The following is a 144,179-nucleotide window of genomic DNA, read 5'->3' as shown; positions in this document are numbered from 1 at the left end:
CCGGGTTGCAGCGGTAGCTAGCAACCTAGTAAGAGACGATCATGTCCAATGTTAAGAAATATAAAAACCCATAGTTCCTAACAAAGGAGTCAGATCAAATTCAAAAGTACACCATTAGAACCGCCTTGTCCGAAACCCCTGTATAGGAAACTTTATGTCCCTTGGCTTGAACAGCAAGGGAAATATATTGGCTTGAAAATCAAGAAAAGTCGCAGTTACTACAACATTCTGCCTAAACGGGATATTTTTTTCTTTTTTTTTTCTTTTGTATCCAGAGATAGCTTGGCACTGGAACATCGTAGAGAGTTGTTCAATAGCTCATTTTAAAGGAAATTAATTGGGTTAAAAATCTATATTAACTAAAATAAATTATTTCTAAAAGAGAATAAATTTTTCCACCAAAAACTGCATTTTTGATGTCTTTTCACACTGCAGTCTTTCAAACATAATCGTATACCAGCAGTAAGATTTGAACCCACGCCTCCGAAGAGACTTGTGGATAACACCAGTGCCTTAGACCACTCGGCCAGGCTGCTTCTCATAATTTGGGTTGCAGCAGTAGCTAGCAACCTAGCAAGAGACGATCAGTCCAATGCTAAGAAATATAAAAACCCAAAACTCCTAAAAATACAGTCAGATCAAAACAAAGGTGCTTCATTAGAACTACCTTGTCTGAAACCCTACTTGATAAATTAGAGCTATGACGTGAATAGAATTATAATAAAGAATGAACTCTTGCCTATACTAACTTGCATAGGAAACTTAATTACAGTTAAGATTACAGTATTTATATTGTGACAAAGCAAAATGTATGAGAAAACCTGCAAAACTGGGTAAAGTGCAAAAATATTTAGGATATTTTAATATAATCAAGAAACAAACTGCAGCCCATAGTAACTGAATTAATAAAAGGAATCATTATATAGATGATTATTTTAATTTTATTCGTTATGAAATCATCATTAGTTAAAATTTCCCATACCGAGAATCAAGCTCAAGCCAACTGGATGAGAGCCAGCTATCTTAACCACTAGACCATGTTGGATATATTAAAATATTTGATTAATGAAGTTTATGTCAAAGAACAATTCGTGTCCTAAAAATAGATTCAGATCAAAATCCGGGTTGCAGCGGTAGCTAGCAACCTAGTAAGAGACGATCACGTCCAATGTTAAGAAATATAAAAACCCATAGTTCTTAAAAAAAAGAGTCAGATCAAAACAAAAAGTACACCATTAGAACCGCCTTGTCCGAAACCCCTGCATAGTAAAATTTCTGTCCCTTGGCTTGAACAGCAAGGGAAATATATTGGCTTGAAAATCAAGAAAAGTGGCAGCTACTACAACATTCTGCCTAAACGGGATATTTTTTTCTTTTTTTCTTTTTTTTTTCTTTTGTATCCAGAGATAGCTTGGCACTGGAACATCGTAGAGGGTTGTTCAATAGCTCATTTTAAATGAAATTAATTGGGTTAAAAATCTATAGTAACTAAAATAAATTATTTCTAAAAGAGAATAAATTTTTCCAATAAAAACTGTATTTTGATGCAGTGACGTCATAAGTACTATATAAGAAACGTCAAAACTGTAAATGGTCTCATTCATGAATACATAATCCGGGTTGCAGCGGTAGCTAGCAACCTAGTAAGAGACGATCACGTCCAATGTTAAGAAATATAAAAACCCATAGTTCTTAAAAAAAGAGTCAGATCAAAACAAAAAGTACACCATTAGAACCGCCTTGTCCGAAACCCCTGCATAGTAAAATTTCTGTCCCTTGGCTTGAACAGCAAGGGAAATATATTGGCTTGAAAATCAAGAAAAGTGGCAGCTAGTACAACATTCTGCCTAAACGGGATATTTTTTTCTTTTTTTCTTTTTTTCTTTTGTATCCAGAGATAGCTTGGCACTGGAACATCGTAGAGGATTGTTCAATAGCTCATTTTAAAGGAAATTAATTGGGTTAAAAATCTATAGTAACTAAAATAAATTATTTCTAAAAGAGAATAAATTTTTCCACCAAAAACTGCATTTTGATGTCTTTTTACAATAAGGAACGAACTCTTCCCTCTATTATCTTACGTAGACAGCTTAACTACAGCATAGGCTTGTACATTTGTATTTAAAGTCAAGACATTTTCATTGAAATCCAAGCTGCAGCGGTAGCTAGCAACCTAGTAAGATCCGGGTTGCAGCGGTAGCTAGCAACCTAGTAAGAGACGATCACGTCCAATGTTAAGAAATATAAAATCCGGGTTGCAGCGGTAGCTAGCAACCTAGTAAGAGACGATCACGTCCAATGTTAAGAAATATAAAAACCCATAGTTCTTAAAAATACAATAAAGAACGACACCTTACCCATGTTAACTAAAACATAAATAGGGATTATATAATTTCCATCAGTATCATGGCTGTAGAGATGGCTGAAACCTAGTTACAATAAATTTACATTAAAAGACGATCACTGAAATAACAAACCATTCCATACATTGGACTTAGTTAGCTACTTGATTGTTTGAGTTTCGTCTCTTACTATTTAAAAGAAGAAAAAGCCTTAGGCTTTTTCCTGTTTGTATTTATAGTTAAAAAACGATCAAGTCCAAAGAAACTGAACACTGTGGTTCATTAATATTATCTTCATTATTTTAGCTAGATCCGGGTTGCAGCGGTAGCTAGCAACCTAGTAAGAGACGATCACCTCCAATGTCAAGAAATATAAATCCCCCAACTCCTAAAAAAAGAGTCAGATCAAAACAAAAAGTACACCATTAGAACCGCCTTGTCCGAATCCTCTATAAAGGAAACTTACCTCCCTTTGGCTTGAATAACAAAGAAAATATATTGGCTTGAAAATCAAGAAAATTGACTTTTACCACGTTATTCTCCACAAACGGGATATTTTTTTCTTTCCGCTTTTTCTTTCTGCTCAGCTAGCTGGGCACTGGAAAATCATAGAGAGCTGTATAATAGCTCATTTTAAAGGAAATTGCAACATCTAGTCACTTTTGTATTTAAAAATAAAATACTTTTTAAAGTAGAATCAATTTTGTCAAAAAAATTGCATTTTTGATGTATTTTCATACTGCAGTCTTTTCAAAGATATTTGAATTTTGAAGCAATAAAACAGTCCATGTAATGAACTCTATAGTAATAATAGCTACTTGTCTCAATAGTAACCGAAACTCCTGGAACCAAAATTTTCTTTTTTGGCTTAATCGCTAAAATTATTATGTAAACTGCAAAAATATTTATGATGCCTAATCAGTAATAGTAATTTTTTAATTTAAACAACAAAAATACATGAAAATTCTAAAATTAGTTTTGCTTTTTGTTTACATTAAAAGACGATCACTGAAATAACAAACCATTCCTTACATTGGACTTAGTTAGCTACTTGATTGTTTGAGTTTCGTCTCTTACTATTTAAAAGAAGAAAAAGCCGTAGGCTTTTTCCTGTTTGTACATTAAAGAACGAACTTTAGTCCATAGTTTATATTAAAGTTACAGTAAGGACCGAAGTCTATATCATAGTAACTGATACAACTGATCCAGGTTGCAGCAGTAGCTAGCAACCTAGTAAGAGACAATCACGTCCCATAGTAAATACTAAAGTAACCCATAACTCCTGAAAAAAGATTCTGATCAAAACAAAAAGTACACTATTTGAACCGCCTTGTCCAAAACTTCTATAGAGCAAACTTACCGTCCCTTGACTAGAATATTACATAAAGGTTACATAAAGCATCGATACTGTAAATGGTGATATTGTAATCCGGGTTGCAGCGGTAGCTAGCAACCTAGTAAGAGACGATCACGTCCAATGTTAAGAAATATAAAAACCCATAGTTCCTAAAAAGGAGTCAGATCAAAACAAAAAGTACACCATTAGAACCGCCTTGTCCGAAACCCCTAGTATAGGAAACTTTCTGTCCCTTGGCTTGAACAGAAAGGGAAATATATTGGCTTGAAAATCAAGAAACGTGGCAGCTACTACAACATTCTTCCTAAACGTGATATTTTTTTCTTTTTTTTTTTCTTTGTTTCCAGATATAGCTTGGCACTGGAACATCGTAGAGGGTTGTTCAATAGCTCATTTTAAAGGAAATTAATTGGGTTAAAAACCTTTTGTAACTAAAATAAATTATTTCTAAAAGAGAATAAATTTTTCCACCAAAAACTGCATTTTCGATGTCTTTTCACACTGCAGTCTTTCAAACATAATCGTATACCTGCGGTAAGATTTGAACCCACGCCTCCGAAGAGACTGGTGGCTAACACCAGTGCCTTGGACCACTCGGCCAGGTTGCCTCTCATAAATAATATATATGTGAATCTGGGTTGCAGCAGTAGTTATAATAAAGAACGACTTCTTGCCTATACTAAATTTTATACGCCACTTAATTATAGTTTAGGTTAGTAATTCAACAGATAGCTTGGCACTGGAACATCATAGAGAGTTGTTCAATGGCTCATTTTAAAGAAAATTAATGGGGTTAAAAACTTCTTGTAATTAAAACAAATTTTTTTTATTACATTAAGAAATTTTAATTATGTTCCTTAAGATTTACAGTAAAGAACGATCTCTCATCCATAGTAACTGATAAATGGTGGTTCCAGGGGTAGTTACTTGAGGTTCTTCTCTTACTATTTCAAAGAAGAAAAAGCCGTAGGCTTTTTCCTGTTTGTAATGATATAGCATAAAAGAAAACCCAAGTGGTAACTGATTCACAGTATCCGGGTTGCAGCAGTAGCTAGCATTGCAGTAAAGACCGATTTCTCGCCTATATTTTACAATAAATATTATAATAAAGAACGACCTCTAATTACATTTTGTAATCATAAAATATAAAATATAGTAATATAAAATATTACTAAAAAACCATATATGACGTAATGAGTGACTTGACGTAAAAATTTAAAAAATAAATTTTTATTTTATTTTCGTTTTTTTATAATAAGGAACGAACTCTTGCCTATAATTATAATAAAGTTATAATAAAGATCGAACTCTTCCCTATACTAACTTGCATACGCAACTTCACTATAGTTAAGATTACAGTATTTATATTATGCATCATTATAAATTATAAAAGGTTCAAATGTTCGAAGATTATAGAGTTAAAAATTTTCCCACCCCGGGAATCGAACCCGAGCCTGTTAAGTGAAAGTTAACTATCCTAGCCACTAGACCATATTGAACCATAAGGAAGTATGATTTAAGAGCCATATGCGTATTATTATTTCACCATACCAATTATAATATTTATAATAAAGATCGAACTCTTCCCTATACTAACTTGCATACGCAACTTCACTATAGTTAAGATTACAGTATTTATATTATGCATCATTATAAATTATAAAAGGTTCAAATGTTCGAAGATTATAGAGTTAAAAATTTTCCCACCCCGGGAATCGAACCCGAGCCTGTTAAGTGAAAGTTAACTATCCTAGCCACTAGACTATATTGAACCATAAAGAAGTATGATTTAAGAGCCATATGCGTATTATTATTTCACCATACCAATTATAATAAGGCCAAAACAAAATCGTCGACTTGCAACCTTACTTTTGACACATTAGTTAAATCTTCATCAGGCTTAAAAAATGTTTTGCTAGTTTTACATGAAAGAACGAACCTTAAGTCCATATCCGGGTTGCAGCGGTAGCTAGCAACCTAGTAAGAGACGATCACCTCCAATGTCAAGAAATATAAAACCCCCCAACTCCTAAAAAAGAGTCAGATCAAAACAAAAAGTACACCATTAGAACCGCCTTGTCCGAATCCTCTATAAAGGAAACTTACCTCCCTTTGGCTTGAATAACAAAGAAAATATATTGGCTTGAAAATCAAGAAAATTGACTTTTACCACGTTATTCTCCACAAACGGGATATTTTTTTCTTTCCGCTTTTTCTTTCTGCTCAGCTAGCTGGGCACTGGAAAATCATAGAGAGCTGTATAATAGCTCATTTTAAAGGAAATTGCAACATCTAGTCACTTTTGTATTTAAAAATAAAATACTTTTTAAAGTAGAATCAATTTTGTCAAAAAAATTGCATTTTTGATGTATTTTCATACTGCAGTCTTTTCAAAGATATTTGAATTTTGAAGCAACAAAACAGTCCATGTAATGAACTCTATAGTAATAATAGCTACTTGTCTCAATAGTAACCGAAACTCCTGGAACCAAAATTTTCTTTTTTGGCTTAATCGCTAAAATTATTATGTAAACTGCAAAAATATTTATGATGCCTAATCAGTAATAGTAATTTTTTAATTTAAACAACAAAAATACATGAAAATTCTAAAATTAGTTTTGCTTTTTGTCTCCTGGAAGAAATTTTTTTTTCATCTCAGTTCAAATTTATTATTGTATCCTGTAACCCGTAAAGTACATATCTCCATATTATTGTCTCATAATTGCAATTATTTTAGTTTTCAGTCCAGAATCACTAAACTTATTATTTAAACTGCAAAAATATTTATGGTGTCTAACCAATAATACTAATTTTGTAATTCAAACAAGATAAATACCTGAAAATTTTAAAATTAGTTTTGTTTTATGCTAGGTTTTAGATACTCGACACGGGATTTTGTGTGCTTAATAATTTTAAATCTTGAAAAAATATGGTCTCACGCGAGTGGAAAAAAGAAAGAATAACCAAAAACAATATCAAAATAGAACAATCCAAATTTCTACTAATAGAAAACTTTACTACACAAAAAATAAAGCTAACATCCTGAAATATAAGAAAAGTTTATTTAAAAGAGATAAAAATGTTTTTACATTAAAAGACGATCACTCAAATAAAAAACCATTACATACATTGGACTTAGTTAGCTACTTGATTGTTTGAGTTTCGTCTCTTACTATTTAAAAGAAGAAAAAGCCGTAGGCTTTTTCCTGTTTGTATTTATAGTTAAAAAATGAACTCAAGTCCAAAGAATCCGGGTTGCAGCGGTAGCTAGCAACCTAGTTACAATAAAGAACGACACCTTGCCCATGTTAACTTAAACATAAATAGGGATTATGTAATTTCCAATAGTATCATGGCTGTAGAGATGGCTGAAACCTAGTTACAATAAAAAACGATCATTGGAATAACAAAAATTGCATACCTTTGGAATTAGCTGACTACTTGATTATTTGAGACTCGTCTCTTACTATTTAAAAAAAGAAAAAGCCGTAGGCTTTTTCCTGTGTGTAATCAGTTGATTATCATAGGCAGCGCGCTAGCACTGCCTGAGTAAAGAACGATGTGGGCACAATGTGTTTTTTTCCGGGTTGCAGCGATAGCTAGCAACCTAGTAAGAGACGATCACGTCCAATTTAAGAAATATAAAAAACCCTAACTCCTAAAAAAGGAGTCAGATCAAAAACAAAAAGTACACCATTAGAACCGCCTTGTCCGAAACCCCTGTATAGGAAACTTTCTGTCCCTTGGCTTGAACAGCAAGGGAAATATATTGGCTTGAAAATCAAGAAAATTGACTTTAACCACGTTATTCTCCCCAAACGGGATATTTTTTTTACAATAAAGAATATTATAATAAAGAACGACCTCTTGCCTATACTAAATTATATAGTTATAATAAAGAGTATGTTAGTAAATCACTGAAATAACAAACCATTCCATACATTGGACTTAGTTAGCTACTTGATTGTTTGAGTTTCGTCTCTTACTATTTAAAAGAAGAAAAAGCCGTAGGCTTTTTCCTGTTTGTATTTATAGTTAAAAAACGAACTCAAGTCAAAAGAAACTGAACCCTGTGGTTCATTCATATTATCTTCATTATTTTAGCTAGAATCCGGGTTGCAGCGGTAGCTAGCAACCTAGTAAGAGACGATCACGTCCAATGTCAAGAAATATAAAACCCCCAACTCCTAAAAAAAGAGTCAGATCAAAACAAAAAGTACACCATTAGAACCGCCTTGTCCGAATCCTCTATAAAGGAAACTTACCTCCCTTTGGCTTGAATAACAAAGAAAATATATTGGCTTGAAAATCAAGAAAATTGACTTTTACCACGTTATTCTCCACAAACGGGATATTTTTTTCTTTCCGCTTTTTCTTTCTGCTCAGCTAGCTGGGCACTGGAAAATCATAGAGAGCTGTATAATAGCTCATTTTAAAGGAAATTGCAACATCTAGTCACTTTTGTATTTAAAAATAAAATACTTTTTAAAGTAGAATCAATTTTGTCAAAAAAATTGCATTTTTGATGTATTTTCATACTGCAGTCTTTTCAAAGATATTTGAATTTTGAAGCAATAAAACAGTCCATGTAATGAACTCTATAGTAATAATAGCTACTTGTCTCAATAGTAACCGAAACTCCTGGAACCAAAATTTTCTTTTTTGGCTTAATCGCTAAAATTATTATGTAAACTGCAAAAATATTTATGATGCCTAATCAGTAATAGTAATTTTTTAATTTAAACAACAAAAATACATGAAAATTCTAAAATTAGTTTTGCTTTTTGTCTCCTGGAAGAAATTTTTTTTTCATCTCAGTTCAAATTTATTATTGTATCCTGTAACCCGTAAAGTACATATCTCCATATTATTGTCTCATAATTGCAATTATTTTAGTTTTCAGTCCAGAATCACTAAACTTATTATTTAAACTGCAAAAATATTTATGGTGTCTAACCAATAATACTAATTTTGTAATTCAAACAAGATAAATACCTGAAAATTTTAAAATTAGTTTTGTTTTATGCTAGGTTTTAGATACTCGACACGGGATTTTGTGTGCTTAATAATTTTAAATCTTGAAAAAATATGGTCTCACGCGAGTGGAAAAAAAGAAAGAATAACCAAAAACAATATCAAAATAGAACAATCCAAATTTCTACTAATAGAAAACTTTACTACACAAAAAATAAAGCTAACATCCTGAAATATAAGAAAAGTTTATTTAAAAGAGATAAAAATGCCACCAAACGCAATAAAGCTCGAGCACGCGTAAGGATTGCTACTAAGATGTCTTGTGATCCAGGATTTAAGAAAATGAAATATGACAGAGCAAAACAGAGGTATCTTACGGATCAGGGGTATCGAGAAGGGAAAATTGAGACAGCGAAACAAAAGAGCAAGGAACGGTATGATAACGATATAGATTACCGAAACAAACATAAGAAAAAAGTTGCTACCAGAATAATGGGTAGATACTGGGGTGACAAAAGCTATAATGAAAAAATTAAATTCTCTGCGAGGTTGTACCGAAGAACGCATAAGGACAAAGGGAAAAATTACATTCAGAAATACAAGAAGATGGCAAAAATGCAGGCTGATCTTTGTAAATTGAGAAACATTTTACGCATGTTTTATCGGGATCACGAAAAGTATTCGAAATTACAGATTAAAATTCTCTTTGAAAGAGCGGATGCTGTTGAAAAGTCGGCTAGAAATGCTTTGGCAAAGCTTCATGGCAATATCCAAAAGAAATGTTGTCAGTTTAACGAAAAGCTTCCAAGGTATGGATTGGCAACTGCGGAACAGTTTATAGATGCAATGGAAAATGTTCGACAACACAGTGAATATACGGAGGCGTACTTCTTAGAAAATTCGTATATTAATTTTGGAAGGAGCAATTGCAGTTTATGTAGCAGCAATAAAAATATATATACAAGCATACCTATCAACAGCGAAGGAAAAGCAATGTTTTTCAATTATGGCGAAAACGAGCCTGTTAGGGTTATTAGTAAATGTGTTTGTAAGACTAATGATTTAGAACAAATTCCTGGAACACCGACTCAAGAAAAAAGCATTTCTAACTGTGTTTTAAACAGTTCGTTTAGTTCTACTGAATATTTGGCAAAAAATTCTCTGTGTAGTATAATATAGAACGACCTCTTGCCTATATTAAACTTTATAGGCCACTTAACTGTAGTATAGGTTAGTAAAGTCCAGGTTGCAGTGGCAGCTAGCACCATCATCTGGGTTGCAACGGTAGCTAGCAAACTAGTAAGAGACGATCACGCCCCATATTAGAAACTAATGTAACCGATAACTCCTGAAAAAAGATTCAGATCAAAACAAAAAGTACACTTTTAGAACCGCCTTTACCAAAACTTCTATATAAAAAACTTCCCGTCCTTTGGCTTTTATAATAAAGAACGACCTCTTGCCTATACTAAATTATATAGGCCACTTAACTATAGTATAGGTTAGTAAATTTACATTAAAAGACGATCACTGAAATAACAAATTACAATAAAGAACGAGCAACTTAACTATATTATAGGCTGGTAAAGTTTTATTTAACGTTAACAAGTGGAGTGATTGTAGTATCATGGTTGCAGCTCTAGCTGTAATCTAATTTATAAATCTAATCCGGGTTGCATTTGTAGCTAGCAACCTAGTAAGAAACGATCAGTCCAATGTTAAGAAATATAAAAACCCATAACTCCTAACAAAAGAGTAAAATCAAAACAAAAAGTACACCATTAGAACCGCTTTGTTCAAAATACCTGTATAGGAAACTTTCTGCCCCTTGGCTTAAACATCAAGGGAAATATATTGCCTTGAAAATATAATAAAGAACGACCTCTTGCCTATACTAAATTATATAGTTATAATAAAGAGTATGTTAGTAAATCACTGAAATAACAAACCATTCCATACATTGGACTTAGTTACATAAAGGCTCGATCATCCAATTTAAGCTGAAACTAAGTAAAGGACAATTATGCCTCCATAGAGACTAACTATGAATTCAAGCTTTGGTCTTCGAAGTTCATAAATAGTTGCGAAATTTCACGCGGAATTATATCATATGTACCGTGACACACAAAATCAAAGGAAATTTCTGATATTTTAAGTGCTTTCAAGAGAAGGATTCTCTTCGTAGTTATAGATAATTTTATTGAAAAATTGAAGCTGGCATGTGACTTTAAGCCAAGATTCCCCAGTGACCAGCAGAGCCTATCAATGTTGGTTTGTCAATAGACTTCGTTTTCAAGTTTTGAACTAGGGTCGGGAAAAATTCTGTTAGAAGTAACTCACCGTATTTAATTTATCATATTTAAGATTTTGAATCTTAGGACGTGTTCTTCAATCAAAATATCTTAAGGGAATGGGACCTAAGGGAATTGTCCTTCCACTCCCTAAAGACATTCTGTTCTAGAGGTAGCCCAAAATAAAATCTGCCAAGATAATTTGATCAGTAGATGTGACCTTAAAGGGCATAAGTCTCAAAGGATATACCATAAGACTTACTCTATTTGGGAAAAAATTTTGAAATTGCTAGAGTGAATTGTTTATTACAATAAAGAATGACACCTAGCCCATGTTAACTGAAACATAAATAGGGATTAAGTAATTTCCATCAGTATCATGGCTGAAGAGGGGTCCGAAACCTAGTAAAGAACAAACCATCACAGTAAAGAACATTTCATGTTAATACGGGTTGCAGCGGTAGCTAGCAATCCGGGTTGCAGCGGTAGCTAGCAATCCGGGTTGCAGCGGTAGCTAGCAACCTAGTAAGAGACGATGACGTCCAATGTTAAGAAATATAAAAACCCATAGTTCCTAAAAAAATACATAAAGGATCGATGTGGTTCATTATATATTATAAAAGGTTTAGGGCTTCTAATGTTCAAAGATTATAGAGTTAAAACTTTTGCAATACCGGGGATCGAACCCGGGCCTGCTAGATGAAAGCCAGCTATCCTATCCGCTATTATAATAAAAAAGCTATGTTTAAGTCAACAAATTAAAAATTCACTACAACGGGGAATCGAACCCCGATCACCCTCATGACAAGCGGGTATGTTTACCATTGTACTATTGGATACTCATGATGAATATGTTGCATATAAGACATGATAAAAAAAATGGTTAACTTACTAAGAAAATTAAATCCGGGTTGCAGCGGTAGCTAGCAACCTAGTAAGAGACGATCATGTCCAATGTTAAGAAATATAAAAACCCATAGTTCCTAACAAAGGAGTCAGATCAAAACAAAAAGTACACCATTAGAACCGCCTTGTCCGAAAACCCTGTATAGGAAACTTTCTGTCCCTTGGCTTGAACAGCAAGGGAAATATATTGTTATAATAAAGATCGAACTCTTCCCTATACTAACTTGCATACGCAACTTCACTATAGTTAATATAGTTAAGATTACTATAATAAAGATCGAACTCTTCCCTATACTAACTTGCATAGGCAACTTCACTATAGTGAAGATTACAGTATTTATATTGTACATCATTATAAATTATAAAAGGTTCGAATGTTCGAAGATTATAGAGTTAAAAATTTTCCCACACCGGGAATCGAACCCGGTCCTCCTAAGTGAAAGTTAACTATCCTAGCCACTAGACCAAATGGGACCATAAACAAGTTTGATTTAAGAACCATATGCATATTATTATTTCACCATACCAATTATAATAAGGCCAAAACAAAATCGTCGAATTGCAACCTTACTTTTGACACATCAGTTAAATCTTCATCAGACTTAAAAACTGTTTTGCTAGTTTTGCAGTAAAGATTATAATAAAGAACGACCTCTTGCCTATACTAGATTTTATACGCCACTAAATTATAGTATAGGTTAGTAATTCAACAGATAGCATGGCACTGGAATTACAATAAAAGACGATCATTGGAATAACAAACAATTGTATACATTGGAATTAGCTGGCTACTTGATTGCTTGAGACTCGTCTCTTACTATTTCAAAGAAGAAAAGGCCGTAGGCTTTTTCCTATGTGTAATCCGGGTGGCAGCGGTAGCTAGCAACCTAGTAAGAGACGATCATCCGGGTTGCAGCGGTAGCTAGCAACCTAGTAAGAGACGATCACGTCCAATGTTAAGAAATATAAAAACCCCTAACTCCTAGAAAAATAGTCAGATCAAAACAAAAAGTACACCATTAGAACCGCCATGTCCGAAACCCCTGTAAAGGAAACTTACCACCCTTTGGCTTGAATAACAAAGAAAATATATTGGCTTGAAAATCAAGAAAATTGACTTTAACCACGTTATTCTGCACAAACTGGATATTTTTTTTCTTTCTTTTGTTTCTAGAGATAGCTTGGCACTGGAACATCGTAGAGAGTTGTTCAATGGCTCATCCGGGTTGCAGCGGTAGCTAGCAACCTAGTAAGAGACGATCACGTCCAATGTTAAGAAATATAGAAACCCCTAACTCCTAAAAACAGAGTCAGATCAAAACAAAAAGTACACCATTAGAACCGCCTTGCCCGAAACCCCTATAAAGGAAACTTACCGCCCTGCAGATTGAATAACAAAGAAAATATATTGGCTTGATAATCAAGAAAATTGACTTTAACCACGTTATTCTCCACAAACGGGATATTTTTTCTTTCTTTCTTTTCCACAGATAGCTTGGCACTGGAACATCGCAGAGAGTTGTTCAATGGCTCATTTTAAAGGAAATCTCTAGATCTAGCGCTATTTGTACTTAATTTTTTTTTTAAATTAATTTTGTTTTACGAAAAACTTAATTTTTTATATACAATATTAATCAATGACGCCATAGTCTTTGGATGTAGTTAGTACATAGAGTCTGGATAATCGAATTAAAGCTGAAACTAAGTAAAGAACAATTATGCCTCCATATATTCACAGTGATGTATAAAATTTCCCATTACATCTGTAAACTGTTTCACTGTTGCCGGTTCATACCTTGGAAGCTTTTCACTAAACATGCAACATTTCTTTTGGATATTACTATGAAGTTTTGCGAAATTACATCCGGGTTGCAGCGGTAGCTAGCAACCTAGTAAGAGACGATCACGTCCAATGTTAAGAAATATAAAAACCCATAGTTCTTAAAAAAAGAGTCAGATCAAAACAAAAACAAAAAGTACACCATTAGAACCGCCTTGTAAACCCCTGCATAGTAAAATTTCTGTCCCTTGGCTTGAACAGCAAGGGAAATATATTGGCTTGAAAATCAAGAAAAGTGGCAGCTACTACAACATTCTGCCTAAACGGGATATTTTTTTTTTTTCTTTTTTTTTTCTTCTTTTGTATCCAGAGATAGCTTGGCACTGGAACATCGTAGAGGGTTGTTCAATAGCTCATTTTAAAGGAAATTAATTGGGTTAAAAATCTATAGTAACTAAAATAAATTATTTCTAAAAGAGAATAAATTTTTCCACCAAAAACTGCATTTTGATGTCTTTTCACACTGCAGTCTTTCAAACATAATCGTATACCAGCGGTAAGAATTGAACCCACGCCTCTGAAGAGACTGGTGGCTAACACCAGTGCCTTGGACCACTCGGCCAGGCTGCCTCTCATAAATAAATATATATGTGAATTTGGGTTGCAGCAGTAGCTAGCAACCTAGTAAGAGACGATCAGTCCAATGCTAAGAAATATAAAAACCCAAAACTCCTAAAAATAGAGTCAGATCAAAACAAAAGTACATCATTAGAAATACCTTGTCTGAAACCCTACTAGATAAATAATGAACGTCATCATAGTTTTATATTAGACACGTGAATGACGTGAATAGAGTGACGTCATAATTAGTATATAAGGAAAGTCAAAACTGAAAATTCTCTCATTCTTGATTAGAATAATGGTTAGATCAAAGCAGGCTATACGCAAGTTGAAGAAAGAGTACTACACAAACAACAGAGATAGTAACTTGAAAAGAAAAAAGCAAAGGTATTCAACCGACCAGGCGTATCGAGAAGTAATAATTGAGAGAGCAAAAGAAAACAGCAAGATGTGTTATCACAATGATGAAGATTATAGACATGCAAAAATTGAGACAGCCAAACAAAAGATCAAGGAACGGTATGGTAATGATGAACATTACAGAGAAGCAAGAATTGAGCAGGCTAAACAAAAGATCAAGGAGCGTTATCACAATGATAAACTTTATAGAGAAGCAACAATTGAGCAGGCTAGACAAAAGTTTACAGTAAAGAACGATCTCTCTCCTATAGTAACTGATATATGGTTGTTCCAGGGGAAGCTGCAAGCTATCCAGATTGCAGCGGTAACCGGGTTGCAGCGGCAGCTGTAACCTGGAGTCTCTTTCCTAGTTTATGACTCAAACAAGTTTATATTAAAAGACGATCATTGGAATAACAAACAATTGCATACATTGGAATTAGTTAGCTACTTGATAGTTTGAGGTTCGTCTCTTACTATTTTAAAGATCCGGGTTGCAGCGGTAGCTAGCAACCTAGTAAGAGACAATCACGTCCAATGTTAAGAAATATAAAAACCCATAGTTCCTAACAAAGGAGTCAGATCAAATTAGAACCGCCTTGTCCATTAGAACACCATTAGAACCGCCTTGTCCGAAACCCCTGTATAGGAAACTTTCTGTCCCTTGGCTTGAAATCGCAAGGGAAATATATTGACTTGAAAATCAAGAAAAGTGGCAGCTATTACAACATTTTGGCTAAACGCGATATTTTTTTTTTCTTTTTTCTTCTTTTCCAGAGATAGCTTGGCACTGGAACATCGTAGAGAGTTGTTCAATGGCTCATTTTAAAGGAAATTAATTGGGTTAAAAATCTAGTAACTAAAATAAATTATTTCTAAAAGAGAATAAATTTTTCCACCAAAAACTGCATTTTTGGTGTCTATTCACACTGCAGTATTTCAAACATTATACCAGCGGTAAGATTAGTTATAATAAAGAACGAACCCTCGCTTATACTAACTCAAATCTTTAATATATTCCGGGTTGCAATGGTAGTCACATTAAAAGACAATCGTTGGAATAACAAACAATTGCATACATTGGACTTAGTTAGCTGCCTGATTTTTTAAGAGTCGTCTCTAACTACTCCAGAGAAGAAAAAGCCGAAGGCTTTTTCCTGTTTGTAATCAGGGTTTACATAATCTGATTTATCAATCTCGGTTGCAGCGGTAGTTATCCGGGTTCCAGCGGTAGCTAGCGATCTAGTAAGAGACGATCACGTCCAATGTTAAGAAATATAAAAACCCATAGTTCCTAACAAAGGAGTCAGATCAAATTCAAAAGTACACCATTAGAACCGCCTTGTCCGAAACCCCTGTATAGGAAACTTTCTGTCCCTTGGCTTGAAACAGCAAGGGAAATATATTGGTACACTAAAGAACGATCTCTCTCCAATAGTAACTGATGTATTACATTAATCCGGGTTGTTACAGTAAAGAACGATCGCTCATGCATAGTAACTGATATACGGTGGTTCCAGGGGTAGTTACTTGTGGTTTTAAATTAAATAACAAACTGTAGTCCATAGTAACTGATGTATTATAGCACTTCACATAAGTATTCCAAAATCCGGGTTGCAGCGGTAGCTAGCAACCTAGTAAGAGATGATCACGCCCCATAGTAAAAATTAAAGTAACCTATAACTCCTGTAAAAAGATTCAGAACAAAACAAGAAGTACACTATTAGAACCGCCTTATTCAAAACTTATGTATAGCAAACTTACCGTCCTTTGGCTTGAATAACAAAGAAATTATAATAAAGAATGACCTCTTGCCTATACTTATAATAAAGATCAAACTCTTCCCTATACTAACTTGCATACGCAACTTCACTATAGTTAAGATTATTACATTAAAAGACGATCATTAGAATAATAAAAAACCATCGCATACATTGGACTTAGTTACCTACTTGATTGTTTGAGGTTCGTCTCTTACTACTTCAAAGGAGAAAAAGCCAAAGGCTTTTTCCTGTTTGTAATCATATAGCATAGAATGAACCCCTGTTGCAACTGACATTATCCGGGTTGCAGCGGTAGCTAGCAACCTAGTAAGAGACGATCACGTCCAATGCTAAGAAATATAAAAACCCATAGTTCCTAAAAAAGGAGTCAGATCAAAACAAAAAGTACACCATTAGAACCGTCTTGTTCGAAACCCCTGTATAGGAAACTTTCTGTCCCTTGGCTTGAACAGAAAGGGAAATATATTGGCTTGAAAATCAAGAAAAGTGGCAGCTACTATAACATTCTTCCTAAACGGGATATTTTTTTCTTTTTTTCTTTGTTTCCAGAGATAGCTTGGCACTGGAACATCGTAGAGGGTTGTTCAATAGCTCATTTTAAAGGAAATTAATTGGGTTAAAAACCTTTTGTAACTAAAATAAATTATTTCTAAAAGAGAATAAATTTTTCCACCAAAAACTGCATTTTCGATGTCTTTTCACACTGCAGTCTTTCAAACATAATCGTATACCAGCGGTAAGATTTGAACCCACGCCTCCGAAGAGACTGGTGGCTAACACCAGTGCCTTGGACCACTCGGCCAGGTTGCCTTTCATAAATACTATATATGTGAATCCGGTTTGCAGCAGTAGCTAGCAATCTAGTAAGAGACGATCAGTCCAATGCTAAGAAATATAACAAAACTCCTAAAAATGGAGTCAGATCAAAACAAAAGTACATCATTAGAATTACCTTGTCTGAAACCCTACTAGATAAATATTGAATGTCGTCATAGTTTTATATTAGAGCTATGACGTGAATAGAAAACACGAAATTATATTGTTGTTTCTGAAGACGTCATGAAATAATATCATTGCGCTATGACGTCAATAAAATCATTACGCTGTGACATCATAATTACTATATAAGAAGCGTCAGAATTGTAAATGTTCACATTCATAATTACATAATGGTTTCAATCAAGCAAGCTGCACGCACATTGAAAAAACAGTACTACACAAACAACAGAGATAGTATCTTGAAAAGAAAAAAGCAAAGGTATTCAACTGACCAGGCGTATCGAGAAGTAATCAAACAAAACAGCAAGATGTGTTATCACAATGATGAAGATTATAGACATGCAAAAATTGAGACAGCCAAACAAAAGATCTTGGAACGGTATGGTAATGATGAAGATTACAGAGAAGCAACAATTGAGAAGGCTAGACAAAAGAGCAAGGAACGGTATGATAATGATGAAGATTACCGAAACAAACATAAGAAAAAAGTTGCTACCAGAATAATGGGTAGATACTGGGGTGACAAAAGCTATAATGAAAAAATTAAATTCTCTGCGAGGTTGTACCGAAGAACGCATAAGGACAAAGGGAAAAATTACATTCAGAAATACAATTACATAAAGGATCGATGTGGTTCATTATAAATTATAAAAGGTTTAGAGCTTCTAATGTTCGAAGATTATAGAGTTAAAAATTTTCCAATACCGGGAATCGAACCCGGGCCTTCTAGATCAAAGCTAACTATCCTATCCACTACACCATATGGGACTATAAAACAGCATGATTTAAGAACCATATGCATATTATTATTTCATCGTATTTTCCGGGTTCCAGCGGTAGCTAGCAATCCGGGTTGCAGCGGTAGCTAGCAACCTAGTAAGAGACGATCACGTCCAATGTTAAGAAATATAAAAACCCCTAACTCCTGAGAAAAGAGTCAGATCAAAACAAAAATTACACCATTAGAACCACCTTGTCCAAAACCCCTATTAAGGAAACTTATCACTCTTTGGCTTGAATAACAAAGAAAATATATTGGCTTGAAAATCAAGAAAATTGACTTTAACCAAGCTATTCTCCACAAACGGGATATCTTTTTCTTTCCGCTTGATTTTCCTCCTCAACTAGCTGGGCACTGGAAAATCATAGAGAGCTGTATAATAGCTCATTTTGAAGGAAATTGCAACATCTAGTCACTTTTGTAATTAAAAAAAAATACAGTAAAGAACGATCTCTCATCCATCGTAACTGATAAATGGTGGTTCCAGGGGTAGTTACTTGAGGTTCGTCTCTTACTATTTCAAAGAAGAAAAAGCCGTAGGTTTTTTCCTGTTTGTAATGATATCCGGGTTGCAGCGGTAGCTAGCAACCTTTATAATAAAGAACGACCTCTTGCCTTTATTAATTTATATTAAAGTTATTATATTTAGCTAAGAGGTAGGGAAACTGAGTTACTTTTTTAAATTGTAAATTTAAGAGATACTACTTTAAATTCAATATATTAAAAAAAATTTCTGACGGGTAATCGAACGTAGGTCTTCCGCATGACTAACAGCGATAGTGACAACTGTACTATCAGAGACTTAAAATATATAAATAATATATAAGTCATGATATTAAATTGGTTAATACATCTTTGTACATGTTTTTCGGGGTGGCAGCGGTAGCTAGCAACCTAGTAAGAGACGATCACGTCCAATGTTAAGAAATATAAAAACCCATAGTTCCCAACAAAGGAGTCAGATCAAAACAAAAAGTACACCAATAGAACCGCCTTGTCCGAAACCCCTGTATAGGAAACTTTCTGTCCCTTGGCTTGAAAAGCAAGGGAAATTTATTGGCTTGAAAATCAAGAAAATTGACTTTAACCACGTTATTCTCCCCAAACGGGATATTTTTTTCTTTTTTCTTTTTTTTTTTCTTTTCCACAGATAGCTTGGCACTGGAACATCGTAGAGGGTTGTTCAATAGCTCATTTTAAAGAAAATTAATTGGGTTAAAAAGCTATAGTAACTAAAATAAATTATTTCTAAAAGAGAATAAATTTTTCCACCAAAAACTGCATTTTTGATGTCTTTTCATTTATAATAAGGAACGACCTCTTGCCTATACTAAATTTTATACGCCGCTTTATTATAGTATAGGTTAGTAATTCCACAGATAGCTTGGCACTGGAACATAGTAGAGAGTTGTTCAATGGCTTATTTTAAAGAAAATTAACGGGGTTAAAAATCTTTTGTAATTAAAACAAATTATTTTTAAAATAGCATCAGTTTTTTGCGAAAAACTGCATATTTCATATTAAAGTTACATTACAAGACGATCATTAAAATAAAACTCCTTTGCATACATTGGACAATATCCGGAGTGCAGCGGTAGCGAGCAACCTAGTAAGAGACGATCACGTCCAATGTTAAGAAATATAAAATCCCAGAGTTCCTAACAGAGGATCCGGGTAGCAGCGGTATCTAGCCACCTAGTAAGAGACTATCACGTCCAAAGTTAAGAAATATAAAAACCCCCAACTCCTAAAAAAAGAGTCAGATCAAAACAAAAAGTACACCATTAGAACCGCCTTGTCCGAATCCTCTATAAAGGAAACTTACCTCCCTTTGGCTTGAATAACAAAGAAAATATATTGGCTTGAAAATCAAGAAAATTGACTTTTACCACGTTATTCTCCACAAACGGGATATTTTTTTCTTTCCGCTTTTTCTTTCTGCTCAGCTAGCTGGGCACTGGAAAATCATAGAGAGCTGTATAATAGCTCATTTTAAAGGAAATTGCAACATCTAGTCACTTTTGTATTTAAAAATAAAATACTTTTTAAAGTAGAATCAATTTTTTAAAAAAAATTTAATTTTTGATGTATTTTCATACTGCAGTCTTTTCAAAGATATTTGAATTTTGAAGCAATAAAACAGTCCATGTAATGAACTCTATAGTAATAATAGCTACTTGTCTCAATAGTAACCGAAACTCCTGGAACCAAAATTTTCTTTTTTGGCTTAATCGCTAAAATTATTATGTAAACTGCAAAAATATTTATGATGCCTAATCAGTAATAGTAATTTTTTAATTTAAACAACAAAAATACATGAAAATTCTAAAATTAGTTTTGCTTTTTGTCTCCTGGAAGAAATTTTTTTTCATCTCAGTTCAAATTTATTATTGTATCCTGTAACCCGTAAAGTACATATCTCCATATTATTGTCTCATAATTGCAATTATTTTAGTTTTCAGTCCAGAATCACTAAACTTATTATTTAAACTGCAAAAATATTTATGGTGTCTAACCAATAATACTAATTTTGTAATTCAAACAAGATAAATACCTGAAAATTTTAAAATTAGTTTTGTTTTATGCTAGGTTTTAGATACTCGACACGGGATTTTGTGTGCTTAATAATTTTAAATCTTGAAAAAATATGGTCTCACGCGAGTGGAAAAAAAATTTATAATAAAGATCGAACTCTTCCCTATACTAAATTTTATACGCCACTTAATTATAGTTATAATAAAGATCGAACTCTTCCTTATACTAACTTGCATACGCAACTTCACTATAGTTAAGATTACAGTATTTATATTATACATATTATAAATTAAAAAAGGTTCAAATGTTATAATAAAGAACGACCTCTTGCCTATACTAAATTTTATACGCCACTTAATTATAGTATAGGTTAGTAATTCAACAGATAGCTTGGCATTCGAACATCGTAGAGAGTTGTTCAATGACTCATTTTAATTACAATAAGGAACAAACTCTAGCCTATAGTAACTAAAATATAAAAATAAATTATTAAATAATTACAAAAATATCTTATTTGTCAACTGAAACTAGAATAATTCCTGAAAATTTTAAACACTTTTTTTTATTTAACTGAAAACGGCAAAATTACATTAAAAGACGATCATCCGGGTTGCAGCGGTAGCTAGCAACCTAGTAAGAGACGATCACCTCCAATGTCAAGAAATATAAAACCCCCCAACTCCTAAAAAAAGAGTCAGATCAAAACAAAAAGTACACCATTAGAACCGCCTTGTCCGAATCCTCTATAAAGGAAACTTACCTCCCTTTGGCTTGAATAACAAAGAAAATATATTGGCTTGAAAATCAAGAAAATTGACTTTTACCACGTTATTCTCCACAAACGGGATATTTTTTCTTTCCGCTTTTTCTTTCTGCTCAGCTAGCTGGGCACTGGAAAATCATAGAGAGCTGTATAATAGCTCATTTTAAAGGAAATTGCAACATCTAGTCACTTTTGTATTTAAAAATAAAATACTTTTTAAAGTAGAATCAATTTTGTCAAAATAACATTAAAGGACGATCATTGGAATAGCATAACACTGCATACATTGGACTTAATTAGCTACTTGATTGCTTGAGGTTCGTCTTTTATTATTTCAAAGAAGAAAAAGCCGTAGGCTTTTTCGTGTTTGTAATGATATAGCATAAAACGGAACCCAAGTTGTAACTGACGTCATCCTGGTTGTTATGGTAAAGAATATAATAAGGAACGAACTCTTGTCTGTACTAACTTTTATAGGTAATCCGGGTTGCATCGGTAGCTAGCAACCTAGTAAGAGACGATCACGTCCAATGTTAAGAAATTATAATAAAGAACGACCTCTTGCCTATATTAAATTTTATACGCCACTTTCCGGGTTGCAGTGGTAGCTAGCAACCTAGTAAGAGACGATCACGTCCAATGTTAAGAAATATAAAAACACATAGTTCCTAAAAAAGGAGTCAGATCAAACAAAAAGTACACCAGTAGAACCGCCTTGTCCGAAACCCCTGTATAGTAAACTTTCTGTCCCTTGGCTTGAAAAGTAAGGGAAATATAATGGCTTGAAAATCAAGAAAAGTGGCAGCTACTACAACATTCTGCCTAAACGGAATATTTTTTTTTGTATCCAGAGATAGCATGGCACTGGAACATCGTAGAGAGTTGTTAAATTGCTCATTTTAAAGCAAATTAATTGGGTTAAAAATCTATAGTAACTAAAATAAATTATTTCTAAAAGAGAATAAATTTTTCCACCAAAAACTGCATTTTTGATGTTTTTTCACGCTGCAGTCTTTCAAACATAATCATATACCAGCGGTAAGATTTGAACCCACGCCTGCGAAGAGACTGGTGGCTAACACCAGTACCTTGGACCACTCTGCCAGGCTGCCTCTCATAAATAATATATATGTGAATCTGGGTTGCAGCAGTAGCTAGCAACCTACCAAGAGTCTAATAAGAGACGATCACGTCTATTGTTAAGAAATATAAAATTACATTAAAGAACAAATTTTACACCATAGTAACCGAAGGATTAAAATAATAGTTAGTATTAGTATATTATAAGGAACAAACCGTTGCCTATACTAACTTGTATATGCCACTTAACATTACATTAAAAGACGATTATTGGAATAAAAAAATTATTGCATAAAATTGGACTTAGCTACTTGATCGTTTGAGGTTCGTCTCTTGCTATTTAAAAGAAGAAAAAGCCATAGGCTTTTTCCTGTATGTAATCCGGGTTGCAGCGGTAGCTAGCGACTTTGTTTGATCAAAACAAAGGTGCATCATTAGAACTACCTTTTCTGAAACCCTTCTAGATTAATAGAGCTATGACGTGAATAGAAATACACAAATCCGGGTTGCAGCGGTAGCTAGCAACCTAGTAAGAGACGATCACGTCCAATTTTAAGAAACATAAAAACCCATAACTCCTAAATCCGGGTTGCAGCGATAGCTAGCAACCTAGTAAGAGACGATCATTACATCAAAGGACGAACTATCGCCCATAGTAACTGGAATCCGGGTTGCGACGGTAGTAAGCAACCTAGTAAGAGACAATCACGCCCCACAGTAAAAACTGAAATTGTTACATTAAAAGACGGTTTTTGAAATACAACAATTGCATATATTGGACTTAGTTAGCTACTTGATTGTTTGATTATATTAAAAGACGATCATTAGGAGATCATATATAAGAAGTAAGCATTGTAAATTGAAATTTTATAAGAATCGTCGGTATCATGGATAATGGATAGCTGAATTACAAATTAAAAGAAATCGACCCCGAATGGCTTTGAACCACTAGCCTTTCGGTTAACAGCCGATTGTGCTAGGCACTTGCACTATGACAACAATAATTAAAGTTGTAAAATTAACAGTATTAACAGCAACTGTATTGAAACTAGCTGTATTGAACTAGTCCGGGTTGCAGCGGTAGCTAGCAACCTAGTAAGAGACGATCACGCCCCATAGTAAATACTAAAGTAACCCATAACTCCTAAAAAAAAGAGTCAAATCAAAACAAAAAGTACACCATTAGAACCGCCTTGTCCGAAACCTTTATAAAGGAAACTTGCCGCCCTTTGGCTTGAATAACAAAGTTAAAAAATAAGTCTTCAATTGCTGTTAAAGTCATTTCTATCAAAAGACATAAGATTTCAGCGCATTGGTTTGCTATAAAACAGGCTAACGTTTTGCATTATGAATCAGTTAAAGGTAGGAGAAATGTGCTCACTTAGATCCCGCCCTCCATCCTCCAAGATTTTCTAAATACCCTTTGTTATTTTAAAATCCCTTTTTTGGTGTTTTTGAAGAAACAAAAAATGTGCCTCCCTGTATTTTGGAAAATATATTTACACAACCTTAAATTTTCATGAATTGACACCACTAAACTGATGGTGAAAAATAGCTAGAAAAAAAATTTATAAACCAATAAAACGTTTTCCGAATTTTAATAAAGAACGACCTCTTGCCTATACTAAATTTTATATGCCACTTAATTATAGTGTAGGTTAGTAATTCAACAGATAGATTGGCACTGGAATATGGTATATCCGGGTTGCAGCGGTAGCTAGCAACCTAGGAAGAGACGATCACGTCCAATGTTAAGAAATATAAAAACCCATAGTTCCTAAAATTACATAAAGGATCGATACTGTAAATGAAAATTTTGCAATTTTTGTCGGTATCACGGTTTTATTGATAGCTGAAATACAAACTAAAGGTAATCGACCCCGGATAGCCTTAAACCACGAGCCTTTCGGTTAATCCGGGCAACGGATTAGCTAGCAACCTAGTAAGAGACGATTACGTCCAATGTTAAGAAATATAAAAACCCATAGCTCCTAAGAAATGAGTCAGATCAAAACAAAAAGTACACCATTAGAACCGCCTTATCCAAAACCCCTGTATAGTAAACTTTCTGTCCCTTGGCTTGAGAACAGCAAGGGAAATATATTGGCTTGAAAATCAAAAAAAGTGGCAGCTACTACAACATTCTGCCTAAACGGGATATTTTTTTTTACATAAAGGATCGATACAGTTCGATATAGATGGGAACTATGTAAGTTTCATTGGATATAACTGGAACCTAGCAAAGAACACACCACGACACATAGTAACTAAAAGTTAAGATCGCACAAGCATCTTCTCTTGCTGTTCCAAATATGAAAAAACCATAGGCTTTTTCCTGTTCGTAATGCGGGTTGCAGTGGTAAATTGCAACCTAGTAATAGACGATTCATGTCCCGTACTAACAAATACAGTAGCCCATAACATATACTAGTTAATGATATAGTAATGATATGGTTTTATTGATAGCTGAATTACAAATTAAATATAATGAGACCGGGTGGCTTTGAACCAACAACCTTTCGATTAAAGGCTAAGCGTGCTTGCCACTTGGACTGTGACATCTGTAATTAATTTTGTAAAATTAACAATACGATACATATTATACTTTTATCACTTATCTTTTCATATCGTAGTCTTCTCAAAGATATTTGATTTACTCAGTAATTTTACCAAAAAATACCGAATTCCACAATTTTGGATGATAGGAGCTCGAAACCTCTACAGTACGGTTTTCTGATATGCTGATCTTGGGTGCAGCGGTAGCTTTCAATCTGGGTTGCAGCGGTAACTAGCAATCTGGGTTGCAGCTGTAGCTAGCACCCTAGTAAGAGACGATCACATCCCATGTTAAGAAATATAATCCGGGTTGCAGCGGTAGCTAGCAACCTAGTAAGAGACGATCACGTCCAATGTTAAGAAATATAAAAACTCCTAACTCCTAAAAAAGAGTCAAATCAAAACAAAAAGTGCACCATTAGAACCGCCTTGTCCGAAACCCCTATAAAGGAAACTTACCGCTCTTTGGCTTGAATAACAAAGAAAATATATTGGCTTGAAAATCATTTATAATAAAGAACGAACTCTTGCCCTTAGTTACCTATGTCTTGTCAAATTAGCTAATTAATTTCACCTGATTTTGTTTTAAAAATAATTCCCACACCGGGATTCGAACCCAAGCTAATTGGTTGAAAGCCAACTATCCTAAGCCACTAGACCATATGAGATACGTGTAAGAAAGCTAATTAATTGCTTTATGATATATTATAGCATAAATTTCATCGGATATAGCTGAAACCTAGTAAAGAACAAACAAGGCCACATAGTAACTAAAACTTTTAGAATAAAGAATGAACTCTTGCCTATACTAGATTAGATACTCAACTTAATTATAGTTAATGATAAAGTAATGTACATAATTTCTAATGTTATTAGAATTGTTGCCTATAGTAAATGATAAATTTACTAGATCCGGGTTGCAGCGGTAGCTAGCAGCCTAGTAAGAGACGATCACTCCCCATAGTAAAATCCGAGTTGCAGCGGTAGCTAGCAACCTTGTAAGAGACGATCACGTCCAATGTTAAGAAATATAAAAACCCCTAACTCCTAAAAAAAGAGTCAGATCAAAACAAAAAGTAAACCATTAGAATTATAATAAAGAACGAACCCTCGCTTATACCAACTCAAATCTTTAATATATTCCGGGTTGCTATGGTAGTCACATTAAAAGACAATCGTTGGAAAAACAAACTATTGCATACATTGGACTTAGTTAGCTGCCTGATTCTTTAAGAGTCTTCTCTTACTACTCCACAAAAGAAAAAGCCGTAGGCTTTTCCGGGTTGCAGCGGTAGCTAGCAACCTATTAAGAGACGATCACGTCCAATGTTAAGAAATATAAAACCCATAGCTCCTAAAAAAGGAGTCAGATCAAAACAAAAAGTACACCTTTAGAACCGCCTTGTCCGAAACCCCTGTATAGGAAACTTTCTGTCATTTGGCTTGGACAGCATCCGGGTTGCAGCGGTAGCTAGCAACCTAGTAAGAGACGATCACGTCCAATGTTAAGAAATATAAAAACCCATAGTTCTTAAAAAAAGAGTCAGATCAAAACAAAAAGTACACCATTAGAACCGCCTTGTCCGAAACCCCTGCATAGTAAAATTTCTGTCCCTTGGCTTGAACAGCAAGGGAAATATATTGGCTTGAAAATCAAGAAAAGTGGCAGCTACTACAACATTCTGCCTAAACGGGATATTTTTTTCTTTTTTCTTTTTTTTTTTTCTTTTGTATCCAGAGATAGCTTGGCACTGGAACATCGTAGAGGATTGTTCAATAGCTCATTTTAAAGGAAATTAATTGGGTTAAAAATCTATAGTAACTAAAATAAATTATTTCTAAAAGAGAATAAATTTTTCCACCAAAAACTGCATTTTGATGTCTTTTCCGGGTTGCAGCGGTAGCTAGCAACCTAGTAAGAGACGATCACGTCCAATGTTAAGAAATATAAAAACCCATAGTTCTTAAAAAAAAGAGTCAGATCAAAACAAAAAGTACACCATTAGAACCGCCTTGTCCGAAACCCCTGCATAGTAAAATTTCTGTCCCTTGGCTTGAACAGCAAGGGAAATATATTGGCTTGAAAATCAAGAAAAGTGGCAGCTACTACAACATTCTCCCCAAACGGGATATTTTTTTCTCTTTTCTTTTTTTCTTTTCCACAGATAGCTTGGCACTGGAACATCGTAGAGGGTTGTTCAATAGCTCATTTTAAAGGAAATTAATTGGGTTAAAAATCTATAGTAACTAAAATAAATTATTTCTAAAAGAGAATATCCGGGTTGCAGCGGTAGCTAGCAACCTAGTAAGAGACGATCACGTCCAATGTTAAGAAATATAAAAACCCATAGTTCTTAAAAAAAGAGTCAGATCAAAACAAAAAGTACACTATTAGAACCGCCTTGTCCGAAACCCCTGCATAGTAAAATTTCTGTCCCTTGGCCTGAACAGCAAGGGAAATATATTGGCTTGAAAATCAAGAAAAGTGGCAGCTACTACAACATTCTGCCTAAACGGGATATTTTTTTCTTTTTTTCTTTTTTTTTTCTTTTGTATCCAGAGATAGCTTGGCACTGGAACATCGTAGAGGATTGTTCAATAGCTCATTTTAAAGGAAATTAATTGGGTTAAAAATCTATAGTAACTAAAATAAATTATTTCTAAAAGAGAATAAATTCTTCCACCAAAAACTGCATTTTGATGTCTTTTCCGGGTTGCAGCGGTAGCTAGCAACCTAGTAAGAGACGATCACGTCCAATGTTAAGAAATATAAAAACCCATAGTTCTTAAAAAAAGAGTCAGATCAAAACAAAAAGTACACCATTAGAACCGCCTTGCCCGAAACCCCTGCATAGTAAAATTTCTGTCCCTTGGCTTGAACAGCAAGGGAAATATATTGGCTTGAAAATCAAGAAAAGTGGCAGCAACTACAACATTCTGCCTAAACGGGATATTTTTTTCTTTTTTCTTTTTTTTTTCTTTTGTATCCAGAGATAGCTTGGCACTGGAACATCGTAGAGGGTTGTTCAATAGCTCATTTTAAAGGAAATTAATTGGGTTAAAAATCTATAGTAACTAAAATAAATTATTTCTAAAAGAGAATATTACTATAAGGAACAAACTCTAGCCTATAGTAACTAAAATATAAAAATAAATTATTACATAATTACAAAAATATCTTATTTGTCAACTGAAACTAGAATAATTCCTGAAAATTTAAAATACTTTTTTTTATTTAACTGAAAACGGCAAAAATATTTATGGTGTCAGAGCAATAATTTTAATTTTGTAATTTAAATCAGAAAAATACTTTAAAATTTTAAAATTAGTTTGGTTTTTCTTTTGCATCAGTTGACTCGTTACGCCAGAAAAAAATTAAGCAACGCTAAGCCTAAAATGATTTGTGCTCAAATCATCATACTCTTTTATTATATGTTTTGGAAATTCTGAAATGAGGCCTATTACAAATAGAACTATTCAAGCAACTGCAAGTGCAACTGATGAAACAGCTCCGAGTATAACTGAACGAAACATTATAGTAAAAATTGATCCAACGTCTGCAGGTACAAATCAACTTCAATTTGAGGCAAAAGCCATAAAGCAGTCAGAACAAGATAGAGATGAAAATCTGGGTTGCAGCGGTAGCTAGCAACCTAGTAAGAGACGATCACCTCCAATGTTAAAAAATATAAAAACCCCCAACTCCTAAAAAAAGAGTCAGATCAAAACAAAAAATACACTATTATAACCGCCTTGTCCGAATCCACTATAAAGGAAACTTACCGCCCTTTGGCTTGAATAACAAAGAAAATATATTGGCTTGAAAATCAAGCAAATTGACTTTTACCACGTTATTCTCCACAAACGGGATATTTTTTTCATTCCGCTTTTTTTCCTGCTCATCTAGCTGGGCACTGGAAAATCATAGAGAGCTGTATAATAGCTCATTTTAAAGGCAATTGCAACATCTAGTCACTTTTGTAATTAAAAATAAAATACTTTTTAAAGTAGAATCAATTTTGTCAAAAAATACAGTAAAGAACGATCTATCGCCAATAGTAACTGATATACGGTGGCTCCAGGGGTAGCTAAATCCGGGTTGCAGTGGTAGCTAGCTACCTAGCAAGAGTTACAGTAAAGAACGATCTCTCGCCAATAGTAACTGATATACGGTGGCTCCAGGGGTAGCTTACAAGTACATAAAAGGATAGATATGGTTCATCGTAAATGCAGAATATGTAAGTTTCATCAGATACAGTAAAGAACGATCTCTCATCCATAGTAACTGATACATGGTGGTTCCAGGGGTAGTTACTTGAGTTTCGTCACTTACTATTTCAAAGAAGAAAAAGCCGTAGGCTTTTTCCTGTTTGTATTATTATAAAGAACGATCTGTCGGCCATAGTATATTCGGGTTGTAGCGGTAGCTTGCAGCCTAGTAAGAGACGATCAAGTCCAAAATTAAGAAATATAAAAACCTATAACTCCTAAAAAAAAGATTCAGATCAAAACAAGAAGAACACTATTAGAACCGCCTTGTCCAAAACTTCTATATAACAAACTTACCGTCCTTTGGCTTGAATAACAAAGAAAATAGATTGGCTTGAAAATAAAGGAAATTGACTTTAACCATGTTATTCTCCACAAACGGCATCTTTTTTCCTTTCTTCTTTTCCACAGATAACTTGGCACTGGAACATCGTAAAGAGTTGTTCAATGGCTCATTTTAAAGGAAATTAGTTGGGTTAAAAACCTTTTGTAACTAAAACAAATTATTTTAAAAACAGGATAAATTTGTCCACTAAAAACTGTATTTTTGATGTCTTTTCATACTGCTTTCTTTTCAAAGATATTTGATTTTTGAAGCAATCAAACAGTTCGTAGTAAAGTTGTATTTAAACTTTATATTCCATAGATAGCTTGGCCCTGGAGCATCGTAGAGAGTTGTTCAATGGCTCATTTTAAAGGAAATAAATAACATTCAAGGACATATCCAGAGGGTTTAGTGGGTTTGAACTCCCCTCCCCAAAAATATTTGTCCGACTCATAGCAACGAATATAAAAGAAATATAACAAAATTGGATATAAATAAAAAGTACAAAAATGAATATTAACAAGTTTTTTATGCGTTTTTGAAGTTTTTATAATAAAGAACGAATATTCTACCGATTTTCTACTAATAACCATATATGACGTAATTAGCGATGTGACCTAAAAATCGAAAAAATCAATTTTTATTTTATTTTCGCTTTCAGTTCAGAATCGCTAAAGATACAAACTGCAAAAATGTTTAAGGTATCAGAGCAATCCTTCCAAAATCAATATACGAATTTTCTAAGAAGTTTTACAATAAGGAACGAACTTTAACCCATAGTAACTTAAGTATTAAATCAAACGGTTCGTTGTCATAGTAAAAAGCTGTGTAATGGCTCATTTTAAAGGAAACTGCTTTATATAGAAACCTTTTGTAATTAACAAAATTAATTATTATTATAAAAACAAATTATTACGATGTGGTAAAGAACTAACTCTAGCCGATAGTAACTAATTTAATTTTGAAAAGAAAGAATCACAGCAGAAACCTAAATAGTAGTATAAGTAAGCTACATTTAATAACAACCGTCCACCAGGATTTGAACTCGGATCACAGGATTCAAAGTCTTAGGTGCTATCAACTACACCAAGAAACGTTCATATAAGAAAGAATTTTAACAGATTATAAAAAAGAACGACCTCTTGCCTATACTAAATTATATAGGCCACTTAACTATAGTATAGGTTAGTAAATTTTACATAAGGAACTGATATTATTCATTATTGTAAAGAAAGAATTCTAGGCCATAGTAACTAATTTGGTTTTAAAATTACAATAAAAGACGATCATTGGAATAATTTTACATTAAAAGACGATCATTTGAGTAACAAACCATTGCATACATTGGATTACAATAAAGAACGACACCTAGCCCATTAAAAATGAACATAAATAGGGATTATGTAATTTCCATCAGTATCATGGCTGTAGAGACGGCTGATACCTAGTAAAGAACAAACCATTACAGCAAAGAACATTTCATGTTAAAGATTGATCAATGATGCCATAATCATAGTTTGAGGCCAGGTCGTCTCTTACTATTCCAATCAAGAAAAAGCCATAGGCTTTTTCCTGTTTGTAATTTCACATCATCCGGGTTGTAGTGGTACCTAGCAACCCTATTAAGAGACGATCAATGCTAATGCTAAGAAATATAAAAACCCAAAACTCCTAAAAATAGAGTCAGATCAAAACAAAAGTACATCATTAGAATTACCTTGTCTGAAACCCTACTAGATAAATAATTAATGTCATCATAGTTTTATATTAGAGCTATAACGTGAATAGAAAAACACAAAATTATATTGTTGTTTCTGAAGACGTCATGAAATTTATAATAAAGAACGACCTCTTGCCTATACTAAATTTTAAAGAACACTTACCTATAGTATAGGCTAGTACAGTTATTATTTAAGGTCAATATACTAAAATTTTCAATTAAAAGACGATCATTGGAACAAAAACGCATTACATACATTTGACTTAGTTAGCAACTTGATTTTTTGAGGCTAGTCTCTTACTATTTCAAAGAAGAAAAAGCCCTAGGCTTTTTCCTGTTTGTAATCAATCCGGGTTGCAGAGGTAGCTAGCAATCCGGGTTGCAGCGGTAGCTAGCAATCCAGGTTGCAGCGGCAGCTAGCAACCTAGTAAGAGACGATCACGTCCAATTTCAAGAAATATAAAAACCCCTAACTCCTAAAAAAAGAGTCAGATTAAAACAAAAAGTACACCATTAGAACCGCCTTGTCCGAAACCCCTACAAAGGAAACGTACCGCCCTTTGGCTTGAATAACAAAGAAAATATATTGGCTTGAAAATCAAGATATAATAAAGAACAACCTCTTGCCTATACTAACTTGCATACGCAACTTCACTATAGTTAAGATTACAGTATTTATAGTTAAGATTACAGTATTTATATTATACATCATTATAGATTATAAAAGGTTCAAATGTTCGAAGATTATAGAGTTAAAAATTTTCCCACACCGGGAATCGAACCCGAGCCTGTTAAATGAAAGTTAACTATCCTAGCCACTAGACCATATGGAACCATAAAGAAGTATGATTTAAGAGCCATTTGCATATTATTATTTCACCATACCAATTATAATAAGGCCAAAACAAAATCGTCGACTTGCAACCTTACTTTTGACACATTAGTTAAATCTTCATCAGGCTTAAAAAATTTTTTGTTAGTCCGGGTTGCAGCGGTAGCTACCAACCTAGTAAGAGACGATCACGTCCAATGTTAAGAAATATAAAAACCCATAGTTCCTAACAGAGGAGTCAGATCAAAACAAAAAGTACACCATTAGAACCGCCTTGTCCGAAACCCCTGTATAGGAAACTTTCTGTCCCTTGGCTTGAACAGCAAGGGAAATATATTGGCTTGAAAATCAAGAAAAGTGGCAGCTACTACAACATTCTGCCTAAACGGGATATTTTTTTCTTTTTTTTTCTTTTTTCTTTTGTATCCAGAGATAGCTTGGCACTGGAATATCGTAGAGGGTTGTTCAATAGCTCATTTTAAAGAAAATTAACTGGGTTAAAAATCTATATTAACTAAAATAAAATATTTCTAAAAGAGAATAAATTTTTCCACCAAAAACTGCATTTTCGATGTCTTTTCACACTGCAGTCTTTCAAACATAATCGCATACCAGCGGTAAGATTTGAACAGGCCTTCGATTTAATATGGCGCAACGGGCTTTGGTACATACTTCTGCATTATGGAGTCCCCAAAAGCATGGTAACGTTGATCAAAGATATGTATTTGAACTTCTGTAGCCAGGTTCAGACGCCTAAGTGATTGACAGAAGAGTTCCAGACGCCAGCCGGTGTTCTTCAGGGTTGCCTCCTATCCCCTCATCTAGTTAATCTGTTTCTAAATGCAGCTTCATCACTTGCTAAAACCAAAGACGGTGCATCCATTGGAGGGAAACTTGTCGACAAATTAGCGTACGCAGACGATATCGTGAGAATTAACAGTCATGAACATCTCCAAACAGACACAAACGAGATAATGTCAGCAACCGAAGCCCTTGGGATGGTTGTCAACACAACAAAAAACGAAAGTCATGCAGGTATCCAGAGACTCTGCACCCAGAGCCATACAGCTAACCATAAAAGGAGAGCAAATTAAAAATGCAGAATCTTTTGTCTACCTCGGCAGTCTTTTAACCTCTAACAACGATTGCTAAAAATCGATTAGGTGTAGATTGGGCCTTGCAATCAGCAGCTTCAAGAGCCTAACCTCAATTTGGAAAAGTAAATTACTATCAAAATCATTGAAGGTCCGGCTCTTTAATTCTCTCATAATCCCCATTGCTATGTATGCATGTGAAACATGGTCAATTAAGGCTAATGACGAAAGGCGAGTCTCCTTATTTGAAACAAAATATCTTCGTCGCATAGTAGGGATCACCTACATCAACCGAGTATCCAATGAAGACCTCCGTAAACTCCTCCACTTCTCATATACTATCATAGACCGAATTAGAAGTCAGCAGCTCCGGTGGCTTGGTCATATCCAACAAATGTCATCAAATCAACTCCCCAAAACACGTTTGAAGAATGGGTACATGGCACACGACCTCGGGGCCGACCTCGCAAGAGATGGTACGACAATATAAATGGCCAGAACCTCCCCCAACTCCTGTGTCTTGCACCAGATAGAACCGAATACCGTCGCCATATTCAACGACTAGTGAGAAGAGCAGAAGTCCCAATACAGCCACAAATGCCGGATGGGATATAAGTCAGTAAGTCAAAATCCAATCATTACTTGCAATTCCCTCCCTTGTCTTAAAATTTGAACCAGATTTTTCTTTTTGAATGTGCACCACAACACTGAAGTTGTCAACCCCTTAAAATTTCAATATTTTGTATCACTGGAACTGAATTTTGTATGAGGAAACTGACTATCATATGCTTCTATCAGCTCATCAAAGACTATTGATCAGCACTGAAAAAAGAACCCGGTCTTAGTTCAAAAGTGGATTTTCTTACCGTGTGCCAACTTTCTAATATTACTACTTAGTAAGGAGCAAAGGGAAACTACTTAGCCCTAAACGGTTGGCCGAAAAGTACAACTCTTCGGAAATCTTTCATCCTTCGTCTACACAACGTGCCCTAGTCATCTCAGCCTTTGTTTCATTATAGCCCTAGAAAGCGGGATAAAACTACATTTTTCGTACAGCCTATTGTTTGAAACAGTCAGTCAGCTGGGTACCCAGATCAATCCGTAGACAATTGTTCTGGAAAACATCTAGCAAATCTTCATCCGCTTTTCGGAGCGCCCATGCTTCAGAGCCATATTTGACCACTGTCATCACTGTAGTTTCTGATATTCTAATCTTGGTTAGCAGACCTATCTTCCTATTCTTTCAAACGTTTTTTAACTGTGAAAAAACACCATGAACCTTGGCTATTCTAATTTTAACGTCTTCACTGCTCATACCGTCTTTACTAATAATACCACCAAGGTAAGTGAAGCTGCCCACCTGATCAATCTTTTGGTTACCCAACGTCATCTTTTCATCTTCACTTATTCCTAACCTTACAGGCTCAGTCTTCTTAACATTAATTTTCAAACCTATTCTAGCACCGCGAACTCGCAAAATCTCTAAAAGTTCATTCATTTTGCTGACACTTTACACTTTCATCGAGGATGCTTAAATCATCAGCATAATCTAATTCCAGGAGAGTTTTCCCTTCCGATTTGATTCCGTGGTCCTTTCCTTTCCATTGCCTTTCCTTTGCTCCTTAAGACAAAGTCTATCAAAATGATCCATATAAAGGGGGATAGAACACAACCCTGCTTAACTCCTGATTTAATACAAAACAAGCTACTAACCTCATTTCCGACCTTAACCGCAGCAGTGTTATTCTCGTACCTAGTCACTTTAATGTATTCGTCTGGTATACCATACAAGGATAAGACCTTTGCTAAAGCTCTTCTATCAACATAATCGAACGTTTGCTCATAATCTATAAAACTGAGGACCAAAGGTGCTTGACAACTCAGGCACTTCTCAATTATTAGCCTAAGAGTGAAAATTTGGTCTACACATCCTCTAACTTTTCTAAAACAGGTAAGCTCCAGTTTATTTTGCGATGGGGAAGGTAGCAGTCGCACATCTTCAACACTCCAATTTTAGTCCAATTTTGATTAAAAATTGTTGCCTACTTGCTAGAACAGAGTTTACCAGAAGAAAGCAGAAACATAGCTGGATGGAGAGAAAGCTTGCCTGCATAACTTTGGATAGTCCTCTGCAACATAGACCGCAAACTCCGTTTTAACTCACACACTCTAGGCTTTGGCTCAATTACTAGCAAAAATAATTCAGTCTGGCCCCATGCAAGAATTATAAGCAGCTTTCCAAAATACAATGTCGTTGTCATCAATCCGGTCTAAGTTCCATACTTCCTGTAAAACCGCGGAGGTTTGATCCTTACCACTTCCTAGCAATAATCTGAAATCGGTAGACTAGGAGAAACAAAAAAGAATAAAAAAGACAAAACCAAAGTGTTGGTCCCGCATCACAGTAAGAAAGGAGGCACACTCAAGATCTATTCCTTTTCATAGTCACTAGTTACAGTGGCTACACAAAGTTTTGGGTCTAAATCTTTCGCAACGATTGTGGGAAATACCACATAATTACACTATATAACGCTTCCCATATTAACAGTAAATGCATGAATTAAAGAAATTTAATCCTTTGAAACATGGAGATGGTATATTCCAGGCACGCACGTAAGGAGTACGCATTCTGGTATCTCTCCTGTAAGTCTTGAAATTATTTCTATTTTCCGAACAGATCCTTGAATTTACCACATAATACACCTATTTTTGAATTTTCCAGAATTACACCCTTTCCCACCACCATGTCAGCCTTCCAGCCAAAAAGATACTCCCCGCACAGGCCCGGTGTACTTCCATATGATTATGGTTTCACATTGGCTAATTAGCCCTATATCTTACTCAAAGTATAATCACCTACGGAACAAGTACTGACAAAACTCTCCAAAAGTGACCCCGCGTACCTCAGCGTCTCTAGACGCAAAATGTTGTACTACTTAATCACTCCGAGCCAAAGTACTTTCCTCCGGCCAATAATTATGCTAGAGCGTGATTCAGGCGACGAGTGACCAGGATGAATTGTGTAACTACGGTTTTTAGTTGCCAGGTTCGCATAAGTATACAAACGGTCAATTTTTTTGTGTGGAGAGGATAGGTTTTGTCAGTACTTGTTCCGTAGGTGATTATACTTTGATCTTACTTCACACAATGTCTGTAAATATGTAAACTTATTTCTGATTGGCGGATTATAAGTCGACCAATCATGAATAATTAAGATATGTAGAATAAGTTCTTACGCAGTAATGTCGAGAGCCCATGAACTAGAACAACTTGTAAAAGAGCAACGTGCACAACTTTCTTTATTACGAGTAAATTCTAAAAGACCTTAAAATAAATAAAATATTATCAAAAGGCTTACGACTGTGATCTCGGACGATTTTGTAAAGTCCAATCCGTTTTGCGCCCTCATTTTCACTTACATTCATATATTCGCGAGGAAACTTTTCTACTTTTAGTCTATTTAGAAAACGAGTAAAAAAAAAAAAAACTTATTGATTTCGACTCAAACGTCCTCTACAAGACTAAAAACTAATTAGTCTTCTCCAAGACAAAATTTGTCTTGGCTTTTCTCTGTCTGCAATTACCCAGCGTCTTGATGCAACCTATTGCAAAATACTTGATAAGTTCAATTCAACTTCAATTCGTGGTAACCTAAGTTACCACGACCCTGGCCACAGGTGTAGCATTTTAACTACCTAGAAAAGCATAGGGTGAATAGATAGCCCTTTACGCTTTGCATGAAATGATTATGGCGAAATTCTCTAGAAGCTCTCAGGGGGCATTTCTTGTCTCTCCACAGGGTGAGGCTATTTGATGTTGCATTTATGTAAATAACTTAAATTTTCCGTTAATACTAAACAAAGTAATTGAAAATTGGGTTGAAAATTTTACTTTCATAGCCATCAGCATTTCAGAAGCACATGCTATTATAAAAGCAGCAAAAAGTATTCATGACGTCAACTAACAAATACTTTTAAATGTTAAAACATGCTACTAGTATTAAAAAAAAAACGTTTGTATTATAGTTTTGATATGATTTATAGTTTTAATATGACTTAGCTCTATATTAATTCACTTTAATATTGACACAACACATAAATTTAGACTTGAATACATACAGTATATGGTGCATAACACCATAGTACTCGGAAATGAGCCGCTAGAACTCTGGAAAGAAGTTCCAGCAGGAAGGTCTAAGGAATTCAGCAAAAACTTCAACTATATCGAGAAACAATTTTCTGTACTTATAGTTTCCCACTATTTAGAGACCCAATCGCCTTTAGTGAACGTTTAAGAAAGGGGGGCAGACAGTAAGGATATGAGTCACTGACTCTATTAAAGAAGGCGGAGAAAAGACCTATCAGCTCAGAGAAAAATTACCCAATCATTGCGATCCACAAGACCAATAAAGACTACAATGTCCCAACAAGGCAGCCATGGAAGAGCTATCAGTAACCGACGAAATAAGAATGAGACGATGGAAGTAGCGGACGTATACACCCTGTATAAACGAGAAATGTCCCCCCCCCCCAGCATCATGTACGGTGCTGGATATAACCTAGCCTATAAAGAAATGCCAGAAACCCCAAAACGCTTGTTCAATCGCTTGAGACAGAATCTATAATTAATTAAAATTCACTGATGAAGCCTCGTCCCATTGCTTAGGATCAGTCAAATTGACAACGCACATCTAAGTCAGTCTAATACTTATAGTCTCATCATCAAGTCCTAACAACCCATAGTTTACGCAACTGCGAACTATCTCCTTCTAAAGCATTAATTTCACCTATAGTATACAAAACCACTTAAGGTATGGCGTTTCTTCTTTTCATTTATAGCTCAACGTCCAATTTCTTTGATATTCTGTAAACAGGTCGTTAGTACCACATTTTATATAAGATGATGACAAACTGGCGAAATTTTGTGGCTAATTGCCATTTCTGAAAAAAAAGCAATCAATTATTAAAGTAATTATTAGACACCAAAATGGATTTATTGGCGAAGTATAAAACCTAATGTTTAGTATAATACATGGAAGCTATTTCAGCAAAAAGAAAACAACTCAATAAAAATCTTTCAAATAAAAATAACCGTTTAATTATTTGAAAACAGGTTAAAGTACTGTTATTACTGAAACTGCAAATATTTAAAACTTAAAGTAAAAAGAAAAAAAACAACAAATAGATATCAGGCAAATCACGTTAGCATTGTCTTCCCACGCTACGATTGTCTTTCCCAACTCTCCCATGTTAGCGTTTTATTTTAAACAAGGTTACTCACAAACAATTGACGAAATTTGCCGATCAGACCCAGCTATCTTCCAAGCAACCCTTTTTGTGTCCTTGAGTAACACCGTAAGGTATATAAAACACAGCCTAAACACAAACACAGAAAGCTGGTCATTCGAGAGCCCTTCTCAATTCTTCCAAAGAATCTTGAATTGCGAGTAGGATTTTGTGCTCATACTTAGACCGTTCTGCAGCATATTCTTGAACAGTGGACAACAAGTCCTTGGATCGTTTCTTCACAAACCATCGTATCTAAGAGAAAGATAAAAAAAAAGAAGTAAAAAGATAGTTACAAACTAAGGAAAGAAAGAGGCGCAAATGAAAAATTTAGAAAAATCAGAAAATTTTTCAAGGTGTCTCCGGGTCGATCCTTTAAAGATGCTTCAAATTGGTATATGTTCACTCAGCACATCAGTTTATATTTACAGACAGTCCCAAAAGGGTAGGAATAATTAAGCCCCCCCTCCCATCAAGAAATGTATATTTTGAAATAACTGTTATACTTTTTGCATATTTCATCTAATTCCTCTGTTTTTGCGGTTTCGACAAATTTGCCCCCCTCCCCAAGCAAAATACATTCCCGAGAATCAAACCTTTTTATATTTTCAGAGGAAGGCGAATAATTGATACTTTGTGTTCTTGACGCAATTCCTAATAAGTAGAAACAATTTATGTTACAAATAAGGTCTTTTGGGTGTCCCCTTTTCTAAAACTTAATATCTTCGTTTTCCAACTTTTCGAGAAAATTACAAAAGAGTATATTTTTAATATTTTCAAAAAGGAACAAATAGATAAAAAAACAAAAGACTGGTTTAGAATAAAGCACCAAACATTATGGATCGCACACAAAGGACAAGAATAAGAAATAAAAAGAAGACAAAAGAAGAAAAGAAGAAAAAGAAGAAAAGAAGAAAAAGAAACAAAAAGAAGAAAGGAAGAAAGGAATCGTAAAAGCTAATTAATCGGCGATAACATATTCTCGTACAAGTAAAACACAACATGAATAAAAACGGTGTAAATCTAGTGACAAAAAGGCTAAACTAAAAATATGGCGTTATACGTTGAAAACATTCTTTCATCAAGGTAATTTTTTTTTATTATTTTGACGGTGGCGACGGAACAATTTTGAAAATCTGAATACTGATGTTTGAAAAGAAAGTAGGAAGGAAGACACCCCTCACCCCCCCCCCCAAAAAAAAAAATACAGAGCTAACAAATATACTTCAATCTATAAAAGTTAAAACGTCAGAAGAATCAATTTCAACTAACATTTAGCTGATCTACAAATTTATGTTTCGCAAAGAAGACAACGTGTTTTGAGGATAAAGCAATAACATAAGAGTATAAAATCAAGTATTCCTGAGACACTGAACCAAAGGCAAGTTGAATATTCCTTTTTCACGAGATGAATCTTTGTAGTTGTGAAGTATAAACATTATCTTCTACATAATTTTCCATAATTTTAAATAGAACTTTACCCTTAGATGAGGATTCTACAGCTGATATTAAGACCAACAAGTCTTATTAAAACTACCATTGGATATACGAATGACCATTAGACCTTATTCTTTTCAGATAGCCTATAAAATAAGTTGAAACAACTTCCCTATTTCTTGTTGGTTCCCACTAAGTTTTGCGACTAATAGCACAATTTTACTCTGTAATAAAAAAGAGTATGTTTTAAGAGTTTAAATCCCATCCAGCAGTCACATTTATATTTTTATATTTATATTGTATTTTATATTATTATAGATAGCCCATAAAATAAGTTGAAACAACTTCCCTATTTCTTGTTGGTTCCCACTAGGTTTTGCGACTAATAGCACAATTTTACTCTGTAATAAAAAAAGAGTATGTTTAAAGAGTTTAAAGCCGATCCAGCAGTCACATTTATATTTTTGTATTCACATTATATTTTATATTATTATATATAGCCTATAAAATAAGTTGATACAACTTCCCTATTTCCTGTTGGTTCCCACTAGGTTTTGCGACTAACAGCTCAATTTTACTCTGTAATAAAAAAAAGAGTATGTTTAAAGAGTTTAAAGCCGATCCAGCAGTCACATATATATTTGTGTATTCAAATTACATTTTATATTATTATAGATAGCCTATAAAATAAGTTGATACAACTTCCCTATTTCCTGTTGGTTCCCACTAGGTTTTGCGACTAATAGCTCAATTTTACTCTGTAATAAAAAAAAAGAGTATGTTTAAAGAGTTTAAAGCCGATCCAGCAGTCACATTTATATTTTTGTATTCACATTATATTTTATATGATTAAAGATAGCCTATAAAATAAGTTGATACAACTTCCCTATTTCCTGTTGGTTCCCACTATGTTTTGCGACTAATGGCTCAATTTTACTCTGTAATAAAAAAAAGAGAAGTATGTTTAAAGGTTTTAACGCCGATCCATCAGTCACATTTATATTTTTGTATTCACATTATATTTTATATTATTATATATAGCCTATAAAATAAGTTGATACAACTTCCCTATTTCCTGTTGGTTCCCACTAGGTTTTTCGACTAATAGCTCAATTTTACTCTGTAATAAAAAAAAGAGTATGTTTAAAGAGTTTAAAGCCGATCCAGCAGTCACATTTATATTTTTGTATTCACATTATATTTTATATCATTAAAGATAGCCTATAAAATAAGTTGATACAACTTCCCTATTTCCTGTTGGTTCCCACTAGGTTTTGCGACTAACAGCACAATTTTACTCTGTAATAAAAAAAAGAGTATGTTTCAAGAGTTTAAAGCCGATCCAGCAGTCACATATATATTTTTGTATTCACATTACATTTCATATTATTATAGATAGCCTATAAAATAAGTTGATACAACTTCCCTATTTCCTGTTGGTTCCCACTAGGTTTTGCGACTAATAGCTCAATTTTACTCTGTAATAAAAAAAAGAGTATGTTTAAAGAGTTTAAAGCCGATCCAGCAGTCACATTTATATTTTTGTATTCACATTATATTTTAAATCATTATAAATAGCCTATAAAATAAGTTGATACAACTTCCCTATTTCCTGTTGGTTCCCACTAGGTTTTGCGACTAATAGCTCAATTTTACTCTGTAATAAAAAAAAGAGTATGTTTAAAGAGTTTAAAGCCGATCCAGCAGTCACATTTATATTTTTGTATTCACATTATATTTTATATCATTATAGATAGCCTATAAAATAAGTTGATACAACTTCCCTATTTCCTGTTGGTTCCCACTAGGTTTTGCGACTAATAGCACAATTTTACTCTGTAATAAAAAAAAGAGTATGTTTAAAGAGTTTTAAAGCCGATCCAGCAGCCACATTTATATTTTTATTTTTATTTTTACATTTATATTTGTATTTTTATATCATATTTTATATTATTATATTTTGTATTATATTTTATATTAATTTTATATTATATTTTTATATTTATATTTTATATTTTTATATTTATACATTTATATTTAAAAGAATCGATAGACTTAAAATATTGACTTTTCAATCAACTTAAAAATAAAATGTAATCGTTATTCTACCGGTAATTAGCTTCTCTGTAAGTGAACTAGAGCATAGCTACGCTTTTCTGTCTCGTAACAATATTTACGAAAATTCACATCACAATACAGTCACTCTTACTGAAAGATTAAAATTAAAGATTGAAAGTACAAAAACTTTAAAAACACATCAAACAATTATTTATATATATCTTTGTTACGTTTTTACAAGTTAGGGAAAACATTTCTAAGGGCCTTCACACCCAGTACCCCCCCCCCCTCCCCCTTGGATACGACCTTAGCCAAAGCATGCGAACCGTTGAATGAGGGTGTACCCTTACATTATTGTGCAACATTAAAGAAAAACCTCTCTATGTTTCTCATGTTTATAATACCAATTCTACAACACGGCATAAGACGTTTTATTTTTAAATCTACTTTTTACTGCCTACCTCATCTCTTGCTGTGTCTGAACATTCTTCTAGTTTTCGCTCAACTTCTTTCTGCTTCTTTGCAGCCTAAAGAAGACAAAATTAATAAGAAAATAAAATCAACAAAGATTGAAAGTAAAAATGTCAATAAAACAAGTCAACGAATACAAATTTCGTTATAAACAAAGTTTATTTAGACCTAGTACGATAACGTTGAATCTTTTTTTTTACCATTTTGCAAAAAAAAAGATCCAAGGACAATGGAATCCAGTTCGGTACCAGTCACGGTCCAAGATACAGAAGGAGGAATACCTAAGAATAACTATTTTTGAGATTTTTATTTAATTTTTCTGATGCATACATCCTTCAGTTGTCATTTTGCAAATACAGCTTTGGAATATTCTTGATGTTATAGATTTAAGGGGCGTTCACAATTATTTAGGATCTTTTTTTGAAAATTAATTACTTCTAAACCTTTTCTCTCCAGCAACTTAACTAATTTGAAGCAGAATCTTATTGACACTTCAAAGGAGTCTTGGCTAAAGCTTTCAAGTAAACTGGAGAAGCGGAGAAGTAGAGGACTATTCGGTAAATACCCATTCAGTCTGGCGTAGGCTAAGTACCACTAACTAGCTATCTATCACTTAGGATATGACCCTAAGTGATAATCGAGTAATTGTGGGTTACTCTCATGAGAGCATCACAAATACCTATCCTACCAGCAGTTGACTGGCACTTCCTAGAGTTAAAATTGAAAACACTTTAGTAGCAGGCACCCAAGATGGACATTGTGACCAATAAATCAGGCTCCTTCTAGCGTGTCCCCGTGTTCTCCCGGCACCACTAGAAATAAAATTAAGAAGTGAAGGTAGGTGGCATATGACCTGTACAAAGACGTGGAAGAAAAGGCAACATACTATATCAAACATGCGGAAACAATTTTTGGCATGAAGTTGGCAATAATACAGAAAAAGAAAAATAATGAACTAGTCTTGTTACAAAGGAAAGATCTGAAGCCGAACTGGCCAGCCATGACAAAAACACCAACATAGAGAAAAATCTCAATGAAAAAAAACAACAAACGAGACTGCGGGCCTGTGGAAAGAAAAGACGAAAAATGTAAAACAACGTGGACATTTCGCCTGTATCAAAACAAGGCGTCTTCAGCACGAGAGAAACACGAGAAGAACAAGATAAAAAACCAAACTAAAACTAAAAACAAATATAACCCCCACCAAAAAAAATATACAATTTGCACAAACTAATCCACGTAGGAAAAGATACTATTAGTGTTACTTCAGTGAAAACACCAGAGTAACTGCTGGTGTTGCGCTGGTGTGCATAACATAAAAATAATGAACTAGTCTTGTTACAAATAAACTAACATAACAAATGGGAAAAACATATAGATATTAGCCAAAATACCTTATAAATAATTAAATACTACTACTACATACAACTCGCTAACGCACAAAGCCCCCGAGATCAATACAGCAGAGCAAATTTGTGTCAGCTTCTTGGCTATATTTACGTGAGGAGTCACCACTTCTCGACAGAGAAGGCATTAAAAGAGGCGGGATTGGACCACAATGCATATAGTTTCTAGGCACGTCATTGTCCACTGCATTGTCATGAAGAAACAAGGTAAACAAAATCCCCCTCCTTGTCACTCTTCAACAAGGCTTTAAATAAATATGTTAATTAGGTTTTAATTGAAAGTGGATGATATCCAAGAAGAAACTTTTCAAACCGTTTTTGTTCCTTAATGCACTAGAACGTAAAAAGCGTTTTTTTTTTCATATCTCCAAAAATTGGAAATATTAGGGCTACAAAACAAGCATGGGGTGGTCATGGCATGTAAATACATACTTGAATATTTATTAAATATACCAGGATATTAAATTTAAATACACACCAAGGATATTCAAATTAAATTAAAAGAATATTAATATTATACCAGAATATTAATATTAAATATAATCCAAATTTTCATTTTCAGCGTTAAAAAAAATTTTGGGAAGCGATAAAAGTTATTTTTTACTTTATAGTATATTTAGCGGTAAAATCATTTTTATCATTTTTTTTTTTTATTCTTACTAGCCTTTGGCGAATAGCTTAAGACAAAGGTCAATCTCTTCGTATTGAATCCATTCTAATAAAATCTCGCTTGTAAAACTTCATGCTGACAACCCGGCGTGTCTCTTTCTCAAACAACTAATAGCATTACTGCTATTGGTCAATCATTCCTGCAGAGAACCAGCTTCTGCAGAGACTACCAATACACTTTAAGTATTATTGTGAATTTGCTGGGCTCACATTCACGACCACATTCACATTCACGACCATGAATGAATAAAACACTACCAGTATGAACGCACTTTAAACCCTCGTTGGCTCCATTATGGCGGAGCTGCATCTGGCCATTATACGGTAGTAGCAACAGGAGCAGTGTAATTTGTAAAAGAGGCAAAACAATCAGCCGAGAAACCCAATAAACAGAAACTAATAAACAACTGAAAAAAAAAAGAATTAAAAAAGTAGGTGGGTGAAGTGAAAAGCTAAGGCCGAAAACCTACTCAAAATACACAAAAACAAGATGTTACCCTTAAAGTATCACCGACAGTTAATATGAGACCCGACTTTTTGAATTAGTTAAGTGGAAACACACACAACCATATATATCTTAAAAGTTAGGCGAAAATCAAGAATTCAATTTTTAAGTAAAAGAGATCCAAATACAGTTATGCAAATTTTGGTAGTAGCGGGTGCCAAGTTAAAAAAAGAAGAACCGTAGTTGAAAAATCACTAAAAGAAGCCAAAAAGTATGGTGACATACGCTTTAAGAAGGCGTAGCTTTCCTTTAAAGGCGTAGTTATTTTCAGGAATCAATATATTGTTAATGTTTTAATTTTTATATACAAAAATTGTTGTCCATTTAACTAATTAATTTTACTTATTTATTTTTATGGTTCGTGGCAACGCTGACGAAACTTTGGTCATGACCTAGAAACTTCAAAATGTTAGATTAACTAAAATAAAAATCTTACATCTCGGATTTTACGCATGAACAGACCTAAGTCTTAGGTTGGTCCAAGGGGAGAAGATGTTTTTATTTTGATGTCTTTGGCACTTGAAAGAACATAAACAAATAATAAAGAGTGAGGCTTTGAATAGATTGGAATGGAGGAAGGGTGTGCGCAGCTGTGTTGGCCTTAAATGGCTTGGTGCTGTCACGAGTTGTTAGTAGTAGTAGATTCTACTGTCTATACATTATTATTTATTTATATAGTGCAATACTTAATAAAGAAAGAACAGATATTGTAATTTCAAATAAAACATTTAATAAATTAATGGATAAATAATTAATAATGTTATTTGTTAATTATAATAATTAATAAATAAAACAAAATAAATTTAAGACAAAAAAAGAAGAGAACAAAAGGACATATTTTTGGTTCGTATTTTAACCGAGTTGCAGATTTTTTTTTCTCCTGCAAGTGTAGCTCAAATGCTACAGTTGCATATTGCTGGTTCTTTTTGCACATTGTTGTCGTTAACGATAAGTTTTCAAATAAATAATGCAACATCTGTAGCTCTATATGTACTTCGCATTGTGATAAGAATTGACTGACTTGTGAGAAGAATAAAGACGACAGGCGTTGGGATTCATTTAACGATTGCAGTATTTCTCTCATTTCCTATGAAGATCAAATTATTATGAAGACAACTGATCGACAAAAGATTACTGCACTAACAGGGTATACCATTCTCTTCGTCCCAGAAATGAAGTGAGTATGGCTGAAAACCCTACTGAAGACAACTGATCGACAAAGGATAAACAATTGAAGGATAAACAACTATTTACCGTTCACGTCTTCATCTTTCGGCATCTTTCGACCCAACATGATTCATCCCTTATGTGCTCAATTTCCTGTAGCCAGCCTATTTTTCTTCCTATTTAAAGCGTTTCTCTGTAAGCATGTTTTCTGATTCGTTTATCGTTTATTCGCTTACATTTTATTTTACGTTCAAACGGATCCGAACAGTTCTCATTCCAATCATCCTCAGAATCCAAGAAACGCCGTGATAATACAGTACAAAGACTATCGTATATTCAAAGAGGGAAACGTTAATAAAAGGCTACAGGAATATGAAATAGAAAAGGTTAGAACAGGAATTACGAATTAGTCCCGCAACTCACAATACTGCATTACCCAGCAGACTTAGAAAAAACTCTAAAATTAACTACATTTTGCTGTATCAAAATTTGGATATCAATCAAAATTCTATCCAAATTTGGAGCCAGTCAAAAATTTTCGATAAGTAGGCAGATTATTTTATTCTTGAATTTCTGGGGAAAGAATCGTACATTAGTTAGATTTTGGAAACTAAAATTTATATATTCTGCTTTGAATTTAAATTTTAACAATTGAAACTTGGTGCTTCGTCGAAATAGAAATTAAAAAAATAAAATGTCTTGAATAAATCAACATCTTCGGAAGCCAAATTTGCCAATAAAAATAGATATCAGCAGAAGGACTGCAAACAGACTGAGGCAGATATTCTTCTCTACTCGACAACCCTATAATGGAAAGAGAAAAGGTTCAATCAACCTACCACCTCCCTCTTCTGTCCAATAGATTTTCCAAGCGTAGAATTTGCTTCTTGATATTCTATTAGCAGATCTTTTCTTCTGTGAAACATTTCCAGCTCGTTACAAGTATACGCCCAATAGAAACCAGCAGCTTGTCCTAAGGTGACTTGACTTGAACTGATCGCTAATTCCATCCAAAACTGTACAAAATAAGGATTTAGCATTAGTCCCGCAAAATGTTATATCATACAAAACATTTAAAAATATAATATTTCTTCTGATATTTAGAATGAAACCGTTTCTTCTGGTATCAAACAGTTCGTGGTAAGGAACTGTGTCAATAGCAACCAAAACTCTAAAAAACGGAACTTTGATACTAATAGATCCATCAAAAGAATCAAATTTTAATGCTGATTTCAAATATATAGGTTTCGTCAAGTTTAGTCCTACCCATCAAAAGTTACGCACCTAAGAAAATTTGGCTGATTTTCCAAAAAACGGGGAAAGACCCCCTAAAAATTATAGAACCTTAATGAAAATCACACCATCAGATTCAGTGTACCAGAGAACACTACTGTAGAGGTTTCAAGCTCCTATCTGCAAAAATGTGGAATTTTGTATTTTTTTTTCCCAGAAGAAAGATCACAGATGCGTGTTTATTTGTTTTTTTTTTCCTAGGGGTGATCGTATTGACCCAGTTGTCCTAGAATATTGTGGGAGGGCTCATTGGAACGGAAATTAAAAGTTCTAGTGCCCTTTTAAAGTGACCAACAAAATGGAGAGCACCTAGGCCCCCTCCCACGCTCATTTTTTTCCCAAAGTCACCCGATCAAAATTCTGAGATAGCTATTTTGTTCAACATGGTCGAAAATGCGATAACATTGCCTTTTAGAATGACTTAATCCCCCGAAGTCCCGGGGGAGGGCTCAAAGTTATAAACTTTACCCAATGTTAACATATAGTACTGGTTATTGGGAAGTATATAGACGTTTTCAGGGAAATTTTTTCTGGTGCTGGAGGGGGATGGGCCGGGGGTTATGTGGGAGGATCTTTACATGGAGGAAGTTATCATGTGGGAAGGGGCATTTCTATGAAGGGGGCACCAGATTTCCCAGCATCATTTTAAAAAAAAGATCAGAAATTAGATAAAAAAAACAACAAGTTTTTCAACTGAAAGTAAGGAGCAACATCAAAACTTAAAAAAAAACAGAAAATATTACGTAGATGATTGGGTTCGCCCCCTAGGCAATATCTCGCTCTTTAAGCCAAAGATTTTTCAGTACTTTCATAAGAGCTATTTATTCTAATTAACGGCCTTTGTGATTAAGGGGTCATTTTTAAAGAATTGGAATAAAATTCGAACTTTAGCGTAAAGAGCGAGGTATTGAATAGGAAGCGAACCCCCTAATATACGTATTAAAAATAATTAATAAAGAAATTCGTTCTAACGTATTCGTAAGTTACGTATATTTATTACTAATAAAAACGTTCGTAAATAAAATTAAACAACGTTCGAGAAAGCCTTTCAACCACATAAAAGTAAAATGAATATGCAAATTTGGTGTTAATTATTCATGTACGGTGAGCCAAAATCAAAACCTGCATTTATTCAAAAGCGTTCAAAAATGAAATAAAAAAAAAACAAGTTTTTCTAACTGAAAGTAAGGAGTGACGTTAAAACTTAAAACGAACAGAAATTATTCCGTATATGGAAGGGGCTCTCCCCTCCTCAACGCCTCGCTCTTTACGCTAAAGTTTGACTTTCCCACAACTCTATTTTTTTAAACAATAAAAAACTCTAGCGTAAAGAGCGCGGCGTTGAGGAGGGGACAGCTCCTTTCATATACGGAATAATTTCTGTTCATTTTAAGTTTTAACGTTGCTCCTTACTTTTAGTTAGAAAAACTTGTTTTTTTTATTTAATTTCGAAGAAAAGACAAGCTTTGGTTCAGCCGACCAGAAACATTAGATTTGTTTTTTAAGGATCGATGTGGCCAGTTCTTCGATAGGTGTGGAAAAGACGAGCTTTGGTTCAGCCGACCAGAAACCTTAGATTTGTTTTTTAAGGATCGGTGTGGCCAGTTCTTCGATAGGGGTTGAAAAGACGAGCTTTGGTTCAGCCCACCAGAAACATTAGATTTGTTTTTTAAGGATCGCTGTGGCCAGTTCTTCGATAGGGGTGGAAAAGACGAGCTTTGGTTCAGCCGACCAGAAACATTAGATTTGTTTTTTAAGGATCGTTGTGGCCAGTTCTTCGATATGGGTTGAAAAGACGAGCTTTGGTTCAGCCGACCAGAAACATTAGATTTGTTTTTTAAGGATCGGTGTGGCCAGTTCTTCGATAGGTGTTGAAAAGACGAGCTTTGGTTCAGCCGACCAGAAACATTAGATTTGTTTTTTAAGGATCGATGTGGCCAGTTCTTCGATAGGGGTGGAAAAGACGAGCTTTGGTTCAGCCGACCAGAAACATTAGATTTGTTTTTTAAGGATCGGTGTGGCCAGTTCTTCGATAGGGGTTGAAAAGACGAGCTTTGGTTCAGCCGACCAGAAACCTTAGATTTGTTTTTTAAGGATCGGTGTGGCCAGTTCTTCGATAGGGGTTGAAAAGACGAGCTTTGGTTCAGCCGACCAGAAACATTAGATTTGTTTTTTAAGGATCGGTGTGGTCAGTTCTTCGATAGGGGTTGGGAAGCAAACTCAGTAAAACGCAAAACAGGTGGAGACTCGGTCAGTCACAAATATCGGATGGTTTTATTTAAGAATCGGCGGGATCAATTCTTCGGTAGGAGAGGAGAAAACTCAGCAAAACACAAAACAGTTGAATTATTGGGAAATAAACATGAAAATTTTGGGGAAAATCATAATTCTCTAAATTCTAGAGAGAGTAGCCCTGAAGCCCTACCTGTCCTAATGTAATTTGAATTGAACTGATTGCTAATCCCGTCCAAAAATGAAAAAAACAATGATTTGTCACTAGCCCCTATGAACATGGCTTTTACAACATTTCGATTTATTGAAGACCTGCTCTAGCAGTATCAAAGCCAATTTAAACTTGAATTAAATTAATTCATACATTTGTATGGTAGAAAACATAAACAATTTGTTAAGCTCTATTTAAATTGTATTTATTTTACCTCATAAGATGCTCTGTTTAATAACTCAAGGAGCTACGCAGAGAAATATTTAAGCTAACAACATCACAAATAAATCTAAAAAACATTCAATAAAACTCGTTAATTGCTCTTTAATCGATTTTTTAAATTTAATATCCTTCACTTAATTACTGTTAATTATGTTTCTTGTTTATATTAAAAGATTCGTTTTATTCACTTGTTCTTTGTTTTGTTTTTTTAGGCGTTTTGCAAAACCTATAGTTGTAACTCAAAACATTTATAGTTGTTATAACCGATTTGTCATTAGTACCATATTTACTGTTACTAAAAATTGAGAAATCACTAAAAATTCAAATTTAAACACAACTTGAAATACAAACCTAAGCAACAGGGCAAAACACTAAAATATTGACTGACACATTTGGGAGAGAAAAATAGTTATAACTGTTTTAAAATTGTTTATAACTGTTTATACCACGAGTGACGTTTACTTATATTTTTTCTTCGGAGGAAGACTCTTCTTATATTTTTTCTGTTGCTGTTGTTGCCCTCGGTGGCCGGTGCACGATGAATCGTAAGCAAAATATTGAAGAACACCTTTAGTACGATCATTAAAGGTCTAGCAATATCAACTCACTTGTGATAATGTAAAAATCCTTGTGCACCATTCTTTCCAAAATTTAGATTTACAGCCAATCCGGTCAAACTAAGCAAGTTCAAGTTCAGTTCATTGGAGGTGGCGCCAATTCATGAGAATCTTGGGGGCGGGGGGCAAAACGTTTTTCTTTTCAAAATCTAGGGGTGGGGGCAATGTTTGCTTTTTCGCCGATTTTTTCAATGAAAATACAAAAAAGGTGTTTTTCATTGATAATGGCAAAAAACGGATATTTTTCTAAATCTAAGACAGGGGAGGATCAAGTCCCCCCCCCCAATTGGCGATACTATTGATTGGACCAATCCTGCCTTTCCTATCTTACTCAGTTCTCAAGAGACTTAAAAATTTCTTCTTTTTCAATATGTTCTATTTCATCTTTCCCCACTTAAAAACTAGGGTAAGAAAACTAAGTTTAAATATCAAGATTTTTTGTTACATAGATTCGAGCAGGGTTGCCACTTATAATTTAAAAGCATCCCAAGGTTAATTTGAAAAAAAATCCCAAGGTTTGAATAAAAAAGATACGTAAAATAATAACATGTGTGCTTAATATATTTTATTTAGGGGCCCCAAAATCCTGGAAAAAATCCAAAGTAGTGGCAGCCCTGTCTCGGATGCCTAAAAACCTAAAACAACTTTTCTTATGCCAACAACCGGCCCTTATTAGCTTTCAAATATCCCAAAACACATTTTCAGTTTTATTGTATACCCTGTTTCGCCTCCTCCGTGCAATAGTACATCTTAGCCTTTTTACAAAGAACTAATGGAGTAGCGTTTTCAGCTCTTTGGCATATATGTACAGAGCCTCCTCCGTGAATATCGCCTCCTTCGTACAAAATCCCAAGTTTGCAGAAGAGCAAAAAAAATTTTAACCGTTACTACTATAACGTTCTAGAGGACATAATATTTAGATTAAGCGGGGTTTATACTGTTTTTCTAGTAGTCAAAATTATACAGGTTCAACAATATGGAGAAAAAAACTTGCAAAAAGGAAAGAAGACAATACTATACAAAGATAGATTGATAGATTTATTACCACTGAAGCCCTATGGATAATGGCTCCAAGAAATAAATAACAAAAACAAAAACTAAATAGCCGTTAAAGCCACAACTAAAATTATAATTCTTTATATTACACATCGAAATTCTAATAACACTTCAAGAACTAGAACACCACATACAAATCTATCTCTATATTCCACAGCTATCCAAGCAAACCACTCCGCCCATCTTACAGTCCCGTAGTCCCTATTGCTTAATAAATGTTCGGCAAAGCAAGCCTCCCCATCATGTACGCGAAACAACCGAGATCTTCCTTTCATTTTTTGCAAACAGCTAAGAGGTGGATAAGATATTCATCATCTTTCCAAGATATAGGGCACGAATAACAGGATCTTCACTATGACGGATCCTTTTAAGGTATTCTATATTACACTCTCCATGACAAGATTCATAAATTATAAAAATACTGTTACAGTACGAAGGACATGAAAATACAAACATTGTTTGCTCCCTGAACCAATCTTAGGTCAATTCATACCTGAGAAATGCGGTTTCTTAATGATTTTTCTTTTGGCTGTTTTAAAATTATGGATTTTTTAGTACGACACAAAAATTTTTTTTTTTTTTTAGACGACATTTTCGTCAGTGTTACCACGTTGAACCATGAAAACAAATAAGCAAGACTAATTTGTTAAATTTGACATGACTTTTCATCCGTAAAAATTCAAACATTAACAATCCGTTGATTCCCAAATACAGCTACATTGTCAAAGAGAATCTATGTCTCCTAAACCTGTTTAGTGTTACATGTCTGTATTTTATTTTTCGCTGATGTTTCCCACGTTTCTTTCTTTTAAATTTGGCAATCATTTCTATCAAACACTGCATAACTGGGAACGGTGGTCTTTTCTATATAAAAAAAAATGGATTTCTGATTTCTTCAAACGGTTACGATATATATATCTGTATAAATTTTCACGTGGTCAATACAAAAAATCACAAATTATTTTCACTGTAATTAGTATTTTATAAGCTTTGATTTAGGTAGGTATGGACAAACAAACTACACCAATCGAGTCGGTACGAAAACGCAATTCCAAAAATGAAATGCCATGATTGAACTACAACTAGTACTAACAATCCATTGCAAAACCAAGACGACAAATCTGAGCATGCTCCTCCTCCGTCCCAACACTGGCAGATCCAGGGGGGTGGGGAAACTCTCTTCAAGATTATTTTCGGCACCCTTATTCCTTGTTTTTTTTCTGTTTTCACTCTTTTTTAAAAATAAATTTGTCAAATTGGTCAATTATTGTCACCCTAGTCACACTGCCCCCCCCCCCATATTCTTCTTATTAGCGCCCTTGTCACATTCCCCCCCCTAAGATTTTGCTCTAGATCCGCCCCTGTGCCCCAATCTAGTTAAAGCTTTCATGAGGTTCAAACTTCCTTTAACTCCTTTTAAATACCCGCTTTCCAACTCACCGAGGGACGCCTTGCTTCAGTTTCGCCTCAGATGGATGGCAAATATGTACGATTTTTGGCAGTCTTACATCCTGAAAGACCTGAAGTCTTTCATCTTTCATCCTAAAAACGGGGCCTAACCATTTTAATAATTCTTTCATTACAGCTCTACAAGTAAGAAATAACCAGGGATAATACTACTAGAAAATCAAAGACAAATAGAGTGACTTGCATTAATTTCGTTACATATTTCCCACTAATCAGCATTACCCTTGTGTTAAAGACCGCTCCTGAATTGTAAAGCTTGTGATAATAACTTCAAAACTACAAGGCGTGTTTTTTAATTAAGGACAGTTTGAAGATAAGTACACAACGAAAGATTATTTCAAAAAAGTAAATTTATTTCAGAAAGTGCATACTTTACTTTATTTTTCGACATAGTTACCAAGTTTTTTTTAAACAATTATCATACCTCTCAACTAATTTAGAGTAAAGTCTTTATAAGAACTTGCCGCCGGCTTCAATAAACAAGAGTTCACTGCTGTTTTTACGTCGTCTTCATCTTTTTGACGGTTGCCACTGAGGTGGCAACCGGTTGAACTGGAGACGAAACATGGGTTTCGCATATCACGCCCAAATCGAGGCAACAAAATCATGGCGTAGGTGTTTGGGAATAGGCATGGTGTTTTTTTGGTCGACTTTATGTAACGGAAGAGCCACTATCCAAAAAAAAAAAAAAAAAAAAAAAAAAAAAAAAAAAAAAAAAAAAAAAAGGCGTTCTGACAAAGAAAACTGTCCTTCTTCATGACAATACAAGACCTCACACTGCTGGTCAGACCCGTAATTTGCTGGACAGTTTTGGCTGAAAAGTTTTAGATCACCCACACTACAGTCCTGATCCTGCGCCGAGTGATTACTATCCGTTTCTACACCTCAAGCAACAAATCAGTGGCAAACGTTACAATGATGAGGACGACGTAAAAACGGAAGTGAATTCCTGGTTAGCAGAACAGGCGGCAAGTTTTTATCCAGAGGTTACTTTAAAAGTAGTTGAGAGGTATGATAAGTGTTGTAACAAACTTGGCAACTATGCTGTTAAACAGAGCAAAGTATATACTTTTTGAAAATAAATTTACTTTTTTTTAGGTAATCATTTGTTGTGTACTAATGATCAAACGGACCTTAATTAAAAAACACGCCTTGTGCTTTCGACAGTATTTGCTCCCTTTATTAGGTCAAAGGTAAAGCAACTAAGAAGATGGTTTATAAGTGTAGTATCCCTTGTGAGTTTGAAACTAATACCTACAGGCTACAACATTTTGGGATTTTAGTTCTTGAGGTATATTTCCATACCCAACAGTCGGAAATATACATAGTAAACGTAACCTCAAAAAATATATTGAGCATACAAATTATTATTTTTTAACATTTGGTGATTATTTTTTAAACCTTGTGATCTTTCGAAAATAAATCTTGGGACTTTTAAATCCACAGTGGCATCCCTGTTTTAGGGTTGTTTAGGGTTCCAGGTTTGTCACCCAGTTTATGATTTTTAGTCATCTTGTAGGTCACCCACTCTTTGATTTTTGGCGAACAGATTTGAGATTTTTCAAATTTTCAGTTGAAACCCTTGCTCAATATAACATATTTTACGATTTCAATTATTTAACCCCCCCCCTGCCTCAGAAATTAGGGGGCATACAGTCGCCCCCCCCCCAATTAGGGATATGGGATATTCTAGAAAACACTGATTGTTTCCTTAGAATAGCAATATTCAGTTTTACCCACTTTCATCAAACAAATGGATTATGGAATAAAAAAACAAAAAAGCATATGGAACACAAAAGAGTATCAACAAAAATATCAATAGACTTCACGCTTTAAACATTTGCGAAGCGACAGGCACCGTTTTGGACAGCATATTATACCGGGCAATCAGCTTCTCAATAATCCTCCGCAGACAAGTCTTTTTAGTCCTTTTTGTTTCTGATATCAAACAGCAAGAAAAAGTAGAAATTTACGAAAACGGTATCACTTAACTATTTTTTTCTTAAAAAATAAGGTAAGCCCCAGAAAGGTAAAGAGCAGAATGGTTGAAAAAGGTATATTAAAGCCACACCTAGATTTTGATTCATTTATATTTCTGTGGACAAAAGTTCATATTGTTCTTCCTTTATTATATAACAATAAAATAGAAAATAAGGAAGAAGCAGTGAACCTGGAAGTTTTGAGCATTTAAATTAGTCATTTTCATGCTTCTGATGCTATCTTCATCAACCGGCACGGTTTGAAAAAATTTTCAAAACCTATTTTTATATATTGATTTGGCAATCCAAAATCTACATTTTCTTTATGCTTTACTATATGAAAATAAAACGGAAAAATAAAGAAGAAAAGCATACTTGAAAGTTTTTGAAGTAAGAAGTCATTTGCGCGTTTATATGAGCCATTTTCTTGCCTCTTTTGCTGACACCATCTACCGGCATGGACAAACAAGCTCCAATGTGACCGTGCTGCCCGGCTAATCCTAAATAACAAAAAAAAATAGAGGAATTATTTCTTAGGATTATCCTTTAGAACAGCTAATATAATCGAAAGTTATAATTTACCGCTTATTTCCCTTGTTGAATACACCAGTAGTTGGTAGCTCTACTGTTTCAGCGAAAAGGTTTTCAGTAGGTAAAAAATATATTTTATATGCACAACTGTAAAAAATGGAGTAATCTAAAATAGAAAATAAGAACAATGAAAAACATTCGCTATGCTATTCGTTAAAATTACTTTTTTCTTTTCTTTTTTTTTCCATGAATTGAGCATTCGGGTCTTTTGATAGATGATTTTGAACATCCTTTATCTTTTATAATTCACAATTTTAAATAAATGCTTTAAAATGTTATAATAGTTAGATTTTGTTAGATAGGTGGAATTTTATATTACATAAATAGAAAAATTATCCGTATCTAAATACTATTTACATTCGAGGGTTTCTTTTTTCTAATTCCATACTAAACCATGTGTTTCCACAAATCTCTACAGAATAATTTTTGAGAATCCTCTTTTTTGTGTCTTTCAAAAATACTTTCATTAAATGTTAGCAGTAGACTGGACGGCAAAATCAAAAGACAATATTATCCAGCAGACAAAAAAACCAAATTATTTCCAATTAGCTAACAACCTATTACTTTTTTCAAAACAGATTATTACCCATATGGTTTAACTTCACCAGCAAGGTGCTATTAGTTGCTGTTTTCAAGGATTCAATTTCTATGAATGTCAAACAAGCACAAAGTAACAAAACTGCAGTGTCTTTCCGTTGTGATGATGCCATTTTTTTACAAGCACAGCACAAGCACAAGCAACAAGCACAAAGTAACAAAACTGCAGTGTCTTTCCGTTGTGATGAGGCCATTTTTTACAAATTCAGCCCTGTCAATCGGCTGTTTATTATCTTAATTTATTACTGATTGATCACTGATATTACTGATATTGAGTGATATTTACTGATAATTACTGATATTACTGATATACTGATATTGAGATATTACTGAGTTTGATCACTGATAGTAATTTTATTGATGTTCACAGTAGGTTTTCTCCCAGCCCCTTGAGCTCTGCTCTCTGCTAGTAATAATTTTATGCTACTGTGAATTTTCTATTTTGTCCTTTCGATGGAATTCACAGCTCTACGGTTGCCGCATAACCACGGGCCTCACAGGGAAAACAAACCCTATGTGCTTTGACCCCTATAAGCATAGTAACTCATTTAAAAAACTTTTAGGCTTATGTGTATAGCAGTTTTAAGCTACAATTTTACCATTATGTAAAGGGCTGGCTGGTGCCTGTTATGATTAGTGCTTGTGAAAAAAATTGTATAAATCTAACATGCAGCAATTTATTACTGAAAACCCTCAAGAAAAGTTAGTAATTCGAAACTGTTAATCTGACAAAATCAAACCTTTTCACTGCTAAAGGGAATAGAAATAACAGTATACAAGTCTATTTAATAGTCACAATTATTTAATTCTAAATCAATCTTGGTCAACCATTTTAATATTAATACCAAATTTTAATTGAATTAATTTCTAATTCAAATTAAGGTTTAATATTAAACCAAACTTCGTCAACAAAACCAATTAACATCCACCAATATAAAACAATTTAAACCTATTATGGCCAGTGGCTTGTAGAATTGGAACAATATAATCTAATATGCAATTGGTTTAAAAGCCAGCCCCTTTAATTATTACACATCATATAGCAAAGATAAGGGAGAATCTACTGTAAAGGTGACTTTGATGACTATGGGTGGCGGAGAAGCAACGTATGTAAGTGGCCAGAACAACCACACTGTTTCTTTCAAAGAAAGTAAGGAGCCCAATCCCATTTGGAGCATCCTCAAGGGCATCGCTTTTCGTTACCAAATCGATCTCAAACTTTCCTTCTGTAGCCGAAACAAATATATAACAGATCTTTAAAGTGAAAGGTTCTTTTCCCAATATTGACCCCTTTTTTGCCCTATGTCCCAAACCGACAATACCCATGGCCCACATTGGACCAACAAAGAGAGAAAAATCTCAAAATATAGAACAAAACACCGGGTTTGCGGCCAGTATAAGGCCGCAAAAAAGACTTTTAGAAAGGAAGAGAAAAGACTTTTATTATTGTCTTCAACTGTGTGGAATCTTTTATTGGACATTGGACCAACAAAGAGAGAAACATCTCAAAATATAGAACAAAACACCAGGTCTACGGCCAGTATAAGGCCACAGAAAAGACTTTTATTATTGTCCTCAACTGTGTGGAATCTTTTATTGGACATTGGACCAACAAAGAGAGAAACATCTCAAAATATAGAACAAAACACCAGGTCTACGGCCAGTATAAGGCCACAGAAAAGACTTTTATTATTGTCCTCAACTGTGTGGAATCTTTTATTCGACATTGGACCAACAAAGAGAGAAAAATATCAAAATATAGAACAAAACACGGGGTCTACGGCCAGTATAAGGCCGCAGAAAATACTTTTATTATTGTCTTCAACCGTGTGGAATATTTTATTCCACATTAGACAAACAAAGAGAGAAAAATCTCAAAATATAGAACCAGGTCTGCGGCCAGTAAAAGGCCGCAGAAAAGAATTTTAGAAAGGAATTGTCTTCAACTTCAACTATTATTGCTGGCGTTATTAGAAATTCCTTAACTAGGTATTTATCCTCTATTTCTGGTTTTCTAAAAACTTTTTATTCCTTATTCTTTATCCTGTTATTCATGTCCCAAGGGGTGAATTCTAAAAGGTTTTGGTTGAAAATTGTCATAAAACAGCCAAAAATGGTTGCTGCTAGGCCTTTTCTATTTACTATTCAAAAGTAATACTTACTTTTCAAACACTCAACAATTTCTGTATGAGCCTCGTTCAATTGTCTAATCAATTGCTCATATTTCGTTGCATAAATCTGCTCTAGCTCAAAGAAGTCATCAATGTCTCGTATAAAAGCTGAACTTGACTTGGAAGCAAAAATACTTGATATTTTACTAAATAGCGAGGCCTTCTCTTCTTCTTTCTCCGGTAGCACCTTTTCTTTCAGAAAAATTTCGATTTCTGGGCACGATTTAAGTGTCGGGTGCGATGTTAGCGAATCCAGATACCTGAAATACAAAATCGTTCAAGCACGTTAAGATTTTAGAGCTACACAAAGGGGGAAAGGAGAAGGAATAGACGGAATATTTTCTTCACTAGAAATTTTTCAATTACATCAAATCAGGTGAATTTTAAGAAAAACACTATAAATAGAAAAAAATATTTAGGCTTAAAAAACATTTTCTGACACCTTAAATTCAATGATTTCCCCTTTTTACATACCTTCAAATCAAATTTACAACTACAAAAGGCAAAAAAAAAAAAAATTGCCCAAAGTCACAAGGTTAGAAAAAAGTGAGGGGTGTCATAGCTTCCTAAATTTTAGTAGTTGATCCAGTAAGGTCAGGAACCATACCGTTACTGTTCTAAAGGTTACACCCAACATATTTTTGGAAATTAAGCTATCCAGAAATTTTGTCTCCCGGAATATTCATCAACTAAAAATTCGTATCAGGGGGATTCACTAACATCCTGATGAGGTGCAATGATTACAGTTAGCATATACAATACAACTTTTTTGGTTTCACCTAAGGGTTGCAACTATGTTTTAATTTTAATTCCTGAGCAATCTTCAACATGTCATTTAGGTAAAATTGCGACGATGTATAGCATACTCGACTCAAAGCTGAATAAAAATGAAGGACTTGTTAAGGTTTTGGACAACTGACAGAACTACTTATTTTATGCTTTTTTCACTCTTTTTCGGAACTGTTTTCAATTACCCGGTTTCATTTACATCAAATTCCCTTAAAAGGTTGAGATGGCTAGGGCACGTTCTGCGGATGAAGGATGACAGACTGCCGAAGATTGTCCTTTTCGGCCAACCGTCTCGGGTTAAATGGAAAGCAGGTCGTCCACGGTTGGGGTGGGAAGAAGTCATAAAGAAGGATTTAAGGTAAATGCGAACTTCCCGGGAGGGTGTAAAGAGGGAGGCTTTGAATAAATTGGGATGGAGGAGGAGCGTGCGTAGCTGTGTTGGTCTCAGGCGGCTTGGTGCTGCGTTGAATTGTTAGTAGTAGTAGTAAATTCCCTAAAACAGCGTCAAGATACAGGTCTAGCAAGACTTCTACGCCTAAAGACGTACCTCCGGCGTGCCACGTGCTTAGGCATTGGATTTTAGCGAAACATGAGTGCGAACTCAACTTTTCAGTACAGATGAAAATGATGGTGACAAAAGAACCTTTCTGCAAGGCCGTATCCAGGGGGGGTTTAGGGGGTTTGAACCCCCCCCCTCGAAATGTTTGTCTGACTCTTAAAAACGTAACAAAAAAGGACATAAACAAATTTTGTATGTGTTTTTTGAGCTTTTTTTGTGTAACCCCCCCTCCAAAAAAAAATCCTGGGTACGCCCTTGCCTTTCTGATTAGCAAAATCAACATCCTAGACACAGAAATCTAGAATCAAAAGCTAGTACTCGGCTGTAACTTGCTCCAGCCAAGTATCTAATTTTTCATGTCAACAGAAGCTGCCGCTGCATATATATCTGACCAGACGTGTATCAAGACATAGAAGTCTAGCTGGAATTGGGTGTGATTACCGCTTTACCTTGTTACTCTTTTGGATTCTCTTTTCAGTTTTCGGTCAATATTTTCCTCGGCATCTATTTCAATAAAATCTGCAGGGGGATCAGGCATAGGAGGATATATGATGCCACATTTATCACACCCTTTTCTTAAACAATTGTAGAGCCATTGAATATCTTCAAACTGACGAATCGACGATGTCAACACCTCTCCTCCCTCTTTTGTCTGAAACAAATTAAATTATTTGGCTTTTATTAATGCATAATTTAATCAATTCTTTATTTGTATAAACGTAATTAGTACACGCAGTATGAACATTGGTATTCACTTTTACATTTTTAAATATAGCAACCAAGTCACATATTACGTTGTTGTAATACCGTATATGAAAGCATTTATTATTGTTACTGGATAACATTTAATATCCATATTTGTGAGTAAAACACAAAATACTGTAAAATGCAACTATTCGTCATACCTTTTGTGGATATCAAAACGAATATAAAGAAATAAAAAAAAAAAATAATATACGCGATCAAATATCTGGGCATGGAGCATGATCATCCTTTTTGTAAAACACTTTATTTACATACTATCTTTTTGATTCTAAGCCATTTATCCATTTATGTATAATATCTTTTTAATTCTAAGCCATTTATCAGCCATTGAGAATCCAATTATATAACATAAACAGCTATTTGACATTGGCCATCCTGCTTTGCTTTTTCGCTAGCCAGTCAAATTCGTTCTTACTATGCGGATTAATTCTAATCGTGGCCAATATTGTTTCATACTTTCAAATCACAGTGAAAGAGTGAATGGGGAGCTATTCGAGAAGAGTGAGATGGGTGAAATGAGGAGCTAATCTTCATGCACACACATGGGAGAGGGAGGAAAGGTTGCCACCTCCGGCACTAGTTCAAACTAGCTCCTTCTAAATAAATTACCCCCCCCCCCTTTCCCCAACCGATTCACTAAACAATGGCTAAAATTAATCTATTTGGACTGTAAAACACAATAAAGCGCAAAATACAGTACAAAACCTTAGGTCTGGGTAATACGCTTTTTAATATAGCTATTTGCTGTAATTATTTAAAAAAGGGGGGGGAGACATTGTCAAAACGTTCAGGGTAATGAATGGCAATTAAAAGCGAACCATGCCGAAAAGAACCTAAAAAAAGAAACTAAAAAAGAAACTAAAAAAAATTAATTATAACAATATATAGCCTACAACAACGAATATGTTTTCTATACGTCCCAATATACAATTTTTATTAACTTTAAACTTACTTGTCAAAAGTATTAATATGCATAATTTTCTGAAAAGGTAGGAACACATCCTTAAAAGGACGGTGATCTAGATGAAAATTACACCATCACATTCAACAGGTATGAGATACCCATAGCAATGGATTGAAGTCACTATCCGCAAAATTACGAAATGTCGCATTTTTTTTAATAAGGGTGGTCGCCGATGGGTGTGTATATTTGTTCTTTTTCTTCACAAGGGGGGGATCATATCAAATCAGCGGTTGTATACTATTTTGATAATAATATACCACATTCAGTAGTGGAGTGGAAATTTAAATTGTTGGGGCCCTTTTAAGTAACAAAAAAGATTGTACTACAGCAAAATATCCCTTTTTGCTATTTTGTGCTGCTGTAAATGAACAATTTCGGCCTAAAAAGCGCCAAAATTCGTTTAGAATAGGCTCTCATTTGAATCAATATGTTTGCATTATGCATACAGTATGATGTTGAAGAAATAGGCCCCCCCCCCTCATATTTAGGATAACCCTGAACATAGTATTAAAATGACTATAAATTAAACTAAAACATTTTTTAAAAAATAAAAGTAAAGAGCTACGTTAAAACTTAAAACGAATATATATTGTCCTATTAAAGACAGAAGAAAAACTTTTTTTTTTTACAAAAACGGTTTAAGCTCCAAAGCAGGCAAAAAGGACAAAGCAAGAGAGGAACAAAATATATGGCGTTTCTAGGAGGTGTAACAATAAAAGGGAGGAGTGAAACAAAATGCGTTTCTGCAGCCAATGAAAAGACAAGTAAGAAACAAACAATCGCTAATATTTCGCCTGTATGAAAGAAAAAGGTTTCTTCAGCAGAAAAAACTGTAAAAGTGGGAACAAAGACAAGAAGATGAAAATAGGAAACTAAAAACGGTTAAAATCTAGTCAAAACAAACCGGATACAACTGATGTTCCTAAAAATCGAAGTAGCAGCAAAGTAGATTTTGAGCAAATTCCTTCGGATCAAGAAAGTAGCTGAAGTTATAACCAAAATAAATTTTTTTAATTATTTTGAGAAATAATACTCTTGTTTTGCATCCAAGGCAGCTTTTCGTTTTGCTATTGAATTTAATTAATTCACCTGGGAATTTTGAAAGACCAAGTTACATGTTTTAACAAGGTTTATTTTTTAATATACTATCGCAAACTAAGGCAATATTCAGATTTACAGTATCTCTATTTATGGCCAAATCTAAGAAAATGTGTTTTTATCTCTATGGATTCTTTCCGAATGTGTACAACTACTTTTCTTAGAGAGGACTGAAGTGTCCTAAATTATTCTGGTACACGAAGAGAGTTGCCATCCCTCAATCCCTTGTTATTTACACAAAAATTTGACGTTTTGTATATTGCTGCAGCAGAAACGAATGCTGTAACAGGAGGCACTGTGACATTATGAGAGGAGGAGAGCAATATGTGATATATAAGCAAGGAGAAGTGCCCTCCAATCACATAACAATCCAATCACAGGAGGCACTGTGACATTCTGAGAGGAGGAGAGCAATATGTGATATATAATCACGGAGAAGTGCCCTCCAATCACATAACACTCCAATAACAGGAGGCCGTGTGACATTATGAGAGGAGGAGAGCAATATGTGATATATAAGCAAGGAGAAGTACCCTCCAATCACATAACAATCCAATAACAGTATGCAGTGTGACATTATGAGAGGAGGAGAGCAATATGTGATATATAAGCAAGGAGAAGTACCCTCCAATCACATAACAATCCAATAACAGGAGGCACTGTGACATTATGAGAGGAGGAGAGAAATATGTGATATATAAGCAAGGAGAAGTGCCCTCCAATCACATAACAATCCAATAACAGGAGGCACTGTGACATTATGAGAGGAGGAGAGCAATATGTGATATATAAGCAAGGATAAGTGCCCTCCAATCACATAACAATCCAATACCAGGAGGCACTGTGACATTATGAGAGGAGGAGAGCAATATGTGATATATAAGCAAGGAGAAGTGCCCTCCAATCACATAACAATCCAATAACAGGAGGCAGTGTGACATTATGAGAGGAGGAGAGCAATATGTGATATATAAGCAAGGAGAAGTACCCTCCAATCACATAACAATCCAATAACAGGAGGCAGTGTGACATTATGAGAGGAGGAGAGCAATATGTGATATATAAGCAAGGAGAAGTACCCTCCAATCACATAACAATCCAATAACAGGAGGCACTGTGACATTATGAGAGGAGGAGAGCAATATGTGATATATAAGCAAGGAGAAGTGCCCTCCAATCACATAACAATCCAATAACAGGAGGCACTGTGACATTATGAGAGGAGGAGAGCAATATGTGATATATAAGCAAGGAGAAGTGCCCTCCAATCACATAACAATCCAATAACAGGAGGCAGTGTGACATTATGAGAGGAGGAGAGCAATATGTGATATATAAGCAAGGAGAAGTACCCTCCAATCACATAACAATCCAATAACAGGAGGCAGTGTGACATTATGAGAGGAGGAGAGCAATATGTGATATATAAGCAAGGAGAAGTGCCCTCCAATCACATAACAATCCAATAACAGGAGGCACTGTGACATTATGAGAGGAGGAGAGCAATATGTGATATATAAGCAAGGAGAAGTGCCCTCCAATCACATAACAATCCAATACCAGGATGCACTGTGTCATTATGAGAGGAGGAGAGCAATATGTGATATATAAGCAAGGAGAAGTGACCTCCAATCACATAACAATCAAATAACAGGAGGCAGTGTGACATTATGAGAGGAGGAGAGCAATATGTGATATATAAGCAAGGAGAAGTGCCCTCCAATCACATAACAATCCAATAACAGGAGGCACTGTGACATTATGAGAGGAGGAGAGCAATATGTGATATATAAGCAAGGAGAAGTGTTGACATCCTCAATTCGTTCGTTTGAAGATATTCAATGACTACACTTGTTTAAGAAAAGGGTATGGCAAATGGAGGACCATTTATCCTCCTATACCTGATCCCCAACAGATTTTACTGGAATAAATAACGATGAAAATATTCACCGATAATTGAGAAGAGAACCCAAAAGAGAAACGAGGTAAAACGGCAATCACACCTATTTACAGCTAGACTTCTAGGCCTTGATACACGTCTGGTCAGTGGCCCTCAGGCGGCTTGGTGCTGCAGTGAGTTGTTAGCAAAAGTAGCAGTACTAAATGTACCAAATAATAAATAATAGTACTAAATAGTACTAAAAGTACTATACAATAGTACTAAATTATAAACCCTTCTGTAATATTTATTACCTGTTAAAGCATGTACATGCACAGGAATTTTTTCGATAGGAGGCTCAATAATAATAGCAAAAATGTGATTTGACAGTTGGGAAAAATTTAGGATTTCTCTACAGCGTACGTGCCTGTGTCAGTTATCCTCATTTTTAAAGTCGTAAACGAAAATATTTTCTCGGGCCTTGTCTTTCCTGTGTTAGTTGATACCCCCTTAGAACTGTGTTACTGTGAATAAGAACAATAAGCTTTGTATGGATTAGTGCCATACATTTACTGTATACTTAACTCATTAGGAATAATCTTATCTAAGATTCTTATATGTCGTAAGGAAAATAGCAAACTTTTTTTTTCTAGCTGATTATAGCAACTCCAAATGTACGTTAATTATTCCTTAGTTTTGCTCCTAAATATCAACCAGGATTTACTGTTACGATTTAAGTATAAAAAACCCTTAAAATCATCCGTCGGATGATTTTCCCCCAACCACGCATTGCACTCCTGGCCGAAGGCATCGAATCAGGAGATCGGTACCTGCGTAACTCAGACCATTGCTAACCATGCGAAAAAGTTTTAAGTTAAGCAGCCCTTAAATAGGACAAACTCTAGTTTATTACATAAAGTTTAATCATGGTCTTTGACCATGTTTGCCTTTAGTTACTTTCCGGCGGTTGGGTCTCTAATTTCAGTCAGCTGATAATTTCTAAAAATACACTAGAGACGATGGGTGGGGGAAGCAAATCTTCCAATAATCTTGACTTATCTAGATTTTTTTACATTGGAGAATATAAGTTATGTTAATTTTCAGATATTACAGTTGTTTCTAAATAATTACTGCTCAATTACCAGGCTTCTTACCAATGATATATCTTCTGGATATTTTTTTAGGGTGAAATTTAGTTTATTCTCGTGATATCCGTTAAAAAAGATAAGAAGTAGTGTTAGTTAATTTGTTTTGTCTCATTAGACGTATATTTAAATGCACTTGGAATCCTGGATTCATCGATCTAGTGAAATTCCACATTGCAACTCAGTGAAGCTACTTGGCCTATGGATAGATTTTAAAATGTTGTGACATGCACATATTAACTCTTTGGAATCCAGGATCATTCGGAGACTTTGTGCACTGTAGAGACTTGCCGGAAGCAAACGGAGATACCACCCTAGAATTATTTTTATAAATTATATATTAGATCTAATCAAAAATATGGTATCTAATTGTTCTCTATTTGCTCCTGATCTGCATTCGAAACCTTAGAATCTATACAAAATTCAGCTATTTGAGTTGCTCCGAGTTTGCACGGGCACATTTTATTGTTTAAATTAGTATAACTTCCTGATTTGTTCTGCCTAATTAAAAGAATATCCTCAGCAGAAGAAATGTTTCTTGTGACTTCAAGCGTACGGAAGTAATCTTCCTATAAAACATGAAGCCTTTGCTTTGAAGATAACTGCCACAAATGGCCATTCATCTTGGAATCAGTTTCAACTTGAGGTCCCAAATTGGAGTCAGTATTCCCCCTAAGCGTACACCTTTACTTACACTCCGCCTTTGGAAATGAGTCAAGCTATTTGTCAAGCTGAACTTATTCCAATGAATAAAAACCAAATTCCCAATCATGAGATTCAGACTATTCTCGCTGTTCATACCCCGAAGTTTTACCCTATTCACAGGAAAATCCATTCAGAAGGATCTATTGAGGGTGTGAGAGCTAGAGCAGGAATATGTACTTCCTCACCGGACCTTAACCTTTTTTCTCTCCTACCTATGGAATCTTTTGTTTTGTCAGGTGAAATATGTGCTAGTTGTTTGGCCCTAGATGTTCTCATAAATTATAGCATTGTAGAGGAGAATATTCGTTGCCTTTCTGACTCCAAATAGGCAATACTGTTGCTAAAAAAAAAAATAATAGAATTGCCAATAATAAGGACCTATTCAACATTAGAAGAAAGCTTTTGCACCTCCAGGCTAAAGGCAACCAGAAGTATTTCCAACATATTCCAAGCCATAAAGGTATCAAATATAATGATACAGCTGATTTACTGGCAGCCAAGGCTTCTTTGTTAAACCCCTGTCCTCTGCTTGACCTCAATTCACGTGATATTATTAGGCAAAGATCTAATGTTAATCACAGTAAATTGACTTTATCTCCTTTTTATTCTAGATTGCACATAGTGATATATTACCGTCTGAAATCGAGTGCCCTTCTTCTTAATGTTTATTATTTATTCAGAAGCTACATCACTTCCCTCTACGCGGGGCTGCTTTTCAACCGATTAAACTATCAAGCATGTCTTATTTGATTGTCAGCCACGAGGGTGGAGACCATATCATTTAAACGCCTCTGCTACATGGCTAATATCCCAAATACCTACACTTCAATCTTGATTTTTAACCTGCCTTGGCACGTGGACAGAAAGATTTTTAAGGCATCTATTGATATTTTAAAGAAGAGTCTGAAGTATAATGCCAGATCCATTCATGGGAGGGACTAAGGCTTTCCTAGTCCCCCTTTTCTCTCAGATTTTGCCAATGTCTTTATGAACAGATACAAAACTTTGTTGGCTATACATAGCAAAGTAGAAATGTCAACCTTAGCATTTTGCTCAACAAAGTCAATGAACCAAAGTCCATAGTAAATAGTGGAAACAGAATTTCCACTGAAAAGCTTGAAGAGCAGACAATGACAAACCTCAGTCCATATGAGGGAATGGGACTTTCCCATCAAGATAGTTGTGACAGGACACACTCTCCTCCCCCCCCCCGGAAAATATTAACCAAAAACGCCCTCTTTCATTTTGTGACCACCCCCTTTCCTCCTTGAATAAATCATCTGACCTCCCCCCACCCCTTGCTATGCATCAGCATATTCCCCCAATACCAATGAAAACTACCTTTAATTCCCCTTGAGTCTTTCTTATAGATTACTACTCACCAGGCACACCAATTGGGAAGGGCAGGGGGTGGAGCAATGCCCACCCCCTAGACATTGAAAAATACCTTCTTATTTCTGTTTCATTACTATTTCCTATTTTAGCTATGTGCTATATTAAAGCAGCGAGACTGGCTAACTGTTCGTTTTTATTTGTCACTCCTGTGCTTTGTTTTTTCATAGCTATTAAATAGCAATGTACTCCTAAAAATCCTAAAAATGGTGGCAGATCAAAACACGAAGTACACAATAAGACCTGCCTTTTCCAAAAACCTTATGAAGCAAAATTACAGTCCCTTGGCTTGAACAACAACAAAAAATCTGTTGGCTTGAAAAACAAGGAAAGTGGCTGAAACCACAATATTCATCAAAAGCATCTTTTTTTTTCCGTTTATCCTTATCTGCAGCTATCAGGGCACTGAAATATCATAGTGAGCTGTCTAATGGATCATTTTATAGGGAATTGCTACATATAATGCCTTTGTAATTAACAAAACGTAATTGTTAGAAATAAATTTAATCGTTCTTGCAGTACTAGCTGCAACCTAATAAATCATGGTTGCTGTAGTAGCTGCTAATTAAGAAAATTAAGATCTATGGTTACCCCCTGTTTATGTAGGTTTACTAAATTTTGTTCTTTTTTCTATCTTCCTTAGAAACAAAATCGAAAAAATCCTTGCCCCCCCCCCCCCATACATTTTCGTGAATCAGCATTACTTCTACTCACCTCTTTGAGTTTGATAGCATATTGTGGATATGCCTCTTCATTAAGTTCAGCATTTAATGTGAGCTGACTTATAGCCAAGCCTTTATTTTCTAGGACTTTACTCCTACCATTTTCATATCCACTGGATGTGGATGAATCTGGTGAGTCCATTGATAGCACAAGACACCTGAAAGAAGAGAAAATTTACCATTCTTTATGGATTGCAAGCTATATTTTTAATTTTGATAAACAACCTCTAAGTTTCCAGAAAATCTTCTTTGGACATATCATTTTTAATTCTTGTCCAAGGGGGAGTGAAGGGGTGGGCAATATTTTTACATGGGGAGCTGGAGGAAACACTTTGTTTAAACTCATTTTCATAGAGGTTTTTCGCTAATTTGCAATATATTTTAAGAATCCATGAGCCTTGCAGGGGCAAGGACTACCTTATGCACATTCCTTATTAAATTAATTCATACTAAATAAAACAAATCATCCGTATAGATATAAAGGTTTCTCATGTAACCACAGGAGACATTAAATTCTGGTGATTGAAAGCTTGGTAGAGATTCGAAACTATTTTTTGTCTGATATTCGCAATGTTGTCGCTGACACCGGCAAGGGCTACTATCAGGGAGCGATAATGGCGTGCTCGTTGGCTCATGCCTTCTTATTTTCTGAAAGTCAGGAGTGACATGAGCGAAAACGCATTCTCTGTCAGTACAAGTTAAAAGACTACACAAATTTACGTGGTCAAAGCTGTAATCATTTTTGTTGCAACATTTTGATCTAAAATTTAAGCATATATGTAAAAACCGACACTTTTTCTTCCATCTACAAAACCCTCGTTCAAAGAACCGGCAAAGCGGGTTGTATTTACGAGTAGCACTGTCCGTTTTATTATCGTTCGTTCTTACGTCACTCTTCAGTGCGAGAGGCGGAATGGGTGCACTTGCACTAGCTGATGACATATCACCAGGATTCATTTCGTCTGTTAAGATCACACAGTCATGGGCTACGCTTGGGTCAAATTCTATCAGGGTGTGAATTTCGGTTAGCAACAGCGAAATCATTGTCCGTTTGCGTCGACACGGTAACTTGGTCCCGGGAAGTTTGCGAAGGGTCACAAGGGCGGGTTTCGATACCCACCAAGAGTTCTTGTTTCAGCTGGGCTATAAGAAAGTCTTTAACCTCCAAATGACCTGTCAACACTTTGATTTGATTGTTCTTTTCCTCCATTTCTGACAGAAACGTTGAGTGCTTTGTCTGGATTTCTAGATTTTCTGCTCGAGATGCCGATATACTGGCTTCCAGGGTCTTAATTTTTTCACTTAGACGAATTGTTTCGGATTCATAATTAAGAATGTCTACACTTACCGCAGACGGCTTAGTCCCTTTCGGTAGATTGGAGTTGGTTTTAGGTCCCGTAGTAATTTGTGGTGAAGAGGTGCCGATTCCGCTTCCTCTTACAAGTCTCTTTGCACTAAGCTTTTGTAGGGGTTGAGATGCTTGCGACTTAGGAGTCACGGGAATTTTTTTTTGCATGACAGTCCATGCATAACTATTCACCGGTATGGTCCTTTAGCCCGATTTGGGCACATTTATTAACGCCTGTGCGGTACCAGCGGCTGCATACTGACACGCATTGGACAGAATTTGTGGTTATCAGTAGTCGGCACTCGGGAAAATAATTCTTTAGTTTCGACATATCACAGAGTGCGTGCGGGGTGAATTTATATCATAGACGAAAGAAGGTTCTTACAACGAGATTCAGTGAGTGGAAAAGCGAAAGAATCTTCAACCCAATCGGTGAAATTTTTATTCTCACTTATTTAATTGCAACTGTGGTGATGTAATTAGTACTCGTTATAAAATATAGTATTATTCATCCAAAATTCCAAACAATCAATGATTTAAACTATTCGCCTATTAGGTCAAGGTCACTGAATTCTAATTATTGATCCAAAATTCCAAACAGTCAATGATTTAAAATATTCGCCTATTAGGTCCCCACATTACCATCAAAATGACAAAAAATCAAAATTTTGAAACATTATTACCAATTCCAGTTGGTTCAGGAGAGAGGTCATTTCATATTTGATAATGTAAATTTATATTCAATAAATGGTTTTGTCTTTTGAAATTTTTTATTTTATGTAGAAGTTTACCTATCTGATGATCCGTTATCATCGAACAAATACATCCTATCAGGCTTGCACCTAACTGATCTAGGCATGGTCGCATGGATTCTATGACAAAATTAATGATTTTTTCAAGACGAACTTCAAGAGAGATGCAAAGTAAATGCCTTATTTTAACAAAAAGTCATGTTGACTTCTTTATTTTTTGCCTAAACTAGACAACTATCTTTTTATAAGGTTTATTATATATATTTTCAAAATCTAAAAAGAAGACCAAAATTATTTAAAAAAAACAAAGATGTTTAGATGAAAGTAAAGAGCAAAGCTGAAACTTGAAATAAACAAAAATCACTGCTTTGCAGTTTATGCAAAACATTTATGAATAACTGCCTCTTCATATTTTCCTGTGTTTTTAGAATTCTGAAAAACTAGTGCTTAACTGAAAGCTAGGCTTGCTTTAGTTTTTTAGAAATTTAAAACTGTATAGAAAAACTTATTGATTATATATGTATGGGTGGTATAAGACTGTTGAGAGCTTTATAAATTATTCTTTTACTTTATGCAGGCCATCTAAGCATTTTTCTGAACCTAGCCCTGTTTTTTGCATTGGTTTTGTTTTTTTAGTAAAGAGATTTAAAGAGATCAGTAAAAAAAAAGAGATTGAAAAACCTGAAATAAAGATGAGTTTATTTTCTAAATTTGGATGGGCGTAGACCTGTCATGTATGCAATCTTTTCAGTTCTAGAAATAAGATTATGGGAATGTCTTCGTGGGGTATAACCCCAGGAAGGCATTAACCCCAGGGTAATCAGCTTGGGAATGCCTTCCTGGGGTATAACCGTTTTAGGCCTTGGATTCAATCTGAAAAGTTTCATTTTTCTTTCTTTTCACTTTACTTTCTAGTTTTCATTTCACTTTCTAGGAAAAAAGAAGCCCCTTAATCTAAAATTTACCCTACCTTGTTTTGTGATACTGGAAGGTTTACTGTGCAGCGACCTGTCTTCACCAGCTTATGAAGCTTTGGTAAATTTGTAGTTTTTTTTAATTAATTATTTGAGGGGCGAAAGCTGTCCAAGTCACTTGGCTATCTCTTCAACGTTAAAGAAATTTTGTATGTTTAAAGCAACAGATATATTAGAGAACTTAAATTGTGGTTTACCTGATTTGGGAGACTAATGGCTATCATTTAGTTAGAATCACTTTTTTTCTTATGCTCTCTCTATTTTTTAAATGATTTTTTATACAAAAATTCTCTTGGCTTTGTTCAAGAAAACGATATTAACAACTTTAATCAAATTCATTTCAAGCTTGTAAATCTTTTTAGGCTAAACTATTAGTTTAGACAGTTTACGTTGATTTTACTCAATTAAAGCCCTTTTTTATCCTTTGTTTTTTTTTCACTGCAATCGATTAAGAGTTACGGAAACCTCAAGTTGAACATGGGTTATTTCAGGTCAGTGTTTCAATTAACAGGCCTTGTGTCTTGCGCATGATATCACTAAACTTCGATAAACATGCTGTATGCCGTAGTGTAAAACCAATTGAAATAGCCTATCAAGAAATTAAGCAAGTTCTATCCAAAAGATTAAAAAACTTTTTGAGTTATGGGGAAAAAGCGGAATAAAAGAGGACCTGGCGTGATTAATGTGCAAAAGGGCAGAGAAAAATTAAAACCAATATACGTGAAACGTGGAAGACCAAGACTTCCAAAGTATTTGCTGGACCTAGAGGAAGTATCTAAACAAGGGGGAACCCTTATAGAACCACCGAGACTAAAAACGGTACTTGTCTAGAATCAGGTAAGTGTGCAATAAAAGACAGCATCGAAATGTCAAACATGCTATTGATAAACAGGTTACCGCTGACTAGTAAGGTATAAACAAAAGATTTCTCACTGCGGGAACTATGTTTAAACTTTAGTTTTTTTGGGGCGTTTAGGGGACTAAAAGGTACCTAGGTTGGGTTAGGTTACGTATTTAATATATGTTATGCTTTGCCCCCCCCCCCAATGCATATTAGGGGGAGTTAAAGTATAGCGAGCCTGCATGCCTAATGTGTTAAGTACAATCATTCTGCATATTATGAAGTAAGAATTATTTTCTAACTTCACACTGTCCAAATACCTTAACCCCCCCTCCCATAATGTGCAAATATATATAATCCAAATTATATATTTCTCATCTATTCTGTCTGTCACTTCTCTTTGTCTTCTCTCGCGCTGAGCAGAAAGAAACTAACCAAAAACCCGGTTCTACAATGCGTCAATGGATGAACAACTTGAGTAGTTGGAGCTATATTGTACAATTACTAAAAATTCTCTTAAATCTTGAAAAAAATGTCTGCAGGTATATTATTTTTTTGATTAAACAAGGAGTTCTCGCCCTTTCCAATGTTTTCAAAAATTGGTACCCTTGCATTTGTGTGCAATTTGTTATTATTTGTTTATTCATTGCTGGATTTAAGTTTGATGTGGGTTGGAGTAAAATGTAAAAATAAATACTGGGAATCACGGATGCCTTGATTTGCTACAGTAAATTTGCTTGATTTTTAGGTGGAGTCCCAACGCGTGACATCCTTTAGAGGCTACCATTGATATGTTCGTGTATTTTAACCAAGGGTGACAAAGATGCATCTTGACAAAGGGATTAGTCCAGGAAGTGTGTGAAAAAAGGGCCTAACCCGGAACAAATTGCAATAGAAATGATTCTTTGACTACCCGACTCAGAAAAATGTGCTGATTCCGAATATACAAAGTTTGCTCATCTAGCTGTTTCACAAATACGTTTTTTTTGGGTTGAGGTAAATAACGAGGAGGAGAAATATGTCTTTTGCAGAAATGCGTAAAACCACGAAAAACAATATGCATTTAGGGGTAATAAAATACGTTGAATCTGAAAATGATCTCTAACTGCAAGGATAAACAACGGTTATCAATATTTAAAGGGGAAGTATGCGGGAGGAGGGTGAATTTTCTCATCTAGTGTTAAACCACGCTGAATCTGAAAGAAACCGGTCTTAAAATGACAACTATCAAGCATTTTGATGGTTTAATTAACGATTAAAGCATTCTCAACTTTTTTAGTAATATAATATACAAATGTGATAAAAAACGAAATCAATATTCATAGATCTTCGTTATCTTCCAGATCATCAACTCCGAGAAACTCAGTTGTATTGCAGTTAGTACAACTTGTTCCATTTCAAGGTCCACAGGCCCAGGTGCATTTCATGACATTTGCTTTGTAAGTACATAGCATATTTGAGCTGCCGGATTCGCATTTAAAGTAAAAAACTGCAAGGAGAGTTTTAGGGGCAGCGGGGAGTTCACCAAAAATAGGGCGATATAATCCATTCTGAATTACCCAACCGAACTGGCCAGGGTCGAGATTACATCCCAGGGTTTTCCACGATTCAATTTGCAAATAAACTCGAAATGAGTGGAAGCTGCAAGAATCACTGGTGGGAGGGAGAACTTTAGACTCAACATACGAAGCAGATGCTGTAACTTTCTCGATGAATTTGAGATGACGCAACTGATTGAGGGTTGAAATTGAGCCTGGACACTTAAACAAATGCATCATTGCTTACTCTCCAGCTGCTGAAATATCGTGCTTGGTGGATAGGGGGTCCATAAAAACTTTAGCAGACTCGTAAAACTCGTTGTTTTTTTATCAGAAGCTGTAGTCCCGCTGACTTCCCAATGCCATAAATACGTGGAGTTGAGTCGCTCCCAAGGAAGGCGAGGACATTCAGGATTGTGCTACATATACGGGATCCAAGCTTAAGTTTCGTTGCATTTATATCCCAAATTCTGTTTTTTGAGATTTCAGCTCAAGGCTCAAAGTAAAATTAGATCACTTGGCTACCTGTCTGTGCATGATAACACAGGAGTAAAAGCAGATCTATGTCGTCTCCAACCAGGCCAGTAGGCCTAAGGGAAGCAGATTGAACTATAGTTAGAAAAATGAAAATATCAGTGTCCTCTTGTGCTTGGTATACCTGACACCCAGATTTTGTCATGGTTATGATTGCTTACTTATTCTTGAAGTTGCTTAGGAACACTTCTTTCTTTGTAGAACAGACCATATTCATGCTAAAATTGATCTGCGGGCACGATCCTTTCCCTTTCCGTCTCAAATGGGTGATGTCTTTGATTGAAGGTGCTTGGTCGTACCCGTCGAAAACCACCGACGTCCTTTGCGCCCCGTATTTCCGTGCAACGTAGTCAACGTACTTCTGGCAGATGCTATCATAAATTGAGTTTTTTTCCCAAGGAATTTGCTGAAGCATTTACCCACCATCGAGAACTATATGTCTGTCACTGAAATCTCTGACGAAGTCTGCAGTTTTTGGCCGCTCATGTGCAACTAGATGCCACATCATATCGGTAAGGGAAAGCTTACTGGCTGTTTATAGAAGTCCGTTTGCTTCAAAAAGTGACGGAGGCGGTGAACACAATTCATACTTAAAGTATAACTCCAAATCATCTTCGCTATTTCCAGCAACTGTCACCAGCCGCTGAAACATGAATGCTGGATCAACGGCAACTGACCGTCCGTAAATAACTGGTGCATCTTTATTAGCAAGCGTTACGGCAACAGACTTTTTCTTGAATGTGTACGTGTTGACGTTTTCCCCTGTCATGCTATCCATGATTTCTTGTCGGACTGATCTAGCTGTGTCGACGTTGACTTTTTCATCAGCCGTAACTCCAGAGGTAATGTTTCACAAGCTCGGGTCTTCTGCGAAAAGGGTATTCTCAGCAAGAAAGCAAAGGAGCTTGCTAGTATCATGGTTGTTGTTTTCAATCCTCGACTCTCTAACTTCTTTGTGCTGTTCGCTCGTCACGTATTGGACCTTAACAAAAGTTTGCATAGACGAATTAATTGCACTACAAGTTGGTGCTGAGAGTAACCAAGTCAGCCTCTGCAACTCACTCATGCCGCGTCCCCTTGTAAGACCACCGTTAGATTTCAACGAGTGCATGAGGACCTGCTCAATGATCAGATCTGACGACAGGCCAGCCTAAAATTTTTCGGATCTGCGGATAACATGGCTCCCGTTCTGAAAATTGTCAAACACGTCGGGATTGGCAATTCCCAACTATTTTATATTTTGCAGGTACAGCTTGGCAGACTTGGTATATAGGAAGTGGTACGACGCTTTAAAATATAAACACATAGCTTCGACCGCCCGAAGGTGAAAATCCCAGACTTCCGTACGTTCTTCTCTGATGATCTTGTTCAATATGCCTATCATTTCCATATATTATATTCACAATTTCGCCGTACGCGATCTTTCGAAATTGACTGCTTAAGAGAAGAAAATTTCTTGGCGACTTCTGCCAAGGACAGATTTTCCTCTATACTTCGCATGTCTGTGTGACTTACCAATGCACCAAGATAAACAGTGAAGAACTCCATAAGCTCGTCGGAGGCTCTGAATATTTTTTCAGTGTCTGCTGAATCAGTGCCATCTTCAGTGCCGTAAAGTTCAGTGGAGAGAAGTGTGTTCAGTGCCCAGTCAGTGAGTATGTGTCCTCGTATAGCTCTAGAATAGGCTTTCCCAGAAATGATTTGAAGAACAGTATTTGGCACATATATTATTTCCAACGTGTCTTGAAGTCCAGAGCCTGTCCAGCAGCCCCAATGTAACTCATGAGTGTGTGGAAGCCACCCAGCCGCAGGACGATTATTTTTTATAGGACTTGCATCCGTCTCGGCAGCAATAATGGTAAGAGCTTTCCAGTAAAGTGGCTGATCGAAGGTCAGTACTGGAGTCGCACCGTATCTGCAACACTGTTCGCAAACGAAGCTGAGTGTTGAGTAGATACAAATGGGATCACTTGGGCTCATATCTATCATGGGCATTAAGAGAATGGAGGCTTTCCCTGTGTAAGAGCCTGACTGCGTATCAACATACAGCTCTCGCTCATAGAATTTTACATCCTCAAAATCAACATCAACCTCAAAAACATAATTTTTTATATTTCGATCTATGTTCATCGCTAAACCTAAAAGATAAATGGAAGTTTAATTTTTACGTTAAATTAAAAGTGATATTGAAACCCACTGTGATCTAATACCCTAATCTTGATTAGACATCAATTATGTTCTTTTACGGTTTTATATGGAAACACAAAATTCCCCACCTCAAAATCAACCTCGACCTAAAAAAAAACATATTTGTGAAACAGTTCGATGAGCAAACTGCGTACTTGGAATCATCGCATTTTTCTAAGTCAGGTAATCAATGAACCATTCCTCTTTCGATTTGTTTCGGGTCAAACCGTTCCCTTCCTGGACTAGATAGTTATCATGGGCGTAGGCAGCATCAGGCAGCATATTTTCTAGGGGGGGGGTGAGTCGATAGTGTGATGGAGTTTTTATCAACTGCTTTTTCCAAAACATCTGCTTTTTCAGCCATATCTAATGTAAATTTGAAGGTCTAGGGCGGGGGGGGGGAGCTGCCCCCCACCCTACGGCCATGATAGTTATACATACGAAAACAAAGGATCCACGTCATAATTCTTGGTTTCCGTGACCAAAATACAATATCGACTACATGCCCCAATTCCTATCTTTTCAAGCCAGGCATAATTACAAGGATTCAAAAGTCACATGAGAAAGTTCAATGCCATTTATTTGGAAACCAAAAGATCAAACTATCAACCTTAAAAGCCTAAAAACAAGACTCTGCTACCCAAGAGGTCCTTGATCTGGTCGCTACCCATAATCTTATCCATTGTTTCTTATACTGACCTAATAATTTGAAGCCTATCTTATTATCAGTCCCTGCACCAATAGCTCCCTGTATTTTTCCAGTAAAGTGCAAATTTTGTTCTGTCTTTGGGAAGGCATAGGGGTTTTGCACCCAACTTATGTTAATTTATGTTCGTTTAGGGCAGAGTTTATATAATTATCCAGTAAGTTTACCGCAGATTATTTCTGGCTCTTCATTCTCGGTGCGAACAAAAAGCTCCTCCCACTTATTTCTGCATTAGCGGGTTTAGTGTGTTTTCGTCAATCAATGAGAAATGGTTACAAAGTGCATTATTCGTAATTGCGAAAGCAGAAAAAAAACTTGGTGAGCCAGCCAAGTGGTTGGCAAGTTTCCCATCTCACAATTATTACTTAATTTATATAAAAATTATTACTTAATATATTATTTACATACATTGGACTCAAGTGTTTGGCCTTTTTAGTATTTTATACAAAAGGGGGAGGGGGGGTGATGAAAATTGTGAAAACAAGGAATTTTTTTTCTTCTAATAACTGATGGAATAGATGTGATGGTTTCAGGGGCGGATCCAGGATTTTTTTTAGGGGGGGGGGGCGCAAAATTGGTTGATCCGACAAACTTAAGTTATGAGCAAGTTTAATTAATGCAAAATTGCGTTAATTATGAAAATTACACAACTTTAGAATACTTTAGGGGGGTAACCCTCTCCCCCCTGGATCCGCAACTGGATAGCTTATCGTTTTTTTTTCACATCGTGATATTTATTTTCTCAGATTGTAGTTCCTATGATATTTGAAAAGTCTAGTTACCTGTTTTGGCGGAGAGCCTAGATAAGACTAGTTTCGTTTTCAATCAATGTTTTCGTATGAAATGGGCAGACCTTTCCTGAACTTTAAACAACAAGCACCTCTGTTTCAAAATCTTTGCACTCTGTGAACTTAGATAGCGATAAGGGTTCCTGATTGAGACCAATTTTAGGACTTGGGTTCTAATTATTGGTTGCTGTGGTAAAAGTTGCCACCATAGCCCTATCCAAGAAAATACCAAACGTCTGTTAAGAAGTGTTTTTCGTAAAATTCTTAGGGAATTTTCAGAAAACTGAAGGAAATCACACATTTTAGTGGCAGATCCAAAATTTTCCGGGGCTTTACGCTAGAAAAGCTCCTATTATAGATATATATATATATATATATATATATATATATATATATATATATATATATATATATATATATATATATATATATATATATATATATATATATATATATATATATATATATATATATATATATATCAGCGCGTACAAACAGCTCCTCTCATTTGATCTGCCGTTAGCGGTCCAATTACCCTGGAACACGTATTTTGGCAGAAACTTTATCAAAATGCCTTTGAAACCAACTTGAGACTTCGAAACCTTTTAATTCCTAAAAACATCTAATAATAACATTCCACTACTAATTACCGATTTTCATGTATATATTGGAATAAATTAATTTAAAATTAGTTTCTTCAAAATTAGTGTTCCAATATTGAAACCAAGTCTTGCGTCCAAGAGAAATCTGACTTGTCTACCCATGAAAAGATCTAATGCCGCTTATGTTTATACCGGTTTATACATTCTCTGGAGCACTCGCACCTCGGTCCGGGTTTTTATAATGGGTGAGATAGGGAATGATCATACTGCTAATTCTATAAACTGTGGTTTAGGGTTTCATTTATTTATCGATGCTGATTTGTGGTAGTTTCACGCTTGGTAGATTATTTGATTTTATATCTGCTCATTTTTTGTTTAATGGAGTTCTTTACTTTTCTTTGAAATACTTATCTTGTGGAAAAAGTTTTTTAAATTAATTTCTGTTCGTTTCATATTGACATAGTCTTTCCAGGGAAAAAGAAGATAATACTTTAAATCTTTTCGTTTTTTTTAAGACTTTATAGTTTGGCCTGCTATTTGTATGCTGGAGAAAAGTTTTCAGCAATTCTTAACAACATACACCCTGTTAAAAATCAGGACACAAATAGTACTGTTTGGTTTAGTTTCATACCTCCTCTAGTTGACCTGAAATGGAAAACTTGATACCATTCGCAAAAAAATCTTTTTACTTTCTTTGTTAGCTTGGATACACTTACGGTATTTTGATTTGGTTAAATTGTAAGAGCAGAAATGGGAGGGTTGGCGTGGGAGGGTTGGAGTGGAGGGGGGATTAGTTGCCCTCAAATGACTTGCGACTATTAAAAGGGGCATCAACCCTTTCTATTTTCAATCGAATGAGCCCTTTTCGAAGTTCTCACGACATCTCCTTCGATACGAAGTACCCTGGTGTAAACAACAACAACAAATAATACATTATACCCACTTCGATCTTTATTATAAAAATGTCAAGCCTTTCAATAACTTTCGACTATTAAAAAGGGCACTAGGCCTTTCGGTTTCCAATCGAATGAGCCCTTTTGGAAACGAAAACGCTTTCAATAAACACCTTATATGCCCCGGGCATAAATTACAACCCTTACCCTAAGGTCTGTTAGGGTGGTTGTCATCCTCTAAGACCGAATTTCCAGAATTTTCAACTACGTTAAACAACATGGCTATCTCAAAATTTTGATTGGATGTATTTGGGTAAATGGTGAGCGTGAGAGGGGTGTTAGTTGCCTTCCAATCACTTTCGACTATTAAAAAGGGCACAAGCCACTCCAATTTCCAATTGAATGAGCGCTTTTCGAAGTTTCTACGACAACTTCTTCGATACGAAGTGCCCTGCTCTAAAGGAAAAAATTAATAAATAATACATTGTGCAAACATTATTCTCATATGCCCCCAGGGCATAACTTAAAACCCTTGCCCGAGGGTTGTGGGGGAGTGTCCTCCTCTTTACTTAGTCCCAGTTTCTTGTCTCGTTCTCGAGTGTCCCCGTTCTTTACTTAGGCAACAACGTTCTATTTATACAACAACGTTCTATATAAACCTTATATACCCCCAGGTCATAACTTACAACCCTTGCACTGAGGGCTCTTAGGGGGTTATCATCCCAAAAGACCTAATTTCCAGAAAGTTCAACTACGTTGAACAAAATGGATATCTCAAAATTTTGACTGGATGTGTTTTGGAAAATGGTGGGCGTGAGAGGGGCGTTAGTCGCTATTCAATCACTTTCAACAATTAAAAAAAAAATTTATTTCCAATTGAATTAGCCCCTTTGAAGTGTCTACGACAACGCTTTCAATAAAAAATTTATATGCCCCAGGGCATAACTTACAACCCTTGCCCTGAGGGCTGTGGGGGGAGGGGTTGTCATCCTTAAAGACCTAATTTGCAGAACTTTCAACTACAATGAAGAAAATGGCTATGTAAAAATCTTGATTGGATGTGTTTGGGGAAAAGGTGGGCGTGAGAGGGGGGTTAGTTGCCTTCAAATCACTTTCGACTATTAAAAAGGGGATTTTTTTTTTTTTAATAAATAAGGGTTTATTCATCAACCAAAAATAACAAAATCCAGAAGCTAAGCTTGTAAAGGAGATCACTAACCCAAGGAGATTAACGGAGATTAACCCTCTGAGTTTCAAATTGAATGAGCCCTTTTTCAAGTTTCTACGACAAAAATTTCAATAAAAACCTTATATGCCCCCATGGCATAACTTATAATCCTTGTCCTGAGGGTTGTGGGGGAGTGTCCTCCTCAAAAATATTTTTTCTATCTGGAAATCAACTCCGCTGAACAAAATGGATATCTTAAAATTTTTATTGAATGTGTTTGGGCGAATGAAGGGCATGGGGCGGGGGGCTAGTTGCCCTCCAATCACTTTCGACTATTAAAAAGGGCACAAGCCCTTTGAATTTCCAATCGAATGAGTTTTGTTTGAAGTTTCTAAGACAATACCTTTTTTAAAAACCTTATATGCCCCCAGGGCATAATTTAAAACCCTTGCCCTGAGGCCTGTGGGAGAGTGTCCTCCTCAAAAACATATTTTCTATCTGGAAATCAACTACGCTGAACAAAATGGCTACCTCGAAATTTTGATTGGTTGTCTGTGGGGGAATGCTGGGCGGGGGAGGGGGGGGGCTAGGTGCCCTTCAATCACTTTCGACTATTAAAAAGGGCACTAGCCCTTCGAATTTCCAATCGAATGAGCTTTTTTTGAAGTTTCTACGACAACCCCTTCTATAAAACCTTATATACCCCCAGGTCATAACTTAAAACCCTTGCCCTGAGGGCTGTGGGGGAGTATCCTCCTCAAAAACATATTTTCTAGCTGGAAATCAACTACGCTGAACAAAATGACTATCTCAAAATTTTGATTGGATGTGTTTGGGGGAATGATGGGCGTGGGGGAGGGGAGCTAGTTACCCTCCAATCACTTTCGGCTATTAAAAAGGGCACTAGAACTCTCAATTTCCAATTGAATGAGCCCATTTTGAAGTTTCAACGATGACCCCTTCCATATGAAGTGCCCAGCTCTAAAGGAAAAAAATTATAAATAGTACATTGTGCCAACGTCGTTCATATATGCCCTCAGGGCATAAATTAAAACCCTTGCCCTGAAGGTTGTGGGGTAGTATCCTCCTCAAAAACATATTTTCTATTTGGAAATCAACTACGCTGAACAAAATGGCTATCTCAAAATTTTGATTTTTTGTGTTTGGGGAAATGATGGGTGTGGGGCTAGTTGCCCTCCAATCACTTTCGACTAAAAAAAGGGCACTAGCCCTTTGAATTTCCAATCGAATGAGCCTTTTTTGAAGTTTCTACGACAACGCCTTATATAAAAACCTTATATGCCCCCAGGGCATAACTTAAAACCCTTGCCCTGAGGGTTACGGGGGAGTGTCCTCCTCAAAAACATATTTTCTATCTGGATATCAACTACGCTGAACAAAATGGCTATCTCAAAATTTTGAATGTGTTTGGGGGAATGCTGGGCGTGGGGGGGGGCTAGTTGCCCTCCAATCACTTTCAACCATTAAAAAAGGTACTAGCCCTTTGAATTCCAATCGAATGAGCCTTTTTTGAAGTTTCTACGACACCGCCTTTTACAAAAACCTTATATGCCCCCAGGGCATAACTTAAAACCCTTGCCCTGAGGGTTGTGGGGGAGTGCCCTTTCAAAAACATATTTTCTATCTGGAAATCAACTACGCTCAACAAAATGGCTATCTCAAAATTTTGATTGGATGTGTTTGGGGAAATGATGGGCGTGGGGGGGGGGGGCTATTTTCCCTTCAATCACTTTCAACAATTAAAAAGTGCACTAGAACTGTCAATTTCAAGTCGAATGAGCCCCTTTTGAAGTTTCTACGACGACCCCATCCAAATGAAGATATCTGCTCTAAAGGAAAAAAACGATAAATGGTATACTGTGCCAGCATCGTTCTTATATGCCCTCAGGGAATAACTTAGAACCCTTGTTCCGAGGGTTCTGGGGGAGTGTCCTCCTCAAAAACATATTTTCTATCTGGAAGTCAACTATGCTGAACAAAATGCTTACTTACTTATGTCCCGGACGTCCTCAAGGGTCGCGTTGGGGCCATCTTCTTCACACGTTCCTGGATCAGTTTCCTGTACAAAGCCCGGTCATCAGCTTGTCTCAGAAGGCATAAGAGGTCATCTCCGAAGTTGTCACGCCATCTCTTCCTAAGTCTTCCGGGTGGGCGGCTACCGTAGACCCTTCCTTTGAAGGCAACTTTTGGCAGGCGCGAGTTCTCCATTTGCTGTATGTGGCCCAGCCACTTAAGTTGCTGCAGGCGCACTTTTTGGAGAATAGTAATTTCCCGCTTCAGCTGCTTCCGAAGATCTTCGTTCGAGACTCTGTCTTGGTATGGGATTCCGGCAATGCGTCGGAGGCATTTTGTCTCGAAAGCCGAAATTCTGCGTTCATCTTCGACTTTCCATGTCCACGTTTTACAGCCTTATGTGGCAAAATGTTTGATTAGAGAGTTGAAAGGTCGACGGTTCAATTGCATTGATAGGTGTTTATTTTTAAAGAGGGGAGTAACCTCTTGAAGCTTGCACTTCCTAGGGCAAGTTTTCGTTTTATGTCGTCGGAGCAGTTGTTGTCTGATGATATTAAGCTCCCTAAGCACACAAACTTGGTCACCGATTCGACTTCTTCGCCACTTACTACGACATGGACAGTGGATGGGTTTGGGTCTTTTGTAGTGCGCATCGCTTTGGTCTTCTTTGGGTTTATGAACATACCAAAGCTATTTGCGGCTGTTTCAAGTTCGGAGGCTTGGGCTTGTAGACTGGACTCAGTTTCTGCTAGCTTGTCGAGGTCGGGAGCATAAGCTAGGGTATCGATGTTTGTACCGTTAACGGTCACTCCTATATTGTTCTCAAGCAGGGACAGTATGGCATGTAAGAATAGCTTGAAAATTTGCGGTGAAAGTATGCAACCTTGTAGCACGCACGCCCGAAGTTGTAGCGAACTCTTCTGTTTGGCCTTCTGGGGTCTGAACACGTCTACGGTAATTGTCGTACATATTTTTGGCTATGTTGACTATATTTTCAGGAACGCCATAGTGGACTAGTATATGCCAAAGTCCATTTCGCCATACTAGATCAAAGGCCTGCTTAAAATCAATGAATAGTTGGAGGATTTCTTTGCCAAATTCCAGGTACCTTTCTGCGAGTTGTCTCACTACAAAGATCTGGTTGGTGGTAGACCGTCCAGGGCAAAAACCAGCCTGATAGTCGCTGATGATGTGGTCCGATATGGCTCTGATTCGGTTTAGAAGGATCTTTGTTATGACTTTAGCTGGGTGACTTGTAAGGCTTATGGGCCGGTAATTCTCACAGTCGTTTTTAGGGCCTTTATAGTGGAGTGGTACCATGACTGCCTTTGCCCATGCTTTCGGGAAACAGCCTGTTGACTACACGGCGACAGCTACTTTATGTAATAGGTCCTCTAGTAGAGGAGACCCAACTTTAAGCAGCTCCGCAGGAATAACATCAGGGCCTGGGGCTTTATTGTTCTTGAGACTGTGAATGGCCTCTTTTACCTCACTAAGTAGATGTGGAGGGCTATCTCAAAATTTTGATTGGATGTGTTTGGGGGAATGATGGGCGTTGGGGGGGGGGGGCTAGTTGCCCTCCAATCACTTTCGACTATTCAAAAGGGCACTAGCCACTCCAATTTTCAATCGAATGAGCCCTTTTCGAAGTTTCTATGACAACTCCTTCAATTAGAAGTGCCTGGCTGAAAAAAAAAACACAATGTGCCCACATTCTTCTTTACTTAGGCAGCGCTGGCGCGCTGCCTATGAAATGGTGGGCATGAGAGGGGCGTTAGTCGCTATCCAAGTCTCTATCCTAGTTGTCCTCCAATCATTCTCGACTATTAAAAAGGGCACTAGCCCTTTGAATTTCCAATCGAATGAGCTTTTTTTGAAGTTTCTACGACAACGCCTTCTTTAAAAACCTTATATGCCCTAGGGCATAACTTAAAATCCTTGCCCTGAGGGCTGTTGGGGAGTGCCCTCCTTAAAAAAATATTTTCTATCTTAAAATCAACTATGCTGAACAAAATGGCAATCTCAAAATTTTGATTGGATTTGTTTGGGGAAATGATGGGCGTGGGGGGGCTAGTTGCCCTTCAATCACTTTAGACTATTAAAAAGGGCACTAGCCCTTTGAATTTTCAATCGAATGAGCCGTTTTTGAAGTTTCTACAACAGCGCCTTCCATAAAAACCTTATATGCCCCCAGGGCATAGCTGAACACCCTTGCCATGAGGGTTGTGGGGGGGGGGGGTCCTCCTCAAAAAAATATTTCCTATCTGGAAATCAATTATGCTGAACAAAATGGATATCTCAAAATTTTGATTGGATGTGTTTGGGGGAATGATGGGCGTGGGGGGGGGGGCTAGTTGCCCTCCAATCACTTTCGACTATTAAAAAGGGCACTAGCCCTTTGAATTTTCAATCGAATGAGCCGTTTTTGAAGTTTCTACAACAGCGCCTTCCATAAAAACCTTATATGCCCCCAGGGCATAACTTAACACCCTTGCCATGAGGGTTGTGGGGGAGTGTCCTCCTCAAAAATATATTTCCTATCTGGAAATCAATTATGCTGAACAAAATGGATATCTCAAAATTTTGATTGGATGTGTTTGGGGGAATGATGGGCGTGGGGGAGGGGGGGGCTAGTTGCCCTCCAATCACTCTCGACTATTAAAAACGGTACTAGCCCTTCGAATTTCCAATCGAATGAGCCTGTTTTGAAGTTCGTACGACAATGCCTTCTATAAAAACCTTATATGCCCCCATGGCATAACTTAAAACCCTTGCCCTGAGGGTTGTGGGGAAGTGTCCTCCTCAAAAACATATTTCCTATCGGAAAATCAGCTACGCTGAACAAAATGGCTATCTCAAAATTTTGATTGGATGTGTTCGGGGGAATGAGGGGCGTGGGGCGGGGTAGTTGCCCTCCAATCACTTTCGACTATTAAAAAAGGCACTAGAACTCTCAATTTCCAATTGAATGAGCCCCTTTTGAAGTTTCTACGGCGACCCCTTTCACAAGAAGTGCCCTGCTCTAAAGGAAAAAAAATAATTCATAGTTCTTTGTGCCAACATCATTCTTATATGCCCTCAGGGCATAATTTAAAACCCTTGCCCTGAGGGTTGTGGGAATGATTGGCGTGGGGGGGCTAGTTGCCCTCCATTCACTTTCAACTATTAAAAAGGGCACTAGCCACTCCAATTTCCAATTGAATGAGCCCTTTTCGAAGTTTCTACAACAACTCCTTCAATACAAAGTGCCTGACTGAAGAAGAAGAAAAAAACACATTGTGCCCACATCATTCTTCACACAACAACAGTAACCTTATAAGAAAATCGAAATATATTTTCTTGTGATTATTATCGCTTCTAATCAGCAGTTGTACCAAACCTATCCTGCTCAAGTCATCCTCAAGGCTATACTGTGGTGTTTATCCTCCCCATAGTATAGTGCAGACGGTTTGATATAATCTATTTTCCCTTCTTGTTTTATTTTTATATTTGTGCTTAAAGCTTTTTCCAATAGGCAATGTTTAGAAGCCCTCCAAAAAATAAACATCCCTCAAGATCCCAAATCAAATTCAATAGTGAAAGATACCCATCCTGGCTGGTCAAGCACATTATCTGAAAGTTCTAATGATAGCTCCAATTCCGAGAATAAGACAATGATAAATGTAGATCCTAATGCAAACATAAATGATGATAATGGGTTTCAAGAGGTCCCTTCTAGAAGCTCTAAAAAAAGGAAAAAAATCTCCCCAATTAAAAGCATTTCCCTCTCCCTGCCCAAGATCCTCCCTCCAAAAACTTAGGAATCTACCTTAAAATTACTCCAATTACCCCCTTTGAAATAAAAATGATCACTGCAATAAGAGTTGCAATTTTTAAATTGCGAAAATCAATATTCTCTCTTAACATTAACCATGATGGATCTCTGCTAATAGCTGTACAAGATCAGAAATCAGCGGATACAATAATTAACCTTAAATCCCTTCTGAATATCCCCATTATTGCATCTAATTGGAACCCAAAACAATAACCAACAAAATTTGAAGTTTGTAATGTTCCCCCAGAGATATCTACTCAGGAGTTAAAAGAAGGCCTCTCAGATAGGGTTGGAAAAAAAATCCCAGTTGAGGATGTTACCCAACTTGGAAAACCTAACTCTACTGGCCTAAAAACTAGTAGATCCTTCTTATTCACACTAAAGGATAAAATTGATATCCCAGAAAAATTATTCCTATTTGGGCAAATCAAACCACACAAGGAATACAAACCTAAGCCTATTCAGTGTCAGAAGTATTTCAAACTGGGACACGCAACCATCAAATGCAGTGAAATTCTCCAAGAGTGTAGTAATTGTAAATCTTTCCATCCTAAAGAGCTGACAACCTGCAAAAACACTCAGCCTACATGCATCAATTGCAAAGGCCCACATGAATCTATAAATAAATCATTATGCCTTACATACAATAAAAGAGCTCTAACACTCCAAATATCAACAGAGAAGGCCATCCCATACCCCTTTGCAGCAATGGAAGCAAATGCTGCCCAACAATACCAAATAAAGCCTGTAATAAAACCAACCAAAACCCCCAAGTCAAATGCCCCAAATGCATCAAGCACCCCTTACAAAACAATATCTTCTAAGCCCCCTAGCTCAAATCCCTATCAGAAGGAATCACCAAGCCAGCAAGCCTCGTTTTCCGGTGAGATGAGGCCAGCCTGGCCCTTCCTCCCTAGAAGAAACAAACCAGAAACACTACCAGGAATCAATCCTTTAACCAACAAACAGGATGCACTACCAAAAATGCAATCCCCAAATATATGCTTATTCATTATAAACTGTAATGCAGTTCAGGCCATGAACATACATCAACTACAGAAAACAAAAATTATTGCAGAATTGGCAAAAATCTACATCCCAGATGATATGCTCATTCAAGCAAAAAAAGATCTTGCTTTACTTTTAACAAAGCTGAACATTGATACACAGTCATATGAAGTATAAATCAACAACACAACATTTATCAAAACTCCAATGGAATGTAAGATCACTCACAGAAAATAAGTTAAATGAACTAATATCTTTTATGGATAATAAATCCATTGATATTGCTTGCCTCCAGGAAACTCATTTAGTCCAAAATCAACAAATTAAGTCTCTGGGATTTACTATCCTGAGAAAGGATAGATCAGCAGAGAGACAAGGAGGAGGAGTAGCTTTATTAGTTAATAATAAAATACAATTCTGTGGCATCAATTTTCCAGATTTTGAAAATGATGTGGATGTAATTGGTATAAGTGTTTGGCAGAATAATTTAAAAACCTACATAATAAGCTTTTATAACCCTAATGGCCAAACTACAGATGCCAAGGATTTCTTTAATTATATAAATAATTCTAATATGTTAAAAAATATCATTATTTGTGGTGATTTCAATGCCCACAGCCTTTTGTGGGGGAATAAACCAGCAAATAAAGCTGGTAAATTTATTGAGCATATGACTTCAAATAATAATGAATTAGCTGTTGCTACCCCTCCAAACCTGAATACATATTTTAACCCCAAAAGTGGCAAATCCTCCACAATTGACCTACAAATTGTGTCTTTAAATTTTTTGAACAAAATTTACATAAATAAAATTGATAGTCTATGTACAGACGACTTCGCTATAGTTTGCTCCCTAAATGAACCTGCTGAAACTTCATCTCATACCACCAAATATATCAACACTAAAGCAAATTGGTCTATTTTCCAAAATAAGCTAAATGATGAAATTACAAGTTTCACCCAAAGTTCATGCATTTCTAACACAACAGTTGACACACAAGCTGAAGCCTTGACATCTTTACTAATAAATACAGCTAATCATGCTATCCCCAGGACAACACCTAAGAAAACATTCTCTAAACAAATTCCTAAAGCATGGTGGACAAATGAGTGCCTAAATAAATGGAGGATAAAAAAGGCAGCTAGGACAGAATTCATAAAAAAAACAACACCTACTACATATTTAAAAAAATTACAAGCAGAATCTAACCTAAAAAGGACTATAATAGATGCTAAATATAAATACTGGAATAATTTTGCAAATAATCTCTCCAGAGAAACGCATGAGCCAATTAAACATAAAGTCATAAGCCACATATGTGGGAAAAAGACTTCTCTCAACCCATTCCTGTATGAGCTTATACATAATAATACCCATTATGACAATGATAATGAAAAGGCTAACCTATTTGCAACTCTTTTTGTTAATAAGCTAACATCAAATAATCAAAGCAAACTGTACACAATTCCTATGAACCCTAGTTACTAACGGCGCCCAGGATCCGAGTACATAACTAATCCATTTTCAATCCAGGAATTGAATAATGCAATACATCATATTAGGTTCAAAACTAGCAGCAGCTATGACAATATACACCCCACATGGATAAAGAATCTCACACCTTCATACAAAAAAGAACTGCTAAATTGTTATAATCATGCTTGGGCATCTTCTAGGTTCCCCAATATATGGAAATGTTCGTCCCTTTTACCAATCCTAAAGAAAAATAAACCAAAAGATAACCCTGAGTCTTATAGGCCCATAATGATTACACCTGTAATGGGGAAAATAATGGAGAAAATGATTTATCAGAGACTCCTCTGGTTTGTTGAGAAAAATAACATGATCCCACACACTCAAACTGGATTCAGGAAATACCACTCCTCAACACATGATTTTATTTTGCTAACAAATGCAATAAATGAATCTATCTCAAAAAATAATATCCTAGTGGCAGCTTTCCTAGATTTTGAAGGAGCATATGACAATGTGAACCACCAAATCCTTTTAAATAAACTTGCAAACCTTGGAATACCTCCTAAGCTATTATCCTTTATTAAATCCTTCATAGAAGTGCGAAGTTTCATTGTTTGTGTTGGTTCAGCCTCTTCACCCCAAAAGACAATATCCAAAGGCCTACCTCAGGGAGCAGTCCTCAGTTGCCTCCTATTTGCCCTATATCTCTGGGACATGAACCTACCCCATACGAATCTACAATATGCTGATGATCTGGTGCTATGGTCATCTGGCAACACCTTTCAGATAGCACAGTCAAATCTGCAAAAGTCACTTTTCCAGTTTGAAAAATTCTCTCAACATTCAGATTTACCCATTGCACCCACCAAGTCAAAAATAATCCAATTTCACAGGAAGCGAAACCATGTTAATGCAAAACTAACTCTAAATAAAACAACTATTCCAGAAGATAATAATATTAATTACCTAGGTCTCATGCTTGACCAAAAACTTAATTTCCACCTCCACATTTCAAACACAATAAAAAAATGTTATAGAAAAGCAAATAAACTAAAAAGACTTCTTTCCACACCCTGGGGTTGTAAGGAGAAAACCTTACTCCAGTTTTATAAATCACATATAAGACCCCATATTGACTATGGGCTCGTTGTCTATGGTGCATGTGCACAGACCCAGATACAATAAGTTTAAACAACACAACATGATATAATACTTATCATATTTTGTATTAGGAAAACAACTAGAAACAATTTTCTTATTATGGAGAGTTGATTAACAACATTATGGCAGAGACGTAGAATTCTCTTGATAAAACATCTTACAAAAATTGAATCAAATAGCTCACACACGTTATATAATTGGTCAAGAAATCCAGCCATGTTTAGAGGTATTGCAAATGAGTATGCCAATACTCAAAAGAAGTTCCCTGTACCAGCAAAGTCTATTGCACCTACTTTCCCCCAATCCCCTCCATGGAATTGGTCATCTCCCATAATAAATACTGAATTTTCAAAATGGAATAAAGATTTAACCCCCATTGCTTTTGTTCAGAAAAAATTTGCAGAACTTAATACAATTACCTATAAAAATCACTTCCAAATATTTGTTGATGGGTCAAAAATGAATGAGAAGGTTGCAAGTGGTGTTTTCCTTCCTCACCTGAAAATTGCAATGGGCAAGAGATTATTTAATAATTTATCTATAATGTCTGCTGAGTTAAATGCCATAATCATGGCATTAGAACACTTTAAGCAAAACCAATCTTTGATTGATAATTCGAATAATATTATCATTTATTCTAACTCTTTATCAAGCCTTGAGTTGCTGGCCTCAGCTCCTCAGTATAAGTTGGGCATTGACACTTATCATTGTCTCAGTATTATTGACAATCTTGCTTCAAGTGGCATAAAAACTTATTTTCTGTACATTCCTAGCCACTCTGGCATAAGTGGTAATCATCAGGCTGATGAAATAGCAAAGAATGCTATAAATATTGACCAGCCAAGTGGGAGACCAATCCCAATTAGAGATATTTATCAATGGAGCCAATCAGATATTAATTTTAATAAGATTAATCCTATCCTTTCCCCCTTTCCCAATAAGTATCTTTCTAAAATTTATCATAGAATTCGTTCTGGAACAAATGGACTAAATTTCCTTGCATTCTCATATAAGCTTTCTAATTCAAGTGGTTCAATTCCCCTGTCCCCTCTTTGCAGGCATTGTAATATGAATAATGAAACAATTGACCATTGTTTATTTGAATGTAATATGCTGATGTCTGCACAACATACCTTGCTTTCTAAACTGTTAAAACACTTCAAACACCACAAAATCCCACTATCAGCCAAGAGCCTAGCCAACTATACCTGCACACAGAGTATAGAAATCGACATCTATCATCTTATATTTGAACTCCTAGAGTCAAGAGATCTGCTGAAAGATATCTGAATATATCTAATAAATATGAGGCAATCAAGCCAGTAGCTCTGTAGCCCACAGAGTGAAGCAAAAGGAAAAGGGCTAAATAGTGTTACTGAAAAGCCCGCCTGCTGTTAAATAGAAGAAGAAGGAAGAAGATTCTTTACTTAGGCAGCGCTGGCGTGCTGCCTATGAAAAACAGTCTAAGGAGAAACATTGGGGCTGGTGTTTTCCCTCCTTGGAAAATCCCCCCCATGAAATCCATCCCCTGCCAAAACCTGCCCCCATGAAAATTTTCCCTATACATAAAGTACAGCATCACAGAGAAAGCCCAAAACATATAGCTCAAAATGTTGATTAGGTGTCTTAAGAGGTATCTGATAACCCCATGCCCACCCACATTCTGTTTTTGGTTAAATCTTTAAAATTGCCATTATATTTTTCTGTTGTTCAATTTATTTCTGCATAGCATATTAAAAAACTCCTTATCATAACTTGGAACTCCTAGAGATGCATATTTTCTATTTTAACCCCCCTCCCATAAATATCATTATTCTTATAAATTTGTATAATCTCTCTCTAGGCTTCTGAACTAGGGGAACTGGTTACCCTCTCCCCATCCCTGTTGGTAAATTTTGCCAAGAAACTGACACAACTTTTTGCTGATGTATTGGCCCCTTTTTGCCTTGAAACTTTAATTACATTTTTTGTTGTAATTTTATTTCCTTTTGTTATCATCTCTTTTTCTTAATTTCTTTTTCCTTTTTTTTTCATTTTCATGCAACGGTGTTTTTAGAGAGCCAGCATATACCCCCCCTCTTCCTCCAGGAACATATCCCCTCCCCCACTGCAGGTTGGTGTCACTTTTGACTTACAGAAAAAAAATACTAAAACTCTCAATTTCTGAAGTAATTGGCGCACTCCAAAGTTTCTGCAACTATGAGGTGGATGTGCAGATGAGGATGGGCAGCCCCCCTTCCTATACAGAATAAATTCTGCTAATTTTGGGGTTTAATATTATGCTTCACTTTTATAATAACAGCTTAGAGCAGAAATATTCCCAGAAAACAAGAGGGATTAAATATTAATTTCACATCTCCCTCCCTTGTTAGGCAAAATATTTTTAAGGTCTAAACAAATTTTACTGTCTTATGTGAATTCCTTGTTGTTCTGCAATTCCAAACATTTACTTACAAGGGCTTTAAACCTCTACAATGGGGTTCTCTGATTGTTTTTTAATTAGGTAGAGAGGTAGATGCCTTAAAGGGTGCTTAATAATGGTATCCTTTATGAAAAACTGTTGTAATTTGTATTAGTAAATCTGAAGTGTATGTGTAATGTGTCATGTGTCGTTATTAGGTAAAATCGTTTTAGGGCAAAAATTTAGTGTTCTCAGTTTTTTTTTTTTTTTTAATCTTATTTTTCATAGTAGCCTACTACTTTTTTTAAAATTATGTTAGAAGATTTTCATCAGATTTCTAATGGATTGATAATCTATCAATGCTGAATTTTTTATTCCCCCTGAGAAAAATACTCCCTGCATATAAAATTTCCCTCAATCAAAATAACCTCATTTCTTAAAATTACCAGTTTATTTAAAATCATCTCTGACTCATTCTTTTTATTTTCCTCCATCAAGGTAAAAGGCATTTTGCATAGAAACATTTGCTCCAATACATTCATTTGAAAACTTCAACCAATTCTTACTCCCTTCTTACTAGTCAAACCACACATTCTTGATGACAACTAGTCATCTGTAAGAGTGTGCTAAATGTTAGATTCCTGCTAAAATGTTACAGATCCTTGCCACTAGATTAAGTAATCTCTATGCTTTTAAAATTCTGGAAAAAAATTCAGAATTGGTAACCCAGAAATTAATCAGCAAAGTAACAACCCTTAACAGAGAGACATGAAACCAGTCATTCCATTTAAAACCTGTTCATTTCCAAATCCACCTATTATCCGAGTTGAATTGTATGCTTTCTGTGTGTGGACACTGTTCACCCCTTAATTGAAAGATGAAATCACTGAACCTTTTAAAACTCATTCTAAATACTTTTATTATTAGCCTTGCAAATGCACCCCTTTGTCCCTAAAGGGACCAGAAAATAATCATTTCATTCTATATTTTTTGGATATAAAAATGAGTTATAACATTTGTTTCAAACTTACTATTTCATTATAAATTCATTTTGTAGTAGTTATATAATTCACAAACTTTGATTTTTCAAGATTAAGTTGAATGAAAAAAATCAAAACAAATCTGCCATATTTTCTTCTTATTCTGTTAGGATGCTTAAAAATTGCCATTTTATCTATATGTTGAAAAATATCAAAGCCAACAGAAGAAACATGGTGGATGGAAAAATGGACAAATTGTTTTGAATTTTCTATCTAAGTTAATTGCAACAAATCAAGGTATTTTTTTTTGCAAATCATATTATTGACTTACAAAGAAAGTAAACATACCACTCAATGCCTTTTCTTATGCTCTTTCCAAATATAATAATCATTTTTGTTGGAAATGAATTTTACCCCCACCTCTATATATACTAATTTGGGGTGTATATACATATATATATATATATATATATATATATATATATATATATATATATATATATATATATATATATATATATATATATATATATATATATATATATATATATATATAGTGCATTTGTTAAAATCACATACTGCTGATTTTTATTGGACTGGGAATAGTATGTTTTTTGTTTTCTCTTTATGTCATGTTGTTAGCTAAGAAATTATTATGAGGAAAAGTTACTTGCCAAAAAGATGGTTAACAAAAGTTTTTATAGGGTAATTTTGTTTCTAGCTAGTTGGATAAAGAAAGTATTGCTGGGGAAAAGTTGCTAGTGAACCGGTTGATAAATAAAATTTTTTATCTGGCAATGTATGTTTCTAGCTAGTTGGCAAAAATAAATTTTGCTGACGAGAAATTATTAGTCAACTAGTTGGAAAAATTAAATTTTGTTGGGGAGAAGTTAAAAGTCAACTAGTTGGAAAAGGAATGTTTTGCTGGGGCAACATTTATTTTCAACTAGTTGGCAAATTTAAGTGATGCTGCAGAGAAGTTATTAGTCGACTAGTTGGAAAAATTAGGTTTTGCTGGGGAAAAGTTATTAGTCAACTAGTTGGAAAATGAAAGTTTTGCTAGGGCAATATTTATTGTCAACTAGCTAGCAAATTTAAGTGTTGCTGGGGAGAAGCTATTAGTCAAATAGTTGGGAAAATTAATTAAAAATTCTAAAAATGAGACAAAAATATTTGGTAAATTTCTAACAAATCATATTATTAACTTACATATAAAGTGAATATACCACTCGATGCCTTTTTTTATGCTGATTACAAATATAGTAATCATTTCTATCAGAATTGAATTTCAGCCCACCCCCTATATATGCCAATTCAGGGTATATATTTCTACAACCTAACCTAACCCTGAATTGGCATATATAGGGCAGGACTGAAATTCATTTCCAATAGAAATGATTGTTATATTCATAATCAGCATAAAAAAAGGCATTGAATGGTGTATTCACTTTATTCCTAACTCAATAATATGATTTGGTAGAAATTTACCCAATATTCCTCCAGAAAAGAAACAAAGAAAGATAAATGAAGGAACATACACAATTTATGTCCAATAAATGCAAGATAGAAATGAACAAAACTTCAAATATGCATTTGTTTTCTTTAAACAGACAGGAGGAATAATCCTCCAAGCTTTGACAAATTCAATCTCACTTTTGAGAGCAGGTATAAGACTAATTATCCTGAGAATTAAAACAAAAAAAAACCTGGCTCTAAAGCCCAATATATAACTCAAAATAAATCTCCCATTAAGAGGGAGACAGGGAGAGAGTCAGAAGTTGCAACACAATAATAACAATAGTGATAATTGAATTTGAAAGAACCCTGGGCTATAATATTAACATATTTTATGCTATTCAGAATAAATTCTAACTAATAGGCATATTAGTCAACTAGTTGGAAAATGAATTGTTTTCTGGGGCATTGTTTCTTTACAGCTAGCCTAGTTGGAAAAATTAAGTCTTGCTGGGGAGAAGTTATTAGTCAACTAGTTGGAAAAGGAATGTTTTGCTGGGGCAACATTTATTTTCAACTAGTTGGCAAATTTAAGTGTTGCTGCAGAGAAGTTATTAGTCAACTAGTTGGAAAAATTAAGTTTTGCTGGGGAGAAGTTATTAGTTAACTAGTTGGGAAATGAAAGTTTGGTCAATATATACCAAATCATATTATTGAGTTAGGACTAAAGTGAATACACCATTCAATGCCTTTTTTTATGCTGATTACAAATATAATAAGCATTTCTATCGGAAATGAATTTCAGCCCTCCCCCCTATATAGGCTATACCTAACCTAACCCTAAATTGGCAGATATAGAGGGGGGGCAGAAGTTCATTTCCTATAGAAATGCTTATTATATTTGTAATAAGCATAAAAAAAGGCATCAAATGGTGTCTTCACTTTAGTCCTAAATCAATAATATGATTTGGTATATATTGACCAAAAGTTTTGCTGGGGCAACATTTATTGTCAACTAGTTGGCAAATTTAGATTTTTCCTAGGCTAGGCCTATACAGATGGACCAAATTTTCCAAGTAGATGACTAAAATGTTTTTAATTATAAGGAGATTGGATAGTACCATTCTATATAAGCTTATAAACTAATTTTTTCCAATAGTCAAAAAGTTGATATCTGTAAGTTTGAAACCAATGTTTAACTCTTTTTATAACCAAAAAATAAAAAGAAGCATTTTCAAGGGTGCAAAAAAGGCTTAAAACTAAGTTTTCGAGAAAGGAGATTATTATCCTCTTTCCAATCTTAAATGGGGATATTCAGAAAAAGCATAAGAAATGGCATCTAGCCTAGTGGTAGGCTATGTTCATTTTAGTTATAGGTCAATGAAATGAGCTGCTCAATATTTACCGATTCAGCTAATTAGTATCCCTGTGAGAGCAAAAAATATTCTTATTAGCAGGAATCTGCAGAACATTTACCTTTGTCTCCAGAATGATTTTCCTTCCCAATCTTAAATGACCATGAAAATTTATTTTAAATTATTTGCTGAAACATCTGCGTTTTTTTAACATGTGGAGAGTGGCCTGAATTCGTAACTGAAGTTAAATCAAACTAATAAGAAACCATCTATTCAATTCACTACTAATCATTCCTGATCATCTGTAGTATCTGAGAAATGAAATTATATAAAGTTAATGTCAAAGGAGTGGGGTGTGTGTATATTATGGCAATTTAATAGCGCTGTCTAAGTAAAGAGAGAAGGGGGCCCTATGCAGTATACATTAGTTATATCTTTCTTTTGTTTTTGTTTCAATAAGCCACGTCTTTAGTTAGGCAGCACGCTAGCGCTGCCTAACTAAAGAATGATTTGGGCACAATGTGTTTTTTTTTTCTCTCTCTCCATATCCGGGCACTTCGTAGCGAAGGAGTTGTCGTAGAGACTTCGGAAAGGGCTCATTCAATCGGAAATTGAAGTGGCTACTGCCCTTTTTAATAGTCGAAAGTGATTGGAGGGCAACTGCCCCCCCCCGCCAAACCCATCATTCCCCCAAACACATCCAATCAAAATTTTGGGATAGCCATTTTGTTCAGCGTAGTTGATTTCCAGATATAAAATATGTTTTTGAGGAGGACACTCCCCCACAACCCTTAGTGCAAGGGTTTTAAGTTATGCCCAGGGGTCATATAAGGTTTTTATAGAAGGCATTGTCGTAGAAACTTCAAAACAGGCTTATTCGATTGGAAATTCATCGGGCTAGTGCCTTTTTTTATAGTAGAAAGTGTTTGGTGGGCAACTAGCCCCCCCCCCCCCACGCCAATTATTCCCCCAAACCCATCCAATCAAAATTTTTAGATAGCCATTTTGTGCTATGCTCTGGGGGCATATAAGGGTTTTATAGAAGGTGTTGTAGTAGAAACTTCAAAATGGGCTCATTTGATTGGAATTTATAAGGGCTAGTGCCATTTTTATAGTCTAAAGTGATTGGAGGGAAACTAGCCCCCCCCCGCCACGCCCATCATTCTTCCAAACACATTCAATCAAAATTTTTATATAGCCATTTTGTTCAGCGTAGTAGATTTCCAGATAGAAAATATGTTTTTGAGGAGGACACTTCCCCACAACCCTCAGGGCAAGGGTTTTAAGTTATGCCTGGGGGTATATAAGGTTTTCACAGAAGGCGTTGTCGTATAAACTTCAAAAAAGGCTCATTCGATCGGAAATTCAAAGGGCTACTGTCCTTTTTAAAATTCGAAAGTGATTGGAGGGAAACTAGCTCCCCCCACGCCCATCATTCCCCCCATCACATCCAATCAAAATTTTGAGATAGCCAGTTTGTTCAGCCTAGTTGATTACCAGATAGAAAATATGTTTTTGAGGAGGATACTCCCCCACAACCCTCAGGGCAAGGGTTTTAAGTTATGCCCTGGGGGCATATAAGGTTTTCATAGGAGGCGTTGTCGTAGAAACTTAAAAATAGGCTCATTCGATTTGAAATTCAAAGGGCTACTACCCTTTTTAATAGTCAAAAGTGATTGGAGGGCAACTAGCCCCCCCTCCACGCCCAGCATTCCCCCAAACATATCCAATAAAAATTTTGAGATAGCCATTTTGTTCAGCGTAGTTGATTTCCAGATAGACAATATCTTTTTGAGGAGGATAATCCCCCACAACCCTCGGGGCAAGGGTTTTAAGTTATGCCCTGAGGGCATTTAAGAACAATGTTGGCATAATGTAACATATATTATATTTTTACTTTAGAGCAGGGCACATCATATGGAAGCGGTCGTCGTAGAGACTTCAAAAGGGGCTCATTCGATTGGAAATCAAGAGTTCTAGGGTCCTTTTTAATAGTCGAAAGTGATTGGACGGCAACTAGCCCCTCCCCCCTCTACGTCCATCATTCCCCCAAACATATCCAATCAAAATTTCGAGATAGCCATTTTGTTCAGCGTAGTTGATTTCCAAATAGAAAATGTGTTTTTGAGAAGGACACTCCCCCAAAACGCTCAGGGCAAGGGTTTTAATTTATGCCCTGGGGACATATAAGGTTTTTATAGAAGGCGTTGTCGTAAAAACTTCAAAACAGGCTCATTCGATTGGAAATTCATAGGGCTAGTGCCTTTTTTTATAGTAGAAAGTGATTGGAGGGCAACTAGCCCCCCCCCCCCCACGCCAATTATTCCCCCAAACACATCCAATCAAAATTTTTAGATAGCCATTTTGTGCTATGCTCTGGGGGCATATAAGGGTTTTATAGAAGGTGTTGTAGTAGAAACTTCAAAATGGGCTCATTTGATTGGAAATTAAAAGGACTAGTGCCCTTTTTATAGTCAAAAGTGATTGGAGGGCAACTATCCCCCCCCCCCCCCGCCCATCAATCTTCCAAACACATTCAATCAAAATTTTTATATAGCCATTTTGTTCAGCGTAGTAGATTTCCAGATAGAAAATATATGTTTGAGCAGGGCACTCCCCCACAATCCTCAGGGCAAGGGTTGTAACTTATGCCCTGGGGTCACATAAGGTTTTTTATAGAAGGCGTTGTTGGAGAAACTTCAAAAAGGCTCATTCGATAGGAAATTCAAAGGGCTAGTGCCCTTTTTAATATTCGAATGTGATTGGAGAGAAACTTGCTCCCTCCACGTTCACTCTTTCCCCAATCATATCAACTAAAAAGTTTGAGATAATTATTTAGTTCAGCATAATCGATTTTAAGAAAGAATTTATGTTTTTGAGGGCAACACTCACTGACAATATTCGTCGCACGGATTATAAATATCGCCCGGGAGACAAATCAGGTTTTTATAGAAGGAGTTGTCGTAGAAACTTCAAAGATAGCTCATTTGATTGGAAATTCAAAGGGCTAGAGCCCTTTAAAACAGTTGAAAGTGATTGGAGGGCAACTAGCCCCCCTCCCTCCCACGCCCATCATTCCCTAAAACATATCCAGTAAAAATTTTGAGATAGCCATTTTGTTCAGCGTAGTTGATTTCCAGATAGAAAATATGTTTTTGAGGAGGATACTCCCCCACAACCCTCAGGGCAAGGGTTATAAGTTATGCACTGGGGGCATATAAAGTTTTTATTCAAATCGTTGTAGTAGAAACTTGAAAAAGGGCCCATTCGATTTTAAATTCAAACTGCTAGTACTCTTTTAAATAGTCGAAAGTGATTAGTGATATTTTTTTGTTGTTGTTGTTGTTTAGACCAGGGCACGTTGTATCGAAGGAGTTCTCGTAGGAACTTCGAAAAGGGCTAATTCGATTGAAAATAAAAAGGGCTAATGCCCTTTTTAAATGTCAAAAGCGATTTGAGGGCCACTAATTTTTCTTACACTGCCCCCCCCCCACGCCCCCCCCCCCCCCCCATTTGCCCATTATGTTTAAAAACTAAATGTTGCCTTAAGGTTAGATCAAAATGCACTGTGATAATGCTAATTCCCAATTAGGTACCTCAGCAGTATCCCAAGAACGACTGAGGGCATTATGTTCAAACTTTCGGGGCTACTCCTGCTCTTAAAATTTAATCAAATCAAAATAACGTAAGTGTATCCAAGATATCATAGAAAGTAAACAGATTTTTTTTTGCGAATGGTATCAAGTTTTCCATTTCAGGTCAACTAGAGGAGGTATGAAACTAAATTAAACAGTACTATTTGTGTCCAGATTTTTAAAAGGGTCTAAGTTGTTAAAGATTGCTGAAAATTTTTTTCAACCATACAAATAGCAGGCCAAACTATAAAGTCTTAAAAACGAAAATATTTAAAGTATGTTTTTCCCTGAGAAGACTATGTCAATATAAAACGAACAGAAATTAATTAAAAAAAAAATCCACAAAATAAATTTTTCAAAGAAAAGTAAAGAACTCCATTAAACGAAAAATGTCAAATAATCTACCAAGCGTGAAACTACCACAAATCACTATCAATACAAAAAGGAACCAAAAACGGACATAAATTACAATAAATAACTGATTCAGATTCAAAATGAAGAAAAATTGACGTAAGTAGTGCTGAAAAACCCCCTGTGCCTTCTGAAGAACAGATTATAATTTGCACTTTACTGAAAAAAAATACAAATGAATGTGAATTGTCAGTTTAATATACATATACTGATATTTAGCAATCAAAATGTTAATATTCTTTGATTTTTTACAGTTATGAAAGTAAAAAGATTTATATTTTTTCAGTAAAGTGCAATAAACAGCTTTCATCCGTGCTTTATACGGATTAGTTTGTCAATTTTAAATATGACCAAGAAAACATACTGGCTTATAGCATTAGTATTTCTGCATGAGTCATCATGCTAGCTAACTTAACCTTTCTTCATTGATTTTACTTTCTGGATGCTGTCAAATTGGTTTTAGGAGGCCACTGCTAAATGTTTATTCTGATTGGCTTTCGTTCCCACTGGCCTGTGAAAGAGATGAGTTTACTTTTTGCGTGTTTATATGTTTTAGAGTTAGTCTGAGCTCAGGTAAGTCAATGTTCAAGTAATTTAGTTCACGTTCAAGTTTGTGTTGGTCTTACACTTCGGTTAATAAAAGTGATTTATACGTTCTAAGCCGGCTTTTGGTTATCCCCTAATTTGGTTAGGAGAAAGAGTAGGGGAGTTTAAGACAAGTTCTTAATATAAGTTGAGTGGTACCTGCCATTTTCAATCGTGCTGCATAAACCCCCCCCCCGACACATCATACTGGAGGCAGTAATCGAGCCTGCTTTTTTCGAAGGTATGGGCTAGTTTTAGCCTATAAAAGGAATTGCCTAAACAACTCTACAAAAAACATCTGTGAATTTAAAAGTAGTTTGGATTGTATGTTTGTGGCAAAGCCAATATTTATTTAAAAAATGCATTAGGCAAATTTGTGGCCTGATCCTACAAATAAATAATTTATAGTTAAAATATTGACACGAATAAGCGGCTCGCTTTGGAAGATTGCGCAAGATAAATTGTTGTTTGAGATTTTACTGAATGTATTGGAAAGAGTAATATTGCGCAGCAAAGCAAGGAGCTCAGTTTATGTTTGAATCGGGAGGAGAACCACCCTGTCTTGAAGCAGACATTATAGATACTTAAAAGACCACAAGAAAGCAAATCCTTTCGGTAAATCTACAGGCGGCAAATGGAATTAACTTGATAGGTGGTATTAACAGATTATTTAGTAAAATTTTCAGTATCGGAGATTATAAATTAACTTTGACCTGTTACCCATTAATCGACTGGCCAGATAAGGCGAAATACGATGGAACAGGTTTAATCACTAACATAAATTGCACTTAACTGAAAAAAAAAAGAAGAAAATGAATCTGCATTGTCAGTTTAATATACACATACTGATATTTAGTAATCCAAATGTTAATATTATTTGATTTATTAAAGTTATAAAAGTAAAAACATTTATATATTTTTCAGTAAAGTGCAAATTATGTTCTGGCCTTGGGAAGGCATAGGGGTTTTGCGCCCAACTTATATTAATTTCTGCTTGTTTTGAGTTTGACTCGGTTATTTATTGTAATTTCTGTTTAGTAGAGAAGTTTACCAGAGGGAAGCTTAGTAGAGAAGCTTACCAGAGGGACAGAGGAGACGGGAAGAACTCAGGCGATTCCAAGGGACTTTTTGGTCAAGTTTCAATCCTATGACACGGTATGCTACCTTTAGACTACAAGCGGCCAAGCCTATTAGGCTTAGAAAACTTGTTCGCCTGGGAGTCCAAGCAAATTCAGTCCCCCGTTTTGCATACAAGTCCAGCGGACATTGTCCGTCACGCGTCAACCCAAAATCAATCCTATCTTTCATCCCTTAGTTCTATGTCTATCATCCCTTAGTTCTATTATCCCTTAGTAACTGTCTACCTTAGAACTGCCCTAGGAATGATGTAAGGACGGATGGATGATAGATTTATCTATCAACAAGTGAAATGACATCATTTTTATACAATACTAAAAAGGACTTATGCCAGACTGCCTCTCACCCAGATTATCTGTCTTGGTTTTTTCTACAATTAACTGATGGCCGCAACTATTTGATTTTAATTAAATGGTGTTTGAATTAAAATCAAGTTGCCATCAATCCATGGCTAATTCGAGAAAAAGTGAAGACAGTTGATAGTCTGGTGTGAGAGGCACGACTGGCATAAGCCTTTTTCAGAAACACATAATTTTTCTTTCTTATTAATAGATAGTCTTTTATCCATCCATCCATTCATCTTGGGGCAGAATTAAGGTCCAAAACTAACGGACCTTCGCTCAAAATGGTAAACTACATAATCGGTGCCCAACTCCATGTGGAGTGGCCCCAAAATCTGTGACTATCGACTATCGAACAGTTTTTGAAGAAATCTATGAGATTGAGAATTCTCCTGGTTAGCCTCTTGCCTTTTAATTCCTTATAGGCTTACTCATGTTTTTACTTTTAAACTTCTAAAAATGAACCTAAAATACAAACTAGGCCTACCTAGCCTATTCACTATTCATATCCTATACATAGGCCTAATCCTTTCCTATTTAGGCCTACCCAAAATTTGCCCCCGCCCCCCTAATGTAGACATATATACCCTGGTATATATTTACCAGAAACTGATAAAATAAGAATTATAAATGCTTCAACCAAATTTGATCCAAAGAAAAACCTCTAGCAATAGCCTACCAATAAGAGAGCATCTATGCAGAATGACCTATGGGTACTTTCCCAGTGGGCAACTTTGTGGAGGCTTGAATTCAGTGTAAATAAATGCTGAACAATCTGTTTTGGAAAGAAAAATGACACATGCCCTTATCATATGTTAGGGATAGACAGATCAAGACAGACTATCATCTTGTCTGAAGTGGAGAGAGACTTGGGGGTCATAGGCTAATTGATAAAGAATTAAAATTCACTATGTACACAGAGACAGCTGTTGCCAAAGCACTTCAAACTCTTGGCATTATAAAAAGAAACAATCACTAGGAGGTCACCTATGGTGAGGACTAAACTATATAAGGCATTGCTCAGGCCTAATTTGAAGTTTGGTATGTGTGTTGCTAGCCCCCTCAACAAAGGTGATCAGCAGAAGTTAGAATCAGTTCAGGGATAAGCTACAAAAGCAATTGACAGATGCAAAAATTTAAACTATTCATCCCATCTGAAGAGACTGAAACTCCCTACTCTTGTCTATAGATATAAAAGGGGCAATATTATTATGACACATAAGCTCCTGAATTCTAACTAGATTAAATAAGCCATTTCAACTTGACCAATCTGCTAGAACTAGGGGACACAGTCAAGAACTGTAGGGCTATTCTTTTACTTGTCTTGGTGCTAAGATCTTACATTTTTTCACAAATAATGTGAAAAATTTTTTCCATTTTTCATGGAGAGAATCATAAACAAGCATATCATTAACCATCTTGAGGCCAACTCACTTATCAGCAGGAGTCAGCATGGTTTTTGCTCAAAGAGATCAGTGGACACAAACCTTCTTGAGTCATATAGTCTTGTAACTGACCTACTAGAGAGAGGATTACCTGTGGATATTATATTGTTAGACCTAGCCAAAGCATTTGACAAGGTTTGTCACCGATACCTCATTCACAGGCTACTTACTCTATCTGTTAGTCCACAAGTTGTCAGTTGGACAGAGGACTTTCTGAGGGACAGAACACAGCAAGAGAAAGTGATAACTGGACCAAACAGCCATGTCCTTTCTGACAAAATCAAAGTCACTAGTGGGGTTCCCCAGGGCAGCGTCCTGGGCCCCACCCTGTTTAATATCTACATAAATGAGCTACCCCTCATCACCAGCAACAAAACCACCCTATATGCGGATGATTTGAAACTCATAGGTCCTGCCAACACCTCTTCTTCCATCCAATCCCTCCAAACTGATCTCAACCACATGTGCTCCTGGGTCAAAAGATGGCTGCTGGAATTCAACGCAGAAAAATGCAAGGTCATACACTTTGGACACAAAAACCCCAAACATCAGTACCTCATGACCCAAAATTCTGGAAGTAACCACACAATTGAGCCTGTCCAGGAGGAGAGTGACCTTGGCGTCATCGTTGACTCCCAGTTGAAATTCAGCTCCCACTCACAGAAAATCTCAGCCAATGCTAGTAGAGCCCTAGGCATCATCATACACAGCATCACCAGTAGGAGTAAACACGTAATCACCAAACTCTACAAAGGATTAGTAAGACCTAGACTGGAGGTGGGGATGATACTGGCCACCCCTCGATTCAAAAAGGACAAGGCAGTTCTTGAGCAAATCCAACGAAGGGCCACTAAGATGATTGTCGGCATGGAAAACAAGACATACAGTAAACGGCTGAAGGAACTCAACCTCCCTCCTTAGTATACAGACGGAAACGGGGAGACATGATCCAGGCGCACAAACTCCTCTCAACCAATCGAGAAAATGAGATCCTGGAGATCGACACCTCCCACAAAACACGAGGACACCTTAGACGAATCCGCAAATATCACGCTACAACTGGAGCAAGATGCAATTTCTTCTTGAATCGGATTGAGAACCTCTGGAATAACCTCAAGGAGGACACTGTGGCTGCTGAATCAACAGATGCTTTCAAACGCCATCTGGATGCTGAGTGGAAAGATACACCATGGAAGTTTGACTGGGAAGCACCAGAATCTTCCAACAGAACTTAACCAACTACAACAGTCATCATAAGGAGTGATTCAACAGGATCGAAAGTCCTTATTTCACTCCAAGCTGTGATTTAAGGTAATTTAAGGTAATGCTTAAAAGTGAAATCTTAGCACTAAGATCTTACATCTATTAGCATTCTTTTGCAAATGTCTTTCATCATTCTGCTCTGGTCAGCAGTCTAAGAACAATGAAGAGTAAGTTCTCTAATCATTGTTCTATATGGCAGAAATATGGCATTCTTTGTATTTTTTGCTAAAATCAGTGAGCTGTAAGATCTTAGAACAAAGATGAGTTAAAAGAACAGAAATCTTTGCAGAAAGAAGTGAGATCTTACTGCAAAAGAACAACCCTTATATCAGAAAAGAGCTGCCACTAGACTACGCAATAACTTCTTCACTAATAGAATAGTGAGTTTGTGGAATTCACTTGCCAAAGAAGCAGTCACTACCCCCAGTACTGCTGCCTTTAAAAGAGCTGTTTATAGAGAATAGTCATCAGAGCAGTGGCAAACCATCATCATCACTAACCAGCAATTCTACAGGATTTAATCCTTATTTCACTAGACAATGCAATATAAAGTAACTATTCAAGGTGCATTGTTACCAAATACAGATAGGTTAGGCTATAAAAAGAAAATGATTTAAAATGAATGATTTTTAAGACTTGGAGAAAAGACAAAATATTGAAAAATCTGATTGTAAAACTGGAAAACAAGGAAAATAGTGAGGATAAAGTTGCTTCCCTTGGATAATTTCGCATATCATGAAGTAAGAATTGTTTTGTAAATGTGTCCCCTTATGACCAGTACTGGTCCTAAAATTATACCCTTTTAAAAGTATAAAAAGCCTACTTATACTATTCATAAAAAGACACTACTATAGGATATGGTAAAACTGGTTCAGATGTTTCTTCCTATCTTGGGAAGTAGTTGTGTTTGGTGAATCAAATTTTGATATATGTTTATTCTGAAAATAAATTTAAAAATCTTACAATAACCTACTTACTTATATCTATTCCTAAAATCACTGCCTTAGTTGTCCATCACTACTCCCCAATGTATAAATATATTGCTCAAATTATATATTTTCCATGTGTTATGCCATACATCATTTTTTCTTCAAATAGAAAACTTAAAGAAACTAAATAGATTACATAAAGAAAACTTATGTAGACTATGGGGCGATCAGAAAAGAGCTGGAAGGCGTAGTTTGGTCACCTTTACTTCAAGGGGACGTCGACCAACAATGGGCTAAACTAAAGGACGAGCTACTTACACTTCAAAAAAAGCACACATCAGTAAAACTCACACCAAAGCCCAAAACACTGCCTTTCATGACCCCCGAGATACGCAAGGAAAGAAACAGGAAGGGACGGTACTGGAGAAAGTACAATAAAGGAGGGAAGGAAGAACACTACCAAAAGTTTGAAAAAGCTTGAAACAAACTAAGAAGCCTAACTAAACAACTTTACACACAGTACGAGTCCAAGCTAGCTGATGATAGTAAAAATAACCCAAAGAAGTTCTGGAAGTATGTATCAAGTAAGGACCATAGCAGACGGTCAGTTAAAGCACTCAGTACAGATGATAGCAAGGAAGTGACCAACTTGAAGGACATCACAGAACTCCTCAACAGGCAGTTTGCGTCGGTTTTCACCAATGAACCAGATGGTCCTCTTCCTCATAGTCCACCATACGACATCCCTAACCCAATGCCACCTATTCTACTCTCCCCCTGTCGTCCAAAAGCGACTTGAAGCGCTAGACGTCAATAAGTCCGCCAGTCCTGATAACTTGCACCCAAGACTATTGAAGGAGCTTGCCAAAGAAATTGAACAACCACTGTGCAATATATTCCAACTGTCGCTTGACTCAAAAAAGGTACCCAAAGACTGGAAGCTGACCCATGTCACCCCAATATTCAAGAAAGGTGACGACACCAAAGCCAAAAACTACAGACCCATCAGTCTGACCTCAGCAGTGGCAAAAACCCTTGAGCGGATTGTGAATGCTGATATTTTGACACATTTCCGTAATAATAATATACTTTCCCCCGACCAGCACGGATTTCTGCCAGGAAAATCGGTTGAGACCAATCTCCTTGAGACATACAGCACCATAACAGATTACCTGGAGAAAGGAACTCCTGTGGACCTGATTTTACTGGACCTAGCCAAGGCTTTCGACAAGGTACCACACAACCGTCTCAGATTGAAACTTTCAGCAGCAGGTACCCACTCGGACGTGGTCGATTGGGTCATGGACTTTCTGACTGGTTGGAGTCAGCAGGTTTGACTCTTCTCAAATAATGGCGATAAGGTCTTCTCCAAACCATGTGAAGTTGTAAGTGGAGTCCCCCAAGGTACTGTCTTGGGCCCTACCCTATTCCTTATGTACATCAACAATATGATGAACGGAACAGAAAACAACATCACTCTCTATGCTGATGACTCCAAGCTGTTTGGGCCTGCAAACCAACAAAGTCTGCAGCGTGACCTTCATAAAATCCAAATGTGGGCACAAGACTGGCTACTTGAATTCAACACATCGAAGTGCAGTGTCCTTCACTTTGGAAGCAACAACCTCCGTCACCAGTATAGCATGTTCGATCCCAATTCACTGGCTAGCTTAGTACTAAAGACAAGTCCCAAAGAAAGAGATCTAGGAGTGCTGATAGATGAACAACTGAAGTTCCACAGCCACTGGCAACAAGCAGTTTCAAAAGCAAATTCAAGCCTTGGTCTCCTCAAACACACTATAACCAGCCGCTCCCGTACAGTCTTTCTAAGGCTCTATAAGGCTATAGTTAGACCCGTTTTGGATTTTGGTACGTGTCTCACCTCCCCTTCTTATAAGAATGATACCAGTCTAATCAAAGGAGTTCAGAGACGTGCCACAAAGTGCATAGCTGGCCTACGAGATCTCCCATACAACAAGAGACTGGAACGCATGCAGCTGCCAACACTCGTCTTCAGACACCGCTGTGGTGATATGATGCTGACCTACAAGTATAACGCACAACCAAATAACCCCCTCTTTACCAAACATTCAAGTCAGCACCAGACAAGAGGACACTCACATAAGCTGTCAAAACGTTTTGTTAAAACACGAACATGGCAAAACACTTCTTCTCCGAGCGTGTTGTCAACGATTGGAATAGCCTTCAAGCTGAAACGGCGACCGCACCTACGGCTGCGTCCTTCAAGTCCAGACTTGACAAGGAATGGAATAATAAGCCTTGGAAATATGAGTGGGACTGATCATCCCACTCTACTACTGACTGATGCTAACTTTATCATAACAAGTGTCTTGCTAGAAGGCTAATACCACTTGTCAAATCCAACCATCTTACATACTTGATCTGAAGTTGCTATTGCGTGGTGGTGTCAGCTCTATACCACTGAATCTGTTGTTTATGGGCCATACCTACCTCGTGGCCACCGCTACCGAGTGGGCTTAAATTGCATCTCTCCAGCCTATCATGGCCAAATTGATGCCAGTAGCTGATAATTTGGAGCACAGTCAACTATGGGTTACCTTGGCAAAGTCTAGTGGCAGCAGGTTGTCTAAATGTCCTTGGTCAATCAGATTCGTAATTACTTCTTGTGATTCCAATAGGTCTGTTTTGATTGATTTTCCTGACTGGAATTCATGCTGCTTATGCAACATGATCTTGTTGGTGGTTAAATATTCAAGAATTGAATCATTGACTATGTGTTGAAGCATCTTAACAACAGCTGAAGTTAGGCTAATAGGTTGATAATTATCAGACTCAATGCAATCACCTTTTTTGAATGCTGGCTTTATGTTGGCTACTTTCCCATCTGCTGGTAGCTCTCTAGATGTAAGTCATGTCTAGAAGATTCTTGTGAGGGGGTTTGCTATCAATCCTGCAATTTCTAGACTTAGATTACTCTCCTAAACTTAGATTATTTACATGATTTGAGTGTCCTGGATAAAAATGGATGGGGTTTTAGAGATTTTGAGAGTTTCTTGTGAAAGAATAGGTGTGGAAATCAATTTTAAGAAGGAAGTTACTTTGATTAGGAATAAGTGAGGTTTCAGAGGCTGCATTAGGTAGCAAGAAAATCAATTAAGTGGATAGTTCTACTTACTTGGGTTGTATCACTAGTAAAGGATATGGATGCAGCAAAGATTTGAAAAAAAGAATAGGCAGGATACAAGGTGTGTGTGTGTGTTTTTTTTTTTTTGCAGTTGAAAGAGTTTGAAAAAATATGAGGATAAGTGCTCAAACTGAGACCAAATTGCTGTATGTCATGGTAACATAATGATAGTAGTCAAGTACAGCTTTGAAGTATTTGTGCTCTGAAGGGCTAGGGAAGATCATATGTGTTTTTCAGATGGACTGTCTTTGGATAGGTTCAGGCACTTGTTTGACTGAGGATATATCTAACAATAATCTGTAAAAAAAAAAAAAAAAATCATTTGGTCCCACTTTCTAGGGTTATATAAAGAAATGTTTGAGTGGCTTGGCCACTATTGAGGTTGATAGATTGCCAAAGATTGTGCTTTTTGGCTATATATCTAAGGGCAAACAAAAGTCAGGTCACCCCAAATGTTGTAGGACAAGGGCATTAGAAAAGATTTGAAGGGAAATTGAACATCATTGGAGGAGTAAAGAGCGAATCTTTGTTTGAATTAGGTTTGAGGAGAAGCATGTGTAGCTTTGTTGGCCTCAGGTGGCTTAGTGTTGTAATGAGCTGTTAACATTAGTGCTAGTAGTTTTTCTCTACTTGTGTTGGTTTACATTTACTATGTAATCAATTATGTATCAATAAATTTCCTTTTTCTTGTATGTATAAATTGCTTTCAGCTCTGCTTTAAAGGTGATGATTTTCCAAAGCTTTAGATGTGATTGAAAAAATACCTTGGCTTTGCATTAATAAGTTCATAATGCCAGAGCATGACTTTACTCATGAACAAAATAAAACAATACATGCACATATTCCCATACTGCCAACATGCTGGAGACTGTAAAAAGCCAGTATGGGAATTTAAGAAGAGAAATAAATCACCTTAACAAAATTATTGTATCAAACAAGACACTTAACTTATTAACAGAACATTAAGCAGAAAAAGTAAACAAACAACAAAAACCAAAAACCAAATGAGCAACTTTTTAATCTACCCAATAAGATATTTTTTAGTATGATGATATTTTCATGGTATTAAAATATTGTAAATTGTTAATATTGTCAAAGTTGGGCCATTCAATTCACTCTGCCTCTGATTAGTCAGAACCTCCTGGTCCATGGAAAGAAGTGAAGAAGACCTTATTTTCATTTTGGTGTTGAAGTTCAGTTCATATTCAGCTTCTGTTGGGAGTATGTTTGGCAATCTGGTAAATATTAGCAAGTTATTTTTCTTGTCCTGCTATTGGTTATAACTTAACCTGTTTTAGTTTGGGGAAGGGAGTTTTAGGTGAGTTCCAGGGGTAAATATCCAGCATTTTTATTGGGGGGGGGGGCAAGAGGGGTAGGGGTCCATATCCAGACAGTCAAGGGGCATGGTATATATAATATTTTTTTTATCTATATTATTGGGGGGCAACTGCCCCCCCTCCAAATGATGCCCTTGGTGAGTTCTTAGTATATGTTGAAGTGTTGTATCAACATTTAGCAACTTTGGTTGATAGTGGCTTTGCACATATTCAATAACTTCTTTTCACTAGCCATGTCAAAAAGGACCCATAACAAAATATAACAATTTATAATTTTTTTAAGTAATATTATCAATACAAATTTGTTATCATTTTCAAACTAATGACAAAAATACATGTTGGAAATCCAGTTGGGTGGAAAAATATAACAGCTCTATTCTTTAGTAAGGTGTGTTTGTAACACAAGCATGACTTGCTTACATGATAAGGTCCAACCCTTGTAGGCAAGACTTTTTGTAATGTCTATACCTCTAACCATTGCTAAGTACTCAAACAAGTGATTTCCAACTCATTTTTCTTGGAGAGAGGATGGCATCCTAAGTTGAAAAGCATTTTAATAGGGGCTGAACACAGTACATAATCACATTTGATAAAAACTTGACATAAATGAGAGCAGTCCATAAGAACTGAAAACCATTTCTATTTGTCTCCTAAAAACTCCTCAATTTCTATCATAGCTTTGTTAACTGTGGGGATTGAATTTTGCAATTCATATTTGTCCTCCAAAAACTCATAGAAATAATTGCCTTGCAATGGGCTGAACTTATTGAACAAGGGGGCAGAAAACGCCCACTAGATTTTCTTTATCCCCATCCCTTCAAATTTTTGAAATTTTTTTTTGAAGTTTTTTCATTGAAAATATTTTTTTTTGCATTATCATTGAAAATATTGAAAAAAAGCAACAAAACTGCCCCCCTTAGATGTTGTAAATCTATTTGCCCCTGCCTCCACCCTACATTTCTGTGAATTGACACAACTCCCAGCAAATCCAGGAAAAGATATACTTAGCCCTTGTGGAGTTCCTATGAACTTGCTGCCCCTTAGACACATTATTACTGCTCTCCTTGTTGGACCATCTTGATGGTTTCATTTGTCATCAGTCATAAGTGTAGGAAATAAGATAAGTTCCCAAATTGGTTTTGATTTCTAATTGCTAATGAAAACTAAAGACAAAGATATGTAAAAGAAGAACTGTTATACTAGTCGAATGCATCATTATAATGTGGTATTGCAGGCTTTTATAGCAAAAAAAATAAAAAAAATAAATGCCTGCATGGGCTAGCACCTAAAGGCATTTATTCCAATGAAGAAAAGAAATGGCTGAAATGTGCGCAGAATCGTTTTAAAATATAGATAAAGCATAGATACTTTTTCTCTCCCTCCCCCCAGAAAAAAAACACGAATTTGTCCTTTAGTTTTTTCTTTTTTTATATGTATGTTTATAATTATTTACTTTATGCTATTTAGTCCACATTGGAATCATCAATTGCAAAAGTCTGAAGCTAAAATGAATATTTATCTCATTCTATGTCACCCTTTTCATGTGTGCTTTAAGTAATTTAGAGGTATCCAATTTTGGGTAGCACACCAGGAAGAGGGAGGGAGTTTTTCTTAAGAACCAGCATATGTTGCATTTTCTTTCAAATTGAAAATTTGCCCCAATAGTAGCTGATGGAATTTTTTCAAGAGGAGGGTAGGTAAGATATATTGGTAGGAAAGTGCTATTTAAAATAGCACACAAAATCACACTTTCCTGATTTATCTCATGTTTTCAGGAGTGCTAGCTGCTTGCTTCTCCTTAAATTCGTGTTTAAAAAAGATAAAGATCATTTTCTAAAGCTTGATGATACATCACTAAATTGTATTCTTTATAATAGGTAAATTTTGAGCAATTATAGTTAAAAGTTTCTAGGCTCCATGGGAAGCTATTGTATTCTTTGAGGAAGAATAAATGATGATGAAGCTACTGGTAATTCTGCAGATATCACCAATCAGAACAGAAGGAGCTGTTACAATAGTCTACCATTCATCTAAGTCAAAACCCTTTTTTTTGCAGGGAATATGCTTTTTTTAATTAGCTTTTTTTTCTTATTCTAATATTGTCTTTATTTTTAGTGAATCACTGGCTTGGCCTCTCAGCATCATTTGCCACAATTGTGTACATAAAATGGGTAAGATTTAGTTTTGGCTCATGCACTTTTGTAACTAATATGCTATGTTTGGCTAGTTTTGCTTAAGAGAATGCTTGTGTAGTTTTACTTTTGTTATCTTAAAGAATATCTTGACCTCACAGATTGTTTAATTGGATTTCTGGATTCATCTTTGAAGAAAAAGAAGAAAAACTTTTTTTTCAAGTTTTTAGTAGCAACCGTACAAGAAAATCGAAATATATTTTCTTGATTATTATCGCTTCTAATCAGTAGTTGTACCAAACCTATCCTGCTCAAGTCATCCTCAGGGCTATACTGTGGTGTTTATCCTTCCCATAGTATAGTGCAGACGGTTTGATATCATCTATTTTCGCTTCTTATTTTAGTTTTATATTTGTGTTTAAAGCTTTTTCCAATAGGCAATGTTCAGAAGTCCTCCAAAAAAAAACGTCCCCCCAGATCCCAAATCAAATTCCATAGTGAAAGATACCCATCCTGACTGGTCAAGCACATTATCTGAAAGTTCTAATGATAGCTCCAATTCGGAGAATAGGACAATGATAACTGTAGGTCCTAATGCAACCATAAATGATGATAATGGGTTTCAAGAGGTCCTCTCTAGAAGCTCTAAAAACAGGAAAAAATCTCCCCAATTAAAAGCATTTCCCCTCTCCCTGCCCAAGATCCTCCCTCCAAAAACTTACGAATTTACCTTAAAATTACTCCCACTACCCCCTTTGAAATAAAAATGATCACTGCAATAAGAGTTGCAATTTTTGAATTGCTAAAATCAATGTTCTCTCTTAACATTAACCGTGATGGATCTCTGCTTATAGCTGTAGAAGATCAGAAATCAGCAGATACAATAATTAACCTTAAATCCCTTCTGAATATCCCAAATTATTGCATCTAATTGGAACCCAAAACAATCACCAACAAAAATTGTAGTTTACAATGTTCCCCCAGAGATATCTACTCAGGAGTTAAAAGAAGGCCTCTCAGGTAGGGCTGGAAACACAATCCCAGTTGAGGATGTTACCCAACTTGGAAAACCTAACTCTACTGGCCTAAAAACTAGTAGATCCTTCTTATTCACACTAAAGGATAAAATTGATATTCCAGAAAAATTATTCCTATTTGGGCAAATCAAACCATACAAGGAATACAAACCTAAGCCTATTCAGTGTCAGAAGTGTTTCAAACTGGGACACACGACAAACAAATGCAATGAAATTCTCCAAGAGTGTAGTAATTGTAAATCCTTCCATCCTAAAGAGCTGACAACTTGCAAAAACACCCAGCCTACATGCATCAATTGCAAAGGTCCTCATGAATCTACAAATAAATCATTATGCCCTGCATACAAGAAAAGAGCTCTAACACTCCAAATATCAACAGAGAAGGCCATCCCATACCCCTTTGCAGCAATGGAAGCAAATGCTGCCCAACAATACCAAATAAAGCCTGTAATGAAACCAACCAAAACCCCCAAGTCAAATGCCCCAAATGCATCAAGCACCCCATATAAAACAATATCTTCTAAGCACCCTAGCTCAAATCCCTATCAGAAGGAATCACCAAGCCAGCAAGCCTTGTTTTCCGGTGAGATGAGGCCAGACTGGCCCTCCCTCCCAAGAAGAAACAAACCAGAAACACTACCAGGAATCAATCCCTTAACTAACAAACAGGATGCACTACCAAAAATGCAATCCCCAAATATATGCTTATTCATTCTAAACTGTAATGCAGTTCAGGCCATGAACATACATCAACTACAGAAAACAAAAATTATTGCAGAATTGGCAAAAATCTACATCCCAGATGATATGCTCATTCAAGCAAAAAAAGATCTTGCTTTACTTTTAACAAAGCTGAACATTGATACACAGTCATATGAAGAATAAATCAACAACACAACATTTATCAATACTCCAATGGAATGTAAGATCACTCACAGAAAATAAGCTAAATGAACTAATATCATTTATGAATAATAATTCCATTAATATTGCTTGCCTCCAGGAAACTCATTTAACCCAAAATCAACAAATTAAGTCTCTGGGATACACTATCCTGAGAAAGGATAGATCTTCAGAGAGAAAAGGAGGTGGTGTAGCTTTATTAGTTAATAATAATATAAAATTTTGTGGCATCAATTTTCCAGATTTTGAAAATGATGTTGATGTAATTGGTATAAGTGTTTGGCTGAATAATTTAAAAACCTACATAATAAGCTTTTATAACCCTAATGGCCAAACTTCAGATGCCAAGGATTTCTTTAATTATATAAATAATTCTAATATGTTAAAAAACATCATTATTTGTGGTAATTTCAATGCCCACAGCCTTTTGTGGGGGAATAAACCAGCAAATAAAGCTGGTAAATTTATTGAGCATATGACTTCAAATAATAATGAATTAGCTGTTGCTACCCCTCCAAACCTAAATACATATTTTAACCCCAAAAGTGCCAAATTCTCCACAATTGACCTACAAATTGTGTCTTTAAATTTTTTGAACAAAATTTACATAAATAAAATTGATAGTCTGTGTACAGACCACTTTGCTATAGTTTGCTCCCTAAATGAACCTGCTGAAACTTCATCTCATACCTCCAAATATATCAACACTAAAGCAAATTGGTCTATTTTCCAAAATAAGCTAAATGATGAAATTACAAGTTTCACCCAAAGTTCATGCATTTCAAACACAACAGTTGACACGCATGCTGAAGCCTTGACATCTTTACTAATAAATACAGCTAACCATGCTATCCCCAGGACAACACTTAAGAAAACATTCCCTAAACAAATTCCTAAAGCATGGTGGACAAATGAATGCCTAAATAAATGGAGGATAAAAAAGGCAGCTAGGACAGAATTCATAAAAAAACAACACCTACTACATAGTTAAAAAAATTACAAGCAGAATCTAATCTAAAAAGGACTATAATAGATGCTAAATATAAATACTGGAATAATTTTGCAAATAATCTCTCCAGAGAAACGCATGAGCCAATTATACATAAAGTCATAAGCCACATATGTGGGAAAAAGACTTCTCCCAACCCACTACTGTATGAACTTATACATAATAATACCCATTATGATAATGATATTGAAAAGGCTAACCTATTTGCAACTCTTTTTTTTAATAAGCTAACATCAAACAATCAAAGCAATCTGTCCACAATTCCTATGAACCCTAGTTACCAACCACGCCCAGGATCCGAGTACATAACTAATCCATTTTCAATCCAGGAATTGAATAATGCAATACATCATATTAGGTCCAAAACTAGCAGCAGCTATGACAATATACACCCTACATGGATAAAGAATCTCACACCTTCATACAAGCAAGAACTGCTAAATTGTTATAATCACGCTTGGGCATCCTCTAGGTTCCCCAATATATGGAAATGTTCGTCCCTCCTACCAATCCTACAGAAAAATAAACCAAAAGATAACCCTGAGTCTTATAGGCCCATAATGATTACACCTGTGATGGGGAAAATAATGGAGAAAAAGATTTATCACAGACTCCTCTGGTTTGTTGAGAAAAATAAAATGATCCCACACACTCAAACTGGATTCAGGAAATACCACTCCTCAACAGATACTTTCATTTTGCTAACAAATGCAATAAATGAATCTTTCTCAAAAAATAATATCCTAGTGGCAGCTTTCCTTGATTTTGAAGGAGCATATGACAATGTGAACCACCAAATCCTTTTAAATAAACTTGCAAACCTTGGAGTACCTCCCAAGCTAGTATCCTTTATTAAATCCTTCATAGAAGTGCGAAGTTTCATTGTTTGTGTTGGTTCAGCCTCTTCACCCCAAAAGACAATATCCAAAGGCCTACCTCAGGGAGCAGTCCTCAGTTGCCTCCTATTTGCCCTATATCTCTGGGATATGAACCTACCCCACACGAATCTACAATATGCTGATGATCTGGTGCTATGGTCATCTGGCAACACCTTTCAGATAGCACAGTCAAATCTGCAAAAGTCACTTTTCCAGTTTGAAAAATTCTCTCAACATTCAGATTTACCCATTGCACCCACCAAGTCAAAAATAATCCAATTTCACAGGAAGCGAAACCATGTTAATGCAAAACTAACTCTAAATAAAACAACCATTCCAGAAGATAATAATATTAATTACCTAGGTCTCATGCTTGACCAAAAACTTAATTTCCAACTCCACATTTCAAACACAATTAAAAAACGTTATATAAAAGCAAATATACTAAATAGAATTTTTTCCACACCCTGGGGTTGTAAGGAGAAAACCATACTCCAGTTTTATAAATCACATATAAGACCCCATATTGACTATGGGCTCATTGTATATGGTGCATGTGCAAAGACCCAGATGCAAAAAATTGAAACAACACAAAATGATATAATACGTCTCATATTTGGTCTTAGGAAACCCACAAGCACCAAGTTTCTGCTTATGGAGAGTGGATTAACAACAATAAGGGATAGACGTAGCTTTCTCTTGATAAAACATCTTACAAAAATTGAATCAAATAGCACACACACATTACATAATTGGTTAAGAAATCCAGCCATGTATAGAGGTATTGCAGATGAGTATGCCAATATTCAAAAGAAGTTCCCTGTACCAGCAAAGTCTATTGCACCTACTTTCCCCCAATCCCCTCCATGGAATTGGTCATCTCCCATAATAAATACTGAATTTTCAAAATGGAATAAAGATTTAACCCCCATTGCTTTTGTTCAGAAAAAATTTGCAGAACTTAATACAATTACCTATAAAAATCACTTCCAAATTTTTGTTGATGGGTCAAAAATGAATGAGAAGGTTGCAAGTGGTGTTTTCCTTCCTCACCTGAAAATTGCAATGGTCGAGAGATTATTTAATAATTTATCTATAATTTCTGCTGAGTTAAATGCCATAATCATGGCATTAGAACACCTTAAGCAAAAACAATCTTTGATTGAAAAATTGAATAATATTATCATCTATTCCGACTCTTTATCAAGCCTTGAGTTGCTGGCCTCAGCTCCTCAATATAAGTTGGACATTGACACTTATCATTGTCTCAGTATTATTGATAATCTTGCTGCAAGTGGCATAAACACTTACTTTCAGTACATTCCTAGCCACTCTGGCATAAGTGGTAATCATCAGGTTGATGAAATAGCAAAAAATGCTATAAATATTGACCAGCCAAGTGGGAGACCAATCCCAATTAGAGATATTTACCGATGGAGGCTATCAGATATTAATTTTAATAAGATTAATCCTATCCTTTCCCCTTTCCCAATAAGTATCTTTCTAAAATTTATCATAGAATTCGTTCTGGAACAAATGGACTAAATTTCCTTGCATTCTCATATAAGATTTCTAATTCAAGTGGTTCAATCCCCCTGTCCCCTCTTTGCAGGCATTGTAATATGAATAATGAAACAATTGACCATTGCCTATTTGAATGTAATATGCTGACGTCTGCACAACATACCTTGCTTTCTAAACTGTTAAAATACTTCAAACACCACAAAATCCCACTATCAGTCAAGAGCCTAGCCAACTATACCTGCACACAGAGCATAGAAATCGACATCTATCATCTTATATTTGAACTCCTAGAGTCGAAAGATCTGCTGAAAGATATCTGAATATATCTAATATATATGAGGCAATCAAGCCAGTAGCTCTGTAGCCCACAGAGTGAAGCAGAAGGAAAAGGGCTAAATAGTTTTACTGAAAAGTCCGCCTGCTGTTAAATAGAAGAAGAATTTAGTAGCCTATCAAGTATTCAATGATATAGAACTATGACAAACCTTTGGTTAAATTGGAAAGCAATGCAATTCTGCATAACATACTGATACTGTAGGGGGGATTCTTCTCCTCAAATGAGTCAGATGATATCTGAGGGTGCTTTGTACATTTGACCTCCTCATTTCAGAAAAAATCTGTCAACCCCCTCGATACCCAACCTTTGTACATCGAAGCATATTATGCAGTCTGTTCTAAAGGTCCATTCACAATAAAGTTTTACTAATATTAAGATTAAGTTCCACCAATTTGAGCCAATCAGAAGTTTTCAACCAGTCAGAGAAGTCTATGAATTGTCTGATTGGCTCAAATTTGTGCTACTACATTTCACATTTGGGAGAGAGATGAGATAATAATTTATTAGCAAGGAAAGATATGGGAGGTATAAAGAGATTCGGAAGGTTTCTGACGATGAGTATAGAGCATAGAGAAAGGTCTTTCGAAGATTAGGAGCGAGGGTGATATTTCACCAGCCTAGATTATAGTTTTGTGCCAATTTATGCTTGTATGAAAGTGTCTTTGTGACCATGGCCCTTTGGGCTTTTGTGTCAATAGATTCTATTCTATTCATTAATAAAATGTCATTGTAATTGGGTCTTAATGGCTACATTTCAAACAGCAAGGTGTTGAACCTTGTAGCTATGTAGCCCATGTAGCTATGATTGAACGTTTTGATGCAATGACGTCCATTCATGAAAAATAAGGGGAGAGCGAAATATATTTTTCAATTCTAGGAGGAGGAGGCAAATTTCTCGTTTTCAATTTGTTTTAACAACAATCTATAAAAATGATTTTTCAATGAAAGGACCACAAAAAGGTATTTTTCAAAATCTAACGGGGGGGGGGGGAGGGGTTGCAAACAATATTTAGGGTGTACAGAAACTGCCTGGAAAACTAAAAAAAAATAATGACAACTAATCTAAACAAAGTGGTGAACAAGCTGCCAAATTAATTACTTCTAAGTAGATTGCAAGTGCCAAAAATTGTTAATTGTAGCTGCTGCATCATCAACCAGTCTTAGAAACAATAAAATATTTACCATCCTGTCCTGAGATTAGTATGAGAAGTCAGTCAAATTTCTATGTTTCTATATAAGTAAACTTGGCTACAATTTTATGGTCTCAATGTTCTTGGGATTGTCAAACCAAGGGTTGGTTTCACTTCAAAACTAAAAAGCTTATGATGTATCATTCGTGTCTTTCTGTAATGGCAAGGGATATCCATCATTGCTTCTTTTTTTCTAAAGAAGTGTTTCGACCATCAAAATTCTGCATAGAAGTAGTTAATTTGTCGGTTTTGTCACCAATTTGTTTGGATTGTTTGTCATTATCTTTTCTGTAGTGCATAGGTCCTCCAATGTAGTCATTGGGTCATCTCAAGACTTTCTAACATTTTTCTAACTATGAGATAGTTGGCTCTGTTCTAATCAAGACTTCTTATGTGTACTTATGTGTACTAACAAATGACAAGGACAATTGTTACACATGATCGCTCAATAGAAAAAGGATTTTATCATCTTTCCGCCAGAGATACTGAAAGTGTTTCAAATTGAAGATAATGTCAACCTCACCTTGGCATATATGTTCAGTATTCCGATGTGCTTAATTGAGCTCACTTGATGGTCAGCTATAAAGATGCAGCAATCACACAAGTAATATAAGCCATTAGGGGTGAATCTACAACTTTTTTATTTGGGGGGGGAGAGGGGTCTACTTTCAGATATTTAAGGAGTATGGGCTATATAATAATTTTTACTGGGGAGGGGGTAACTGCCGCCCCCTTGCCCCTCCCAAATGACGCCCCTATAAGTCATCAAACTACTGAGCGACATACAGAGGATCAAAAAAATGTTGTGTTTTCATAGAGCAATTGAAATTTTATTACTGACAGGATATGTTTTTGTTATTGTTGTTTTTTTGCCAGGTATTTTTTGAACTTAATGGCTCAAAAGCTCAGTACTTTTGTTAAGGCATGATCTTGGAATGTTTTAAACTTTGGAACAGGCTTCTTATTCCAATCGTGATTAAGACTGCAAAACCCCAGAGATGTAATTACCAATTACAATGCTGATGACGCTATGACTGATGACGCAGGGTTGTCCCCTGGTGAGGAAAAAAAATCACTATGTTTTAATGATTTGGTGATTTTCTTCAATAATCTAGTGACTTATGTAGCCTACTGATTTAGTGATTTTTTTTGTTTGTTTAAATAATATAACAAGATCACTAGAAATAATGATAAATCAATAGGAGTGGCAACTCTGGGTTTTTTCTTACTTCACAGAAACGTTTCAGTCTTGCATTCATAACACTGATTGTATATGAATAATTTTACAGTGTGTGACAAATTTGAAAACGATGGATATTTTTCAGTTCTTATTTCTCGAATATAAATTCTTATACTCGACATTATAATTTAGGAAAAGATCTTAACAATTTCGTTTGGGGAGGGATCCCCCGGTCGCCCCTCCCTTGATTCTGTGCTTGTATGGCACCAAGTAAATATAAAACAATCTTCGTTTCGCTTAACATGCCATAACATAGCTTTACTTTTGAAGCTTTGATTTGGAATATTCAGACTTAGATCGGCTTTGCTGCTGTATCTTTTTTAAATTATTTTGTGATATACGTATATATTGCTATGGAGGTGAAAAACAATTCTGATGAAAAAATTAAGGAATAAATAAAAATAAAGGAACAAACAGTATTTATATGACCAATGTGGTAACAAAAGGGAACTGCTATGTTTCTATTTTTCTTTTTTGTTTAAAATAGTATTAAAATAATCTTGATAACAACTATTTTGGGGATGAAACGTAGAAAAAAATTCTTTTGAATAGTTGAGGAAACACAAGTTAATGAGCTATCTGATTTCTCTTTGAAAGATGTATCGTCTTGATTTTCTTATAGGGTGTTGAATATCTCCAGTAAATTTTATCTCTTTTCACTCAGCAACAAGCTTGTATTTCACATGCTAATGCAAGATTTTTTCGGTTATTCTTTTCTTTTAATGCTTCTTTTCTTCTTAGATTGTGTTCAATGATGAGAGTACAGAGGCTGCTAAAAAAGCAATTAGTGTATCAAATCAATTTTAGAGTGCCTAATTTGCTTTTATTTTCAGTTCTCTATTTTGTGATAGGAACCAGGTTTTCTCTTTTCAAATCAAAATTTGAAATGAAAAACCAAAAACCCCGCCACCCAGGCAAGTGTACCGGGTAACTTTGCTCCTCGTCTCCAAAAATCCCATGATTTTGGAAAATCCCATGACTCACTTTCCCAAATACCCTATAAGTTATATATATAAAAAATCCCCCCCAATACATTGTTTCAGTAGCGTCATTACATCCTTTTTAGTCTAATTAGTGAGCTCGGATGCAGGTAGGCCCTTTGGACTGATTTTCTATCCTTTGTATATCAAGGTATGCCCGTGACCTCCTTTCAATCTCGCATAAGTCTTGAAGGTTTTATTTGTTATTGTTTTTTATCAGTCAAACTTTGTTAAATTTTGTTGCTGAAGTGGAAAGGGAAAGAGTAGACTGCATTTAGCTAAGACTCTGGTATATAAGACAACCACCTCCCCCTCCTCACTATTTTGTGTACTATTATGAGTTGTGTCAAAGAACTTTATTGGCCTTTAACTTAGTAACTTTTCCAATTATATTTCCTAACAGTACGGATTCATGCTCCCCCTTCCCCCATAAAATAAGTTATAGAAAACGTCTTAGACATCTAATGCGAAATAATTTTTTCAGAAGATGGCTTGATTAGTTCCCTATTGATGAAAGACATTGTTCATTCTCATTGCTTAACTAAACATACACATACCCTTTTTTGGTATTTTCCGCACATTAAAATCAAATCCACTTTTTGTTTACTTTTTTCACTTTGCTAGATTATTAAATTATGGACTTATTCCTTTTGACCTATTAAGTTTGACACGAAATATTTTTCTTTACCCACGTTAAGCCACTTGTGTAGTGATTTATAATGACCTACCGACAGCCTGCGTTTTTGGGACGGCTTTTCTCCCATATTACCAGCAAAGTTTTCCCAGGGTTTCCTTCCTGGCATTTGGAGATGTTTATCGTAAATTCTCTTTGTGCACATGAAGCCTTTTCTTCCCTATGGCTTCTCAGACGAATTTGACCGAATGAAAACAGCTTTGCGTTCGTCGAATTTGACTTTTCCTAAAAAAAGCCACTTATGCCTTGTTAGCCTTTGTGCCACTTGTGCCACAATGCGCCTTATTAGCCTTAAAAAGCACCAATGGTAACTGGAGATGCCAAGTCTAGCTATCTTAATTTAAATATCAGCACTGATAATAGCAATTTTAGTGGCAACAAATGCCACCATTCTTGTTAAATGCATCGGAAATGTTTATTTACTAACGTATTGGAACGTCTTGTCTATATTTTTGGATATGTTTTCTGGTGTTAATTCTATCTTTCAAGCTTACATTCAGTTTTTCTTTTCTTGTTTTCGTTGTTTTTTTTTTTTTTTTTTTATGGACTTGATCAATTTGAGTCCTGAAAAGGCCATCTACTGGTACTTTGTTAGGTATTTATGTATCATAGCGACCCCACTCAAGAAATTTGCTCGGTTAGATATGAGAAAAACCGTTTGTCTTTCTGCAATCGGTTGTAATTAGCTTAGTCTTAGTGAGAAAAACTATGATGTAGATATATTTTAATTAAATGTTTAATATATAGAGGTTAGGTATTTAATAGAGGTTAGGTAAAGTTAGGTATTTAATATAATGCATTCTGGGCGGCCTGCTTTCCATAATTTTCTTCTGTAATTTCCATAATTTTGTTACTAAAATATTATATTTTCAATATATTTTGGTGTATTTCTTTTTAGGATTAACCTAACTTCACTTCTTGAGTGGGGTCCCTATAATACATAAGTACCCTTTGGGATTTGGTGACTTTATATCCCTCTAATTTATATTGATCAAAGAGAATTCCGAGATAAATTTTTGTGCAAGTTCCCAAGATTATTTTTATCGAAAATTTTGTACGACGATTTGAGAAAAGTTCATTTAGTGTTATTGAGAACAAACGTTCAGTTCATCAGATATTGTGATAAGCCCTCGCGATATTATCTTCACTACTATGTAAGACTTTGATTTTGTTATTTATTTTCTATTCATATGATTAAGAAAATGAATTTATCGAATAAATAGCACTATCAAGTTTTTTTTTTAATTATGGTTTTATTGCTTTGCGGTATTATCTGTGACAAAACGTAATGGAGCATTATTATTTCTGACATTTTTAACGATCTAAGAGCCCTTTTTTCATCTTTTTAGTGTATTCGTTAATGACCTACTTTTATGCTACTGACAGGGCCGTGTCCAGGATTTTTGTTTGTGGAGAGTTATTTTTTCAGGGGATAAACTTAAAAAAAGTTTTACAAAAAACTTAAAAAAACATCTAAAAATTGTATATATGCAGTTTTTTTTCACCAGTCGGACAAACATTTGGGGGGGAGGGAGGGGGTCAAACCCCCTATTCCTCCTGGATACGGGCTTGGCTACTGAAGTTTCGGTACTTATGTATTATACCGCCAACACTCAAGTTTACGCTGTGTAAAATTTGAGAACAAACCGGTTTTAATAGTCTGTATTTAAAAAAAACTAGCTTACGCTCAGTGGAAAACAAGTGGCGGGTGACAAAATACATTGGAATTATATAATTTGGGCTATATATTTGCACATTAGGGGATTGGGGATTAGGTTAGGTTACCCCCCCCCCCCTTAGTGTGCAAATATATTGCCCATATTTGTTTCTAAAAGATTATATTTTCATCATGTTTGGTTTTTTTTTTTTATTAGGTTTAACCTAACTTCACTTCTTGAGTGATGGTGGTATAATAAATAAGTACCGAAATTTCTTTTGTATTTGTCTTTCTTAGGAAATTGGGCCATTGATAAATTTGAATGTTGGGAATTAAGACGCAGCGATGTTTAAAAATAGCATCGCTAAATGTTTCCGAGTCGCTTGACAAGTCATTTGAATCTGATTTCATTTATTAGGGTTTTTCTATCTCTTAAATTGTTAAAATGACTCTGATCCCAATCCTTGACAGACGTCGGACTCGGGATCTGTTCTGAAACGAAACATTTGCTTTGTCAACGCCTACTACTCCGTCTTGTCGATTTTGCAAAAAAGAAAAAAAAATGCTTGGCTATAAAATTTTGGCTCCAATTACATCGATTCTAAGAATCCGGCACGTCAACTCCATGCGCGCAGAAAGTTTGAAGTCCAGGTGTGAACTAATTACTTTTCGTCCTATCTTGACTCCATTATAGTTTTTTTAAGTGAAATCGCCCGTGCTTTTTTACTGTTTCTGGCATCTCCAATCTTCATTAGTACCTTTTCAAACAGTTCGTGGTAACGAACTGTAAGTAAGGAGCGACCCGGCTCAATGGTAACCGAAATTCTAAAAAACGGAATTTTGATACCAATAGATACATCAAAAGAATCAGATTTTAATTCTGATTTTAAATATATAAGTTTCATCAAATTTGATCTTACCTATCAAAAGTTACGAGCCTGAGAAAATTTGACTGATTTTCGAAAAAAGGGGGAAAGACCCCCTAAAAGTTATAGAACCTTAATGAAAATCACACCATCATATTCAGCGTATCAGAGAACCCTACTGTAGAGATTTCAAGCTCCTATCTACAAAAATGTGGAATTTTCCATTTTTTGCCAGAAGAAAGATCACGGATACTTGTTTATTTTTCTTTTTTTTTTCTTTTCCCCAGGGGTGATCGTATCGACCCAGTGGTCCTAGAATACGTGGGAGGGCTCATTGGAACGGAAATTAAAAGTTCTAGTGCCCTTTCTAAGTGACAAAAAAAAATGGAGGCCAACTAGGCCCCCTCCCACGCTCATTTTTTCCCCAAAGTCACCCGATCAAAATTTTGAGAGAGCCATTTTGTTCAGCATGGTCGAAAATATTATAATTATGTCTGTTAGGATGACTTAATCCCTCGAAGCCCCAAGGGAGAGGGCTAAAAGTTATGAACTTTACCCAATGTTAACATATAGTATTGGTTATTGGGAAGTATACAGACGTTTTCAGGGGGAATGTTTTCTAGTAGTGGGGGAGGGGGGTGGATAGGGGGTCATATGGGACGATCTTTTCATGAAGGAAGTTTTCCTGGGGGAAGGGACATTGCTATGAAGGGGGCGCCGGATTTCCCAGCATTATTTGAGAGAGAGAGAGAGAGAGATAAGATTTATTCATAATCAATTAATCATACAAGAAAATACATTGTGCTAATCCCCCAAAGGCTCCTAGGCCTGTAATGGAGGGGGAATACATACCGTTTAAATCAAACACTAAATCAATAGAAAAACATTAAAATAGGCCTACATTGAATAATCCAATCAATACATACAATCCAACCACAACACTCCTAATGTCCCTCGAAAGGCTCCATGGCCAGGGATACAAGGGGGAATGAGAAAAAAAGAAAAGAAAATAAAATCTATCCAAACAACCATAAAAAAGAAATCAATCGCCAAACAACATATAAAATTAAAAAGAGACCATACCTGAGGCCTGGGAGTCATAGCACAGAGAAGACCACCATATATCAATACTAAACATTCAGGGGACATCAAATCCACAAACCCAAAACCCAAAAAAACAAAAAAAAAAAAAAAAAAAACAAAAAATCTGCTTGATTAGTAAAAAAATGGCGCATAAAATTCCCCTTCAAAGTTCCAAACGAGTGGCATTTCTGTACTGAAGAAGTCAGGGAGTTCCAAACCTGATGACAAGCGATGAGGGGATTGAAATCTGACCGCACAGTGGGGGTAGGAGGAATGCAGATATTATGTGACGAACGAAGGTTATATGGAGCTGAATCAGAAATAAACTGAGGAGTTTTTTGAAGAGATTTTGGAAGATTGCCATGAAGCTGATGAAAAACAAAAGAAGCACAAGAAAGAATGTAGATAGACTGTAGATTTAGATGCGGTCTTGGTTAATAACGTTTGTTGTCAATAACATTACGCGTTTTTTTATAATAAATGACATAAAGCGACCGCAGTGTAGAAGGAAAAGTAGACATCCATACTATGGGGCAATAAGAGACATATTACTGGACAAGGCAGAAAAAAAGAAGCTTCAGAATAGATCCAGGAAAGGTGTGTTTGAGTATTCGAATGACACCCAAACTTCGCGAGACCTTAACCCTAATAATGGCTATATGGTGTCTAAACGAAAGGTTCTCATCAAGCAGGATACCAAGAAACTGGACCAACCGATTCTTTGGTCTACACAAGGAGCCTTGTGACACCTGAAGCTGTGTCAGTTGAGGGAAAGCTACACCAATTCGAGAAAAAATAAGAAAATGTGACTTGGCAACATTCAAGGCCAAGTAATTCGGCTCAAACCATGAAACTACTCTCTCAAATATTGCCACCAGATTAGACCTGATATCACATTCCGTCCTCCCTAGAGTCCCAAAAGTGCTGTCGTCAGCAAAAGCAACGAGGCAATCTTCATTAGAAGTAGCATTGGGACACGAAGGAACTTCCGGATGACACAGATTGCAGCATACTAGAGGACTTGTGTTCTTGACTGCTGAAATCAGATCATTGACGTAAATCAGAAATAAAACGGGGCCAAGAACAGATCTCTGGGGGACGCCATATTCTTTCTTTCTCGAAAGACAGATTGACAAGCTTAGTCAATGGTGACAGAATAGCAGGAAGAACGGCACGGATAACCCTTGTAGGAATTCTGTCTGGCCCTGAAGACGATTAATCCTTAACGGCGTTTACGATCCAACCTACCTTAAACTCAGAAAGAGAGGTCACAACCACTGAATCTAAACGCGGGGGTACCAGATAGGCTCTGAAATTGCAACGAGGAGTTGTAGAGCTCTCAGAGGAAGTAGTAGTCTTTCTTATATTAGCAAAACCTAGCTGAACATTTTCTTCTCCTTGGACAATTTTACCATCAACTATCAGCGTTGTTGGAACTGAAGGCGGAGGGGGAGTAGGTTTAAGTACAGAATTAATAATTTTCCATGTCTTCCCAACATCTTTTCCACACTCAGAAAATTTCCTGTGATAATACTGAGGCTTGACCTTCCAACACAGAGAATTAAATATACTCCTATAGGCCTTGAACCGCTCATGATGAGAAGCAGATGACGAAGCCTTGTATAGCTTCCACAGATATTTTTTTCTTTTCCAGCTTTCATGGAGACCTGGGGTCCTCCACGGATTCAGCAGTACTCTCCTTTTTGAGGTATGAGGCGTTGGATTCTGGTGGCAAACTTCTAGGATACCTTCTTTTACTGAATCATAAAAGAAATCAAAAGAGCGGTTAAAATCTGATTCAGAATCCAAACTATCCCATGGCTGATCAGTCAAACGAGATTTAAGTAGACTGATCTCACTGACACCAAAACGGAAAAATGGGAGATTAGATGGCGAAGCTTTACGCTGCGATCGATTAGCAGTCCTATATCGTGGAATAGCAGGGAAATGATCAGAAATATCACTAACCATCACCAAATTATCTAAGACATCTAGTGACGAAAAAATATTATCAATAAGTGATGCATGCATCTCAGTAACTCGGGTTGGTGTACAAACTGAAGGTAGAGTTCCCGCAGAAAGCATCATTGACAAAAAATCTGCAGCCGATGCAGAATTTTGATCCAGCAGGTTAAGGTTGAAATCCCCCATAAGGATTAGTTCGCAAGGATGCTTTTGGACTAAGTCCAAAACCTCTTCCAGAATTTTCATAAACGAAGGAATAGATCCACTAGGGGATCTGTAAACCAAACCGACAACTAAATCCTTACAACCTGACTTAATCTCAATAAAAAGGGATTCAAAGATTCCTTCCTCATTTCTACTTAAATCACTTCGGAAATTATATACAAGATGATCGGCAATATACAGGGCAAGGCCACCTTTCGCCATCTGTTTCCGGTTCATCCTCTCCATCCTAAATCTTTGGGTATCTAAAAGCATATCCTTTTTTGAATCCAGGAAAGTTTCACATAATCCAATAACATCCGGAGTTCCACCACTGACGATCCGTTTCAGCTCATCAAAAGAGGAGCAAAATCCCTGAATGTTTAGATGAAGCACAGAGAAAATACCTTCTTGTTTAGAAGAGGCAGAACCACTTAATTGCGAAACATATTTACTTTCAATAACCGATTTAGGATCATTATAATTCCTATTTCTACTTCCAACTGAATTATTAATTATACTTTCTATATCTAAAGGATTATTTTGTAACTCAACAAAATGTTCCCCCAAAGAGTTGACATCACCCTGGTCACTAAAAGAATTAATCATTTTACTTACGGTGGATGGTAGATCCGCTCCGCGACCAAACTCACCAGACCAAAGGTTAACGACATCACAGCAGAGCTATGTCAATCTATGCAGAAGAAAAATATTAACATCGAAAAAAGACACAACCGAAGTAATAAAAAGAGAAAAAAATACCGAAAAATGCACCCAAAAATAAATAGAAACAAAAAATATTTTTTAGAAAAAAAAAAAAAAAAAAACAGAGAAGGAAAAAATGAACCAAAAACTAGTGAATTGGTAGAGAGAAAAAAAAAAAAGAAAAGGGACAATAAACAAACAATCCATGAGAAAGTAAAACAAACAGACAAAAAAAAAAACAACTAGATACAGTCAGCGAGAGACCTTATTTTTTTTATTGGAGTCCCGTCACTAGGCTTTGCCAAAATTTGACCCCGATCAGACCAAGCATTCCGCTGACCGAATCTGTCTTTCGCCGCATTCAGAATATCTCGTCTCTGCTTGGTCAGAGACTCAACAACAAAAATACCATTAGAGGCCAACTTGGATTTGGCCTTGAACACTTTACAAGCAACGCTTTTGCTCGAAAATTTCACTATTATCGGAACAACCCTTGGAGTAGGTGGAACCGCCTGAGTTGAATCAGCTGTAGCAGCATTATTCAGTCTAAGTCTATACACGTTCACGACCTCATTTGTACTAATTTCGGGCAAAGACATCTTCTGATTAATAGTTAGCAATACAGCAGAACGAGTGTCAACACCTGTTTTCTGCCTAACACCGTGAAAAACCAGGCTGTCTAGTAGTGATTCTTGTTCATAACTATCCAACTTATTCTCAAGCCTGTTCAGTCTCTCCTCAAAATTTTCAAGTTCATTACTCAGTCCCCTTAGCAACTTTTCAATTCGCTGAAACTTGGGTTTAAATTCAATCATGAGAATGTCATAAGTTTGACTAGCAATAAGCTCAGTCGATTCCTTAAGAGAGTCTGAGCTAGCCAGATTTTCCGAAACTTTTTGAGTTATACTGTCCATCAGGTCATTTTTGGTTTTATCCAGTTCAGCTTGGGTAGCTACAAGTTTCTGTTGTATCGGGCTAATACTGCTAGATAATGCTAATGCTGGGCCATTTGCTCTGCTGTTATCATTACCTCTCAGCGCAAGGTGTGTTTTTGATAGTCTCATGTAAATATCAGGCGTAGTAGCAAGCTCTTCAAAAGCTTTTTTTGAAGCAGGAGCGGACAAATTATCAGTGGTAGGATCATAAACTTGGAGATTTGCATCCATGAGGTGAAAATTATCATGTGATCTATAGCAAAGGCCGTATAAACTGACTTGCATCGTGTGTCTTTACCAGCTTTGATTATTCTTACTGGCCAGAGGGGATAATCCTTGAACTTCGCAAGAGCAAGATCAAACTGTTTGAAAGCCATGATTTTTAGTAGCGAGATAAAAAAAAGAAGTAAAAGACTTATCTTTACTTGAGGCCAAACAAATTATTCCAAATAAATATTCAAAAATTCCAGCGCCAGCCAGCTCATATATAAATCAAAATAGGTATTCACTCGATTTTTACGTCACCAAGGAGGCAGGGGGGGTTAAACACCAGCCACCATTCATAATTGGGTGTTGGATGTAAGAATTATCCACAATCTAAAAGAATATCCTGAATCAAGGTCACTTTAACCCACAGCAAAATGTTACGAAATAACAGTCACTTAATTAGCTACGGACTCTAATTGATTCCGAATATAATCATTTTTCAACACTTGTTCAAAACTGGAATTTTATCAAACAGTTCGTGGTAACGAACTGTAAGTAAGGAGCGACCCGGCTCAATGGTAACCGAAACTCTAGAAAACGGTATTTTGATACAAATAGATATATCAAAAGAATTAAATTTTAAGGTTGATGTTTAATGTATAAGTTTCATCAAAATTTATCCTAACCATCACACGTTAGGCACCTGAGAAAATCTACCTGATTTTTGAAAAAAGGGGAGAAGATGCACTAAAGGTTATATAACCTGGATTAAAATCACACGATTATATTCAGCGTATCAAAGAACCCTACTGTAGAGGTTTCAAGCTCCCATCTACAAAAATGTGGAATTTTGCATTTTTTGCCAGAAGAAAGATCACCGTTGTGTGTTTATTTGTTTGTTTGTTTTTTTGTTTTTTTTCCCCGGGGGTGATCGTATCGACCAAGTTGTCTTAAAATATCGTGAGAGGGCTCATTGGAAAGGAAATTAAAAGTTCTAGTGCCATTTTTAAGTGACCAAAAAAATGGAGGGCAACTGGGCCCCCTCCCACGCTCATTTTTTTCCCAAAGTCACCTGATCAAAATTTTGAGATAGCCATTTTGTTCAGCATGTTCGAAAATATAATAAGTTTGTCTTTTAGGATGACTTAATCCCCCTAAATTCCCGGGGGAGGGCTGAAACTTATGAATTTTACCCAATGTTAACATATAGTATTGGTTATTTGGAAGTATACAGACGTTTTCCGGGGAGATTTTTCGTGGTCGGGGGGGTGAGGGGGGGGTCGGGGGTTATGTGGGAGGATCTTTCCATGAAGGAAGTTTTCATGGGGGAAGGGACATTGCTATAAAGGGGACGCCGGACTTCCCAGCATTATTTAAAAAAAGATCAGAAACTTAATATAAAAAAACAAGTATTTCAACTGCAATAGCAGCAACATCGAAACTTCAAACGAACAGAAAATATTACATATATGATTGGGTTCACCCCGTAATCAATACCTCACTCTTTAAACCAAAGATTTTTTAGTACTTTCATAAGAGCTAATTATTCTAATTAACAGCCTTTGTGATTAAGCGGTCAGTTTTAAAGAATTAGAACACAAATCGAAATTTTGCTTAAAGAGCAAGATATTGACTAGGGGGAAACCCCCTAATAAACAAATTAAAAATATATGAATGTAGAAGTTCGTTACGTAAGTTAATTCGTAAATTACGTATATTTATTACTAATAAAAACGTTCGTAAATAAAATTAAACAAGTTTCGAGAAAGCCATTTAACCAAATAAAAGTAAACTAATATGAAAATTTTGTTTTAATTATTAATGTACGATGAGCCAAGATCAAAACCTGCATTTATTCAAAAACGTTCAAAAATTTAATAAAAAAAACAAGTTTTTTAAACTGAAAGTAAGCAGCGACATTAAAACTTAAAACGGACAGAAATTATTCCGTATATTAAAGGAACCGTCCCCTCCGCCCCCCCGCACGCTTTTAGGTGAATTTTTTCTATTTCTAAAATAATTATTTTTTAAAAAAATAAAAAACATTAGAGTAAATATACATTACGTTATGAGGGGACAGCCCCTTTCAAATACAGAAAAATTTCTTTTCTTTTTAAGTTTTAATGTCGCTGCTTACTTTCAGTTTAAAAAACTTGTTTTTTTTATTAAATCCTTTTGAAAGAACAAGTTGGTCTTAACAGGTCAGAGACTGAATAGCAACTTGAAATTTAAAAAAAGATCAGAAATTAATTATAAAAAAAACAAGTTTTCCAACTGAAAATAAGGAGTAACATCAAAACTTAAAACGAACAGAAAATATTACGTGTATGATTGGGTTAACCCCCTAGTCAATACCTCGCTCTTTAAGCCAAAGATTTTTTAGTACTTTCATAAGAGCTATTTATTCTATAAGTAACGGCCTTTGTAATTATGGGTTATTTTTATAGAATTGGTAAAAAATTCGAACTTAAGCTTCTAAAGCAAGGTTTTAACTTGGAGGCATACCCCCTAATATACGTATTAAAAATATATGAACATAGAAGTTCGTTACGTAAGTTAATTTGTAAGTTACATATATTTATTACTAATAAAAACGTTCGTAAATAAAATTAAACAAGTTTCGAGAAAGCCATTTAACCAAATAAAAGTAAAATTAATCTGCAAATTTTGTTTTAATTATTCAGCCTTTGTGATTAAGAGGTCATTTTTAAAGAATTGGAACAAAATTCGAACTTTAGCTTAAAGATCAAGGTATTGACTAGGGGGCGAACCCCCTAATATACGTATTAAAAATATATGAATATTTGTTTATTTGTTTCTTCTTTAAAACATTAGGAACTTGTTGCTTTTTGTGTTTTGCATAATTGTAATTCCTTGTTTTTGCAAATATTCTTCAGTTTTCTTGCCTTCTATGTCAAAAGGCACTTACTGCCATAATTTGGCAATGTCCGTGTCCACATTAAAACTAATAGTTTTATAGTTGTGCCATACCCATGTAGTATCATGTAGTATCCAAATACACATGATGGCGTATATATTTTTCATGATTGCTGTTTTTATAAAACGAACAGAAATTATTCCGTATATGAAAGGGGCTGTCCCATCCTCAACGCCTTGCTCTTTACGGTAAAGTTTTTTTTGTTTAAAAAACGAGCGCAACTAGGCCCCCTCCCACGCTCATTTTTTTCTCAAAGTCACACAATTAAAATTTTGAGATAGCCATTTTGTTCAGCATAGTCGAAAATCTAATAAATATGTCTTTTAGGATGACTAAATCTCCCAGAGTTCCCAGGGCAAGGGCTTCAAGTTATGAACTTTGGCCATTGCTTACATATTGCATTGGTTATTTGGAAGTATACAGATACTTTCAGGAAGGATTTTTGTCTGGTTGGGGGGGGGGGGCTGGAGGAGGGGGTTACTCCTCGGGAGAATCCTTCCGTGGAGGATGTTTCTTTGGGGTAAGGGTCATTTCTATGAAGGGTGCGCTGGATTTCCAAGCATTATTTAAAAAACGATCAGAAATTAAATAAAAAAAACAAGTTTTTTCAACTGAAAGTAAGAAGCAACATTAGAACTTAAAACGAACAGAAATTATTACGTATATGAGGGGGGTCTCCCCCAAGACAATACCTCGCTCTTTACGCTACAGTTTTTTTTTAGTGCTTTCAAAAGAGGTTTATGAATTAAATTTTTTTTTAACTTTTAACGTAAAAAGCGTGGTATTGACTAAGGGGAGAACCCCCTCATATACGTAATAACATATACGTAATAAACAAAACAATAAAAAAAAGCGATACGGCTCAATAGTAATCGAAACTTTTAAAAACAGAATTCTGATGTCAATAAATGTATCAAAAGAATGGGCTTATAATGCTGATTCTAAATATATAAATTTTATTAAGTTTAGTATTACTCATCAAAGGCTACGAGCCTGAGAAAATTTACCTGATTTTTTAAAGAGGGGGAAACATCCCCTACAAGTGAAAGAATTTTAATGAAAATCACACCGTCAGATTCAGCGTATCGGAAAACCCTGTTGCATAGGTTTCAAGCTCATATCTGCAGAAATCTGCAACTTTGTATTTTTTGCCAGAAGAAAAATATACGAATATAGAAGTTCGTTAAGTAAGTTAATTTGTAAATTACGTCAGAACCAAATTTAGAGACAGCAATTTAGCAAAAGAAAAGTAAAAATTTTATGCAAATTTTGTTTACTGTTCAATGACGGTGAGCCAAAATAAAAGCTGCATTAACTAAAAAACGATCAGAAATTAAATAAAAAAAACAAGTTTTTAAACTGAAAGTAAGGAGCGACATTAAAACTTAAAACGAACAGAAATTATTCCGTATTTGAAAGGGCCTGTCCCCTCCTCAACGCCTCGCTGTTTACGTTATAGTTTGACTTTCTCACAACTCTTATTTTTTTAAACAATGAAAACCTTATTCCTTATATGAAAGGGGCTGTCGCCTCCTCAACGCCTCGCTCTTTACGCTAATTTTTTTATTGTTTGAAAAATAGAGTTGTGAGAAAGTCAAACTTTAGCGTAAAGAGCGAGACGTTGAGGAGGCGACAGCCCCTTTCATACAAGGAATAATGTTTTCATTGTTTAAAAATAATAAGAGTTTTGAGAAAGTCAAACTTTAGCGTAAACAGCGAGGCGTTGAGGAGGGGACAGCCCCTTTCATATACGGAATAATTTCTGTTCGTTTTAAGTTTTAATGTCGCTCCTTACTTTCAGTTTAAAAAACTTGTTTTTTTATTTAATGATGTTCAGAAGGCAAATTACGTGCATTTGACGCGGTTTTTCAAGACTAAATAAAAGAACAAGTTTTTTTCAACTGAAAGTAATGAGTAATATTAAAGTAATATTAAAACTTAAAACGAACATAAATTATTCCATATACGACGGGAATTACCCCCTTTTCAATATTCGCTCTCCACGCTTAAGTTTTTTAGTATTCCAAAAAAGCTTCTTATTCCAATTAAACGACCCATGTGGTTCAGGAGTTGTTCTTAAAGAATTTGGACACAAGTCAAACTTTAGCGTAAAGAGCAAGGTATTGAGGAGGTGGTAGTCCCCCTCTTATACAGAATAACTTCTTTTCGTTTTAACTTCTAATATTGCTCCTTACGTTCAATTGAAAAAACTCGTTTTTATATTTAATTTCTGATCGTTTTTCAATAATCTCGATAAATCTGCTTCCATCCCTCAGTGGAAAATTGCCACCCAATCTCCACGAAAAATTTCTTTAGGGAAAAGTTTACTGAGAAAAATATAAATCTTTTTACTTTTATAACTTTAATAAATCAAATAATATTAACATTTCGATTACTAAATATCAGTATGTGTATATTAAACTGACAATGCGCATTCATTTGTATTTTTTCAGTAAAGTGCAAATTTTGTTCTAGCCTTGGGAAGGCAAAGGGGTTTTGCGCCCCACTTATGTTAATTTCTGCTCGTTTTGACTCGGTTATTTATTGTAATTTCTGTTCGTCTTGGGTTTCATTTATTTATCGATGCGGATTTGTGGTAGTTTCACGCTTGGTAGATTATTTGATTTTATGTTTTGTCATTTTATGTTTAATGGGGCTCTTTACTTTTCTTTGAAAAACTTATTTTGTGGAAAAAGTTTTTTTTTAAATTAATTTCTGTTCGTTTTATATTGACATAGTCTTTTTCGGGAAAAAGAAAATAACCCTTTAAATCTTTTCGTTTTTTAATTTTATAGTTTGGCCTGCTATTTGTATGCCGGAGAAAAATTTTCAGCAATTTTTAACAACATACACCCTTTTAAAAATCTGGTCACAAATAGTACTGTTTAATTTAGTTTCATGCCTCCTCTAGTTGACCTTAAATGGAAAACTAGGTACCATTCGCAAAAGATCTGTTTACTTTCTTTGATAGCTTGGATACACTTACGCTATTTTGATTTGGTTTAATTTTAAGAGCAGAAGTAGCCCGAAAAGTTTGAACATAATACCCTTACTCGTTCTTGGTATGCTGCTTAGAAGCCTTATTGGGAATCAGCATTAACACAGTGAATTTTTATTTGATCTTGAGGAAAAATTTAAATCTTAAACATAATGGGCAATTGGGTGGGTGGGGGTGGAAGGGGGATTAGTTGCCCTCCAATCATTTTTGACTATTAAAAAGGGCATCAGCCCTTTCTATATTCAATCTAATGAGCCCCTTTCGTAGCTCCCACGACAACTCCTTCGATACGAAGTGCCCTGGTCTAAAAAAAAAAAAAAAAAAAATCACTTATCACTTTCGATTATTAAAAAGGGTACTAGCCCTTTGAATTTCAAATCGAATGAGCCCCTTTTCAAGTTTCTACGACAAAGATTTCAATAAAAACCTTATATGCCCCCAGGGCATAACTTATAACCCTTGCCCTGGGGGCTGTGGGGGAGTATCCTCCTCAAAAACATATTTTCTGTCTGGAAATGAACTACACTGAACAAGATGTCTATCTCAAAATCTTTATTGGAAGTGTTTGGGGAATGATGGGCGTAGTGGAGGTGCTAGTTGCCCCCCAATCACTTTTGAGTATTAAAAAGGGCACCAGCCCTTTGAATTTCCAATCGAATAAGCTTTTTTTGAAGTCTCTACGACAACGCCTTGTAGATAAAGCTTATATGCCCCCAGGGCATAACTTAAACCCCTTGCCCTGAGGGCTGCGGTGGAGTATCCTCCTCAAAAATATATTCTTTATCTGGAAATTAACTACGCTGAAAAAAATGGCTATCTCAAAATTTTGATTGGATGTGTTTGGGGGAATGATGGGCGGGGGTGGCATTTTGCCATCTAATCACTTTCGACTATTAAAAAGGGCACCAGCCCTTTGAATTTCCAATCAAATTAGCCCCTTTTGAAGTTTCTACCACAACGCCTTCTATAAAAACATTTTATGCTCCCCAGGGCATAACTTAAAACCCTTGTCCTGAGGGTTGTGGGGGAGTTTCCTCTTCAAAAACATATTTTCTATCTGGAAATCAACTAGCCTACTCTGAACAAAATAAAAAATTTTGATTGGATGTGTTTGGGGGAATGATGGGCGTGGGTGGGGGGGCTAGTTGCCCTCCAATCACTTTCGACTATTAAAAAGGGCACTGTTTTGAAGTTTCTACGACAACGCCTTCTATAAAAACCTTATATGCCCCCAGTGCATAACTTAAAACCCTTGCCCTGAGGGTTTTGGGGGTGTGTCCTCCTCAAAAACATATTTTCTATCTGGAAATCATCTACGCTGAACAAAATGGCTATCTCAAATTTTGATTGGATTTGTTTGGGATAATGATCGGCGTGGGGGGGGGCTAGTTGCCCTCTAATCACTTTCGAATATTAAAAACGGCACTATCCCTTTGAATTTCCAATCGAATGAGCCTTTTGAAGTTTCTACGACAACTCCTTCTATAAAAACCTTATATGCCCCCAGGGCATAGCTTAAAACCCTTGCCCGGAGGGTTGTGGGGGAGTGTCCTCCTCAAAAATATATTTTCTATCTGGAAATCAACTAGCCTACGCTGAACAAAATGGCTATCTCAAAATTTTTGATTGGATATGTTTGGGGGAATCATGGGCGTGGGGGGGGGGGGCCTAGGTGCCCTCCAATCACTTTCGAATATTAGAAAGGGCACTATCCCTTTGAATTTCCAATCGAATGAGTCTGTTTTGAAGTTTCTATGACAACGCCTTCTATAAAAACCTTATATGCCCCTAGGGCATAGCTTAAAACCCTTGCCCTGTGGACTGTGGGGGAATATCCTCCTAAAAAACACATTATCTATCTGGAAATCAACTCCGCTGAACAAAATGGCTATCTCAAAATTTTAATTGAATGTGTGTGGGGGAATGATGGGCGTGGGGGGAGGAACTAGTTGCTCTCAATCACTTTCGACTATTAAAAAGTGCACGAGCCCTTTGAATTTCCAATCGAATGAGCTTTTTTTTGAAGTTACTACGACAACGCTTTCTATAAAAACTTTATATGCCCCCAGGGCATAACTTAAAACCCTTGCCTTGAGGGCTGTGGGGGAGTATCCTCCCCAAAAACATATTCCTTATCTGGAAATTAACTATGCTGAACAAAATGGCTATCTCAAATTTTTGATTGGCTGTGTTTGGGGGAAGGGTGGCCGGGGGGGGGCATTTTGCCCTCCAATCACTTTCGACTATTAAAAAGGGCACTGGCCCTTTGATTTCCAATCAAATTAGACCCTTTTGAAGTTTCTACCACAACGCCTTCTATAAAAACCTTATATGACCCCAGGGCATAATTTAAAACTCTTGCCCTGAGGGTTGTGGGGGAGTGTCCTCCTCAAAAACATATTTTCTATCTGAAAATCAACTACGCTGAACAAAATGGCTATCTCAAAACTTTGATTGGATGTGTTTGGTGGAATGATGGATGCGGGGAGGGGGGGTTAGTCGCCCTTCAATCACTTTCGACTATTAAAAAGGGCACTAGCCCTTTGAATTTACAATCGAATGAGCTTTTTTTGAAGTTTCTACGACAACGCCTTCTATAAAAACTTTATATGACCCCAGGGCATAAATTAAAACCCTTGCCCTGAAGATTGTGGGGGAGTATCCTCCCCAAAAACATATTCTTTATCTGAAAATTAACTACGCTGCACAAAATGGCTATCTCAAAATTTTGATTGGATGTGTTTGGGAGAATGATTGGCGCGGGGGGGGGGGGTATTTTGCCCTCCAATCACTTTCGACTATTAAAAAGGGAACTGGCTCTTTGAATTTTTAATCAAATGAGCCCCTTTTGAAGTTTCTATCGCAACGCCTTCTATAAAAACCTTATATGCCCCCAGGGCATAGATTAAAACCCTTGCCTTGAGGGTTGTGGGGGAATGTCCTCCTCAAAAACATATTTTCTGTAAGAAAATCTACTACGCTAAACAAAATGGCTAACTAAAAATTTTGATTCGATGTGTTCGGGGGAATGATAGGCGCGGGGGGGGGGGGCATTTCGCCCTCCAATCACTTTCGACTGTTAAAAAGGGCACTAGCCCTTTGAATTTCCAATCAAATGAGCCCCTTTTGAAGTTTCTACGACAACGCCTTCTATAGAAACCTTATATGCCTCCGAGGGCATAACTTAAAACCCTTACCCTGAGGGTTATGGGGGAGTGTCCCCCTCAAAAACATATTTTCTATCTGGAAATCAACTAACCTACTCTGAACAAAATACAAAATTTTGATTGGATGTGTTTGAGGGAATGATTGGCTTGGGGGGGGGGCTAGTTGTCCTCCAATCACTTTCGGCTATTAAAAAGGACACTAGCTCTTTGAATTTCCAATCGAATGAGCCTTTTTTGAAGATTCTGCGACAACGCCTTCTATAAAAAACCTTATATGCCCCCAGGGCATAACTTAAAACCCTTGCCCTGAGGGTTCTGGGGGAGTGTCCTCCTCAAAAACATATTTTCTATCTGGAATTAAACTACACTGAACAAAATGGCTATCTCAAATTTTGATTGGATGTGTTTGGGAGAATGATGGGCGTGGGGGGCTAATTGCCCTCCAATCACTTTCGACTATTAAAAAGGGCACAAGCCCTTTGAATTTACAATCGAATGAGTGTGTTTTGAAGTGTCGCCGACAACTCCTTCTATAATAACCTTAAATGTCCCCAGGGAATAACTTAAAACCCTTGCCCTGAGGGTTGTGGGGGAGTGTCCTCCTCAAAAACATATTTTCTATCTGGAAATCAACTACGCTGAACAAAATGGCTATCTTAAAATTTTTATTGGATGTGTTTGAGGGAATGATGGGCGGGGGGGGGGGACAGTTGCCCTCCAATCACTTTCGACTATTAAAAAGGGCACTAGCCCTTTGAATTTCCAACCGAATGAGCCAGTTTTGAAGTTTCTATAACAGCGACTTCTATAAAAACCTTATATGCCCTCAGGGCATAACTTAAAACCCTTGCTCTGAGGGTTGTGGGAGTGTGTCCTCCTCAAAAACATATTTTCTATCTGGAAATCAACTACGCTGAACAAAATGGCTATCTCAAAATTTTGATTGGATATATTTGGGGGAATGATGGGTATGGGGGGCTAGTTGCCTTCCAATCACTTGCGTCTATTAAAAAGGGCACTAGCCACTCCAATTTCCATGCGAATGAGCCCTTTTCCAAGTTCCTACGACAACTCCTTCGATACGAAGTGCCCGGGTTAGGAGAAGAAAAAGAAGGAGAAAAAAGAAAAATAAATAATACATTATGCCCACATCGTTCTTTACTTAGGCAGCGCTACCGCGCTGCCTCTGATATATATATATATATATATATATATATATATATATATATATATATATATATATATATATATATATATATATATATATATATATATATATATATATATACAGCAAATGTTTGATTCAGTCGATGTAAGCAGCTTTAATGAAGGTCCTTTTCTTTTATGGTTTATCAGATACACAAATTAATGTGATTAGTGTAATTTGCGAGAACAACATTGCTACGGTTAAGGTAGGAAATGGGGTTAGTTGCTGATTTTGTATTGAATCAGGAGTTAATGCGAAGCTTTGTTTTATCCTCATTTATATGGATCATTTTGATGGATTTTTTTCTAAGGAGATTATCTCCTAGATTTAGACTGTGCGTTGATGATTTGATTGTCCTAAGTGAAAATACTAGCAAAATGAATGATTTTTTTTTAGATTTCGACAGTTCAAGGCGCAAGAATAGGTTCGAAAATTAATGTCAAGAAGAATAAGTTGCTAAGACTAGGATTTAGTGAATGTGAAGAGATGATGTCGGATAACGGGAAAATCAATCAAGTGGGCAGCTTCATTTACCTTGGTATTATTATTAGTAAAGACGTTGGGTGCAGTGAAGATGTTAAAAGTAGAATAGCCAAGGCCCAGGGGGGGTTTTCACGGTTGAAAGAAGTTTTGAAGAATAAGAAGATAAGTCTGCGAACCAAGATTAAATATTTGAAGCTAAAGCGATGACAGTGGTCAAGCGTGGTTCTGAAAGGATTTAAGTGAATCTGGGACTTCTTAGGAGGGTATAGTAAGAGAGGGTTCGAATAGGTTGAGATGGAGTAAGAGCTTGCGCAGCTGTGTTGGCCTCAGGCGGCTTGGTGCCGCAGTAAGTTTTTAGGCGCAGTAGTAGTAGTAGTTTAGAATCCAACCAAGTGTGTATCGAATAATTTCGCTCGATATAATTTTGCCGTAGTTCGGCCTGTTCAAACTTTTGCTCTGTTGTTTTCCGTATCTCCGTATGTGGAATCTCTGTATTAGTGTTCTTGGGCATGTCAAGGTTGGTTTTTTAATTTTCATCAACATTTTCCTCTTTTGGTGGGTGTTTTCTCCTTTTTTTCCTAAATCATCCAAATTTTCATATGCTGATTACTTTTAATAAGTAACTTCATGCTCAATGAATTATATGTATTCGTAACTACCATAATTAGCAAACATTTCTGATGTATGTTGGTTTTAAATTCTGTTCTGTACAGTTTCTATTTCTATTGACACTGACTAGCAGGTTTGTCAACCGCTGACGTCTAAAAAGAATGCAAATTAAGGCCAAAAAAGAGCGATTATTGCTCAAAAAGAGTGCAAGTAAAAAAGTAGTTGCATCCCCTCTGAGGTAAAAAAGAGCGCATTTCACTCGAAAATTGTGTAAGTTGGCAACCCATCTGACCAGTCTTTTCTTGGAGTTTGTTGCCAGGAACTGTTTGAATAATCAAGAAAGTTTGCTAAGGCTAATGAATTTGGGTTAATAGGTTCAATTACGTTGTTTCCAATCAAATTCTAAATAGGATTCTACTTTTTGAGAGCCTTTAGCAAAATATGTGTCTGCCAAAAACGGCTCTGTAAGTACGTGCGTGAACCCTATTCAGTATTCATAAAAAATGTATTCAAATATTCGTTCATACTAGCAGTGTTCTAATGAATTAGTTTTCATAATGATTAGCCGTGTATTAGTTTAATTGTGTGACACAGTGGTTGTCACTGATTACCATTAAATCTATGGAATATACAGGACTGATTGCATATTATATTGTCGAAATATTTAAATTATGGCATTTGATTCAAGAACGGTTGTTATCAAGCATTTTAAAGAGAAAAATAGTTTTTATGTGGCATTTATTACTCTTGGAAAAATTTTGATGTAATTCATAGAATTATGCTTTGTTTTGATCTTATAATAATAGACTATAATTGTTTTAGGATCCTTATAGATTTTTAAAGCCAAAGCGCCCTGCACATACACCCTGTTAGTGGGGGAGATGTCAAACGATCCTTCCTGGGGATGGGTTGAAAATGCACAAACGAATGCAATTTAAGCCGGGGCTTTTAGAGTTCAGAAATTAATAACAGGTGATTTATTCTTTGGTTTTGGAATCTAAACAGTTTTTCTTAATAAAATGCACGCAAAAATGAAGATTTTTTCCTTTTGAGTTAAAAAATTCCAAAAAAAGTTTACTTTCACGTAATCTAAGCTTCAAGAAACCATTAGCCTATATAAAACTTCAGGCACACACGTTTAATTTGTTGCACATGTATGGACGTGTAGTTACTTAACCATTTCGAAAAATAGCCGCCACAATAATGTCACAAAATAGTCTCATGATCTCTGTATGTCTCTGTAATCTCACGGAGCCTAAAGCTCCTTCTAAACTGGTGTACTAGTTTGTCTTAATTGGCAATTAACATCAATAATGGTCCCTCAGCTTAGGGCAATAACGTGAATAAGATTAATAACGCTTAAGTCGAGCATTGTTCTATTTTTCTTCCTGCTCGCATATTGCATCGCTTTCCCTATGCTATCTGGTACCTGATCGTAAGACGGAAAAGAACGTGAGTGCTTTGGAGGAAGAAGTCGATTAAATTTTCCCTTCTTTCTTACGTTAGCTTGTCAATAAAGGATATATTCGGTGAAAAAAACTTCCCTTTGTGGAAGCTAGAAAGCAGTTGCATTTATTGGGCTCCATTTTAAATTCTTCGCGGATGAGGATTGCGAGCGCTATCTGTGACGATGATAAACTGATTTTAGAATAAAATAGCGTTGTAGTGTGAAAGGAGCCGTTTCGGTATAAAGGGAGATAGACGTAAAAACTGTAACACGAAACATAACAACCTTAGCACTAGACGTAACGCAAAGTTTTACGTTGCGATGTAAAGGGCTATTAAACTATGGAACGTTATTAATCTCAGGGAATCTAAAATTTTATGCTACGGAAAATCTTAAAACATAAACTTATTTATTGCAGAAGTTGCTTGAATTAAGTTAATGTTCTGATGCTTGGTATTTTCTGATTTCCGCGTGATCCAAACTTCAAGGTGGCATCAAAACAGACGATGGGAACTATATTGAAAGTTTTTCATCGTCCAAAAGCCAACCATTTAAAATGGGTTTTACAGGTTTGAGGAGAATAGTCTTTGGATTCTATTATTCCTTGAGGAGACATTTTGTAAATATCTCCTCATATATCAACCCTTCGTCCCTGTCGAAAA

At 35.8% G+C, this 144,179-nt stretch overlaps 2 protein-coding genes across 4 annotated transcripts in view; one reads left to right on the top strand and one right to left on the bottom strand.

Annotated features, from left to right (window-relative positions):
• Positions 1–38,388: 38,388 nt before the first annotated feature.
• Positions 38,389–97,092, bottom strand: LOC148939499 (sorting nexin-32-like). The gene is made up of 8 exons (XM_089106668.1): positions 96,998–97,092; positions 68,853–69,018; positions 60,640–60,842; positions 58,834–59,102; positions 55,859–55,983; positions 47,246–47,422; positions 42,650–42,715; positions 38,389–38,948 (listed from the first exon to the last, which is right to left on the bottom strand). The coding sequence occupies exons 2-8, from the start codon at positions 69,000–69,002 to the stop codon at positions 38,808–38,810; spliced, it is 1,131 nt and encodes a 376-aa protein (XP_088962794.1). The 5' UTR covers positions 69,003–69,018; positions 96,998–97,092; the 3' UTR covers positions 38,389–38,807.
• Positions 97,093–113,240: 16,148 nt separating this feature from the next.
• The window catches only part of LOC148939498 (solute carrier family 41 member 1-like), a 91,893-nt gene continuing 60,954 nt past the window's right edge, over positions 113,241–144,179 (top strand). The window contains exon 1 of one of the 3 annotated variants that reach the window (XM_089106698.1): positions 113,241–113,296. Coding sequence is in view for 2 of the 3 variants with exons in the window: in XM_089106696.1 (XP_088962822.1) it covers positions 142,742–142,833 (92 nt within the window). In the remaining variant the exon portion in view is untranslated. Of the gene's footprint in view, positions 113,297–142,622; positions 142,834–144,179 lie in introns of those variants that run through there. The other 2 variants (XM_089106697.1, XM_089106696.1) reach the window with 2 other exon arrangements.

The sequence above is a fragment of the Artemia sp. Qi Xiang Cuo genome, chromosome 21 (assembly GCF_049724085.1).
Source record: "Artemia sp. Qi Xiang Cuo chromosome 21, ASM4972408v1, whole genome shotgun sequence".
NCBI classification, from domain to species: domain Eukaryota; kingdom Metazoa; phylum Arthropoda; class Branchiopoda; order Anostraca; family Artemiidae; genus Artemia; species Artemia sp. Qi Xiang Cuo.
This window is presented reverse-complemented; position numbering and strand designations above follow the sequence as displayed.

Bases quoted from the DNA above. Each gene is read 5' to 3' on its own strand.
- LOC148939499 (XM_089106668.1), bottom strand. From the start codon at position 69,002: ATGGACTCACCAGATTCATCCACATCCAGTGGATATGAAAATGGTAGG. The intron at 55,984-58,833 runs GTAAGTATTACT...TTTGTTATTTAG, and splicing joins AATTGTTGAGTGTTTGAAAA to GATTAGCCGGGCAGCACGGT. The intron at 38,949-42,649 runs GTAGGCAGTAAA...TCTTTCTCTTAG, and splicing joins CAGACACAGCAAGAGATGAG to ATACGATGGTTTGTGAAGAA.